We start from the raw sequence: 138640 nt of genomic DNA on the forward strand, positions 1-138640 counted from the left end.
CTATATTGTTTCCAACACCTCTTGTAGAATTAAAATCATCTTGCCTTCATCATCCAAATGTGGTATGTTAAATTAAACTACTACTTATTGCCCCACAACCTTCTTAAGTCAACAAACATGGAAAGCATTGTGTATCTTGTTGTTTGATGGAAGCTCCATTTCATAGGCTACCTCCCCTGCCTTTCTGGTAATTTAATAGGGTCCATAAAACCTTGGTTTGATATTTTTGGGCTGCATTTCTCTTAAAGAACTCTACTTACATGGCTGAAATCTAACAAGAAAACAAAGTTCCCAACCTCAAAAACTCTTTATGATCTATTCTTATCTACAAACATCTTTTGTTGATTTTGAGCATGATGCAAATTGTCTTCGAGTGACCTCAAAGCCCTTGGCTTTGTTAGACAAAATCACTTGTTGTAGGAACTCTAGTATTTAAAAATAATATATTAGCAAAAGAAAGTGCATCATAGCCATAGAGAGCTCAAAAATGAGGCATACCAGACATATGATGGGAGGTATTGTAGCAATACTCCCCTAGATGCAACCATTTTACCCAAGCACTTTGTTGATTTGAAACATAGTTTCTCAAGTATCCTTTTATCCATTTGTAAACAATTTATGTTTTCCCATCTATTTGTGAATGATAACTTGTCCTAGGTGTGAGCTTTGTACCTATCAAATGAAAGGGTTTCTTTCAAAAAGAGCTTAGTAACCTGCGACCTCTATCACTGACAATATTCTTGGGTAAGCCATGCAATCTGAAAATCTTCTTGATAAACAAATTTTCTACTTGGGATGCCTTGAAATCAAAAGTGGTAGGAAATAAATGTTCATATCTGGTCAATATATCTACCACAACATATATAGAATATTTACCTTGAGCCTTAAGAAAACCAGCAATAAAGTCCATAGAGATGCTTTCCCACTTTTGTTTAGGAATTGGAAGTGGTTGTAATAATCTCGCTAGAAAAAATTTCTCACTATTGTTCAGTTGGCAATCCATACCCTCTTATATGTTTTACAACATCCTCCTTAATCCCTTTTCAAGAAAACCTCTCTTCTAATTTCCTATATGTTTTGAAATACCCTTGATGACCAACCAAGGATATATAATGAAAAGCTCTTAATATCTTCTTAACCTTGGATCCTAGTACCAAAAATACTCTATTCTTGTAGTATATTAACCCATCAATAACTATGTACTTGATATCGTCCACCTACTCATCCAATAAATTAGAGTCAAAAGATTCCTTACCATATATGAAATCGTGGAGACTTTCCAATTAGTAGAAATGGAAGATAGAGAAGAGTAAGCTTCCTAGAAAGAGCATCAACAACTACATTTTTCTTCCCTTTCATATGTTAAATCTCAAATGTATATGCTTGCAATTTCCTCACCCATTTATATTGATGGTCATTTAAATATTTTTAGTTCAAGAAGAACTTGAGACTATTATGATTTGTTTTAACCACAAACTTTCCACATACCAAATATTGTTAAATATTTCTAACATTTCTTTGTCATAAATGAAATATCCTCTTTCTATCTAGCTCATTTTTTTTTCTCTTAAAAGATATTGGATGCCCTTTTTGAGTTGGGAAATCCCCTATAACTTCTCTAGATGCATCACATTCAACAACAAAAGGTAGAAAAATATTAGGAATTGCAAGCACTAGGCCTGAGCTCATTACCTCTTTGAACTTGTCAAATATTTTTTGTGCTTCTTCTATCCAAGCAAGGGCTCCTTTCTTAGTTAAATTAGTCAAAGGGAGAGAAATTTGAGAAAAATATTTGATAAATCTTTTGTAATAACTACACAAACCAAAGACGCTTTTCAACTAAGAAAGATTGCTTAGTGGTGGCAAATCCAATATTGTGTGAATCTCCTGTTGGTCAACCCACACTCCCTTAAAACTTATGGCATGTCCCAAGTATAGAGTCTCAATCAAAACAAACTCACATTTTGACAACTTATCGTAGAAATATTGCTGCTCCAAAATGCCCACAATTGTATCTAGGTGGTCTAAGTGTTCTTTCCAAGTTTTACTATAAATCAAAATATCATCAAAGAACATCAAAAATAAATCCACTGAAATGTTTATTGAATACCTTATTCATGCAAGATTTGAATTTTGTTGGAGCATTGGTGAGACCAAATGGCATAAAAATAAATTCAAAGTGCCCATAGTGACATCAGAAAGCGGTCTTACCACATCTTCCTTCCTCATGTGAATTTCAGAATACCTCAATCTCAAATCAATTTTACCGAAGCACACTACACCATATAACTCATCAACGAGTTCATATATCCTAGACATGGGATATTTATTATGTGTGAGATTCTTCTTCAATGCTCTATACTTTACCCACATTCTCATTGTGTCATCTTTCTTCTTCACAAGTACCACTAAGAAACCAAATGGGCCAGATGTAGGCCTTATGAATCCCATGTCAAAAAGTTCCTTAATGGCCTTATCTATCTCTTCCTTATAACCCCTTGGATGATGTTTTGGAGTAGCTATAACAAGTTTGGCACAATTCCAACTCAATAACATTTTTGAATCCCCTATCTAGAGGTATTCTTGGATGCATATCATTGAAAACTATACTATGCTTATCAGGAACTTTTTTAATTTAAACATAGAAATTACCTTGCTTCTTTGAGGATCTTGTTGGATGAATTATGATTCTTGTTGCCCAAGATGCTTGTACTCTTTTAAAATTCCTCTACCAATAAGTCTCTCAATAGAACCTCTTTCCCATCAGATTAGAACTTCAACTCCATGGTTTGATGATTCATATAGTAACCTCATGTAGAGTGCAGCCACTGGACATCTAAAACAATGTTTGTTTCTTCAATATCAACTACACAGAAGTCATCACATAGCTCATAATCACCCTAAATCATATTTAGTATTCTAATAATAGCATTGAAGCCTTGAAATTGTTGTGCTTTAAGTCCTCTTCTCATAAAAAAATCCATCATCTATAAAGTTATGAGTAGCCCCACTATCAAGTAGAATAGTCATCATTTGTCTAGCAACCACTCCTTGAATCCTAAAAGGATGATAACTTGGAGCTCCTGATAAGGTTGCAAAAGTGTCTCCTATGCCGAATTTTTTTTCTCTTTCTTTTTCTTCTTCTTCTTCTTATTGAGTATCATGGAATTCATCATTACAATCTGATCCAAAATCTAAAACAACATCAATAAAGTTCACTTGTTCCTTACCTAAGAATGTGTGTCCTAGAGCCCATGGTTCTTTTCAAGTGAAGCAATTTTTTTCTTTGTAGCTCCCTCCTTGTTTCTTCATCCACCTTATTTGTGTCATTTGGCACATTATTTGAGGGTAGGAGTGAAAATGTCTTTTTTCTAATAAATTCTCCATATGTTCCCAAGGAATAGGGGGAATTTGATTAGTTACTAGTTTCTTAGGCATAGAAGTTTCATTGCAAACTTCTTTTGATGGCTTCCTACAAGCTCGAAGGTGAAAAAACCTTAGCCAAATCCCTAATAGGTTCTTCAAGGCCTTAAGAAAGAGATAGATAATCCTATTTTTAGACATGTTAGGTATCATAACAACAACTTTCTCAAAATCCTCTACATACTCATTGATAGATCTAGTTTGCTTCAACTTTGACAACTCCTTTGAAATACTTTTCCTCAACCTTTAGTTCAAATATGTCTATCAATAATTGACCAAAATAATCATGTATACCCGGTTATGTCCTTAAGTAGTCGTACCATGATATCACTAGTCATAAGTTGCATTTTAAGATATAAGGTTTCATATTCAACAACATCCTTCTCCTTTATGGGATTCAAGTAAAGAATGTTTGTAGGTTTTGTAGCCAAGTTATTGCTGAAATCTTGTTTGTCCCATCAAAAGTAGGAGTTGAAAGCTTACTCAAATTATTCTTGAGCTATTTCACACTATTGCTTTGGCCCTTCTTATAACCCTTTCTTAGCATCAAAGTATTCATCATGTCCACATGATCTCTTAATGGAACCAAACCCTTGAATTCTTCATCTCGATTGTTATAGGTTGTCTTTGTTGCAACCAAATCTCATACAGTTTCTTGCATAGGAATAAGAGGTAGGCTCTGAGTGGATGGTTCATCTACAAGCAATAAAATATTTTGTGAATATTTTGAAGAGGATGGCTTTGAAGATTTTGAATTTTCTGAAGTACTCTTCTCATGTGTAGAAATCTAACTCTATAGTTTCTCTACAAGTGATCTCGTCATAACTCTGGTTTCCACCAATATTTGTGCAGTTTTTCTTTGACCATTTTGGAGTTATTGAAGAATATCCCTTTGCATTTTCTTAGTATCAGTCATGCTCACTTTCTTGGAAGCTTCTATTTCAGTTTCTTCTAAAAAAAAACTATCCAAAATCCCTTTATTCCTCTCCAATTGCAAAATCTTCTTTTTGTTTCACTGGGATGCATAAATTCTATTAAACCCTTAGGGTGGCAAGATCATAGATTTGATACCATTGTAATAAACCTTGCTAAAAAATTGAATCAAATTTGAATAATTTCTTTAACTTCTATTATAGATTTGGAAAGGCAAATTATTGGTTTATCTACAAGTCTTGATTTACTGTATTTTTATAACTGAACTTACTATAAACGGTAAGTACTATTTTTGGAAAATAGACATTACAATTCCTCCCTCCCAAATATTTCTTGTCCTCAAGCAATGGATATTTGGATGGTTAAGAACTTCTAGCCCATCCCAAGTTGCATCTAAAATAGGAAAACCTTTCCATTTAATCAAATTCTTTGTTATGCTTCTATTTCTTAACTTATCTCTCATTTCCAACACCTCTTCTGGAATTAAAATCAACTTTCCTTCGTCATTTAAATGTGGTACCGAAAATGAAACTACTACTTGTTGTCCCACAACCTTCTTAAGACAAGAAACATGGAAAACATTATGTATCTTGTTGTTTGGTGGAAGCTCCAATTCATAGGCTACCTCCCCTACCTTTCTAGTAATATGTAGGGTCCATAAAACCTTGTCTTGACTTTATCTACTCCATGTATCTTCAAATATTTCTTCTTGTATGGTTGCAATCTAACAAAAACCTATTCCCCAACCTCAAAAACTCTCTTTGTTCTCTTCTTGTTTGCATACATCTTTTGTTGATTTTCAGCATGATGCAAATTGTCTTTGAGTGACCTTAAAACCTCTTGACTTTGTTTGAAAAAATCATTTGTTGTAGGAACTCTACTATCTAAAAATAATATCGGTAAAATAAAGTGCATCATAAACGGATAGAGCTTGGTAAGGAGCAATACAAATAGACATATGATGGGAGGTATTGTTAGGGTTTAGGCAGATCCTAAGCAAATACAAATGAACAATTATATGCAGATACAAACACAAAAGATGAAGAAAAATGCTAACCCAGATAACACAGAGATTTAACGTGGTTCACCCAAGATGGGCCACATCCACATAACACAGTCGTCCAATCTTTTCTTATTATCCAGTAAATCAGTACAACACCATTACAATGCCCTTTTACAGTGCAATCGCTTATAACAAGCAATTTTTAGGGAAACACTCAAAGTCGGTTATTTTTAGGGTTTTTTCAAAGTCGGGTTTTTTTTTTTAAAAGACAGAAAAGAAATTCCTTGGGGGTTGCACCCCTGAACCCCCTCTTTCTCAGGGTCTGTCACCCCCGAACCCTTGCTCGAGGCCCGAACCAGACCAGATCCCCGACAAGGATACATAACGAGTGTACAGTATTTGCATGATCAGTCGACACATATCAACAGGTATTGTGAAAATGCTCTCTTAGATGCAACCATTTTACCCAGGCATTTTGTTGATTTGAAACATTGTCCCTCAAGCATCCTTCTATCCATTTGTTAACTATTTGTGTTTTCCCATCTATTTCAGGATGATAAATTTTTCTAGGTGTGAGCTCTATAGTTGTCAAATGAAATATTTCCTCTCAAAAAGAGCTTAAGAACCTAATATCTCTATCACAGACAATATACTTGGGTAAGCCATGTAATCTAAAAATCTCCTTGAAAAACAACTCTGCTACTTGGGATGCCTTAAAATTAGATGTGATAGAAAAGAAAGCTGCATATTTGGCCAATCTATCTACCACAACATATATGCAATCTTTACCTTGTACATTTGGCAAACTAGTGATAAAGTCAATGGAGATGCTTTCCCACTTTTGTTTAGGAATTGGAAGTGGTTGTAATAATCCTGCTAGAAAATTATGCTCACTCTTGTTTTGTTGGTAAGCCATACACTCTCTAATATGTTTAAAAACATCCTCCTTCATCCATTTCCAAGAAAATTTCTCTTAGAACTATCGATATATTTTGAAATCCCCTTGATGACCAGCCAAGAGTGTATCATGAAAATCTTTTAATATCTTCTTAACCTTAGATCTTGCTACCAAAAATATTGTGTTCTTGTAGCAAATCAGCCCATCAATAACTATGTACCTGTCATCCTCCACCAATTCATCAAATACACTAGAGGCAAAATAGTCCTCAGCATATTATGAAATTATGGAGACTTTTCAATCAGCAAAAATAGAAGATAGATAACATAGAGTAGGCTTCCAGAGAGATCATCAACAACTACATTTTTCTTCTCTTTCATATATTCAATCTCGAAATCATTTTGCAATTTACTCACCCATTTCTATTGATGGTCATTTAAATCTTGTTGGTTCAAGAAGAAGTTGAGACTATAATGATGTATTTTAAACACAAACTTTTCGCATACCAAATATTGCCTAAACTTATCAAGAGCATGCATTATTGCTAACATTTACATATCATAAATAGAATATCCTCTTTCTAGTTGGCTCAATTTATCGCTCTCAAAAGTTATTAGATGCCCTTTTCGAGTTAGGACAATCCCTATACCCTCTATAAATGCATCACATTCAACAACAAAAGGTAGAGAAAAATTAGGAAACACAAGCATTGGGCATGGTCTCATTACATCTTTGAACTTGTCAAATATTTTTTGTGCTTCTTCTATCCAAGCAAATGTTTGTTTCTTAGTTGAGTAAGTCAAAGAAGAAACGAGATGAGAAAAACCTTTGACAAGTATTTTATAATAATTACACAAACTGAAGAACCCTCTCAACTTAGAAAGATTGGTTGGTAGTGGCCAATCCAATATTGCCTGAATATTTTGTCGGTCAAGCTACACTCCCTTAAAATTTATGACATTTCCCAAGTATAGAATCTCAGTCAAGCCAAACTCACATTTGGAAAACTTAGCATAGAAATAGTGTTGCTCCAAAATTCCCTAAATTATATCTAGATGTTGTAGGTGCTCTTTCCAAGTTTTACTAAAAAGAAAAATATCATCAAAGAACACCAAAACAAATTTCCTAAGATGTTTACTGAATACCTTATTCATGCAAAATTGGAATTTTGTTGGAGCATTGGTGAGACCAAATGTGATGCAATAAATTCAATGTGCCCATAATGACATCAAAAGCAGTCTTCTCCACATCTTATTTCCTCATGCAAATTTGGTGATACCTCGATCTCTAATAAATTTTAGAGTACCCTACACCATGTAACTCACAACTCAAAACTTTGGAGATTCTAGCCTCCAAAAAAAGAAAAAGTTTCCAAAAGAATTGAAGACTAGGCTCAAAAAGAATTGTGGGTTTCAAAACCTCATGAGGTGTCCAATTAGGTTTTCATTATCTTGTTGGCACTTGATAGTTAGCTCACAACTACTTTTCTCTCAAAAGTAAAGTTTTTGAGGCTATCAAAGAGAAGTGAAGAAGAAATACAAGCGGAGATGAAGAGAGGTTTTGAAACCTTTATCTAACTCCAACACGGTTTTGACAACCAATTAAAAAGTTGTCTATTTGTTTTGAAAGGCTACTTTTGAGAGTCGGTGCTAAGAGAGGCCATATATCAAACATTAATGATGTTGTCAGAGCCAAAGGAAATCAATGTTAAGACATTAATAGGGAAAAAATCAATTCGAAGGGAATCATTTCACAAGTAATTCACAAGGTTATTTTCATGAAGGGTTTGAAAGTGAAAAAGTAGAGTTGCAAAACAATGAAGCCAGTCATCAAAAAGCAGAATTGAACACAAAGTGGTATTTAGCAGTAGGGCACTAATAAGTTCACAACTCTCCCAACTCCATAGTTGTAGAAAAGAGTGTTTTTCATACAAATTCAACATTTGAAAACTATGCTACCAAAAAATTTCTAGTTTTAGAAAACATTGTCCTAAGCTGAATTTTAGTCAAAATGAAGTATAAGTAGCTCGAATAGGAGCATTTGTCAAGTTTAACCAACTCATTGTTGAAAATTGGCGGCAATAGTTTAGGGCTTGTTAACCTAGCAGAATTTTGGGAAAGGGTCGATCAGTAAAATATGTCCCCTATCACTCAAATAATGGTAGAGAGTGGGTTGTTGGAGGCAATTGCCTCGCCTGTAGTTCTGTAATGCAAATACATAGTCCTACAATGCATAAATCACTAGTAGTGGTTGCTTTCATTTATAGAGAGGGAGGTCTATGCAAATTTTGATTTTATAACATCACAGGCCCAGTTCAATTAAAGGAAGGGTCATTATAAGAATATCATTGTGAGGGATTGGTTTCTTGTCCCGAAGAAGAACAAGTCCCAATTGCCGAACAATTTACATAGGTCACACTTTATTGAAGAGATTTCAGACATGGTGGTGTTACTACATAGATTGAGGGTCAATGTTGCCCATGACTTTGAGGAATGGATGTTTTTCTTTATTCAAATCATTGTTGTGGGACAACAATACTTGGATTGGGCAAACTCTCATCAGTAACAGGTTGCACTATATGATTTCCAACTTTGCCCTGAACAGATTCTTTTATATGCTCTCATATCTTTTCTACGCCTTGGCTTGCACTAGGAAGTGGAAAGGACTTTGTCTCGTGGAGGTATATGATGATAATGTTCAAATATGTGATTATTATGATGACTTAAAACTAGAAAAGAGCTATAAGAAATTCAAGACAGGGATGATGCATTCACCATGAGGTTGGTCTGAGAATTACAAGGGGATCTAAGCTAAAGGATTTCTTTTGAGGCAATTCAATTGGTGAATAACTATGGCAGCCATTTCATTCAGTATCGAAGGTTTACATATATCAGGATTGATTGTTTTGATGGTTTTCCCTACAAGCTGCCAAAATATGCAGAAGACAACTTTTTTCTCATTGAAATCTACAGACAGTGAGTTGAGGCAAAATAAGAGATGTGCAGAAAGAAAGAAAGAATTTATTTAATTCCCAATTGATCTCGGGTACTATTCATCTAAATCACAATCGTATGCCCTCAACATTGAGAGGGATGTAGTTAAACACACCATTCAATCTTATAAAAGGAAATTTTTCTTTGATAGCAAAGATTTTGTCAAAAATAATTTTCGGTTAGGTCCAGATTTCCACCACATTTCACATCTTGAAGATTATTGGGCCGATTGTATATATGACTATGAGGAGAGGAAAAGGAGTTGGATGAAGGTGGCACTCCTACAAATAGTCACCTTCAAGTTAAATTGGGACATCTTAGGTGTAGAGGATGATGAGTCAGACTTGGTGGACCCAATTTATGTCAATCATATTCAAATGCAAGCAATTGTGCGGATCATAGTGAGCTAGAGGATATTAAAACAAAAACTATTGTAGTTATAAGAACACAAGAACTGCTTGTAAAAAAGAAAGTTAGGTTTTCAAAGTTGCAACCAAAAGGAGACAAAAATATTGCAGACCAAAGCAACCCCAACAAAATAGTGGCTTCATCAAGCATTGTACTTCCTTCTACCCAACAAGCGACTAAATTGGGAGGAGGAGATAAAGAAGAGCCTTCTGAAGGAAAAGAGGAACCTGTAAAGACTTTGGAGATGGTCCACCAAATAACAAAGAAAAAGAAACAGCAAAGGAGAAGGAAAAAGAGAAAGACTAGGAAGTTGAGATTGAAGAGATAGCTCTTGATTCATATGGACCTCAACTTGACTTTTCATGCCCCTAAACTTTGAACAAATCATAGTCCACTTATAGATAACAATAACACGACAAATAACCTAGGTAATTGCAGGTTTAAATAATCAAACCTAAGCAATAAATAACAAGGATCACCCAAAATAAGTAATAAATATTGGCAATAATTATTTAAGGTCGGTCGACCAGATAAAGAGAAATAATTTCTCAAAGGAAGCTGACTAGGATTTATGATTACCTTAAATGACACTTTCTTTGATTATTATTTATTATTTATCAAGAGGTAGTGGGTGTTAATGAGAAGGCAATAGTTGTATAAGAGGTATCTCTTCAAAGTAAGAGATGTAGCCTTTCCCAAATGAAGATATAAAAAGGGAGTTGAAGCCTCACTTGAAGGGTATCAAAGGAAAAACAAGAAAAGTAAAAAATAACTAATATGATCTATATTAAGAGAAAAAATCTGAATTATTATTATCGATCAAGAATAAGTGAATCTATGTGTGAAAGTGTAGTAAGAATTTATGAATGTAATATTTATTCTTTGCTGAAATTATATAGGGATAATTGTAAGTAATTTTATACATTCATATGGTTAATCTATTTTGAATTGGGTAGAAATGATTGCAAAGCTCAACCAACCTTTCAAGTTCACAAGAGTTGAAGACCTAACATACCAGCCATCAAGTATGCCACCCATAGGGGGTTAGGCCTCGTGGATAGGGAGGCATATGTGTTATCTCGGGCTTGGTGGAGGGAGGTAGTCTTCATACTCTTGTCAAGCATGCCACCATCAAGGATTAAGCCTCATGGGCTAGGAGGTTGATTAGTGCTCCTAAGCTTGATCAAGGAGGATGAAGCACCTACAAGGTGGACTAAGGGATGGAGTAGTGCAATTTCCACACATCCTCTTGCAATCTCAAGGATAAAGGATAACTATCCTTGAGATTGTAGATTGCAAAGTTTCTATCTAGTTCCTAATATGGTTATTATAGGGATATGATTTGGATAATTATTAATGTTATTGATTATAAATACATTTATATGTTATTGGATTCCTAACCCTTTTGAAAATAGTTGACCTCATGGATTACATTTCAAATGTTGACTAACATGATTGCAAGACCATAATCAATATTTATCTTGTTAAAGACATTTCAATTGGTAAATTTATACTCTTTGTAAGAATTTGTTGAAAATAGCCAAGATCAAGAGCTCATTGAATAGCACAAAATAGAGAAATAGATTTGATAAGAATAGACTGTATTCTAATCAAGAGCAAAATAGTGATCAACTGGATCATTAAAATTACATACAATGTAGATGAACCTTCTTATAAAGGCAAGGCTAAGAGACAAGAGAGCACACAAAGATGACATGTGGCTCAATGAGATACAAGGGTAGGTAGGAAAAATAAGAGTAGGTAGGAGAAATAGTAAAATATTCCACATGAGGTGGATCACCCACCGAAAATGGAATTATCATCCCACAATAAGTAGATATGATAAAGTAATAACAATATCACACCATAAAAGATGGAATTTCTCCTACATACACACTCCCAATGTATGCACATCCCTAAGTGTCTCATATGCAAACTACGATGTTATGCATTTACCTAAGTCAACTTAAGTAAGGTGTAATTATATCCTATGTGAATAAATAATTACACCAACACCCCCGCTTAAGTGCAACTTAGGGGAATGCACTTAAGCTAGCAATGGAAGATGGGTCACAGCTACGAGGCCATGTTAGGTACCCATGTACAAATGAAATGCAATCAAACCAATGCAAAGAAATCTCTCACAAAAGGAGAAAGGGAGAAAACCATGTGGGAAAAAACTCCCCCCCCCCCCTCAAAGAAAGATGAATATATACAAGAGAACTCTCAAAGAAATATGTGAAGGACAAAACCCCATGTGAGAAAAAATCCCCCCCCATAAGAGAGAAGAAGAGAGACCAAGTAGCCCCCCCTCAATGTAAAATTTGCACCAATGGTAGAAGCTCGAAAATGAATGAAGAAATTACTCCACGATCGTTGAATAAAGTTCCTCTCCTTAGGAAGAAACAAAACCAAAGGTGTATCCATGAAGTCTTCCCAATCATGAAGGGAAGATGTAGGAAAAAAGCTCAAGATGTATGAAGTCTCTGAAAACTGCTCAAGTGTCCCCATGTCGATGTTGAAAGTTGCCCCCTCCAAATAAAGTGTACTAGTCCACACTGCTGAAAAAGGCACTCCAAGATCTAGTGGAGATGAATGTGGAACAAGTTCCAAAGACTCACATGTCTCCTCTAAGGATAAAGAGACCTCCTCCAAGTGTTGTACATAAGAATCCACAATCATGTCAACCTCGAAAGAATGATCATGTAGAGAATGAACAAGAGGGTCAGAGTTTTCCTTCACAACAATCAAAGAAGGATCATCTTCATCAAAGAGAAGATGAACGTCATCAATGATGTCTCCCAAATCTGCAATGTAGGATTCCACAAACAACCCTACAATGTATGTCAAGTAGTCATCCCAAGAAATTGAAGTTGGAAGACAAGATATATACTATTGCACTGAATCACAAGAAGGCAAAACTGTCGCATCATCTGCATCATCATGTGCAATAGGTGATGTGATATCAAGAGGAGGAGATGAAATGCAAGGCTCAAGAACGGGTTCACATGTGAGAATCCCCAAGTTCAAGTAACCAAAATTCTCCTCGATATCGGAATCAAAATAAGTGTGATCACCATAGGAAGAATCAACATCATCAAAAGGACCAAAATGTGAAAAAGAGTACAACTGAGATGCATGATCCACCACCCCAGTTTCAAGGATAGCTCTACTCTCCAAGTCTCTAATGATAATTGAATCAGGTGTGAACTCCACAGTTCTCCTTGTTGCCCCATTAGTGATCTGATAGATGGAAAGAAGATTATTTGTCAAATGAGGTACACACAACACATCATTGAAGGAGTTATCCCCAATGGCAATAGATCCTTTCCCAATCACATTCATGTAAGTATGATTGCCCATCAAAATCGGTGGCATGTGGCAAGGCTCAAATGAAGAGAACGTAGACTGCGAAGATGCCATATGATGAGAAGCCCCTGAATCTAGAAGCCATCTCCCTGAATCATGACTTGTAGTAGCACAAAAATCTTGTCCTTTATGTGTCCAAGAAGCGTGATTCTTTCCCTTATCAAGTTCCTTTTCTTTGGAGGATGAAGGAGAAGCTGAAGTAGACATTCTAGAAGGTAAACTAATTTTGTTCTTCTCAAGAAGATGCTTCAACTCATCAATATCTTTCATGTCCTAACTTCTTGCAATATGTACAAAAATACTTCTCCTTAGATGATTTCTCCTTAGATGAGGATGAGGATATAGAATCACTTTGTTGTGGAGAAGGTGATTGTGTTTTCTCTTGTTTTGGCTTTGGCTTAGAGTGCTTTTGCTTCTTGTTGGAGCCCTTTCCTTGAATCTCTTGATTAGCCACCAAAGCCATGGACTTTGAAGACTTGAGAATCCCCATTTGCCTCAACTTATCCTGCTCAAGAATCAACAATTATGTCAATGTAGCAAAAGATGGTGCCTGGTATGTACTGCTTGCCAATCTTTGAGTATGGAAGCTAGAGACAAAGACTGCATATTCTGATGGAAGCTTGTGCACCAAATTGAAAACCAATTGATCATCATCCTTGTTTATACCACAATCTAAAATTTGTGCTCTAAGTTCATTAGCTTTGGTTACATAATCCTCAATGGAATCAAAATTCTTGGGATCAAGGCTAGAGAGTTCACTATCAAGCATGTACCCCTTAACCTTATCAACTTTGCCATACAAAGAAGCAAATTTATCCCAAGCCTCTTTGACTGTTGTACATTTTTTAGTATGGAAGATAAGATCTTTTGAGATATATTTCCTTAAAGTACTAATAGCCATAAAAGTTTTTAACAAGCCAATCTACTTGAGCATTAGAATCAGCCTTAAGATCTGCAGGTGCTATTATTGTTCCATCAACATATTGTATTAAACCTTTTTCCATTTACTTCCTCCAAGCATCAATTTTCCAAGAAGCATAGTTATGTGCATTTAACAAAGGAAACTTAGGTGAAACCATGATGAAAAAAAAGAGCACAAGAGAGACACCCAAAAAAAAAAATTCACTCAATCAAGAAACCACCCCCCCCCCCCCACCCCCCACAAAAAAAAATGATGATTTGGGCACTTTATAAGTAGTGCGTGTACAATAGGCCACTTGCAATCAATGGCAAAGTGGACTTATGATTTTGTTTTACAACTACCACAATAGGCTGATAATAAACTCAAATCAAAAAAAAATGATCTCCAAGCAAGTACAAGTAAAAAAGTGGCCAAAAAATGACCAAATATTGAAAGTACAATATCCACTCAAAATCACTACAAACTGATGGCAGATTATGAAAGTAGACAAAAAAATATGCACTTTCAAAAAAAATGGCACCTGAAAAGGAGTTCGTATGAGCCTGAACGGAGCCCCGGAACTTGCAGAAACGAGGATTGGGTAGGTATAGTCACCAAAAACTGATTTTTCTAAAAAATCTGTCCACCAAAATCTGAAAATAACACCACGTGAAAGTACATGAAAAATTTGCCCAAATAAAAAAAAAATGCACTCAAAATGAGCAAGATATGGGCCTTCAAAGTTGGGCTAAAAATCAAAACTGCTCAACAGAGAGGGGGTCAAAAAATTTCAAAAAATAATGACATCAGCATTCTAGAAGGTTAAATTTGACGGTCGTCTGACCGTCGCCAAACCATCATACCCCCTGCATGGTTGTTCGTATTGTACGGAAAATGATGATGTGGACCAATATTGAAGTGCCACGTGTCATATGGAATTGACGTGGCAGTATGAAAAATTTGACTGTGTTGCTGACATGGCGATGATGTGGCAATACGGAGTGCCTACATGGCGCGATGACTGTGTAGTATGGACCAACCAGAAAATGCCACGTGTTAGTACGTGGCCTACTGACTGTGCGATTGATGTGGCTCGGTGACTGAGCGTACGGTCTGTTGAAGTGTCAATACAGAGAGTCGATGTGGTAAGCCTGCGTGGCATTAAACTAGCGTGGGGCAACGAATAAAACCATGCCAAGTGGTGGCTAAGGTGTTTGATGACTTGTCTCAGTCTGCAAATAAGAAGATGTCACGTGGCGGCTTTCCCAAGGGGCCCATTTGTGGTGGCTATCAAAAACAATCTGGTGGAGGACATTGGAAAAGAAGTGTTGGCAGACGGTGGTGAAGGAGAAGAAACCATCGATGGAGGAAGATTGTAGGGTGGCATGAAGGGCGATGGAGTGGGAGGCACGACAGTGAGTAGGCTCGGCGGTGGCGGCCAATCTTGCAAAGGACGTGGGAACGGTTGTCAGGAGGTGACGTACGGAGCGGCGGTGCAGGGAGCCGCGACAGAGGCAGTTGTCGCCAGTGGCCAGGGAGAGTGCATAGGGTGGTCGGAGAAGCTTCAGTGACACCGAAAAAGTACGACGGCTGGGTCTCGTATACTTTGTAGACAATGCAGAGAAAAGAGGAGTGGTAAGGGGTGGGGTAATCAACCCCCCCAAAAAAGCACAATAATTTTTGGTTTTTTTCGATAACTTTTACAATAAAATTTTGAAAATTGGGAAATTAAAATTAGAGAAATTTAATAAAATTCACAGAAAATCAAAAATTATTTTTGAAATTTTTTTTTTTTGCAAAATCGTACCGTACCAACCAAATTGGGCAAAAAAGTTCCTCTAAGCCCTGAAATTGATTTTCTCCAAAATAGGCCAAATTTATACTCAAAATTTATGGAAACAGCCTCTTGAATGCAACGGTGAGATCAAAATCACCATAGGACGCTCCCAAAATGTGCAGCTCCCTAAATCCAAAAATGAAATGCTCCAAAATGTCTCCAAAAGACTAATCAATGAAGCCCTAATGGCTCTGATACCATGTAAGAATTTGTTGAAAATAGCCAAGATCAAGAGTACATTGAATAGCACAAAATAGAGAAATAGATTTGATAAAAATAGACTATATTCTAATCAAGAGCAAAATACTGATCAACTAGATTATTACAATTACATACAATGTAGATGAGTCTGCTTATAAAGGCAAGGCTAAGAGACAAGAGAGCACACAAAGATGACATGTGGTTCAATGAGATGCAAGGGTAGGTAGGAGAAATAAGAGTAGGTAGGAGAAATAGTAAAATATTCCACATAAGGTGGATCACCCACCGAAGGTGGAATTATCATCCCACAATAAGTGGATATGATAAAGTAATAACAATATCACACCATAAAAAGTGGAATTTCTCCTACATACATACTCCCAATGTATGCACATCCCTAAGTGTCTCATATGCAAACTACGATGTTATGCATTTACCTAAGTCAACTTAAGTAAGTGTGATTATATCCTATATGAATAAATAATTACACCAACACTCTTAATTGTATTACATTTTTTTATTTTAATTGAATTTTTTGTTTAAAAGAAAAGCATAACAATATCCCCAAAGGGGACGTTACATGACTCTTCCCAACCCACTCCAAATGTAACAGATAAGTCTACTCTGAAGACTAAGTCTTCTTCATTCCTTCATTTTAATTTGCAAATTGTCACTAAGACCCATTCTTTGAGGAGAGCTTTGTAGTTTACATCTCCTAATTCCCAATTAGATACCAAACCTATAGATACTTCTTCTTCCCATTCATGGTTGGAAAACACTCTTTCAAAGAAGAGAAAAATAGTGCCAATGAACTTGCATGATGCTAACATTTTGGGACAATTGCTAAAAATCACTCTTAAGTCTAAAAGGTTGAAAGCCACATCTAGGTTGATGGAGGATAGTAATACTAGGAACTTGTTTGTAGAAATAGCACACCCTTTAGCTCAAAAGAAGCCCAATCAAGCTACCTCAAACGATTATAATATGATTGAGATTGACTTGGGACCAACAAGTAGACATGGAGATGTCCACAATTTGCCAGTATCAACTTCTAGATTAGTAGAAATGATGAAAAAAGACAAGCAAGATAAGGATGATTTGAAAAAAGTTGTTCAACTCTTGATAGATTGTTTGAAATCCCTAGTTGACCCTACTCCTCAACCAATAAGTGAAACTAGTACGTTCTTTGACCCAAGTTTAGGAATTGGCAAGCAAATGGTAAGCAAGGAGCAAAAAGGAAAGTCTTATGGAAGGGCCACTCAAAAGTGGGTAAAGGATATAAAAGCTAAAAGGCTTGCTTTCATTAAATAAATCAAGAAAATATATGATGATTTGAATTTATCAAGGAATGTTATATATACAAAAAATAGTGAACACCAAGCACGAGAATCCCTATGGTTACAAGATGACCAAGAGTTAAAGAAGATTCTGGATATGGGCTTAGACAAGGTAGTAGGAGAACAAATTGTTCAAAGTGTAGATGATCCTTGGTGTATTATGTGGAGCATTCAGTGGAAAGACTCCTTTTGAAAGAAAATTATAAAAGAGAAAAGTAAATTGTTGAAAGAATGCAATTGTATCAATGTTGCTATCCACAAGGAACTTTCAGACCTTGGGTACCAGTTAATGAAAAAGGATAATGTTGGCAATGCAACGATGATAATGTTGGCAATGCAACGATGGATGAATTGAAAGAGAAATGTGAGAAAAACATAGAAGAGTTGTCCTATGAATTGATGCAACTTTACCTTGGTATGAAAATCACCCAGCAAACTTCATTACCAAGATAGAAAGCACCTACAACAATAAGGCTCTATGAAAGCTGAGAACCAAGAATGTCATGATTCCTCAACACACCGAGATCCCGACTATCACTCAGGCACTCAAAAACTTTAAAGCCAGAGCAACAACGGCTCAACAAACACCAGTGGACGGAGCTAACACAAGCCCACAAGATCCGCCACCTTAGCCTTAGTCTTTTGCTTTATAAGATGTTAATAAGTTTGTCATGTTTCAATTGTATTAAACTTTTTAATTATATCCTTCTAAAAAAATAGTTTAAAGATTTGTTGACTGTTACATTTGTAAATATTTGAATAAGTAACCAAAAGACATTGTAAAAGATCCGAATTTTTCATCCCCCATCATATTGTGGTGTGATAGTGAGACTCAATCAGAAGGATGAAATAATAAAGTTTTGCTCATTTTGAAAGGATTTGCAAGTCAATGTGCATGCAAATTTGAATGGTATGATGTAAATTGTAGGTCTATGTGCTTCAATTAATATCTAGTTATCATCTTTTTGTGTGGGCATGGTATCCATTTACTAAGCATTCATCTCTTTTCTTAGTGTGCTGAAATATCACATTCAAAAAATTTATCTCTTTCACTTAGTGTTTCAATCTATGTTGAGAAATTTGTGTAAAATTGGTCTTATTTAGAATTATTGATATTTCAACATGTGTTGGTAGTTGTTCCAAATATTTATTTTTATTTGTTGTTGATCCCGCATTGCATTATTTCATACCTATGAGTAAATGTTAGTCACCTTTTCCTACTTTTTGACTAAAAGCATACCCTCAATTCATAATTTTAAAAATCTAAAATTTGATTTCAAAAGGGAGTTATACCTTAATAAATTTGGAGGGAAGTTAACCAATAATTTACCCAACTATTGTTAATATTTTTGTCCTCATTTTTGGTTTGGTAGAGTTAAAGATGCATTTATTTCGAAAGGGACAAATATGTTAACCAGCAAGTATGAAACCATCCCAAGGAGTTCCACATAAAGGTGATGATGCAACAGTCTTTTGGAATTCCTGCAAGTGTTAATGCAACAACATAATGACAACAATAAATGAGAAGCATGAATAAATAATTGAGTGCAAAGTGCTTGTAGTTTGTTGCTCTATAATTTTATAATTCATTCCTTGTATGATTTCTCGCTAGATTTCCATTAGATATAACCCTTATGGAAGATAAGAGATACTCTTTATATAGGGATCGCAAGGATTATTCCAAGTATAGGCCGACACATAATGATCAAATGCAAAGATTGAGATCAGATCACAGAAGACAAAGGCTAACACTTGCAACACCCCAAATTCCATCCACTTTTGATGGGACTAGGGAACTGGGCACCTAGGTCCACCCAAAAAGAGGCCTCCAAAAGGGAGAGCCAAATTTTAGGGCCCTTAATATAGGACCTAGTCTTGAATATTGCATTTGACAATGATTAAGTGTAGGCTTATCAATAAATGTTAGGATACCATAGAGCATAAATGGTCTTAAAATGAACTAGGGGAAACCACACTAAAGCAAGTACAAAATAGAGCATGAAATTGTTAGGGTAAACAATTTACGACACTACCAATTGGTTTCCTAACTATTGTCAAGTGTTATTAATTGAGGTGAAACATTAATGAAACCATGGTTATGAGGAAATTGTATATATGCATCCCTTGAGAGACCTTGTAAAGGGAACTACGTGTTACTCCTAACTAGTGTGACCTTCTCTCTTCAATAGGCTTCAGTTGAGGCCAAAATTGATATTAAATGGGTTATGAATGAGTTAAGAAAACTTAATAATTTGTATTTAATACATAATATGCTTTTGAATGGGTAGTTGAATGAAGTGAATGTATACTGACTACCTTTTATGTGTACATGTTGAGTCGAGGCCATCTTGTGTTGGTTCATGTAATTGTTATTCATTTGTGAAACTCTATATATAGGCTCCTAAATTGCTTGATTATGATATGCTTATCCCTTTGTTTAATATTGTGAATCCTATTATGTATCACCGCCACAAGTGTGAACCTCCGAGATAATTGTGCAGTGACATGCAATCATTGCACCATGCCAATAGTCAATGTTTGCACTACAAGGGATTGGCTAACATTCACCTAGTTCACGAAGGTGAAGGTTGCCAAGAAATACCCTAGTTATGATATGGTAATAGTTAGCAGCTTGACATTAGACTCTGTAAATGGCAGGTGCCTATAACTATTGTGGTATTTTTGGATTAGTTTTCATTCATCTGATTCATAGAGGTGAAAGATTGCTAGAGGGTATTGAGATTTGAAACGAAAATGGTAGCACAAGTAGTTGCCCTATCGTGTGGGTAACAACATTAGATGCTACCTTTAAATCAAGAGGGTTATTAGGTAGTCACCTATAGCATGAGAGTGGTTGATGCCAACTGCTACATGGGATTGTGAAGATAGCTGACATTATCACTAAGGTCACTAAGTGGTATCTTCTTCTTGAGTGGACAAACTTCTCACCAGGCTGATTGAAGTCAAACTCCACCAGGCTAGGTTGGTTCACTGCTTGTGGATATCCTTAGGATGGAGTATAGACCCCCGCAGTAGCATAAGATGCATTGAATCCTCTTCCCGATTGTTAGATGGTATGATTAACCTTGTTGGGCTGAAGACAAATTCCCAGTGTAGTATGGGATACATCAAATCCTCTTCCTAGTTGTTGGTGCATAAGACCAAGGAAAAGACTGGGATCCACAATGTAATGTACAATACACCAACATTCCTTTCTTTATGGGATGCACTATGAAAAGGTGTTAGACTTGGTTTTAAAAAAATTGAAAGTTGCTAAAGGATACCCTAGTTATTATACGATAACAATTATCAAGTTGTAATTGGAATGTGCCAATGGTGAATGCCTAGAGTTGCTATTATATTTTTGGATTAATCATCATTCACCTAGTTCATAGGTGAAGGTTTGCTAGGTGTTATCAGGATTTGATACAAGAGCAATTGCACAAGTAGTTACCCTATCGTGTGCATAACTAAAATTGAAGCTAACCATTGTATCATGAGGGTTAGCAAGTGGTCACCAATCTCAAGTGCTACCCAAGATTGTAAAGAAGATAATTGACATTGCCACTAAAGTCACCAAGTGGTATATGTTGGAAGCTACTTCTTTCAAGGTGGATAGACTTGTCGCCAATGGCCTATAGGCAATTGAAGTGACAATACACCAAGCTAGGTTGGTTCACTACTTGTGGAAATCCTTGGGATGGAGGACAAACCTTCAATGAAGTATGGGATGCATCAAACCCTCTTCTCGATTATCGAATGGTATAATTGACCCTGTTAATTTGAGGATGAACCTCTAATGTAGTATGGGATACATCGAACCCTCTTCCCATTTGTTGTTGGTGCAAAATACCAAGGAAAAGAATAGAACCCAGGATGTAGCGCGCAATGCACCAACATTCCCTTTTTTAAGGATGCACCATGGACAAGTGTTAGACTTGGTTCACAAAGAGGAAAGTTGCCAAACAATACCTTATTTTGATATACTAATTCTTAGCATGTTGTCATTGGATTGTGCCAATGGTGAATGTCTAAAGCTACTACATATTTTTGGTTATCTATCATTTGCTTAGTTAATAGAGGTGAAGGATTCCTATGGGCTATCTAACATTTGATACGAGAACAATTGCATGGGTAGTTACCCTACTGTGTGTAACGATAACCGAATCTAACCATTGTATTGGGAAGGTTAGCAGACAATCACCCATAGCATGGGGGTGACCAATGTCAAGTGCTACTCAAGATTGTGAAGAAGATAGTTGACATTATCACTAAAGTCACTAGGTGGTACATATTGGAAGCTACTTCTTCCTAGGTGGACAAACTTGTTGCCAATGGCCTATAAGCAATTAAAGTTGAAATCCACTATGTTGGTTTACTACTTGTTGAAATCCTTGAGATGGAGGCCAGACTCCTAGTGTAGTATGGGATGCACCATCCTCTTCCTAATTATTAAATGGTATAATTGACCTTGTTAGGCTGGAAATAGACCTACATTGTAGTATGGGATACATTGAGTCCTCTTTCAAGATGTCATTGGTACAAAAGAGCAAGGAAAAGAATGGGACCCCACGATGTAGTGCATAATGCACCAACATTCCTTTTCTTTTTTTAAATGCACCATGAACGAGTGTTAGTCATTGTAAATGAGCCAATCACTATTGTCTGTAATTCCTATACGAGTCACTCACTATGTATTTGTGATGTAAATCTTAACTATTCACTATGTATTTGTAATATATGTCGGAGCTAGTCATTATATATTTGTGATGTATGAGAGAGCTAGTCAGTGTGTATCTATGATGCATGAGAGAGCTAGTCATTGTGTAATGTGATGTATGTTAGGGCAAATCACTATGTATTTGGAATGTATGTTGGAGTTATTCAGCTTGTGTACTTGTGATATGCATGAGCTAGCCACCTTATGTATATGTAACATATGCTAGAGACAATCACTTTATGTGATCTTGGGATTATGATGCGATATAACCCGTGTATTTGTGTATGTTTGTACACTAATGAATGGTAATGATCGATATTGATCCAACATTTGATGGCAAATTCCCTCTTAACACTTGTGAGTAAATTACAAAACATCTTATTTCTCATGAGGGGATACTTAGACAAAGTCATCACAAATGAACCCTCAAGGCTTAGCTTTGGATTTAGAGATGACCCTAAATATGGGAGCTTAACACTATAGGGTATAAGCATATACAAAGCAGCGTTAAGTTGTCACCACCACGGTGAATGGAGACATTTAAAAATTAGTACTTCTAATTTAGATGAAAGATGCTTGGTTAGCGAAGTGAATTGATTTTATTTTTTAAATGTAGTGGTCAAGGGGCAGATTTTAAACCAACTAAATAGATGCTTTGAGCATGTGAAGGGACTGAATAACGGATGGACTAGAAATAGGTTCAAATAAATTCATCTTCATCATGCCCAAGCACCATCTTAAATTTTCTCTTTTCAGCCCATCATAACAGCAACACTCAAGTTCAATGAATCCAAAAAGCTTGATCCAATATTTGGAAGGCTTAGTTCTCCAAGCATATCAAACAAAAAGAGCTTCAGAAGTAGGAATAATACCCGTGGATTATTTATGATGTACAAGAGATCAAGGTTGTGCACAGGAAAATTCCTTTGGTTTGAGCGATGAAGTACAGTGAGCAAAAGGAATTAGGTATCTAGCAAGATATGGTCATCATTTACATGTTGAAAATTACAACAACAAAAAAAGTAGATAGAAATACTTTATTACACAAAAATGCAATTGATGTATTGTGGTTAGATTCCAAGACTTCATACAAGAACTAAAAACATAACAAGAGTTTCTTTCTCTTGCTGGAGGATATTATTTGGGGAAAAACAGTATTTATGATGTGAAGCCTGCAAATACCAGAAACTATTTACAACCCCTTAAAAATACATTTCTAGAATGGGCCAGCTATAAATGTTATAAAAAAAGATAAGTGCTTTCTACCACTCGTCACTTACTTGAGTGTTTGTAGATTTGCCTAAATGAGTTTTTGACCATTTTCAGCATAAAAGTTAAGTTTTTTAAAATCTAATTCCGGAAAATGGGAGGAATCTGAAGCAATTTCCAATGCCAATTCTAGGTTCCCAATGCTATTTCTAACCCTTAGGATACATTTCTTTCCCAACACCCCATTTGTTAATATTTCCATTGAAGGTTACCCCAATGTTTTCCCCACTTCCTAAAGTTAGGCATATCTGCTTCCACTAAATGAGTTTCTTAAGTTTCATCTTGCCCATTTCTGTTATTTGGTGGGACCAAGTGTGAAGCCAATTAGGAATTTTGTGGAATCAAGTGCTAGGGTACATTCAAATCCTTCATGATGCATAACTTAAACTAAGCCTTCAAGGGTCCATACTAGGTGGAAAAGAAATAGCACACCCTATGTATCACTTACATGGTCCTATTTTAAAGTTCTTCCTGATTATCAGTAACTTCAATTGAAACACTGAATAGTCAGATAAAACATGCAAAAAGGTGGGTGGAGGGGGTGACTAGAGGTGGGGGCAAGGCAGGGGAAGGTTTGCCATGCACCCTCTACTTCATTAAATTGATCCTAATTTACATTTCTTCCCGCTAACCACTCCTATCTATATCATGGGCTGTAGAAATGCTGTGTATCTTATCTTTTAATTCTCAACCTGTAAAAACTTTGCTTAAAGAATGAAAAACTTATTAGCTTTGACAAAATTTCTTAGCAAAACTCAGTAGACCCAATTTTTACTTGGACTTGGTGATTCAGCAAAAACTTGGCAGACTAAAAAAATACTTGAATTAATTAACTTGCCAAAAACTCATCAAAACTCGGCATAGGCAAATCAATGAGCGAGTTTCTTGGCCTTCTTTGACTCATGAGTACTTGTGATTCCTACATTTCCTACATGTTTTGATTTAATTTTTGAAACTATGAATGAAAAAACCAAAAGATTTTTCGGCCCTTTCAAAATCACCTGATAACATATGGATGCACATTTAAAATTTCTTCCTTGTCAGCACTTTCTTTCAGAAACGTTTCCGTGAGTTTCCCTCATGAACATTTCCCCGTAACATATTAATAGTAATTTTACTAAATAAACATTCTATCTCAGATAAAGAGAATTTTTAACTGCACACATGGAAAATCTGCATGTGTACATCTGATCAAGCAGAGCAGAGTTCTTTGAACAAACCATTTAATAATTATTATTGTGGGAACTTATTTATATACAACACATATGCAACAGGTGTGATAAGGCACTCTGAAGCTGAAAGAGGATCTAGAATAATACTGCATGCCCTTGTTGAACCTGCCAACACAGACTCCTCACAAGTGACGAAGGCAGGAGCTGATTAGCTGCTATTTCTGTCGTGCAGAGGCTTTGCTTCTAACTAATATTGTTATCACCACTGTAGTGCCTCTCTGAATTGAGTCACTGTCTACTTGTATAGGAAGCTGACTAACATTCGTATTCTGATTTTATTGATCAGTACATTAATTAGAGCACAAGATCTATGATTCACATTAGGGTATTAATCTAGATAGAAACCACAGAAATAATAGGTAGAAATAGCTGTAATATCCAAAATGTTTTACGTTCTAAAAGGTTCAAATGAAGAGAAAAAGAAAATACCCAACATATGCAAATATTTGCACTGGACAAAGGACTAGCATAAAAAGCATATACCAACATGTAGTTTATAGCTTCCGATAATTAATGAGGAGGAAACTAATAAAAACATCTAAATTGGTTTAAATAGGATTCAAACCTGATTGATTTCTTTTTAACCCAACATATAGCATGGACGTTTCTTATCCATTAAAAAACTTAAGGGGAAAACAATAACTAGATCTGAAACTAACATATAAATGATTGGAAGAAACTACAATCCAACATTCTTGCATGCAATAGTTTCTAAAATGCATACATAAGTCTCTTAAATCATTTTTATTCACCTCAGTCAGCTTAGAACTACACAGATTAGAGGTAACAGCAAGGAACACAAAATTGCATGATCACCCTATGTGCCTGAGCCTTTACTTAAGTAAATCTCACAATTAACAAAAAGAGATCCAGCAAATGAAATCAAATTTGTATATTCGATTTCAGGTTCTAGAGGAGGAGCTTGTTGAAAGCCTTTCTCTCCGAGCTTTTTCTGCTTTGTCCATGTAATCTTGATGGGACTTGTGTTTTTTACCTGTCAAATGGATAAATAGATCATTGTAAGTGAATGGTGAAATTTACTTTTGTTGTTTGCCATATATGACCATTTCAGCGATTGGGAATTAACTTTATTATGAAAATTAATGATTTGTACTTGAACCAAGCAAGACAGCTTGAAAAGATCCACACAATTAACCAAGAATCAAAAGCAATTTCAAGACGTAGGATAAATTGACAGACGAAGAAAGAAAAACTTATACCCTATCAACTTTCAAGACAACTATTTATCATGGTAGTCAACCTCTAGCATGTGGACATCATTATGAAATAGAGGAGAGATAGCATTGAGGTATTGCCTTCCCATTTACAAAGGTTAAAATGTTATAAAAGTAACTATTCAAAATTTTCCCCTACAATAACAAGAATTATCTCAAGAGTGAGACTAAAATCAACACACGTACCAATCGAGTTTTAAATGGGCAACTCTAATGAAAAGAAATAAAATTAGCTTAAATAGAACCTCCAAAACAGTCCAAGAGTGGTCAGTGCTAGTCATATAAGTAGAGGGAGTAAAGTTGATGATATTCACTCATACTGATATCAAACCTTGTAAATATCCTCCCTAATTGCAAATATCCACATGTAAATACCTAATTAATGTGCATTTTGTATCCCCAATTCTTCAACAATTTGTATGTGCTTGGGATGCTTGCTAAAAGAACAAAGCCTTTTTTATTTGAAATTTTTTAGCTATCCCAAGGATGCCTCCCCTATATATTTTGGCCCATTCCCTATTGAAGACGTTTCAAGAATGCAGAGACAGTTAGGAAGCATACCCAAACCATAACTGATTTCAAAAACAAAAAAAAGGAAACTTTTTGGGGATGGCTGATTTGATGTGAATTTACTATCCATTTTTTATTTGTTCATTTTCCTTGCATTAAGTTCTAGACACACTAGGGTTTTTTTTATATATTATTTATCATTGCACTTGCAACTGTATTTTGAATTTTCAACAAACAAAAAATAAGCAACCCATTCGGATGCCCTTCTAAACTCCTCAAAACCTATGTAGAATGCCCATTTAATCCAAATAAATAAATAAAATTACAACATGCAACAGCCATAGACAAAGACGAGAAAAAAGAAATTCAAGGGAGAGTATAGTATGCCCATATCATTTGTGCAACTATAAGGGGCAGTTGTACAAGAGTTTATTCTCATCTTTTGTTCATAAGTGGACTAAGGGCAAAAGGTTTGAAAAAATAACCCTCATTGAGAAGGCCAAGGTGTGCAACTATAAGGGGCAGTTGTACAAGAGTTTATTCTCATCTTTTGTTCATAAGTGGACTAAGGGCAAAAGGTTTGAAAAAATAACCCTCATTGAGAAGGCCAAGGTGATTAGGTTGCACATGGAGAGGGAGGCAAGAAATTAAAAAAAGTCAATACAAACTATGCAACCTAGTATGTCATTGCATACCCAAACCATAGATAATGGGGTCAAAGGGGAAAGGGCTAATAGTGTCGCAAAAATGTTTAATATGCATTCATGAGAGGTGTTCAAATCTTCTATTGCTAACTTATTCATCATAGATGGGTGGACCAATATTAGACATCAAACACTCATCAATATCATTCACATGTTTAATTGGCTCTTATTTTCTTAAAGAAGGATGCAAACTTCCAATTTCAAATTTTGAAGAATGTCATAATAGAAATTGGGACATCTAATGTTGCACAAAAGATGACTGATTCACTCATGCATGTAAGTTAGTAGGCTTAATAGTGGAGGATGCTTACAAGAAAATTTTCTAGACCACATGTTCATGTGCTGAACAACACATTGAAAGACATTGGGAAGATAGACTGGTAAAAGCAATGGTGGCAAAAGCTAGAAACATACAAATGTTCTTTACAACATCCACATCTCACTTGCTTTGTTTAGGACTTTGATACTAGATATGCCAGCAACTCCATTTTGTTAGGAAGGCTGTTTGAGGTGCAAGAACCTCTACAATTAATAATGGTTAATTAAAAGTGGGGTAGATGGTCAATGGAAAGCAAAACTAAAGGAAAAAATGTGAAACAAAAAATCTTTGACAATGATTGGTGGTCAACAGTAAGGTTAAAAATTCCTAATTTATTATTAAATTCTTAAAAAGTTAATTTAGCAATGTTTTTAATTCATAAATTATTTTCATTTTTTTGCAACAGCATTCACTCTGTTATTTGAGTCTTATTCGTTTTTTAAATTTAAATTTTTGTAACTTGTTTGTAGATATGCTCGCTAGTTTGCTGACCCACCAAGTCATCAAGTACTAGAGCAATTTTTCTATCAATGAGTTTTTGCAAGATTAACTCGCAGTTCTAGGTGTTAATTTTTTCACAATACTTTCCCAATTGGTTGACAAATACTCACTAAAAACTCAATAAGTCTGATTGTTTCGCTCACCACTCCAAAAAACACTTTTTAAGTTTCCTAACAATCTGATTCACAACTTATCTCCTTCACTTTCTTTGCAGCCTTAAATGCAGCTTCTCTTTTAAATGAATCTTCATCAACCATTCTCATCTCATATACTATGAAAATGCCATGCAGATCATCAACCGTAAGTTTATCAAGATCTCTAGCTTCTTCAATTGTAGAAAGTTTAGAATCATATCTTGAAGGCAAAGATTTCAAAACCTTCTAAACAACCACAAAATCTTTTGTCTTCTCCAAGACCTTTAATTGCATTCACTATCTCATCAACTCTGATAAGATAATCAGCAGTTTGCTCTTCTTTCATCTTTAAGCCTTCAAACTTTTCCTTATATGTTTGTAACTTCTAACTTTACTTTGGCATCACCTTCATAAATACTCTTTAGTTTGTCCCATATGTCTTTAGCAATTTGACAATGCATGACTTTGACAAATTCTGAATTAGCCAGGCCAAATTGCATTCTTTGCCTTTGCATTATTCTCATGGTGCCTTTTTCCTACCTTATTAGTTGGAGGAGTTTGTAATGTCCCCTCCCTAGGTGACAAGCAATTGAGCTAGGATTGGCCTATCATCAGGTTTCCGTAGGCCAGTGGAGTGGAGCGGGGACCCATACTGAGGCTTGTGGAGTTGCGTAGGGACTTTAAAAGCCATTTTAGATGTTCAGAGCGGTTCCTATTTTTTAGGAGGGATCCCTATTTTTTAGGGAATGACTGAGAGTTGGTCTTGGGGTGTCTACGAACCATTCCGGATGATTTGAGACCATCTCCTATTTTTTAGGAAAGTCTGTCAATTTACTAGTTGACCACCCGAAGGACTTTGGAGTAGAGCTAGAGCCCCTATGAGCATTTTCAGTTGATTGGAGACAGTCTCATACCTTTTAGGAGAATCCCTATTTTCTAGGAGGACATTGCCAATTCACCTGCTATATTTGGATATCATCTGACTGGTGTCAGCACTTAGATTTCAATTTGGAGTCCAGATGATGATTTTTGGAATAAAATGGAATATTTAAATCATGACTCTAATGTCTTAAATAAATTGATGAAATAAATAAATAATAAAGTTACTTTGTATTATTTTAATAAAATAACTAGCATGGGGCCCCCCTTGAGTCATGAAGCCTAGGAGACCTGAGTTAAGTTGTTTTTAAAAGCAACTTAAGTTTATTAATAAAAGGAGCCTAAGTGGATCGTACCTCTGAGAGGAGGAAATAATTTGATTTTAAATCAAATAAAGACTTTATTAGAGAGTGAAAATAATGGAAAGTCAACCCTAAAATCAAATTAGAGTTTTGAGAGAACAAAGTAACATGGGGGGCAGCCAATTGCTCATCCGTTCATTCATTTTTACAGGAGCATTTTGGGAATTTGAAGCTGGAACAAGTTCAGCAGCAAATCAGGTTCTTTAAGGACGAAAACCCTTGAAGAAATTGTGAATTGGATGGAAACCCAATTCACTATTGGGGAAGATCTACATAGGGTCTTCATTTGGGCATCATTAGACTTCATTACAGGCTGATTTGCACTCAGAGTTGGTTACAGCAGTAAGATATCAGAATATAATTGCAGATCAGGGCTTTTTATCAGCATACATCAGCATTCCAGTGCAACCTCTTACTGCCCGTACCTTTCAGCAAGCCCCAAGTTGCAAGTATTGGCCATACCAGCTCAGATTGGGGTTGGATCTTGTATGAACTTCATTTTTGGCATCATCTCATAGAAAATTGATGATTTCAGAAGGCTACGGGAGCTGATTTTGATTCAGATTGTTGTTTTTGTCAGTAAATTGAATAATCCAGCCTAGGAGCCAGGTGTGGGACTCAGTAGTCCTTCAATATTTCTTTTTGAGAATTGTTGTAGAAGGGAATAAAACCATTTGCAGCTATCTTTGCCAGTTGGGAGCTCATAGTTCATGTTATTCTGATTTTCTTCGATAAAACCCACTCCAGGCTAGGTGTTGGATTCCTGGTATGCAACTTTGTTGTCCTAGTGTAGTAGAAATCTTGAATCTGTAAATTATTATATTGCAACTCCTAAATCAGAATTCTGAAATTAATAAACAATCAATTATATTCCTACATTTTTGCTTTCGAAAGTGTTGGTTAATTGACATTGGTTCATGATTAAACCCTATGCAATCTACTGGTAATAAACCCAAGCAAAAACCCTCAACAAATCAGTCTTAAAACCTCTAAACAGCAGCATAAGAATCAAAAACATTCAGTATAACCTGGCTGGGGATCTTTCAGAGTTGTAGGGATTACATAACAAATAACTTTCCATTCTAATACTCCAAAGTGCATGATTAGAACCATCAAATAAAGAGGCTTCATTTGAAGAGGATCCTTCTAGACAAGCCATGTGTTCTCTATCCAAGATCTAACTTAGCTGCTAAAGCCTTTTCAAGGACCAGGCTCTGATACCAATTGTAGAACACAAATCTTCTACTGAGAGGGGGGGGATGAATCAATAGAAGAACTATATGTCAGATCCTTCTCAATTTAAAATAATTTCCACTGAAATATCAGATGCCTTCATTGGATCATCAGAGGCCTTCAACGGATGAGCAATATTACTGTGACTGAAATATCATTCTCTTGCTCGATCATCTATATTTGTTATTTAAGTTTGTTCTGTTGTCTATGTTTCGTGTTTTTCATCTATTTGTCATCTATGAATTTGTTTGAATAATCTGCTCTTTTTGACATCAATGACAAATCTGCGAAATATGTCTAGCATGTAACCTCTTCTTAATTCTGCCCTTCATGCACACTAATAACCTCAAATTCTGCCCTTAAATTTTCTCTTATTCAGCTATAAAAATACAAAAAATATTCAATGAATTGTTGATGAAATAGCCCACAACCATCTTCTATAACCTTCCAAAACGAACTCTTAACCAAAAGTTGCAACTCACCAAAACAGGTCGGCCAGCATTATAAAAGATTTTATAATTTAAAAACTCCCTTGCCCAAGGATGGGCGCTTCTACCTAAGAGGTAGGTCAAGGCAGATATAATAGTTATTATTATTTTTGTTTACAATCCTTTTGTTAGGGTTTAGGCAGATTGAAGCAATAAGCAATATTAAATATAATGCAAAATAAAAGAGGCAAAAATAACAATTCTCAATAACACACAGATTTAACGTGGTTTACCCAATGTGGGCTACATCCAAAGAGAAATGGTCATCTACTTTTTTTATTATCTAGTGAAGAGCAAATTAAAATCTAATGATCTTTTACATTACATAGACACTTATTTATAGAGCCTTTTTGGCGATTTACAAAGCTCCATTTACATGCCAAAACAATAGCCGACTCCATTATCAAATAATGGGCATTTTTTGCTTTGAAAGCACTACCCCCAATCCCCCGTCTAGGGGCACTGCCCCCAAACCTATATGGTGGGCTCCACCCCTGAGCCCTTGCTAAGGGGATATCACCCCCTAGGCCTTGCAAAAGGGCTCTAACCCCCCTGCACTCCCCTATCGATTGATTTGGGGGGCAATTATGGCTAACAAATTTACCCAAATTTAAGCCTACCAGCATGATCAGTCGCCACATGCCAACAATCTCCGACTTGGAGACTAATCTTGGATGAATACCCCTACACCTATAGCTTCCACTAGATTGACAAACCTGAACTTGGCTTGTTTCTGATTTCCACAATTATCATTCTTGAAGGCCAACAAAGAATGAGCAAAAAATTAGTTTCTCTCAAGTTACTGCCTTGTTTAACATATCTGCAAGATTCTGACTAGTATATTTTCCAACTTCAACTGTCTATCCTCTGAAATTGATCGTATGAAATAGTACTTGATCTGTATATGTTTTGTCTTGGAGTGAAGGGTAAAGGTTTTTGTAAGATAAATGGCACTCTAACTATCACTATACAACCTGCTATTCTCCCGCTACTTGCCCAATTCCTCCATAAACCTTTGTAACCAAATCATCTCCTTACTAGCCTTTGTAGCAACATCATACTCTACTTCTATTGTTGAAAGTGCAACAACCTTTTGTAATCATGAAATCCAACCAACTGTTGTTCCACCTACAATAAAGACATCCTATGGTGCTCCTCCTGCTATCAATATCTCCTACCAGATTTGAATCAGCATATCCCTATAGAGTAGAGTTGGAACCTCTAAACCATAATGCCTAAGTCGTAGTACCTCTCAAATACTTGAGAATCCACTTGATTGCATTCCAATGCTCTTTTCTAGGATTGTTCATATAACTATTCACAACTCCCACTGCATGTGCAATATCTAGCCTTGTACACACCATGGCAAACATCAAGTTGCCAACTGGATTTGGGAATTGGTTCGTTCTAATTCCTATAGGTGCACCTGACATAGCCTTTCGATTGCCCTTCCCTCCCGGTAGTCGTCGCTCCCATTAAGCCCAGCCTTGGTAGAAGCCCGAGTTTGATCCGCCATACCCTCTACTCCGTTCCGTTGCGGTATGTATTATTACGTTGTCGACAAATGATCTATTCCAGTGCACTAACTGGGTCAATCATATTACTCAACTAATATTATTAATGCGGGGTGGGGCACCGTAGTAAGCACCGGCAAATGGAACTCCAATCATATTACCGGCCTCTATACCCAGTGGATGGAGAATCCTGGCTATCGGGGAGAGAGAGTGGAACCTTGGACATGTAGTCCATCTCCTCTTATGTCTTGTGACACATCTCCTTAGTCAAGTTAAAATGACTAGGCAAAGGTGTACAAATTGGTGTTGCATCCTGCATCTAAAATCTTTTCAACGCCTCTATGCAGTCACTTGGAGACAATGTTAATGTGTGAGTTTTCCTATCTCTAGTTATTCTCATACCAAGAATTTGTTTTGCTGCACCCAAATCCTTTATAGAAAATGACTTTGCTAGTTTCTACTTAAGTTGCATATTAGATTTGGCAACAAGAATGTCATCAACATATAGTAACAGGATAATATAGCTACAATTATCCAATCTCTTAAAATAAACACAATGATCATAATAACATATGTTGTAACCTTGTTCAGCGATAAAACTATCAAATTTCAAATACCATTGTTTGGGTGCTTGCTTTAGGCCATATAAGCTCTTCTTTAACCTGCACACTAAGTCTTCCTTACCTTTGACCTCATATCCCTATGGATGCTACATATAAATCTTTTCCTCCAAATCTCAAAGGAGAACAGTCATCTTTACATCTAATTGTTCAAAATGCAAGTCTTTTGTAGCCACAAGACTTAGAATAGTTTGAATTGAAGTAATTTTAACAAGAGAACATATTTCATCAAAATCAATACCTTTTTTTTGTGCAAAACCTTTTACCACAAGTCTAACCTTATATCTTTTCTTGTCTCCATGTTCTTCCTTTAGCCTATAAACCCATTTATTTGCAATGCCCTTTTGCCTTCAAGCAATTGAACTTAGTCCCCAAGTGTGGTTTTGCTTCAAAGAGTCCATCTCCTCTATCATTCCTTCCTCCCACTTCTTTCTTGTTTCTACCTGAATTGCCTTGGCAAACTTTCAGGTTCACCAAAATTAGTCAATGATACATAATATAATCAACGAGAGTGTCATTCAAGGGTTCTACTTATCCTAGTAGATCTTCTTGCAGGAGTTTGAGGTACTTGTTGTTCTAGTTGTTTAATATTTTGATTTTTTGGCCCCACTAAAACTATAATTTATGGGATTTCATCAAGCACTGTATAAAAGTACACTTTTTGGATTTTGTCTCAAGCTTTGTTCTATTTTCTATGTCAATATGGACAAATGCTTCACAACCAAAAACTTCGGAAATGTGTAGTTTACCTTTTTACCCATCCATGCCTCCTCTAGAATATCGCCATCTAAGGAACTTGAAGGCCTTTTGTTTATTGAGTAAACAGCAGTATCCACAACATCTCACCAAAATTATAATGGCAATCATGCATGCAATCCCATACTCCTTTGCATGCTCTATGATTGTTCTATTCATCCTTTCAGACACACCAATTTCTTGTGGTGTTCCTTCAACCATCTTCTGTCTATGAATCCCATGGTATGAACAGTAACTATCAAACTCTTTGTTGCGGTATTCACCTCCATTACCTGATCTGAGACACTTCAACTTATTTCATGTCTCATTTTCAACCAAAAATTTCGATTTCTTAAAAGTGTCAAACACATCAAATTTTCTAGGAATGAAATACACCCAAGTTTTTCTAGTTGCATCTTCAATAAAGGTAACATAATAAAAAGAGCCACAAAGAGATGATACCTGAGCTGGTCCCCATAAAAACTGAATGTACAAGCTCTAACTTTTCACTTTTCTTTTCCTTCACAACTCTGAGAAATCAAACTCTCTTTTGTTTTCCCTAAACACACTTTTCACAAAAATCTAAATCAACTTGCTTAAAATTTGGTAATAAATTCCTTGAATGGAAAATCTTCATCCCCTTCTCATTCATGTGCCCAAGCCTATTGTGCCATGATGTTGTATCTATTCCTGTGGAAGCTAGGGAAATAGAAAAATCAAAATTACCAATACATAAATAGAATGTACCTACCTTTTCCCCTTTTTCTATTATCAACGAGCTTTTACTGACCTTCCACGAATTGTCTATAGATGTAACTATGCAACCTTCACTTCCCAGTTGTCCTGCTAAGATTAGATTTCTCCTTAAATAAAGAACATGGCTCACCTCTTTCAACAACCATTAGTTTCCATTTGAATATTTTATCTATATATTGCCCTTTCCAACAATTTTGCATGGTTCACCCAAATAAACACATCCAAAATCACCTTGAACATAGTCTAGAAAATATTTTTTAGTGTGGGATGAAATAAAGCCCCTAAACCTAACACCCAAGAATCGGTAATATTATCTAAAGAGAGAATTAAACCTACTACCCCTTATTTTCCCTTTCGAGACCAATAATCTTTCTTTAGATGTCCTTTCTTCCCACAATGCCAAAACTCCAACTTCACCCTAGATTCGGATCTACCCTTCTTAGATTTCTATGGTTTGTTGGGCTCTTTCCTCTTTCCCACTATCTTCCCTATTCTCGATAGTCATTTGAAGCATTACCTAATGTCTCACTTCTACTTTTTTGTCACATTTCCTAAGGATAAGACCAACAACATCACCAAACTTTTTGAACCAAAGACGGAATTACTTATAGCCATGACCAAGCTATTCCATCTTTCTGGCAAATGAGCACAAAATCAAGAGATCCCTAACCTCATCATCAAAAGAACTTAGCTGACTAGTGACCGTGTTAAACTCATTCAAATGATCACCAATAGACCCACCTTCTAGTATCTTCATATTAAATAAATATTTCATAAGAAATACCTTATCAGAATCCGAGGGTTTTTCATACAGTTTGTCTAACGCCCCCATCAAGTCCACCGTCGTTTCTTTTGCTATATTGAAAGCTACCAACACTGTCAGGCACAACCGCATTGTTCCTAGTGCCTTTCTATTGATAATCTCCCATAGTGGATCTATCATAGTCATCGGCTTATTTTCTTTTCCACCCAATGGTAAGTAAGGAGCCTTCTAAGATAGATAATCTTCCATTTGCATCTTCCATAGCTAATAGTTTTGGCCATTTAACTTCTCAACCTTAAGCTTGCCTCCTTCTGTCATTGCTCCCACTCGAATCTGAAATTTCCTGCCAAATGACTGAACCACACAGCTCAAATACCAGTTGTTAGGGTTTAGGGAGACCAGAGCAATAAACAATGTTAAATACAATGCAAAATAAAAGAGGCAAAAGTAACAATTCCCAATAACACACAGATTTAATGTGGTTCATCCAATGTGAGCTACATCCACAAAGAAACAATCGTCCACTTTATTTTATTATCCATCAAAGAGCAAATTACAATCTAATGATCTTTCATATTACACAACCACTTATTTATCAAGCATTTTTGGCGATTTCCAAAGCTCTGTTTACATGCCATAACAATAGCCAACTCCTTTATTAAATAATGGGCAATTTTTTTCATGGGTACTGCCTCTAGCAGCCTCCATTGGGCACGTTTCCCGCAGACCCCTACCGTGTGCTCTACCCCCGAGCCCCCATCGGGGGGATATCAACCCCCAAGGCCCGTAGGAAGGGCTCTACACCCCTACACTCCACCATTAATTGATTTAGGGGGAAACCACAATTGACAAAGTCACCAAAATTTAAGCCCAACAGCATGATCAGTCACCACATACTAACACCTTTGCCCAAAGCTGGGTGCTACACTCCAAGAAGTCATCCCATCTTGGGACACGCTAAAAATGCCTTAAGAAAATAATTAAACCTCCTTAATGATGGACAACACTATTGAGGGGGGTCAGCCCACATGTAAACTAAATTGTTTGGAAATTGAATGCCAAGGAGGAGCACCAAAAGCTGAAACTTGGCCAGCATGCTTTTATTTTATTTTAATATAATTCCTTCCAAGCATGGGTCAGCCCATGTAAAGATGATTATGCAAATTAATATATTTAACTTCCTCCCAACTATGCCCTTTGAAATCAATGACAATAATTTCCAGCAATCTCCCCCTTTGTCATTGATGGCACCCTGTAAAAAAATAATCTTGGAATGCAGCAAAACTTCTCCCTATGATTGAATACTCCCCCTTTGACATCAATGGCAAAAGGTGTCTAGGGCTAACTGAATAAGACAATGAATAGCTCCCCCTGAACACATGCTTCTCTTGAAAACTTAGTGAATGGATGAGAGTGACATCACTCTAAATTTGTCCCTTAGGTACTCAAAAGTCTCTTTTGGAAGAGGCTTCATGAAAATATCTGCAATTTGTTCCTCTCTAGCAACGTACTCCAGCTTTACTTGTGGCTCCAGTACTTGCTCCCTCAAGAAATGATACTTGATCGAAATATGCTCTGTCCTAGAGTGCATAATTGGGTTCTTTAATATGTTGATGGCACTCGTACTATCACAAAGTATAGGGATGGGATTCTCATAGTCAACTTTAATATATTTCAATGTTTGTTTTATTCATAGAACCTAAGTACAACAAGTTGCTGCTGCAATATATTTAGCCTTTGTTGTGGATAGTGAAACTAATGCTTGTTTCTTGCTTAACCAAGATACAAGGCAATTGTCAAGATAGAATGCTCCTCTGCTAGTGCTCTTCGTGTCAACAACACTGCCTACACAATCCGCATCCATATATGTTGTAAGGGTGAAATCTTCATCTCTTGGATACCACAATCCGAAATCCATAGTCCCCTTGAAATTTTCAATATTCTTTTGATTGCATTGACATGGGTTTCCTTCAGAGCTGCTTGAATTCATGCCACAAAACCAACTGCTTTGCCTGACAGGACTAAACATTTTGGCGTCGTTGCCTGAACAAACCTGGAGATAACTATGGCTGCAGGCAGAAGGAATTAATGGGTCAGCCATTCAACCAGCAAATAACTGTCGTAGACAGTGACACACACAAAGAAAGTACCACGGAAGAGGCACGAGAGGATCAATTGACGACAGACTTGGTAGAGTTGTGGGACATGTCGGTCATGCAGTACGTGCAAAGGGAGGCTCAGGAGAGAGCCGTCTCTGAAAGCACGGTACGTGGTGAACTCACCGTCAGCACTCTCATCTTTGATCTGCTCGGAAGTATTCCAAGGTTGTGTTGACGTGTATTTTGTACACTATCAAACACAGAATAAAATACCCAAGGGTACCTTATCCTCTCTTGAATAAAGCCTCTGAATGCTGAAGATATCGCAAAAAGGATCAATCAGGGTGACTTCAAGGTTCTTTGCTGTAGGATCTCTACGTGTGGATAAGCACCAGTGGTCGTTGTGAATGTTGTTTCTTCAAGGGGTCTTACGCACTTTGAAAGCTGGTCTGTGTTACTCTTACTTGACTGCAGGAACAGGAATTTTCCTAATACTAACAAATTCTCAAAAAAGATCAAAAGATAGGGTTTGCAAGAGATGAATTCTAATCTAATCCTAAGAGTGACTCAATGTAGGCTAGACTTGGTAAGATTCTACCAATTTCAGTATTGCCAAGGAATTACAACTTTACTGGAATTGGTGCGATCTTCTAAGGTGATTAGTGATTTTCAAATCATCAAGAATTATAGATACTACCATAAAGATACATATCAATAGTTCAAATAATGATTGAAGGTTCAAGCAATCTAAATATCTCCAGTTGACCACACAAGGCGTTCTTACAATCAGTAAGAAGCTAGTGGTTTGGAACGTGAATCTCACCAAAAATCAAGCGCAACACTTAGTCCTTCGAACTTAAATACTACTTCGACTAAGAATGATTCAAGAAAGTAAACAACCATGAAGATAGCCACAAGAATTGCAATAAAACACCATAACTTCAATATTTTATTGATCTCAAAGCCAAAATAGACAACAATTGTTCGAAATTCTTTCTTCACTACTCAATCTTGCTACAAAATAACTTTCTTCTCTCCAAAGCTCTAACTATTATCTATCTCCTTCATATCTAATTTCTAATGACAAAATGAAAATGAGTGAGGGTATATATAGCATCCTCAATTACAATGAATGGCCCAGATCAAAAGAAGATCAACGGCTGAGATTCTGACACCTAAACCCTAATTAGGGTTTGTTACAAAAAGTTCCCCTTTTAGATGAACATTATTAAATGCATAGCCAAATATTTAATTGGCACAAAAGTCGAGGAAACATAGACCAATGATAATTAAGATGCCACATCATTCTATAACAACCTTTCTTCTAGAACCTTGTTCCCTTTCCAATGTTCTTTCTTAGCATATGCAACGAATCTGGACACAATTCCTTCAACTTCAACAATGGGAATCTTAGGAAGATTCTTCATGCGTTCCTCCAAGTGGATAACCCGATCAAAGGCAGTGAGAAGAGTTGTTTCCCATCCAGGTTCGAGTTCTTTGATCTTCTCAATCAGGAGCATAGTAGCGAACATTAGATCCCGTTGCTCATCCGTGATGACATTCTCATCTTTGCAAAAGATGACTTTGACTCTTTCTTCCAACTCTTGGAGGTCCACATCCGTCTCAACTTCGATCCTCCTACCAAGAATGGTACACAACACTTAAAACACCTTATCCTGAATTGGATGGATGACACCTTCAACTTGATTGCATTTGGTGCTGATGTCCTCGAAAAGAACTTGTTTCATCTGGAGTAGGGTTGACCACTGAAGTAGGTTATGAGCTCCTCCATCCATTATCTTTTCTTGTGCTAGGATCTTCCTTGGTGTTTGCCTGATTACTTGCAGAACAGGAATGATAACATCTCTAGTGTGAGCGAAAGCGGCTACAGTTATCATTAGGTTGTGGACGATCTCAAGGACCCGGATAGCTCGGTGGATTGTTTTCATCATTCTTGTTGTAAATTCAACAGCTATCGTGTGAGATTTGTCAATCCAAGAGCTCATAAGCTAAACCAAGCTCTTGACTCTTTCTGCCTCGCCAACTGATTCAAGGGGAAGTGCTTGCACAGGAGACACTGCTGGATCCTGACGTCTCAAGGGTTGATTGAGATGACTAAAATAGCCTCTCCAAGCACCGACCTCTCTCTCCAGCTTCGTATTTTTTTCCATCTCTTCCTTAAGTTTGTCTTTAAGTGCTTTAAATGAATCAGTTGCCTCATCCATTGCCTGTTCAGTAGTGAGCGGACCAAGTTCAAATGTTTCTACATCATACTCTTCTGCAAGAATTTCACCTTCATACTTGTCCACTACTGGTGTAGCTATCTGCAATTTCCTGGATCCTGTCTCATCTCTGATCACCTTGGACATCTTGGTGGCCTTCCTCTTTTCTGTTACTTCTTGAGAATTTCCTATAAGGCTCTCTAAGTCAATTACATCTTCTTCATCTTCAATCACAATCACCCTTGTCAGTCTCTCTTTCAACCAATCTGGAATGGCGGATCTCGTCTCTCTAACTTGTATTTCTTTAGGCAATGGTTCATCTTCTCGGAGAGGAGATGTCGCTTCATCATCATTCTTCTCTTCATGTAGCTCATCAACTTGGGGAGATTGACTTGATGAATGTTGAGGTGTTTGTCCCCTCTCTGGCTTATCATTCTGTATCATGGACTCCATAGATTCATCAATCTCAAGTACCATCTTCTCTTGACCTTCAGCTTGACTTGCCTTCTTTCCATGTCGAGAAGATGTGCCTGATGGGCGATCTCGATTGGCCTCTTGTTTCTTCTTGGAGAGTTCTCTTTTCTCAGGTCTTTCTTTCCTCTTTGCGCCTCTAGGATGAGAATTGTCTTCACTTACGCTCGCTCCTCCTCCTTCTGGTCTTTCCTCCAAAGTAAAAGTCATTGGTATGTTCTGCTCTCTTAGCTTCTGATGTTGTACATCCACCCATCTGCGAGTACATGACAAAACTGGAGCCATCAAAGCTCTCAAGTCCAAAACCTCAGGTTCATTCCAATCTATCTTCACTGCTTTGTCTTCTCTGTCATAAGATGACTGGAGATGTCTACCGCTATCCTGTGCTTGATCAGCTACCCTATAAACTTTGCATTTCTTGATAAGATCTAAGGGTAGCCTGGAATGCATCTTTCTTTTAACCTCTAAATCACTTGAGAGATTCATCCAAAAGTCCTCTACCTGAAATTCGTGTTTGTACTTCTTACCAACTGTCTCCTCCATATAACCATGAGGATCAAAATTCTCCCTCGAGGCAAAGAATGTGAATGAATATAAAGCCAATTCCTTCTCTGCATCCTCCAAGGCTTGAGTATTAGGACATACCTCAACTGAATTCCCCAATATGATAGGCACGAGAACTCCATGTCCATGCTTGTGTTTGGATGCCTTTGCATAAGCTGCCAACTGTCTAGTCACCTCAAGTAGCACTATCCTATCTGTCGGATACCTCGGCAACATGTAGGGAGGTGAAGGACACCCATGAATTCTGATATATGTAAACTTTTGAAACTGGATGAACCATGCACCATACTTCTTCACAAGTTCTTGTGCATCCAGAGATAGTCGATTATGAATCCCACCTTGCAATATCCTAGTGATGTTCATCGTGAAGGTGTCATTGACTAACTTGTAGTCACCTCTAGGAGGATGATGCAAATGAACATAAGAGTCACAAACTCTCACCTCTCCGGGTCCTCTTCCGATCACTCCTCTGTGAGGTAGCCCTGCATATTCGAAACTCCTGATCAGGGCATATATGACATATGAGCTCATGTGGAATGATTTAGTAGGTCTTAGCCTTCTCAACTGCACATCTAGACAATGGCTAATAATTCTAGCCCAATGAATCGTTCCTTTCCCTTGGACAATCACTTGAATGAAGTAGAACATCCACTTTTCGAAGTAGAAGGCTTGAGGAGCCCCTGTAACTCAATTGAGCAAAGTTATCAAATCTCTGTACTCCTCCTGGAAGTCGATCCTATGTGGTGTGTTGGGAATCTTGCTCAGGCGAGGACGACTTTTGAGCAACCAATTCTTATTGATGAGATTCAAGCAAGTGTCGGGATCATCCTCATACATTGACTTGGCTCCTTCTAAACTTTTGTAAATCATATCTTTATGCTCTGGAAGATGGAGAGCCTCACTTATAGCCTCCTCTGAAAGGTAAGCCAAAGTGTTTCCTTCCTTGGATACGATCGATCTCAATTGTGAGTCATAATGGCGGGCACACTCAATCATCAGCTCATGACACTGGACTGCTGGAGGGAAACCGGCCGCCTTGATGATGCCACTTTCAATTATCCTCTTTGCGACAGGTGATGGCTTGCCAATGTAGGGGACCTCTCGAAACTTCTTCACACTGAAGTTTCCCAAGTTGGTATCTCCGATATTGCTCCATTTGGACACGATCCTGATCTCCAATTCCTCGTTCTTCTGATCTTCCCTCATGAGAGCTGGACGACTAGTAGATGCTCCTGCCTTTGGAGTCACCATCTTGACACCTACACAACATTTCATAATTAGTAATATATCTTGAAGCACAGAAATCAAGACTCAAAAGGAAGATTAAAGATATTAATTAGGAAACCTCATGATAAGTCTAGAGTTATCATTTCCTAATTAACCAATCAACACCTATACTTCTCAAAACAAAAGTTCAAAATTCAAATCTTCAACAATGGTGTCAAGATGATTTCGCCATACCTCCTCTTGAGTATTAACTCTAAGAAATGATGCAAAAATAGGTGAATTTCGCTAGGCAAAATGTAGATCAAAGTTCTCCCTTGAATAAAATGCGCCTCCTTTAGCCTTCACAAGAATCAACTCCACCTCCTTCTAGCCTCCAACACTTGAAAGAAAATTGCTCCAAGCAAACCAGATTTCGCACTTTTAATCAGCCTTCCAAATTCGCACTTGAAGCAATGATTGAATGATTTGAATTGTGAACAAACACCTCCAATATATAGAGCGCTCACCCCTTTGCTCCCTCTAAGCCGACTTGGCAAAAAGAGGTTAAAAAATAAATAAAATTCCAAAAAGGAGGGGCCGACTTGGCAAAATAAATAAAAATAAGACCTTAAGCGCTTCATATTTAATTTTGATTTAATAAAAAATTAATTTTAAATGCCTCCAAGATAGAAGTTCGATTTTTAAGGCTTAAAAATAATTTATTAAATGCCAAAATGTCTTTATTTAATGCCAATTTAATTTTAATTTTTTCAAAGGCTTCGAAGTGAGCAATTTTGAGGAATTCGAGGAATATCAATGCTCAAATATGGTAAAAATAAAGAATGCTACTAACTTCGCCCTGGACCCTTGGCAAGGGTCAGGAGCGAACTTTCAATTTAGGCCTTGCATTCCTCATTTTTCTTGTCCAAAACTTCATCTAGGCATTTAAATGGCATTTCTTATTGGAGTTTTGAATTTGATTTAATTTGATCTTTAGGAGGAAAGTGTATTAGGACCTTTTCGCCCTGGACCCTTAGAGAGGGTCAAGAGCGATTTTCCAATTTTGCTCTTAATCCTTCATCTTTTAATTGTCAATTCTCCTTGTGGGGTAAGCGATGATCTCCTTCATCCATTCCATACATGTTTGATTTGTTTTTGTACGGCAAAATAGGTGCTCCAAAGATTTTCGCTTGGGGCCTCCAGTGAGGGTCAGGAGCGACCTTTGCAATTTAGGCTAGGATCATCAAGTTTTGGAGGTAAATCCTTGTTCATCACGTTTTGGAGGACCCTTCCACCTTAGCACAACCTTGCCTTAGCGCAATCTTGAAGGGAAGTTGTTGGTTTTGTAAATTTCGCCCTGGGCCTTCACTGAGGGTCAGGAGCGACTTTGAGTCTTTTTGCACAAATTCTTGATCACTTCAACTTCAAATTACCTTCAAGGCGTAGCATATTACGTTCTCCTCCTATCCAAGCAAGATTTTGTCTTAATTCCACAAACAAAGGAGAGAATCATGAAAAATCGCTCTAGGCCTTCACTGAGGGTTAGGAGCGATTTTTGTAATTGCCTTCAAAATCCTTACTCTTAACGATCCCTTTTCACTTCAAGGCAAATTAAACATTATTCCAAACTCGTGCCTTGGCTTAGATTTGTCCAAACTTGGAGAGAAAGGCTCAATATTAGATTTTTCGCCCTGGGCCCTTACTGAGGGTCAAGAGCGATTTTGCAAATTCAAGCTTATCCATCTTTTGTTAGCCCTCCAAATTATCTTCAACGGGCAAAACACACCCTTCTCCATTCATTTCAATCATAAAATCGCTTTGTCCTTGCAAGAAAATTACACATTTGAAAATTTCGCTCTGGACCCTCTCTGAGGGTCAGGAGCGATTTTACCTTTCCTGGGCAAAACTCCTTCATCTCATCATCTTTAATCGAGTCTAGATACTTTATCATGTTCACTTCATCCTCCACCCTGCCTTTGACATCTCAAATCGACCAAATAAGGCTAGAAATGACCTCCATACGATTTTTCGCTCTAGGCCCTCTCTGAGGGTCAGGAGCGATTTTTCTCTTAGCCTTCAAAATTCATCATTTCCATGCCTTCAAATCTTCAAAAGCATCAAACCACGTTCAATCATCCCTCCTGGAGACCCTGCACAAAACAAATTAGAAAAGTCAGTGACAAATATGCCTTAAATAACATTTTCGCCCTGGACCTTCAGTGAGGGTCAGGAGCGATTTTACCCTTTCTGGCTAAACTATTCAAAATTTAAGTCTCCTATCACTTCACAAGGCAGAATCAGGTCATTTTCGAGGTCAGGAACCAGTTAGCAAGCCCATCAAAAACGAGGAATTGCACTTAGGATAAATTTCGTCCTGGGCCCTCAACGAGGGTCAGGAGCGATTTCTCCGTTTAAGGCATCATCTTACTTCCAAAATTTGATCAAAACTTACCTAGGCAAGAACACGCAGTTTCACCTTCAAAATGCTAACACTTAGTCAAAATTGGATTTTACCCTAAAAAACCTTGATTAAACCTAACCTAAGACCCACTTGACTTCCCTGAAAGGCTTACCCTATTTCAATCGTCTCGATTCTTCGGGAGGACGCTTAACAACTTTCAAAATTCGACTGGACTCGGCTTGAATAAAATCCAAAAGAAACTCCCAAGGTTTAGCCCTAGTCCGGACAGACCACTCACTCACTCAAAACCCTAAAAGCAGAGAGAAGAACAAACAAAACAAAAGCGAAAAAAGAGGGGGTCCCCATTCTAATGGGGCGATGTGTGAAATGGTCACAACAGGTTGCTCGCCAGAAATCTGATTGCACTCCAAGACCGAAGGGAGGAAACTGCACGGGATCTCCATTGGCAACAAGTACTCCAAAGGTACGAAGAGCGGAAACGTAGGGAGGAAGAGGAAAGGGAGACAAGCCAACGTCGTACCCCTGGCACTTAATGCCCCTACGGCCAAACAAAGACAAACGTACCACTACCACCGAAGGAGTAGACGAGGGAACTGTACGGAGATCTCTCTGCATAAAAGAACAGGCCGAGCGGAGACAAAGGCTAAGGGAAGTTGTTGACTCAAAGAGCCTTGAGGAACATAGCAAAAGTCAAAGTGTGAGTCGGAGTCGTAGTCGGGAGAGACAAAGGTCGTGTACGTGGAAGGAGTTGGAGGAAGTTGCCAGGAACCTGCCACTTCCAGACGTAGCGGAGGAGGATCTAGCCGACCAGGCCCTACACTCGACGTCAAGTGAAGAAGACTCTGGAGCCGAGTCACAGAGCAACCCGTTAGAGTATTCTGAACAAGGAGAGGAGGCGGTACGAGATCTGCATGAAGAGGTCGCCAATATTTTTGAAACAGCATTATCCGGCATCAAGAATTTGTCCTTGTCAGAGGGAACCAAAATAGGAGGGTCAGATCTAGAAACCCCAAGAAGGAGGGACTATAGGAGCGAGGGTGACCAAAGCCCTGTGGACAATGGTCCAACCAGGTCAAACGCATACGGTACCTTCCAGACACAATACCTTTCGGGCATATAATAACTTCCAAGCGCTACATAAAACCCTCCGGACAAAAACAATGGCACACACTCCAGAGAAACAGAAGCTTCAAAGATTCATGGGCGACGGGTCGGAGGATCTCGTACGACATTGTAAGACATGCGTGACCATTTGGGAGGCAAATGGCCAGGACGACCAGGATTACTGGTTGAAGCCATTTCCAACCACTGCGAGGAAAGTACTTATGGCCAGTCTGTGGTGGCCAAATGCTCCCACTCTGACGCCTAGGAGTGGGTGGTCGAGTGTGACACTTGCCAACGTGCAGGAAAGCCGCTCAAGCGGGACTTCATGCCCCTCTTTCCCTCTCAACCACAGGAGCTATTTGAACGGTGGGGTCTGGACTTTGTAGGACCCTTGAAGCCGAGTAGCATACACAGGTGCAAATATATTGTAGTGGCTACGGAATACCTCACTAAGTGGGCAGAAGCCAGAGCCTTGCCAGATAACACAGCTCTGAGTACAACACGGTTATTGTATGAACAGATCATCACTAGGTATGGGATACCCCTTCAAATCACCAGTGACAGGGGAGTGCACTTTGTCAACCAAGTAATCTGTACCATGACCGTAGAGTTCAAAATCTTTCACAATCTCTCTAGTCCGTACTACCCCTGAGCTAACGAACAGGCAGAAGCAACCCACAAGGTATTGGTGTCAATAATTTATAAGTCGTGTGGGATGGAGAAGGAGGACTGGGAGGAAAGGCTACCAATCGCACTGTGGGCTTACCGCACAACCTACAAGGTCACTACTGGGCATACCCCATTCCAGCTCATGTACGGACAGGAGGCAGTGGTACCAGCCGAGTACACCATACCAAGCCTACGGGTAGCAGTGGATAATAGACTTGGTGATGAAGAAAGCTTGAGTGCAAGGCTGGACAGCCTGGTGAAACTGGACGAATGAAGGGTGATGGCACAATGGGCAACGGAGGTAGCGCAGCGACGGCAGAAGTGCTAGCATTACAAGCACCTACGACAGGTAACTTCCGACCGGAGCAGTTGGTTTTGAAGTATAACGACCGAAACGAACTCCGATCGGGGAAGTTTAAAGTTCGTTGGCTCAGACCCTATAAGATCAGATAGGTCGGCAAGAACGGGGCAGTGAAGCTATCCACTCTGGATAACAAGCCAATCAGGGACCCAGTGAATGGTTCAAAACTGAAAGTCTACAAAGAACGAAACAAACCTGTGATCGTGATCAACATGCTAGGATACGCTACAAAAGGGAACTAGACCATTGGCCAAAGCAGGGAAACCGACGAAGACCCGATGGTGAAAGCAGAACCCTACTGGAGAGATGAAGATTGGGCAAAGCCTCTTGCAGCCATGGAAGAACGGCTTGTGCCGAAGCGGGTGGAAGGTGTTGCGGTTCCCGGGACCCACAAGCACCTGACAAACCCGTATTTTGGGGATCCAGCTGTATGGGTATGCATTTCAAAAACATTGGAAGAAGCAGGCCCCATATGAGGGTCTTCAAGAAGGGTACATAGCATACGATATCGATGAAGAGGCTGAAGCCAGAAGGAAAGCCGAGAATGCAAATAGAGAGGAAGAACTTGACTTAGAGGAGTACGGGGCAACTCTAGGTCCCTGCTTAAAGATGGTGCTGAAAACGGAAGACCTATTCATCATCGTCGCCCATCCAGGGGAATTGGAAGCTAGACCAAATTCGTTATATCGGGTGATCCCTAACCCCGCAAGACCTTCGGAGGTTGACGGAGAAAAAGTAAAATGGTATCAACAGTACGAAGGCCGCTACATTGACGAGCAGTATGAGGGGGTGAGACCAGCTCCGTTGGTTGACAAAATATGGGACCTAGAGTATGTGGGGACGTGTTGTGCTCAAGAATGCTACAGGAGGATGTCGCACGTATGTATGTGGTTGCACGATTCAGAGATAAGAGTAAGGTCCCAGGATGATTCCTTAGGTGTGAAGAGGAACATAGGAAGCGAGGATGCTGACAAAGGGCCAAATAAAAGGTAGAAGGAAATCAAAACGCATGGCAAGGGAACAACAAAGAAAAAATCAGGTATTCGTACAACAAAGAGGAAACTGAGGGGGCGAAAAAATTTAGAGGCATCTGAAAAGGCAACAAGCTATCCTGAAGATCAAAAAGGGCCAAGTGCACGGCAGAAACAGACCCCGGGATACCTTAGTATATTGAAGGTACGAAAGGTTGAATTTAAAAAATGTTATTGCTTGAAGACTCTAAAACAATTGTTAAATAAAGGGGTACTGAAAGTCAGAAAGGAAAAGTACGTGGAAGAAATAAAAAGGCTAGGGATGATAAGCATAAAAAAATTAAAGTGTAAGGCAAAGGTGATGGAAATAAGTAAGGGAAAAATACAATTAATAAGGAGGCAATTATTTTATAAAAAGTTAATAACATATTTAAGCCTAACCCTAACCTTGAAAAGGTCAAATGATTATATAAAGCCCTACAGAGCCCATTTGTACACAGCACACAGGCAAAATCAAGACAGTGGGAGCAGAACCGGCAAAGGAGAGAAGGCAAGAGCTGGAAGAGGCGTACGGCTAGCACGCACAGCTAAGGAGCGAAGCTCGTACGGTGTACGGACGGGGAAGAGACGCAACCCAGCACAGCCAGGGAGTTGAGTCCGTACGGCATACGGCGGAGCATATCAAAGCAACCCATACGGCAGAGCACATCAACCCATATGCCAAAGCACATCCTTCCATACGGCACAGAACATCAAAGCAACCCGTACGGCGTACGACGAATATTGCACGGGGAACATTGTACTGCATACGGTAAAGTCGTTTGGTGCACGGGGGAAGTAAGTCGGAAGAGGTCGTACAACCATGATACATGTACAACAACCCAAAGCAGAGGTCGTACGATAATCAAGAAGAAACCGTACGGACTGTTGGTGTCTGTTTTATCATCAACCAAACATTAGGATAGGATACCCGAAGGCATTCTATCCTCTCCTGAAAAATCACTACTGATTCCAAGGTCTATATGTGCGAACAAGCGACTTTAGTGGAATAGCTTCTTGGGTAGTGTATGCTGAAATTTAAAGGGGGACTTACGTTTGACAAGTATCTTGAATAATTGGACTTAGACGAATATATCAATTTTAGGCTCTTCTTTTTTGGGGATTTAGACGTTCAAAAGAAAGGGGAAAAGAGATAGGGTTTAGATGGCTAATCTAATCCTACGAATTCCGAAGACAGTGTCAACTGTGTACTCTCTAGAAACCAAACTCTGCTTCGCCACACTAGGGACAACTACACAAAGCTGGTGCAATCTTCAATGGGTTGTGCTGATGATCGAAATATTGGGGTGCACATGGGGTAGGCTTAGACTAACTTCACACGGTAGAATGGAAATCATCCACTTACCAGAAGTATGAGCGGAGATACACAATCAGTCGATACTTATCAAATCCTTTACTCGAATTAACAACAAGGGAAGCAAATCTATATTAACTTTAACTAGGTGTTGAGGAATTTGAAACCATGCAATCATTCAAACAATAGTGATTACAAAGCAGCGCACATGCAATATATTATCTGAAATGACCTTAAGCAACAATATGTCAAAAACCTCACACTCTCCGAATGAGAGGAGGCAACCTTATATAGTTTTTCGAAAATCAATGAATGGCCGAGATCGAACAATGATCAAGGGCCAAGATTGATAATCACAAACCCTAATTAGGGTTTCCCCCAAATACTACTTTTGACCAATTACATTTGGGACACATGTCCTTCTTGCTAAAAATAAATCTTTTATGGAAAATAGAAGGTTGTTACATTGTGACGTGTACCCTTCTAGAAACTTCTGGATAAGTCAGATTCATTGAACCTGGACATGCTGACTTGGAGCGATCTGATTGGCTGGAAAAGATGACGAGGCGCCAAGTGGCAAAGCTGCTAATCTGACTGAGGTGAGTGTCCACTTTCCTCTTTTAGAGATTCAATGTATCTAGACACTATGAGCTTGACCTCCTCCATGGCGATACTTGGCGAGCTGCTAATTTGGAAGTCGATGACATCCACATCATCAGTACAGGCAGCAAGGATGTTTTCCCACTCAATGGCTTGGGTGAGGAAATTTTCATCAATGGAAAGAAGACTTACAATTCTTGAGAAATTGCCTTTGTCCATCATCCCTGAATCTTTGAAGAAGCTAGACTAGATTCTGGCTCTTAGGTTTTTTGTTTGCAAATGCTTCTCCCTTATGCTTTCTTTCTTCCAGATCTCTAATGCCACACTGAATACCTTGCCCAAGATCTCTTTAACACTTCCTTCTGTCTCTGAGCACTTGGTTTCGGATTTCTTTAGAATTTCAATCCGAGTGACCAAGGCATAGTACCATGTGTTAAAGTCGTACCTATCTCCAGTCTGTATGATGCCTGCTTCCACTAGGCTTCTCTTCGTCAAGCCTCGGATAACCTTGAGGTGCGGAAGTATCTCATCCTGAATCTCACCGATATCTTCCCAATTTATGGCCAAGTCCTGGATACGGCTGATCGATGAAGCAGCGGATTCATGAGCTGATACCAGGTTTTCTACTAATGTGTCAACCCGTGCTAAAACATTTGACATCCATTCCCTTGCTTGAATGTATGAACCCTTCATGTCATTGTAATCTCTCATTGATTCCTGTTGAAGAGGCTGTGGAGGGGTGATGGGGACCTCACGGTTGAGTGGCTTAGTAAGGTGCAGGACATACTTCTTCCACTGTTGATTCTCTTCTTCAACTCTCTTCCTCTTTTCCCTCTCATGGGCGAGACTTGCCTTCAGAATACTACAAGAGTCGTCAAAGTACTGGACTTCCTGCTCCTAGGTAGGCTTACCAAGGTCTATTGTAGTAACCTTGTAATCCTCTGCAGCGATATTGTCTCTTGTCTTTCCCTCTCTATCTGGACTGTTCTGAAGCCTGTACTGTCTCTCTGGATCAAGGAGAACTTCCTAGCTGGCTTGGGTGGTTTGATCATAACTGGTTCACTCAACCTCCCCAAGAATGCTGTTGTGACCTCTTCGGAACAGGTCTCCTTGGGGACCTTAGCCTTTATTTTCTCTCTTAGCCAATCCGGGACAGTTGATTGCTCGACTGTGTTATGGTCGAATTCATTGTTTGCCTCTCCTGGGTTCGCTGGTATGCCATCCAAGAACGATATAGGTGTTTCCACTTGCTCTTTCTCTGGACCTTGGATAGCTTCTCTCATTACCTCTTCAACTGAAGGAGAAGGCATTCTCTCTTCATCATCAACTATGCAGATGTCCAGCTCTTGTTCCTTAGCTGCATTATGATCAGGCCTGATAGAGGAGGCACTTAGGATGGATTGGCCTTCGCTAGATTCCTTCCTTTCTCCTATGATCTTCTTTCCTGCGATCTTCACTGAGCTCCCCGCTAACTCCTTTCTCTTCCGAGATCCAACACTTTCTGGATTTCGTGCATCGCCTGTAGAGGTACAAGGATCAATAGATAACGTATCATCTACTCCCATTGATTCATAGGTCAAGGTAACCTTTGGCTTTCAATTGCTTTGTCTTTTCAGACGTCCACCACCTTGAATACTCAACCACTGACCTTATGAGGTCTGCAAGATCTGACTTCTCTCCCTCTGTCCAATCTATCAAAGCTAGGGGTTCGCCCTTTATCTTTTCGAAGCCCGGCTAATGAAGCTCTAAGCTTTCTTCCACTTGATCTACAACTTTGAATACTTCCGTTGCTCTCACTATGTTCAAAGGAATTCTTGACCAAAACCTTTTCCTGATCTCGAAGCTATCGGTTGCGTTTGCCCAGTAGTCCTCCAGGTCTGGTCTATGCTCAAATGTTGTTCCTTCTATCTTCTTTATTCTGTGGAATGGATCAAAATTCCTCCTTATCTTGTATTGATAGAGAGGATACCAAGCTAGCTCCTTCTCAGTGGTCGCAGAAGCTTGAGATGATGGACACTTTTCCAGCCCATTGCCTATGACAAGTGAAGATGTCCCTGCCTTCTTCTGCCTACCCCTTTGAATTACTATGTACTCCTCCAACTGTCTCACAACCTCGAGCAACACCACTCGATTGGTAGGATAGGCTGGGAGCTTGTACGGAGGTCCGGAGAATCCTTGGATTCGGAGGTAAGTGAACTTCGGATACTGGATGTACCAACATCCAAAGCGACTGATGAAGTCCATAGACTCTTGAGAGAGCCTCTAGTGAAGCCCGCTTTGCAGTGTTCGAGTGATATGCATAAGGAAGGTATCATTCACTCTCTTGTAATGGAACTTCTCCTCCATGTGAAGCTGAGGGTAGCAGTCATATACTGGAAACTGATTCTCCTTGCTCCCTACCTCTCCTCTACAAGTGAGACCTTTGTACCTGTAGGTCCTGGCTAGGGAATAGAACAAGTAAGAACTCATGAAGAAAGTTCTATTCACCTCCAGGTTCCTCAGTTGGCTGTCTAGGTTCTTGCTGATCATCCTGGCCCAATCTATCATCTTCACTCCATTGATTATTTCATTAATGAAATAATACATCCATGGTTCAAATGGGGCTCCCTGAGGGCTTCCCATTATCCTGTTGAGTAAGACGATCATATCTCCGATGTCTTCCTTGAAGTATGCCCGCACTAGGCTCTTCCTTTGAAGTTTGGAGGTGCCCTTCCTTGGCTTGTCCAGCCAAGAATGGTTGATTATAGCGTCATACTCTTCCAGGTGGTCCTGATATAGACTGTCTGCTTCGTCCTTAGCCTTGTATACTGCATTGTGATATTCTAGGATCCTGAAGGCCTCTCTGATGGCCTCATCACTGATGTTCACCAGTATCCTCCCATCAGGTGCGATGATGTCCTTGCTGGCGAGGTTGTAATGCTTGGCGCACTCAACCACTAGCTCATTGCACTGCATGGTGGGAAGGAAGCTAGCAGCATGTACAATACCGCTCTTCATCATCTTTCGCGCAATGATGGTAGGCACAAGGTTGTCCAGACCAAACATTCGCTTCTTGAACTCTCTCAAATTGATGTGTCCGAGGTTGGTGTCGCCGATGTTCTTCCATTTTGACGTCATCCTTGACTCCGGAGGAGCATCTTTATCTACCTGGAATTTCATGGTGCCTAAGACCTGCAGATGAGCAATGAAAAATTTAAGTTAGAAAATTTCTACAAAATTTCGAAAAGAATATCGGGGCCGCGAAATGGCTAAGTGTTGGAAAATTTTCCATTTTTCACTCTCATACTTAGCCATAAAAATTGAATTTTCACCTCAAGACCCTCAGCCTTGAGGCTGGTTGATGTCACCAGAAAGCGTTAAAACTTTCGAAAATTTTCATACTTAACCAAAAAAAATATTTTTTTTCAAAAAATTTTGAAAAAATATTTCTTAAGTTCTTGAAAATATTCAGAAAAATCCATTAAATCTGCATTTTGAACTGGATTTCACCTTCGAATGTGCAGAAATAGTGTTAGAAATCCTCTCGAAAATATTCAGAAAATTTAACGAAGGTTAAATAATCTTCTCGCGCTTGATTGCCTTCCAAAATTCTGCGAAAAATCTGGTTTAAAACGAATATCTAGCTTTTAAAAATGTCAAAATCTTTGTCCAGATGTTCTTCGAACTGAACTTTTACCAAGCTTCCCTTAGTAATTTCGAAGTTGGTTGATGTAATAATGAAGTTAAAATGAAGTATTTGTAGGCAAGGTCAATTTCTCAAGTAGAAACTTTAAAAATATACTTCTAATTTCATCTCCAATTCTTTCGGAAAGTTTTTCGCCATGTTTCTAATTTTGAAAATATCTTCCAAAAGTTTCTATTTTGGTTTATAAATTCGAAATATCTTTTAATCTTCGAATAGAAAACTTTCTATTTTGGTTGAGGTTCGAAAATATCTGTTGATCCTTGAATTTTCTTTTTAGAAACTTTCTATTCTGGCTTTGGAGTTCGAAATCCTTGTTAATCTTCCAATATTCCATTTTGAAAAACTTTCTATTTTGGTCTTCAAATTCGAAATTTTAGATAAGTTTTTTATGACATCATATTGATCGTCTTGACTTTTCAATGCCTTGGTGAAATTTTTAAATTTTGAATTTCCAATTTCCTCCAATTTTGGTGCACTTTTGGATATTTTCCAAGTCAGGGTGGACTTTGGAGGTCTCTCCTTCTTGGGCGGACTTCAAGCTTAGCCCCTTCATGGCCTCTCTAGGTGGCTGCGGATTTTGACTTAGCCTCCTTCATAGCCCCTTCAAACTTATGGCGGACTTTGGAGTAAGCCCACATGTGACCTCCCTTATGCCTTGGGCGGACTTCAAGCCTTGCACCCATGTGACCTCCATCATCTTGGGCGGACTTCAACCTTAGCCCCTTCATGGCCTCTCTAGGTGGGGCGGACTTTGGGCTTAGCACCCACATGGCCTTCATAGCCTTGGGCGGACTTTGGCTCTTGGTCTCTTCATAGCCCCCATTAACCTTGGCGGACTTGGACTTGGCCTCACATGGCCTCCTTAACCTTGGGCGGACTTCAACCCTTACTCCTCCATGACCTCTTTAGGTGGGGCGAACTTTGGAGTGTGCACCCATGTGACCTCCAAACTCATGGCGGACTTTAGGCAAGGCACCCACATGGCCTCCCTTAGGCATGGCAGACTTTGATGAGAGCACCCACACAGCCTCCTAAGGCATGGCGGACTTCATGCAAGGCTCCTTCATGGCTTCTTCAACCTTCGTGATGGGGTTTGAACCTACAGAAACACTTCAAAACCCTTGTTAGCCAAACTTAGAAGAATTTTTTTGGAGAAATTTCAAATTTTCACAGTTTAATCTAATTTAACCGGATTAACTTGAAATTTGAAATCCGTGCTTAGGTGGATCATCTGAGGCATCTTGCCTCCTAAAATTTAGGGATTTGGCTTTTTAAGTCCAAACTTGGAATTTTCGAGATCTGGTCGGAGCTGGTCGATAGTGCAAGTGTGAACCCTAGGTTTGCATCCCGAAAAAGCAAAAAAGCCTAAAATCTAGGGATTTAACTTTTCTAGGTCAAAACTTGAATTTTTGGAGATCTGGTCGGGGCAGGTCAATGGTGGTAGTGTGAACCCTAGGTTTGCATCCCGAAAAAGCAAAAAGCCTAAAATCTAGGGATTAAGCTTTTTAGGTCAAAACTTAAGATTTTGGGATCCCAGTCGAAGCAGGTCAATAGTAGCAGTGCAGACCCTGAGTACCCATTCTGAAAAAGTCAAAAGGTGGACTTTCTAAAAATAGAAAGAAAACTTTCTAAAAATAGACATACCGAGGATTGGGCTGGGAGTGCCAAAAACAAAACTTTCTAAAAATAGAAAAAAGCAAAAAGCAAACTTTCTAAAAAATAGAAAGTTGTCCAAGTTGATCCAAATCGATTGCGATTTTCGTTCTTTGGCATCCCTAAACGCTTTGAAGGTGTTTGCACTCTGGAATCACATGTTTTGCAAAAACTAACTTTCCAGAGTCTAGGCTTCAACTGTTCGAAACTGAGTAAGGCTTGGTAGAATTGAAGCGAAAGGCCACGGGCGCTAACAAAAAACACTAGAAAGCAGAAAAAGAGAGGGTCCCCATTTGCAATGGGGCGATGTGTGAAAAAGGTCACAACACGGACGACAGGGAGAAGACCGTACGGTGTTGTACGAGGATCGATGGAGAGAAGTCCGTACGAGCAAGGAAGCGGTTCATACAAAATTCGAAGGCATTAGTGTGGAAATCCGTGCCATCCGTACGGTGTTATGTGCAGAGTTCACACGAATTGAAGAGGTTGTACGGTCATAGGAGGGAGGCGTACGTACCTATCTGTACATTGTACAAGCAACAATAGGCACGATGGTCCATACAAATTGGCGTGTCACACTTGCAGACTGTTATAATAATGGTCAAGGACTGAACAAAAACAGGAAAACAGGGCAAAGCAATTACAGTGCAACCATGACCGCTACAGACCCAGCCAGCAGTAGCAAGAAGGCCAAAATCAGGCCAAAAGTGCAGAAGGATCCGAAGGGAATCACTGCCGAGAATGTAGCCTTTGAGAGCGTAACTGGCAGCGAATGTCGTACTTGGTGGGAAGAAACCCCTCCTGACCATGTGATAAAGGACTCCCTCACAAAAGCACAGGTAGACCATGCCATTCAGATGCCGACATTCAACATCAAGGATTTTGAGCCGATGTTGCGGACCATGGTGTCTAGATACAACCGCCAGGAAAGGGCTTCCATCATTCAATTCCAGGGCTACACGGTACGGGTTTCCTTCAAGGCGGAAGACTTCGGGAGGGTATTTGGTATACCCAAGAAGGGAGCATCTGCAACGAAACCGGCCAAGAAGCTCACCAAGGGGAAAAAGAAATGGTTGTTGGACTTGGTATGCAGAGATGACCTGACAAAAGAGCAATGGAAGAGCGCCTGGTCTGCCAGTAGGGGATTGAAGCGTGCTTTTATCGCACCAGGAGAATGGAGAATGCTAATGGACTTGGTAAAAAGTCGACTCACAGGGGCTAGCCATGCATTCGATATAGCCATGTGGATGATAGGGTTGATGAATGGCATTAAGTGTGGCAAAGTTTACAACTGGGGGCAGCTTTTAGCTGAGAGGATTCATGATTTCCTCAAGCTAGAACACAAGACATTTTACATGTGCCACCACGCCATCAGTCTACTCTTGGATGTCGTATGCCTGCAAGTACCGCCAAAAATGTGGGGTACTTTCGAACCGCGCGGAAGGGTGGAACCTAATACGCCGTCCATGTACTATTATGCCCATCTGGACACTCTTGGTGACACCACACAGCCGGCAAAGAGGAGGAAGATGGACGTGTCCGTTGAAGTTGAAGATGACAACAATACCAAGGATTCTGAGGAGGTCAAAGAAACTGAGCAGGAGAGTGGAGATGAGGGATTCCGTATGGCACCACACACGGCAGGAGAGGATGAAGGGAAGCGGAATCACAACAACAGGAAGGGGAGGAAGAGTAGCATGGAGGGCTGCGAGCACAATGGAAAAGCACGCAGGTGAAATTTACACCCCCCAAATTGTCCTCTTCAGCACACTTAGTACCACAGGAAGTACTTAGAGTGGCCAGCCCCGTAGGGGACGTAAGACCAATAGGGGTGTTGTTCAGGAGAATTGATGGAGAACCACCGGCACAACGGCGGGTGTCACTGTCGCAGATCAGTCTGGCTATACTCGAGTCACAAGTTGTACCAGACGCAAAGCGTACCAGTAGGCCTGACCGTACAGGTAGTGACCTAGGTGGTGGGAGAATGGCAGACCGTACGGTGGCAGAGGAGGTCGTACAACATAGTCTAGATGGAATGGTTCAAGAGACGGTCGTACCAGAGGAAGAAGCAGTCGTACAGGAGATCGATACTAGTACAGCGAGTACTGGCATGGCAGATACTAGTACGACAAGTACTAGTACGGTACCAGCAGGGAGAGATGAGTCGAGGGATGTACCGATGACAGGAGATGGTCTGGAGGAGTTGGCGGTACTAGACACACTGAAAGACCAAGATATAGATGCATCTCTAGACAGTTGGCTGGGGCAGTTTGCACTCACACCTCACCCTCCCACCTCACCTTCACCACACGCCATGACAATTGGACGGAGCCAGACACAGCATAGGACCACCCCTATCACAGATCGGAATGAGAGGATGTCTGTTGAGGAGCAAAATAGAGCAACAGGAAGTGGTGGACAGGGCCTAAAGGTCATCGATCTTGAGGAGAGCGGGTCCAGAGGACTACTGGCAGGTCTTCACCTAACTTCGCCAAACACTAGCGATCCAGCAGGCTCGCTCCAGCGGTTCTTTGGGGAGCTACAGGGGATTTCAGATATAACACGCGAAATGGCACAGTTGACTGGACAGATGGATGTCGGCAACTCAGCTGACGCTAAGAAGCTGTGCCACTTCATGACTTTCGGATGTGCAGACAAGTTTGCACGCCACTTTGAGCAACAAGGGTGGCCAGACAGTAGTACGTCGAAGATGGTACAAGAGTGGACGCACATGCGATTGGTGGAGGGAGTGGGCACCTTGGGCACCACCTTGCGCAGCATGGAAGGATCTTTCTGGAATATCTATCTGTAGATGCGACAAAGTCAGATAGAGCAGCAGACCCAGCGGCTGTATGCAACAAAACTGGAGAAGGAAGGGAAGAAGCGTGCAAAGTTAGCCGTAGTGGAGAAGAACCTGAGGATTGAGCTAGAAACGAAGGTGACTACTTATGAGGCCTGTTGCAGCATGCAGAAGGAGGTACAAGTACTGCCAGCACAAGTGGCTGAGCTTACTCTACAGATGGAGCAAAAGGACAAAAAACTGTTGGAGGCCGCACACATGGTCAAGAAGGCACGGAAACGGTAGTTGATAGCAGAGAAGAACCTCAAACTCCACACAAGGCAACAACCTTCTTCTTCGACCACCACAGGGACGCCTCCTCCCCCTTCTCAGTCTTAGTCTTTTGTTTGTTATTCCAACTCCCGTTGTCTTGGTCGTCTGGAAGACGACTACTTTTTTTGGGGGGGGGTTGATGTTAGGAGTCAATAACACATGTTAGTTTATAGTGGCGTCAGGTGTTCATGTTTGGTTATGTTTGAGTCACCAAAAGGTTCCCATGGGGTAGTTGGTAGTTAGTGACGGTTGGCAACTTGGCCAACCGTCGAGTCTATATATGGTATGGATGGAACCTGGGCAAAGATGGTATTGTACTGGCATATTTTGGAATTCAATAAAGATATCATTATCTTGTTATAGCTGTTATGTTATTGTTATTCATGCTTTGATATATATTAATGTTCTGTTACATGAATTGTTGGTAAGTGTGGGATATCTCTGTTATCCGCGAGTTTACCAACCTCGCCATAAGGACTAAACACTTAACTACATTCAAGATGAGGAAGTTTGGCAAAGACAAAGCAAGAATTGAGACAGCATTTCAAGCATCAAAAGCTTTGGCTGAAGATTCAGATGATGAGGGCCTGGATGAAATGGAAGTGAACTTTGTGAGAAAGATGACGAGAGGAACCGGCAAGTATAAAGGTATGTTACTTCTTAAAAGTTTTAAATGTGAAAAGATTGGTCATTATGCATCTAGACATGACATCCGGAGAGAGGAAGAAAACAAAAGGTTAAGGAAAACAAAGGAAAGTTCAATAAGAAAGCCTACTATGTTAAAGATGATGCTAGTATTTCAGATAATGAGTCAGATTATGAAAATGGTGATTGTTTGTTCTTGGTTGAAAAAGATGAATCTAAACCTAGCAATAATAAGGAGATGTCTAAGGTAGTTGAAACTATTGCATCAGCATTTCATGTTAGAAGAGATAGAAATGAATGGTAGATTGATAGTGGATGTTCAAATCATATGGCTGGTGACAAAAGTAAGTTTGTAAAACTTGAAAAGTATGATGGTGATTCTGTTAGATTTGGAGATGATCAGACTGCTCATATTGTTGGAATTGGTTCTATTACTTTTGATGGAAAACATAACATTGACAATGTATACTATGTGAAAGGATTGCAGCAAATGGTGATTCCGCCCCATAAATTTGGCAATTTGTTAAAAAATTGTGGTCAACATTTTTCAACATTTTTTGGGCATCTAATCATGCTTAAATCGCAGAAATTTCCAGCCGCTTATTTTACCATATCCGCATGAATGTCCACCTACAAATGAACAATTTAAGTCCTTTTTTGGGTGTCATGCAAAATGTTTTCATGACTGAGGTGACTCATGCTATGCCTAACTTTCAGAGCTGAGTAGAAATGAACAAATAAGGGGCTCACAGTTGTGTTTTGAAGCCAACTGAAAGGTACACAGATCCATCCAGCACCCGTTTCGTTCTGTTTTTGCCATAAAAAAATTTTAATTTTATTCCAAGTTCCTCCATTCTGTTGAGCTTACTATGTTTGTTTTTTGCCACTCTTTCACAATTGTATGCCAATTTGTGGCTGTAAGGACATTTTATTCGGCAATGGTGCAATTTCAAACTTTAGTCCTCTTTTCTATTTTCCGGATTTTTTATCTTTACATATCTTTTTGTATTGTTCTATCCTTTACCCAGTCACATTTTGCTCAATTGTTAATGATATGTTGCAAAGTATGTAATTTAGTGATGATGTTCTTACTCTTAGTGTTTATGTTCTTATGCTTTGAATGGAGTAAGTAACATTACAAGTCTTTTGGGCTACGTTAAAAATCAAACTTAATTCATGTTAGAAATGAGAATAAGAATATTTTTCACCCAAACCAAATATAAGCAAGTTTTTCACCTGCTGTAAGAAGTCATTCTATATTACTGACTGGACATTATGAGATAGCTGTTTTTACCCCTTAAGTTAATAGATTAGTGACTGAATAGAGTTGATATATAAAGTTTATATATAAAATTAGCACTTTTTTTTGGTTTTTGCAATACAGGTTGTTTCCTTTTTCTGATTTGCGTTGTAATTAACATTAAGAACAAACAACATTTAAAATTTAGTTCATTAATATTACATATTTAAGAAAACTAGAACTTAGGAATTGAAATGATAATTCGATGTTGTTCTTAACAAAGGAGATGAAGGCTCCTTAAATAAGCAATTACAAACAAAGTTTCTAAAACAGAAACGAAAGACCGAAAAGAAACATTCTAAATAAAAACAAACAACAAAAAGGAAATATCCTAAACTAACTAACCAAATGACCAATTATAAAAAACATTAGATAATTACTTTAATACCCTCCCTTAATGGTCATTTTACTAACTACCCTACAGAAGATGTGACATAATTTGCAAGTCATTTGGCCACGAATGCATGGAAGGTTGTTCCCTTCTCCTCAAAATGCTCTGCAACATGAGCATATTGTTGAGACCCTTCTTGGTTTTCCAGAACTTCTGGATACGACCAAGTTTAACACAATCCTTCAAACATGATGTTACAAGTTTACCACAATCCTTCAAACATGATGTTGGGTAAAAAAGCCATCCCTCCCTTATCTAGAAACATCGAGATCAACTTCTCAAAACTTGTGCAAAAAACCCATCACGATTTTTTCTCGGAAAAAATTAGAAAACCCAAAAAACAACAACTCCCTTCATGATTTTTTATGGAAACAATCAGAAAACCCTCCAACAGAGAAAGAACCCATGATTTTTGTGTGAAAAGATCTTTCAAAAAATGAATAGAGAAACCACGATTTTTGAAGAGAAAATCATGCAAAACCCTCCATGACTTTTTGTGGAGAAAAATTAAAAAAAACCATCCACGATTTTTGAGGAGAAAATCGTACAAAACCCCTGGTCTGTTCAAAAACTTTACTCGCAGCCATCACGAGTAGTAAACAGAAATAAAAACTCCTTGATTTTTGTGGAAAAAACCAGGCAAAACCCTTCCATGATTTTTTGTGGAAAAAAATCAAATAACCCACGAATTGTTTTACTAGAAATATTTGCCAAAAAAGAACCTAAGCTCTAATACCATGAAATGATAATTCGATGTTGTTCTTAACAAAGGAGACAAAGACTCCTTAAATAAGTAGTTACAAACAAAGTTTCTAAAACAGAAACGAAAGACAGAAAAGAAACATTCTAAATAAGAACAAACTACAAAAAGGAAATATCCTAAACTAACTAACCAAATGACTATTATAGAAAAATTAGATAATTACTTTAATAGGAATCATAAATGATTGACCAATAAAATTATCTCTAGATTTAAAGAATACTCTCTCTAAGTGGAGCCAACATTTTCCTATTCCCTTAACTTCCATGTATAACATCTCCTCATTGCAATATGAACATAAACAACAAAAATCTGTATCCAACAATTCATGGGCTAAACTCTAAATTTTATTTGCTCTCTATATATCTATATGCTATTGAAACAACTTTAAATTTCAAAAACAAGTTTTTGTCCCCTTTTCCACATTTTTTCACCTTTTTTTTAATCCATTTTTTTCTCGTTTAAAACCTGATTTAAAAAAAATCTTCTATTTTTGGTTTACCAAATTTGTCGTGCCCCTTGCCAATAATGGCATAGTTTGATGGTTAAATTTCTTGCCACCAAGGTTCAAAACCCTACTGGAGTGATATTCCCGAGTGTTTATGTTGAGGATAAGGTCCCTCATATGTGGCCTCACCAATTCATAGCTCTAGTCAAAAACGTCTACCCTTAAAAAAAAGAAGTGTCATGTCCCACCTTTAAGCTAGTCTGGCGAGCCAATTTTTTAAAAGGTGTTTATAAACAGTGACAACAATTAGTTAATATTTATATTTTAAATAAATTAAATATAAATAATAATAAGTAAAATTTAGATAAAGTTCAAAATTTGAATTTTGGACTTGGGCACCACTTTTGGGCCCTAGCACCTACAATATATAGGTATACATTCATTTTTTTGCTGGCTGTGTTGATCGGAAGAATGGATAAGATCTTTGGGAATATTTTACTAAAGTTGTACTTGCAAGATGAAAATCTTGGTAGGACTTCAAGGTTAGGATGAAATCCTTGACCTTATTTTTTCTTTTTTCATCTTAAGTTGTCTATTCCAGGTCTGATTTTTCTATTGTGACCAGCGCTGAGTTGTGTTTCCAGGTTTAGCTGTTACAGAAGTCCAAATCATTGTATTTTAATGTCAATCCAATGCGATTTGAACTGAGCTCAAGGAAGAGAGCTGCACAAGGTCAATCATAGTGGATATAACCATAGCAAGCTGAATTTCAAATTCTGTAGATCTGCTAATTGTAGAAAATCTGAGTGCTGCAGACCAGACCTAAAAGTTGGACAATCCAAAAAGATTCATTAGCATCCCACTCACTGATCAGCAAACTCTACACCAGGAACCAGATTGCTGCATTAGAAGTTATCGATAAGGCCAAAGGCCATTATTTTGCTTAATAAGAGGCAATAGAGGCAGCAACATGCACTATTGGACATGTATAGAGATCCGACTCAATTCCAAATGCAAACCTTCAAGTGAGGGATGGGACTAACCAGGGGCAGTGCCAAAGGGTCACCCACCAAATCCTATACGCATAACAACCAGGTGACGCCAAAAAGAGGGATGAAAATCAAAATGTGCAAAGTCATTAATCGCCAAATTCCCCTGTAATTGCATTCAAAATTGCAACCTACACTTGCTGCTTCAGGAAACCCTCAAAACATCCATTTGGGAAAAGCCAGGTCTAGCGTAGGAATGCTCTTGGCAGACCTAAAGAATCAGATCTAGGGTTTGAACAGCTTCAAAGGATTGTGTAACAACAATTTGTAAGAGTTTTGATCTCAATCTAACATTTGAAAATCATGGATGGAATACTCGCCGAGTACTCGGCAAGTTTTGAAAAATCGTGAGTTTTTTTGCTCGGCGAGTATTTACGCCATTAACTCGCAGAAGAAACAGCAGCTGCATAAAAAAAAGATATAATTCAACAGCAGCAATTCATAACAACAGCAACGACAAATTGGATCAATATAATGCGGCTGGAGTCCACATCCAATGAAGCTCAAATGTAAACTCTTTGTGAGATTGCCCTCCAAAACCACTAAGGTCTTCATTCTAGGATTCCTACACTTGAACACAAGTGCATATAATGGATTATGAAAGGAATTTGTTTAGTGTAGATGATGATCCCAAATTAAACATTCACTCTTTTATATCCTCCACAAACAGAACAGGTCAGCCACCATGCAAATCTGCAACTTCAAATTTGCACAGTGATCATAGGCGGGAAAGATTCCATTTTGAAAGTAATGGCACCAAAAATAGACTACTGGAAACAATATGACACATGCTGAAAAGTTAGGAGGGGAACGGAAGCATATATGAAAATATCGAGGATCAAGTGTTAACCATAACACAAGACTCAAACTATAGGACGAGGTGTCAGGGGTTGAGTAATGGGCATGCTGGTAAGGGAAAATCTGAAAGTCCAACAGGAAGAAGGGAAAAGTGGAGTTGGAAGAAAAAGCATACTCGTGAAGGGAAAACATACACTAACGGAAACAGAGAAGACACAAGCACTAGCATAATATGTACATACTTAGATTGACTGGAAACAAGAAATGACACTATGGCATGCATAAACTTTTAGTAGCCATTTAATAGTTTTCAAATTTTACACTTTCCATGTAGTCAGCTTTAATGGGGCTTTGTGAACACCCCAACCTCATGTAAATTGTAGACTATCATAGTCAAATGAGTTAAGCACGAGAATATTCTAAAAAGTTCATAAGTATAATATCATCACGTATTAAAAATTAATGCAATTGGAATATATCCAAAACAAAATAAAAAAATGGCGCACCCTAAGTAGGGCAGAGGTGCAAATTCGCAGTTGGGAACAAATGAATATCAGATGCAACGTAGATATGGGAAAGACGATCAAAACAGAAGGAACTTGTGGTGAATGGCAGAAGATGGAAGCATGGAGAGTCACTGGAAATCGAAAGGATAGATGTATGCAATATTGATGTTGCAAATGAGGTTGATATAACGGCTAGGGATCTCTGCCGAATGACTATTGTCAAGAGAGTAATCCGCAGAGAGGAAATTAGATACTGGTGTAATGTCCCCATCTCATTAGTCCGCAGATATTCACGGGATTGGCCTATCATTTGACCCTCGTAGGCCAAGAGGATTGATTAGGGGGTTGACTTGCAATGATTTACGGCTTCACATTTTGTGTCTACTTGATTTTATGGTGAAATAAGGAGATTACACGTATTGCAAGACGTGTGCACTTTAATTATAATATAATAATATTTTAAAAGTGCTGTTAAATTAATATGTGTAATAAAATAATAAAGTGTAACAAAAGGATAAGAAGAGAATCTTCTAGAAGGAACCAATTGATTGGATATGAAAAGAATAAATAGGGGATGTTGGTTCATTGTTGATCATCAGTTGTTTTGGATATCTCTTCTTGTGTAGACTTGTGGAGCCGAGGGTTTCTGCAAACAATCATTTGGGAACAAAAAAATCCCTATGATTAGCATAACTGAGGAGGTGAGAGATCTTCCGAGGGGTTGCAGTTGAGAGTGGGAGACAAATCGGTCTTCCATAGTGTGCTTATTGAGTTTGCTACATTTCCATGGTGGATGGATTCATGATATTTTCAGATTTTCAGATTGAGTGCCCATTGTGCATCGATTTTGATTGGAGAAATAAGGTGATCCTATTGAAGAACATTTTGAAGTGAACTTGTGAGTTTCTGTTGGAAATTACAGGTCTGAGACAAGTTTGTGTTCTTCCCTCCTAGCCCACGATTTGGATCAGATTTCATCGATAAGGCATCAAATCTTCCTACTAAGGCCAGCGATAATTTTGGAGGAGTTAGGCAATTCTTTTTGAGACATTCTGAGGGTGCATTGTGGAAGAATCAGTGATATATCAGTCTGAGACAAAATCGTAGCAGTCAGCCTTCACCCTCGATTTTGCTCATAACTCACATATTCGGCATCATCTCATCAATGAAGATAGCACTACACTTGTGAAGGGAAGGCGAACTTTTGTTTGAGAGGAGATTGAGGACTAGTAGCTGATCCTTCATTCATGATCAGACCTCCATGAACAGCAGGGGCGATTTTGGAAATTCTTCATTTTGATGATGGAGTTAGCTCAACAAATTGGATATTGATTGCTTCTTCATCCTTACATCAAGGCGTCTCAACCAGGTTCATTTTGGTGTTGATTTCAATGAATTTTTTATGATATTTATGTATGAAGTCGTGGCTATCTTTGTACTCAGAAAATTCTTAGTCATAAATAGGTTGAGTTGGGGTCATTGTATTGTCTTTGTAAGGACTTATTGGAACATCTTTTTGAATGACAGAAAAGCAATAAGGTTGCATTCATATTTCATTTTTATCTAAAGACTCCTGCCAACTGTTTACCAAAATGACAGCAAGCTGTTGGTATATGTAAGTGTGTCTTAAGTAGCATAGAACTCTATAATTTAGTAGCAAATGCTTCTTTGGTAATTGTCCAATTTATTAGGAGTCATTTATGGTTGATCATTCATGAGAAGTATGTGTTTGATGACCTCCATACCAAACTGAAAATTTCTGAGACACTCTGTCAGCATAATACGCAAACACCAAACAGCATAACAAGCAGATTGGACAGTCAAATATTCCTTGTTTTTCAGTCAATTCACTACAGGGGATATTTCAACTGAGTGGTGGATAACTGGAAAGTGGATGCAGAGGTCACCTTCCTACCAAAGCATTTCTTGGTGGTAGAACTCGGAATAGAATGTGACAGGGAAGAGATCCTTAAAATTATCCATGGTGGTTTGGGGAAAATTTAACCTATTTCGAAAACTGGACGCAGGATTTTAATCCAAGAGTAATGGATGTAATGTCCCCATTTCAGACTTACCATAATTTAGTCCTGAGACATCAATTTTAAATTAAAATGAGAATGGTAATATATTAATAAACATAACTTTATTAAAAATGTACACATTTCATTATAATATTGAATTTAAAATTTAACAATAATTCAGAGAGTAGAACTTATCTTGGTAATTCTCTCTGATTTACCCAAACAAAATTCTTCAGCATGTTGTTGATTCCTCTTAAACATTTGTTGACCCTTTGGTAATGCTGATGGCTCAAATCACAAACAATAATCTACAAATTCCTTGTAAAAACTTAAGTGGGGTTGAAGTTAAAAAAACAACCAATATTTCAAAGTCTTCAAAGTGGGTCCCATTCCATTTAGTGGAGCTGCTGCAAAAAAACACAATAATAATTGTGGAATCTCCAAAAACTCTTTCTAAATGCTGCAGTCACCGTTTGAAGCTTCTTTTATTATAGGAATCAGAATAACAAGTATTCAACTGCTGATTGTTTGGGGCCCACTAAGCACTTTTGGCAAGCTTATTTTAATACTAATAAATCTAAGTTTTATTGAAGTCCTCTTACCTTAATTCTGATATCTATGTCAGATCAAATGGTATTGGTAATTCTTCAATTATCATCCCCCCTCTACGACTCCCTTCCTGATTTCCATTTTATGTCTGCCTCAAGAGAGGTGATCTCCTCAAAAGATGTTACTTTCTATTTGAATAGATCATGTCCCTAAACGTATGTATCTTCTTCAAAGGAAGCGATCTTTGTAAACAATTTGTAATTTCCTTTAATTGCCATCGGGTGGCAAAAAGGTCAAGAGTCTATCTTTGCTTATTTTAGTTAATAACCCGTTGACTTGTCTATTAATTATTTTAAATAACTAATTATTTAATTTGATTTTTCTTTATCACTGTATTTGTCTAGCTGCAAATAAATAGTGTTTGTTAATCTTTATTAAAGCTGCCTCCTCAAACATCTGCTCGCTGCCTTTATTAAAAACAATCGTTGCCTTTTATTAATTATTAAGTCGCTTCTAATGTTTGTGTGATCTCTGATATTAATGTATGTTTATATAAATGATTGCTGTCTATGCTAATGATTGTTAATTGCCTCTTCAAATAGATAATCTCTAAGATTCACTTACAATGGTCTTCTGTTTTCACCATTTCTCTTTAATGGGCAAACATAACGAAATATACTTATTTGCTGTATAATATTATCCACTTTAGTCACCGTCTCCTCCATGTAGAAACTGCTGACTATATTACCTTGATCGAGCCACACATTGTCAACCACCAGGCATCCAATTAATCGTATGACATATATGTCAATACATACATACACACACACACACACACACACACACATATATATATATGATCAGTCTTGTTTCCTCTAATCATATTACTCTTGTATTGCCTTTGAATGTTATTGTTATTTATAAAGATAATACAAGGAGCTTTCTCATGTTATCAACACCATACATGACAAAGTCTTGTTTTGTATTTGAATTTGGATGGGGACATGACAATGGAGTTGATGGAAGACCAATATTGGATACGATTATACAATCTTCCCTTAGAATATTGGTCAAGGGATTGCTTGCGAGCAATTGGATCAAAATTAGGGCTTGTGATTGAATCGGATATGGGCGACAATGAATCGACGATGTATGCAAGAATTAAATTGATTTCCATCACACCATTACCAAAGGTGGTTTATCCTTAAGCAGTACTTAGGAGCAACCAATAGAAATAAAGGAGATTCATTTCTATTGTTGTCGTTGCAAAACCCAATTGCATAATGAATCAAAATGCCCTAAACCTCCAGTGTGGAAATGGGACCCAAAGAATATTTCGATGAACATATCGATAACAACTAAGCCGAATGATTCGAAATTGGTTATCACATCTCTACAGGGCAGTGCTGATTCGAATTCAGTGTCAAAGATGGGTCAAATGTGGAGAGGAAAGTAGAAACAAGGTCTCCTCAAAATACCAGTGTGAGAGATGGGTTGTTGCTAAATGGAAATAAGGTTTCCACTAATGATGAGGATGGGAAGATAGGAATAGCAATACATGGCTTGTCCACGGAGAACAATGGACAAACACAAGAATATGTGAACAAGAATTGGTGGGCGATTGTGGGAAGGAAATTGGATTTGTGACTGAGAATATTAACTTGGAGGATATGGACTCAGCCTAAGACCCCTCCAACATGGATGACCTCAGTGAGATTGATCCAAGATGCATAAGTCAATCGGCTTCAAAGGCGTTGGGAAAATCCAGGAAAGGGAAAGGCAGGAAGACAAACGAGCAAAAGAGAGAGGAGGAGGCTAAAGAGAAAGATCTTCAGAGCATCAAGGAATATTTGTTGGGATCCAAGGGAGCTAATACCTTCCTTGGAGAGCAATGAAGATCGTCATGTGGAATGTCAGGAGCTTGAAGGCCCTTGACAAAAGGCGCTTGGTAAAGCGCCACATTGAGAAAATGACCAAGTGCCACATTGAGAAAATGATGGTAGACGTTATTTTGCTACAGGAAACAAAGCATTGCAAACAATGGTCAGGTCTATTCCAAGATGCTCATGGTATCAAGGGTGGTCTTGGGGTTATGTGGTTAACAAATAGCATGGTCATTAGATTAGTCAAACCACACCAAAATTGGATGTTATGTTTGGTCAGATGCCACAATGTGGACATTGAATTCACCCTATTTAAACATTTATGGCCCGATGCGAACGAAGGAAAAATTGGAAGTATAGAATGAGGTTGACGCCAAAATAAAAGAAATGGGGAATAAAAGGTTATTCTCAAAGGAGACTACAATGCCATAGTGGATTTATGCGAAAAGGGTGGGGGATTAAATATAGTTAATAAAGTCATTCTAGACTTTAGGAATTTCATCGAAAATGTGGTGTTGTTTGCTTGTACACCCAAAAACGGTATGTACACTTGGACGAGTAGGAGAGAAGGAATCACCATTATTTCAAAGAGACTTGATAGGTTCTTGCTTGGTCAAGATTGGTTGGCGGACTCGTTTAGAAATGAATCTCGAATTGCTCTAATTGTCGTATCAAATTGTTTTCCGATGCAACTAGAAATTTGGATGAACAGAAGGCCAACGAAAAGTTATTTTAAATTTGAGATCATGGGGTGGCGTGATGGTTGTCTAGTAAAACAGCTAGAGGAATGGTGGAAAGAGGGTGATATCTCTACTGGTACAATGAGCTTCAAATTCAAGAAAAGACTAAATAATATCAAAGAAAAGCTTAAAAGGTAGAATAAAGAATGTTTAGAAACATCTTTACAGAAAAAGAAAAAGTGGAGATGGAATTGGAAAGCTTAAACAAAAAAATGATCAAATATGGTATGTTCAGAGAGGATTTCTTGAAGGAAAGAGAGTTGAAGGACTGGCACACTGAATTATTAGCCAGAGAAGAACTATTTTGAAGAGACAAAGCCAGAGAAACCTAGATCCAAGTTGGCGATACAAACACCAAATTCTTCCATGCTTCTGCAAGGGCTTGTTAGGCTAGAAATTGGGTGGAAGAAATTAAGAGAGAAGATGGCTCGATTTTGAACGATAGACTGTTTGTTGAAACAGAAGCAGTTTGTTTTTCCAATCACTTTTGGCTACATGTGCACCTAATGATAATGGGTGGGATGAATCGAGCTTATCATGCATACCAAAGATCATTGGTCATAGAGAAAATCAAATGTCGAATGCCCCCTTATCATTGAAGGAAATTTGAATGATGGACTTCCAATTGAATTCGAAGAAGTTTCTCGACCCGAATGAGTTTCCGACAAATTTTTATTAAGAGTGTTGGGGTTTTCTAGGAGAGGAGGTATAGAGATTGGTAGAGGATATCAGAAAGAAAAGGAAGTTTGTCAAAGACATAAACAACACAACAATAGCATTAATACCAAAAAAATTGGAATGCTCCACTTTCGCAGATTACAGGCCAATTTCATTATGCAACACTATATACAAAATTATAGCAAAAGCCCTCACAAATAAGTTAAAAGGATTTTGGGTATGCTGATTTCGAACGAACAAAACGGTTTCGCACATAGATGGGAGATCATTGACAATATTATTGTCACCTTGGAAACATTGCATACAATCACATCAAATCGTATAAAAGTGATGCTTATCAAACTTGATATTAGCATAGCTTATGATAGGGTTCATTGGGATTTTCTTCTGGCAGTAATGAGTAAATTTGGCTTTAATAAAACATGGTTGAAAATAATTTATGCCTGCATCTCCACTACACATTTCTCGGTGGTGGTTACTAGTTCCATGTGTGGATTTTTTGAGGCCACCAATGGGCTTAGACAAGGTGACCCATTGTCACCATTTTTGTTTGTCATTATGGCTAAGACAATGGGAAGATACTTCAAACAGTTAGCAGTTGCCAATTTATGGAAGAGAATCATGGTTGTAGAGGGTATGGAACCTATTACACACGCTCAGTTTGTTGATGACACCATGTTGTTTGGAGAGGCAATAATAAGAGAGATTGAAACAATAAAAGTGGCATTGGAAAATATGCAACGAATTCTGGGCAGATATTGAATAAGGAAAAACCAGAAATATTTTTCTTTAACATGAAAAAGGCAATGCAAAAAAAGATTGCTAACTTGTTGGGGCTTTCCATTTTGTCTCTTCCTTCCAAGCATCTTAGGGCTCCACTCTTTACCAGAATGTGCAAAACGTCTCATTGGGAAGATATTGTACATAAATGCAGAAATAAGGCTACAACTTGGAGGAGTAAATGATTGTCTTTTTCGGGTAGGATACTTATGATCGAATCAATCTTATCAACATTTCCAATATATATAATGACTTGCTTCCAAATGACAAGCAAAGCAATTGCAGGATTGGAGAGTTATCTAAAAAAAATCTTGTGGGAAGATTCCAAAGATGAAAAAAAGATCTCATTAATTCAAAAGGAGTAGGCATGTCTATCGAAAGAAGGGGGAGCGGGCCTGCGTAGAATGGAAATGCAAAATTTGGCTCTCGATGCCAAATTGGTGTGGAAGATGTATAGGGATCCCATAAAACTTTGGTGCAAAATCATGCAAAAAAAAGTACTGGATGATCCAAACGGGTAGAATTTTGACCATAGCAAACACCAAAGGTGGTTCAGCTATATGGAAGTTCCTTTTGGAGAGAAAAAGAATAATAACAAAGCATTTAACATGGTGAGTTAACAACAGAAAGCAAGCCGATTTCTAGAGCGATTCATGCAATGGCTATGCATCGATCAAAGATGTTTTGGGGCCAACTGATTGGATTAACAACGTGGTGAGCTTGTTTGGTCGATACATAGCAGATTCTATTCGGAAGGATGTGGTTGGGACTAGGGAGAGTTATCATGCTGAGACATTTCTATGCTCACAATCCTGAAGGAGGATAAAAAGATTCTGATAAATATACTCAGTAAGCGCAGGATAATGTTGTCTGAGGGGGAGGACAAGGTCATTTGGATTAGAGTGAAATCTAGGGAGAATTCGGTCAAAACAAGGTATGCCTTTCAAAAGGCACAACGAATGGTGGTTGGTTGGCCAACGAAGCTATGCTGGAAAAAAGGCATCCTTCCAAAGGCCAGCACCTTTCTTTGAACAACATTGCATAAACAGATTTTGAACAGAGATAGACTAATCAATCAAAATGGGCTTCCATGGACCTAACATTTGCCCAATGTGTTGGGCCGATGGGGAATCTACCAACTACTTGTTGTTTACATGTTCATGCACATCAAAGTGTTCGGATTGGCTCCAAGAGTCATTGGGATGGGAGTCCCCAAGGCAAGGGGATCCCTTAGAATTCTTGTAGAGTTGGCCAGACAGATGGAGGCAAGCGATTTGGGGTGACATCTAGCTTGTGGCTCCCTCCATGGTTGTGTGGTATTTATGGAAAGAGAGGAATAGAAGAATTTTCTCTGAACAAAAAATGAGTGTTGAGGTGGTGACAGGAAAGATTGAGGATGGGATTTGTTAAGTGGTAAATTCCAATAGACTTGTGGGTCCCAAAACTCACTTCACCAGATGGGACAACAAGATTTATAAGAAGTGGGGAAAGTTAAAGTACCTACAAGCAATATTACTAGTAAAGTAAAAAGTAGAGGAGCAACCAAATGGATAGCCCCAAGGAGTGGAAAGATAAAGCTCAATTTTGATGGGGCAACGAAAGGAAATCCTAGGCTGGCTAGGGCTAGATGCATAACCAAGAATGGCAAAGGGGAATGCATATGGACACTTTCACGAAATCTAGGAGTTAATGGAAGCGGTGGCTCAAGGACTTTGGTTGTGTGTAGAAAAGGACTAAATGAAGTAGACATTGAAGGAGATTCATAGATTTGGATAAATGAAATTAGCAAAAAAAGAAATTCAGAATTGGAAATTGAAGGTCTGGCTAAAAAAGATATGGAACAGTCTGGGTGAACTTTAAGACTTCACAAGATCCCATGTATAAAGGAAAGCTAATGGCGCGGCAAATCTTTTGGCTAACCACGAGGTGGTGCAAGATCAGGTTGAGGTGGTTGGGAACTCCCCTCGCTTATGGTCAAAGTTAGAGGAATTGGTGCTAAAAGAAACGGATGTCATTGGGACAGGTTTTGCCACCTGACACACTTGTCTTCAAGGCATACATTTCATAATGCTTCTATTTACATGTTGGTTAGATTGTGGGAGAGGAAAAACTTGTCTCCATTATGCAAAATCTAAGTACAAATAATTGTTCCATTGACTGGCTTGCATGGACTATTTTATGGTCATTTCTGTCAATGAAGGTCTAGCTTCTAGGCAGTCGAATAATGTCTGCTTTATCTACCTTATCTCATTCAGGATTGCGCTCCCTTCCTAAGGCATTGCTAAGATGTTTGTCTCTTTTGGGATACACAAGATTTTTTAGCTCATCTCTGGTAAATTGTAGTAATATCTGATTCGACGGACGAACTAGCAAGATTGAAGTTACTCCTAGACGATAGACATCAGATGAATTTGCTTGATTGTGAGTTGGTTGAGATTAAATAGCGATATGCAAACCATGGAAGATAGATGAGATGGCAAATCACTTTGGAGTTATGTGCGGCTATGAGGAAGAATCGAGCAATCAGCAAATCGTGAGATTGTTTAGGTGTAGGGAAGACATGGCAAAGGAGGTAGTTCTGAATGTGGTTGGGGCATCGTTGTGGAGCAAGGGCCATGTGCATGACAGTGAAGTTTATGATTCCTTTTTCACTGTCGTGGTCCAAACGTCGGGGAACACATTGTGGGGAATCAGATTTGGCCAGTATTTGATTGCACCTGAAAATTACCTCACGGTCGAGGATGCATTTTATAATATCAACGTGCAGCCGTTGTCAGGAAATTTGGCTAGAATATTCAGCTTGAATGCCAAGGGAAAGAGGGAAAATGAAGAAGGCTTGGGGACTATTCAAGAAGGGTGTGAGCCAGAATAACATCGAGGAGTTGCAGGCCTTTCTTGAGGACAATGCAGATCTGTTCTCTTCTATTCAGGTTGCTAGGATGTATTAAATCGGTGTTGGGATTAGCTACATCTTGCACAAGTATCTATAATGAACAATATGTAGTCTTTTTTCAGTTTAATATAGGGAGCTACCCCCTTTGGTAGCACTTACCCTTAAAAAAATGTCATGATGTATTTGCTTGCAATAATGAGAGTTTAAGAGAGAAGTTATCAAAATTCCAAGGATGCGTCTATATTACTTTCCTTGGAAGAACACATGCCATCGTGGAAAATAATTTCAAGTTGGGATGGGAATGATCAGATTCAAGAAGAATGCATTCATATGCTATATTTTTGTAAATGGAAAGCTTGATTTTTTCTCCAAACAATAATTAATTGGGATGCAAGAAAATATATATATATATATATAGGATAAACACATGACATATGCCAAAAAGGCACCTTCAAAGGGTGACATCTATGTGGATAAACTATTGACAGCCTATGCAGTATTAATGAAGAAATTTAGAAACACATTGAACATACCAATTACAATGTATCTAATTCCTCTTTAAGTGATGGTAGTTCATACTAGAGAAGATTTTTTTTTAAATCAATGTGTAATTATAATTGTCATGGACCTCACGGTACAAGATACGCCCATTTCATACACGGTGAGATTTTGGCAAAAATTTCTAGTTCCAATGTATCTCTGATGCAATGGAAATGAACTACGAAAAAAAAATTATGTTTGTTTACCACATTTGATAAGGTTTCTTTAAGCTGATGTTACTTAGTTAGACACGATTAAAGATCTTCATCTTTCCCTTAAAGGTTGTTGAGATACTGAAAGTAAGTTCTGTTGTGACCTTTTTACACATCACCCCATTGCAAATGGGGACCCTCCTTGCTTTTGCTTTTTAGAGTTTTGTCAAAACATTGCAATTTCATGGCACTAAGTTTGTCACTCTTGAGTGGTTCAAGTTTTTGAAAGGTCATAAGTCAGTTAAGGAAATCATGGTCAAAGCAGTGCCTTGACGCCATCAATATGCTTAGAGGGCCCGAAGGACAAAAAATGCAATTGATTTGGGTCAATTTGGACAACTTTCTATTTTTGGAAAGTTTTGCTTTTTGTTTTTTCCTATTTTTTAGGAAGTTTCATTTTTGGCACTTTGAGCATGATCCCCGGAATGGCTATTTTTAGAAAGTTTTTCCTATTTTTTAGGGAACCTTGCTTTTTCTATTTTTGGAAAGTAGGGTCTAGGGTTTTCTCAATTGGCTCAAATTTTGGTGAAAATGGTGAAAATTTTGTGCAAAATTCAAGTTCGATTTAAAAAGGGCATCAAGTTCCTAAATTTGTGGAGATTCAATGGATTCAAAAACAAAATATGATAAAATGATTTTCAAATTTAAGAATCATGAGAAGCTAAATTTTGGTGAAGTTTTGATCACGATGGAAAATGGTTTTCAAACTCCAGTCATGGTAAGGAAAGGAATCTCCAAAGTCCACCCTGCCTTGGCAAATCTGATCAGCGTGTTGGGAAAAGAAATGGCAAAGTCCACCATAGAGAGGAAAGAAACTCCTCAACTCCGCCTTGAATAAGAGGAAGCATTTTGATCAAGTCTGCTCATGAAGAGGAAAAGTTTCAACAAAGTCCGATGTGAATGAGGAAGAAGCTTGCCAAAGTCCACCTTGACTAAGATAGAAAGGTGTGAAGTCTAATGAAAGAGGAGGAAACATTTTCATGAAGTCTGCCCCAAGCAAGGAATAATTTTCTCAAAGTCCGCCCATGATTGAGGAATGGTTTTGGCTAACTCCGCCCCAACTAGGAATGTATTTCCTAAACTCCACTGGCAGCTAGGAAAGAAAATTATGAAGTCCGCCATCCTAAGGAAATAATTTGGTGAAGTCCGATCTTGATGGGAAAGATATCTGCTTTGGATTGAGGAAGAGTTTTGGTAAAGTCCACTAGCTCATGAGGAATGCTTTCTGCCAAGTCCGCCTTAAGGAGGAAAGGAATTCATTAACTCCAATTTGCCTAAGGAAAGTATCTTTCAAACTAGAGGAAAAAAGTCTACAAAGTCCAATTTTGGACAAAGATGGAAAGTTTTAAAAGATCAAACAAAGTAAGTTTGAGTTCGAATTTTGGAAGAGGAAAGATAGAGTTCGATTCATGAACTCAAAATGAAAATGGAAACTTTCTCAGAAGACTAAACTCAACTGAAAAATGAAATCAGAAATTTCTTAAAAGGATTGCACCCAAACTAAATTGAAATCGGAAACTTTCTTAAGAGACTCAAATCGATAAGGAAACTAGATTATTCACTGAACTCAACATGGAAACAAACTAAGTTTGATTTGGGAAGGATGGATTGAGTTTCTAATTGCAGAATTCGAAATCTTTTAAGAGTTTTTCTTATAATGAATCATTCATTCATTTCAATAATTCAAGTTTGGAGAGCAAAAAAAATGAGGAGAAGATTATTTCAGGTTTTCTAGGGCATTTTCAAGGCTTTAAAGGCAGTTTGAAGAATTTTCTAAGGCATTTGCAGAAGGAAGAAGTGAAGATTTTCAGATCAAGCATTCTTTCAGCCTCTTTCTGATCTAAATTCTGAAGGTGACGGGGGTATTCAAGGCAGATTTATTGAGTTTTCAATATGGTTTTCAAGTTTTTGATGAAGTTTTCAAGGAAAATGAATTTGGTTTTCACAACTTAGTTTATTTTTCGGTCATTTTCCTATATCTAAGTCTGATTTTAACATTCATTTCACGAATTTTGGGACTAAGTTATTCATTCTCAGATCAATTAAGGACCTTGTTAATGCATAGATAGCTTCGGTAAGATAAATGATTGAATGAGAGATAAATGAAGTCTCTCATTCAATCATTTATCATATTGATTATTAAAATGAATATCATCATGCCCTCAATTGATAAGCATTCTTTATACATAATTGTTTATTATCATAGAATTTCGATTTGATAATCTATTATACTAGTTGCATTCACCGATTAGCAAATCGGGATAACCATTGCAAAACCGATTTGATGATTATCGGTAAACTGAACATCAATTAGTATTGATGATTATGCTTGAACCGATTGTTATCGGGGAGATGTAATAAACTCACACCGATTGATATCGGGTGTTAAGGAAAACGTTCTAAGCATTAATATAACCATACACAGATCGGTATAACTTCAATGGTTATCGAATATAATATGCACCGCTTGGTTAATAAACACCGGGCACTATTGTTATAGTGAATGGGCACGATCAAGTGATGTCTTGATCGGCCATGTCCAAAAGACATGGTCGGTCAAGGCATCGCTTGACCGTACCCAGCCCACTATATATGTCAAATGGTATTTGTGAGAATGGACATAGAAATTAATAAATGCTCCTCTCACCTGCCATACAAAAGAAGATAATCAGATTCGTCATATAAATAGATAATACATAGATCAAGAAAATATAACTAGAATATATCTTGCACATTGAATTGAGAATTGAACATCATTTACATGGTATCAGAGCCAGGTTAAATTGAACCTGAGGTTGTTCAATTTTGTGGAAAATTCAAGCAAGGGATTTATCTTACTTTCTTATTAGTAACTGTTACGGGGTCTTCAATGGGAATCGATAATAGGTAGGGAAGAGGAAATAAACAAGAGGAAATTATTGTCAGCAAGAGCACATTGAAATTTTCTTCTACTTTACCAAGGACAGGTAAGGAGTTACGTTCTTGGCCTAGCCAAGAACACAATAAATTGCTTCAATCAGGATATTAATTATTGCTTTAGGAAACAGTATTAAAATATTAAATATGAAATATTTATATATGTATTTTTTAAATATGACGGTTCTAACATATACTGTCTGTGTTTATTTATGTATGTATGTATTTATTTATATGTTGTCTGTATCTGACTGGGACAGCATGACTGATATATGTTACCATTTATATATGACTGGGACAGCACGACTGATACATATTGCTATTTGTATATGACCGAGACAACATGACTGTTATATGTACTGTAAAATCCAATTAAAATTATTGTTGTATATCAATTAGTAATTAGAATACTGTTGCATGTAACTGGGTGAATATATGTGATAACTCATTTAGGTTACTCCTGCACATCAATTAATAGTTAGAGTAATGTTTTCAACTCTATCTTGGAGAGAGCACTAGAGATGGTAATCAGTGGCAACGAGGGGCTACTATGTGGTCAGAGACCCATGAAGTCAAGATGGCAGTTGCTATCTCCCTGCCAGTCTTTTCAAGACAGAGAGGTTATTTGTGTGACTGATAGTATTATGGTTTAGAAGGAAAGCATAAGGAGACTACCCATCTAGCAAGGGGGTTAGAAGCAACCAGCCCTTGGATTTGGTAGACAAGCAGTCCCTTGCTCTCCTCTTTAACCTATGATACTTTCTCGCTATCTGCATGTTAGTGCTGATGGTTTGGGCTAATCAGTAATATCTATATGTATGTAGGTATTGTGTGTCTATCCTTGTGATTGCAGGGCTATCCATAATCAAGCAACCGAGTGCAGGCTTAAGGCACTGTACTGGTAGGGGACATTACACATTGCATTTGGTAAAATAGTGTGACTACCACACAAGGATGCAATCTTATGAAAGCTACAATAACTATATCCCGTGAAACGTTATCTCATTCCTTCCTATGTTAAAACACTTATGAGAATCCAACAAATTTCCACTTTGTAAACAACTCAAGAAGAATTCATGTTTTGAAGAAAAAAAAAAAGGAATCCTATGAAATTCTATAGCAGATTGTAAAGAGATAGTAATCAGTTTTATGGGAGATGTATGATCAGCATAAATCCATTGTCAAAACAAGAAATCTATCAAGATAAGTTCCATCTATTGAATTGGACATTAAAGTTTATCTTTAATGTTGTTTGGCGCTAGCGCCACAACATTGGAAACAATACTCATATATTTGCCAGTCAGAGAGCGACATGAGAAGCGACGGTCTTACTGTAGACAAAACCAATTCGATGCTCTCTTTCATAGCATGTACAGATTTGCAGAGAAGGGTCTTCATTTGAATGCATGGCTGGGAAGATTATTGAGGAAGATCGATGCCACATTGATACTGCTGAGTGTCCTGTGAATATGGGCTCAACATCTCACAGATCCTGGTTATGTCAGATGAACACAACAACTAAAAGTATGTGTATCAAAGAGCAACCATCAAATGAGATCTAAATCTTCAAGTGCAAATGAACAATTGTTGGATTGCGAGGAAGACTAATAAACAAAGAGATAAGTAATCCAGGTTTGATTAATGGTCATGAATTTCACATGTAGTTATTAATTCATGCAATTACATTATACATGTTATTTGTGAATCAACATTGTCACTAGATGTCCGCACACGACAAACTGCATTTGAATATCTTGTTTCAATTTCTTCAACGTACTATGAGAAACTTGCCCCTTACATGCAGGCATCTTTAGAATCACAACAAAAGCAGTTAAAAGTGATGAAGAGCTTGTTGCTCTTTAGGCTATAGAGTTTTGAAGTACTATTTGTGATGAAGAATTCGGGAAGAATATGGAGGGGACTTTAGTGGAGATTCTGAGATTTCACATTTCCATTCTATAAACAAGTATTTGCCTGCAAAAGTGCAACAGTCCATGAGGAAGCAATGTTGACCATAGGGGCTCTTGTTTATGCTACTAGTGGTGAATTTGCTAAGTACGTGCCAGTGTTCTATAAGTAATGTTTTGCAGGTGATCTTTCGAGATAAAGAAAGGACAGACCAAGAAGCATAAGAGATTTCATTCAAGGGAGAAAGAACTCGATGTTTGCAGTCATAGGACTAAGTTAATGGCGGTAAGTATTTATCAAAGAAGAAGGACCCATACAGTTTGTCCTTGCGATCTGGTTCTTCGAAGAGGAGGTCAGATGGTTGATATCAGATTCAGAGGGAGTCTAACATTTCATCAGAAGCAACCTTAGACAAGGAGGTCAAAAGGTTGATATCAGTTTCAGAGGGAGCCACACCATCATGAAGATATGCTTAATGCATTCTTCTCTGTGAGAGAGAAGTTTGAGGAGCAAGCCCTTGTTAAATACACTCTTCTCTGTGAGGGAGAAGTTTGAGGAGAAGGCCCTTGTTCCACCCTTTGGGAGTAGTCATGGTGAACGTCATGATGAGATGAAAACATCACGTTGAGCAACTCCATGATGGGCACTTGTGTTCATATGCATTCTCATACATGGGAGTAGCCATGATGGATGTCATCATGTTGAGTACCGTGATGAATCATGTTCCACCCCTCTAGGAGTAGCCATGGTGGATGTCATTTCATGACTATATTATTAACAAGGATTCCTCCCTAGCTAAGAGGGAGTGTTGATGTTGTAGTGGCCACCCTTGTGAAAAGACATATGGTGAAAGGGTGCCTCCCTCATATATATAGAAGATGCAAACTCATTCTCTGATCCATTCAATTTATGTGAAAAGCAATTTATATATTAGTTAGAGCAGATCGATCCTGTGAAGAAGGCCAATCAGATTTGTTCTTGTGAAATTTGCTTCAAGGAAGTGAAGCAACATATATTGGGCCTGTATCTTGCATTATTGCTAGACATATTTGATATATAAAGAAGACATTTTATGCTGGGTATTTCTCCCTCGAGTAGGAGGGTTTTCCCTTGGAGATCAAACTGCAGATATTCTGACCAAACCTCTTTCCAGAGTGAAGGTTGATCACTTCAGAAAAGGTTTAGGTATGATAGAAAGGTAATTTGCTTTGTAATCTGTATTTGCATATCAATAAGATGTTTAATGTGTAAACTTCTTTGTCATGAAAGGACATTTTGGATTTTATCCCCTGGGTTCATATCTAAGAGGTGACGATCTCTCAAGATAATGAACACTTGTATGTAGACATTATAAGGTGACGATCTTATAATGTCCAAACCAATTATCATGTTGGATCTCTGGTGTGTCATGGATGTACCATGATTGTGTTGTGGTAAAACATTTGTATAAGGTGTTTTGTGCACATACCACAACTTGGATAAGATGAGAATTTAAATCTTTCTCATATGATTATCCTTAAGTATTGCGTGTTTAGGCAATACTGATATCACATGCTTAAGTGATATCCTATCATCACAAAATTGACGTGATGGACATTTGTATCACGTGTTTAGGTGATACTTCATATCATGTGATTAAGTGATATGATTTTCTAAGATGAGAATTTAAATCTTTCTCATATGATTATTCTGAAGTATTGTGTGTTTAGGCAATGCTTAGGTGATATCCTGTCATCACAAGATTGACGTGATGGACATTTGTATCACGTGTTTAGGTGATACTTCATATCATATGATTAGGTGGTATGATTTTCTAGAATGTCTAAAATGCTAACTATCATTTGAATTGTGATGCTTGAATATATTGTTCACATTCATCTTACCTAGCTAAGAGGGAGTGTTAATGCATAGATAGCTTCGGTAAGATAAATGATTGAATGAGAGATAAATGAAGTCTCTCATTCAATCATTTATCATATCGATTATTAAAATGAATATCATCATGCCCTCAATTGATAAGCATTCTTTATACATAATTGTTTATTATCATAGAATTTCGATTTGATAATCTATTATACTAGTTGCATTCACCGATTAGGAAATCGGGATAACCATTGCAAAACCGATTTGATGATTATCGATAAACTGAACATCAATTAGTATTGATGATTATGCTTGAACCGATTGTTATCGGGGAGATGTAATAAACTCACACCGATTGATATCGGGTGTTAAGGAAAACGTTCTAAGCATTAATATAACCATACACCGATCGGTATAACTTCGATGGTTATCGAATATAATATGCACCGCTTGGTTTATAAACACCGGGCACTATTGTTATAGTGAATGGGCACGATCAAGTGGATGTCTTGATCGGCCATGTCCAAAAGACATGGTCGGTCAAGGCATCGATTGACCGTACCCAGCCCACTATATATGTCAAATGGTATGTGTGAGAATGGACATAGAAATTAATAAATGCTCCTCTCACCTGCCATACAAAAGAAGATAATCAGATTCGTCATATAAATAGATAATACATAGATCAAGAAAATATAACTAGAATATATCTTGCACATTGAATTGAGAATTGAACATCATTTACAGACCTAATACAGTCCCAAAACCTTCAAATCAGATTGAGTTTCTCTAATTTTTCCAAATTTCTAAGTGTTTGCAGCTTGTAGAAAGCTAAAGTGTTGAGAAAACAAAACTTCGAAATTCACGCTCAAAAATAAGAATTCTTATTTACTTTCTTTGGTTTTTTGCAAGGTGTGGATGACAACGGAGGTTGGATCATCAAAAAGGACACAAATGAAATTCCAAGTAGACAAGGATTCTCCACCTGAATCCAAAATGAACTTAAAATGGAAGAAGGTCGGTGATACCAACCTTGGGCACATCAACCTCAGGGAATTCAAAAAGAGGATGCACGGACAAGATGGACAACTACCTACTCCAATTGCACGTAGGATGATGAGGAATGGAATAGTGCAGGCAGTTGGATTTCTTCCAGCAGTTCAATGCAACGAGCTAGTTGTCGAATGCTCCAAACATTATAATTCCTTGGAAAGGGAAATTGTAGCTCCGGATGGAAGAGTGCTCGCAAATTTAGGAGAAGTTGCCATAAGAAAGGCTTTTGGTATCCCTGAATACCATGGAGTTGTTTACAAAACCAAAGAGGAGGCAACTAAAATGTACAAAGACAATACTGAGTATGAAGCACATATCAACCACTGGTGATTGGAAAAACCAAGGCAACATGTGGAAAAGATGCCTACGAGGCTCCTCAGGCCATATTTTAAAGAGGATTATGGAGACCTCATTGTGTTATTGAATAGAGTCATGGGCAGCCAGCAGGGTGCACCTTTCAAGCCCTGGATGTATTATTTCATCCATGAAATTACCGCTGGAGTTAAAATGATAAATTGGGCTAGAATTATCAGCGACAACCTTGATGATCAGCTTAGGAATTTGGAGAAGACAAGGACATTTTACATGAGCTCTTACCTTATTTATTCACTATTAAGAACCTACAGATACAAAGGCCTGGTTTGTAGAGGAATGATGGGGAACAAAGAGAATCAATTCAGCCTGTATGATTGTTACCCACAATTACACTAGGAGAAGTATCATTTCAAAAGGGTTAACGACGCTTTCCTCATGTACATTTACCAGGACCCTACAAGGAGGCACACACCAAAGATTATCTCAAAAATCCAAGGACCTAATCAGTCGATTCGGCTATTGGTATATCCAATATCCTAGATTCACAATTTTATGAATCCAAGGATTCGTTGGTTGTCCCTATCGACTACCTATGTATCCCACAAATAGGATGGTTTTGCTAGAAGTCCTAAGGCAACTTGATACTTTCATGAGTGTGCAAAGAGTTAAATAGAAGAGAGGAGCTTCCTTTCCTCTCAATGTCAGGAAAATGTTAGAATCTTGCCCGTCTGCTCAGGCTACAGCACATGCAAATAAAGAAATTCAGTGGTACCCATTTATCCAATATCAATCAAGGGCCTACTTTGATCCCTTCCGTCGTATGGATTAGTGAACGGAATAAATATTAACACAAGTGATCTTGAGGACTATTGGGCCAATGCTACAGACACTTTTGAAAATAGGAAAAGGATATGGTCCAGGATACCACTTAGTTTGATTCGGTCATCTGAAGTTTTCCGGATGGTTGATCAGATTGAGGAGGATAATGAATACGAGCAGCCACATTATGCAAATTTAAGGGATGAGCCTCTTCCTCCAGTGGATTGGTCAGATTTCGAAAGGGCTAACTTAGGAGATTTGATGAAGCCAATGACTGAGTATTCAAAATGGTGGTCTGCCCAAAGGACCAATGAGCTCAAAGCAAGGAATGTGTCCCTCACATATGATTTGATGGGACCTGACAAGTCTTTTTCTTCAAATCATGGCGAGATGTCCAATAATCCTAAGGGTCCTGAAAGTGTGGGTTCGAGAAAAAGAAAAGAAACAGATAGGAGTTCAGCCAAGGCAAGAGGGAAGAAGGTTGTTGATGAGGAAATTGCAAACAAACGGCAGAAGCCAAATAAAGCTCAGTCTACCATTAGCACCTCATCTACAACTCCAAACAGGCCTTCGATGGATGAGCATGAACCAAAGAATGAGATAGGAATTCCTTATCCTGTCTTTGAGGAGCAAAATTTAGAACCCATTCGCCCTGAAGTTGTAGAGTTGGAGAACACTAAGCCTGAAGGAGAATTTATGGATGGCATAATTTCAGCACTCAAGGGAATGGAGGATGATCCTGATGATGATGGTATGGAGCAATCAACCGTTCCGGATTGGTTGAGAGACAGAATGAAAGCCAAGGCACCCGTAGAGGTACACCAAGAAGAAGATACAGCAAGAGTTTTGGCTAAATTAAACTTGACAATGGAAAGAAAACCAGCTAAGAAATTTTCCTTGATTCAAAGAAATAATGCAGGATTCAGGTCCATTCAAGTGCCAGTTCCAAAGGTTGACAAGGCACAGGAGGATATTACTCCTGAAGAATATTAAGTAACTACCATTGATTTGGGTCGAACTACTAAAGTACAAGAAGTTCAAGAATTTGACGATTCCATCAAAACCATCAAGGAAAGATTGAATAAGGAGATTGAGAAGAAGAAAAATTTGAAAGCTGAAAATGAACAGTGGAGGAGATACGTTTAGCACCTGATGAATCCCCTTGCTCAGGAGGAGGTAGCAGTTGCTCCGCCCTTGGCCCTTCCATAGGAGTCTGTAAAAGACTATGAAGATATGAAAATTACTTTCGGAGAGGTTAAGGAGTGGATCTCAGATACAGCAAAACAAGCTGAAGAACACAAATGGACACTGAGAAGGGGGTGAATCAATGTATTATAAAACTTTTCTAAATTAAGTGTGCAGGGATAAAGGGCGTAAGGCAAGTGAGAACACACATGCACACACAAGAATCAATCCATAACACAAGATTTACGAGGAAAACCCAATGTGGGAAAAACCTCAGTGAAAATAGTTGTTGGAGTCTACTACTCCAATCCAGCCTCACAAAACTGAATACAATATGTTTTAGGGCACCAACCCAAGGAGCAGCAACCCCTAGTTTTATCAGCACCTAGTCAAAGGAGCACCTACCCTTGCTCTGAGCACCCACTCAGAGATATACAAGGAGAATGCAAATCAGTACTATGGAAATCCCTGTTACAAATGAGTTTTGTAACACCAGCTAATCCTGCCTCTTAGATGTTTTATCTTCTGCCCTTTACTCTCTCTCTTTGTTTGATTTTTCTTCTTCTTGCTGCCTCTAATGCACCTTGCTAAATCTACTCATTGCTCTCTATACTCTAGTTCTGTGACTACTCAGCTCTCTCTCTGCATTATCACACTTCCACTCTTCAATGGTCACTCCTCACAATACTGGCTCTGTTACTTGTCCACGTCGCTTTTCCAACTCAGGTACCTCAACTACCCCTGTCGAATCACACTAATTTTCTTGTTCATTCGGTCAGCTTCTGTGTCTACAAGATTTCACTCTTTGTCCTAAGTGTGATCTCAGACTGGCCATCCATATTAAATGCATTCTATCTATCCTCAAATCGTTCTCTGTACTTAGATTACTAAACTTAGTAACCTCAATTTGTCCAACAGATCTGATACTGCCTCTGTCGATCACCTCGAGCCCATCAACCCACTACAACTGGTTTGCCATTAATAAGATCACCATCCTCCTGCCTAGATTGGATTGCCAACACCGTCTTCAGCATATCAGTTCGAACACCTGGATGCCACATGTCTTCCATTCTATTGTTCAAATCACTTAGTCAATGTTGATCAACTGCCACGTAGGACTCTGTAACAATAGAGTTCTAGTTGTGGCATCAAAAACATCTCTATCAGTTAGCACTACAGATACACATCGACCTGACAATTTGCAATTATGCCTATTTGCTTGAAGATCCTACGCCTTGGAGGTTTTACTCATCGGGGAAACTCTCTCTGATTTCCTCTGTCTCTTTAGATTTTGCTCTCCTCACGGTCATCGCTGAGAGTCACGTTGATGTCCTTTCATTGTTGTTATCGGGCTGATTTATGTGGTCGGGTTGGCCCCAAAAGTTTCTCTCCGATCTGAACATGTCTCGCAGATGAAGACCATCTTCCCTTATCTACCATTTCGGGGTGACAAAATGCTTTCTTGTCGATGAACTTTACATCCTCTGTCTGTCGAAGTGACAAACATGGTCGGTTTGTCCTTCGCGATCTCATCCTGATGATCAAAATCTCTTCGATCTATTCGGCCTCCATGTTGCACGTATCGGGGTGACTCATTTTGATATACAATCTGTGTCCCTCTTGTCGGCATGACTTTAACTGTCGGTTGGACATCTTGCATCTCACTTCGCTTTCATAACTTACCTCAATGACCGTCCATCAGCCAGACACTTCTCGATCTTCTTCCTCATCGGCCAAACCACAAAGGTCGATCTAACAAACCATCGATTAATCCCAAGGCTAATGTTACCCCGATGACCTTCTATGCTAATTCTATCGACATGAGTTATGCCGATAGTCTTTTCTCAACTGCTCAAGCGGCATTGTCCTGACTCATCCCGATAGATCACCACCTATGAATATATGTCGGCATGACACATGAAATCGGAACGACTGACCTCTCCTCACACCGACGAAGGTCCTCATGCCAATGAAATGATGACCATCTGCCTATCGGTATGTCTCTCGCCGATATCAATGCAAGTTCATTTTTCTCAACACGATCCAACATCGCCCTAACTTACACCAATAGCACCCCATCGGCTTGACATCTCCAAATCGTTATGACACATTCTGAGACCTAGTGTCATCCCGATAGCATTCTTTGATCCGTCATCGGTCGGAATCACACCTACCGCACATTCTAACCCCGACACAATCCTTAGCCTCTCATTGGCCAGAGTTACGTCGATCAAATCACTGATGCGAACATCTCCTGCACAGCATGGATCAACTAGACAATACCAGGATCTAACCGACATTGCAGAAAGAAGGTGTTTTGACATTGTTCAACTCTGCAACATGCACGCATCAATGATGATGGATCAAACACATTGCGAGGCACTTGTAGAGCATGAAACCGTCTTGTCTACACCTCTCCAACACAGAAACCATCTCTTTTGTGCCTGTTAGTTCCTCTGCAACCTACAACTGCATGACTTAGTTGACATCAAGGTTGCCATCAATGACAACATTTGCCAACACAAGCTACCATACTTGTTGAGAACTTGATGTCAGCATATGAATCCACGTCCTCTTTTCTATGTAGAATCCAGGACATGTTCGTGGCTTGGGAGGATCTTCAAAGCATCTAGACCAGAATAATTCCATGCTTAAAAGCGATAAGGGGGATTCCCAAACAGGATTTGGTTGATGGAGGAGTAATTCAGGCTGGTGATGTTTATGACTTCAACACTTGGTATTTCGCCCTGACCACCAGAATTGAATCCCTAAAGAAGATAGAGGCCAAGTGCATCGAAGTGGAAGGGGTCATTCGAGGAATTCAAGATAAAATCTTCCTCGTGGCAGCTGAGGTGCTTAAGCAGGATGTGGTATGAGAGAAAGATTTGCATGCAGAGAATCTGAAGGTCAAAATCTAGGAGAATTTCTTCAATTCCACAGGTCCGATTCTCAAGCAAAGTTTGGCTAAGGTTTCAAACTTCTTGTTCATTGATGAAAAATTTCTAACACAAGCTGCTGATTGGGAAAGCTTTGGCCACATGTGTTGATGAGTTGGATATGACTGACTACAAAATTAGCAGCTTGCCACATGTCAGTCACCATGGAAGAGGTCCATCCTCTTGCGTCTAAGTTCATCGAATTTGCCGCCACAGAAAAGGAAAGTGGGCGCATCCTCCTCGAAAGTAGCATCCAACAACATTTGTCTTGTTTCTATTTGCTCAGGCTTGTTAGGTTTTGGAAACCCTAATTAGGGTTTTGATACTTTAATCTGGGCCCTTGATCACTGTTTGATCTTGGTCGTTCATTTCTTTTTTGGGCCTATATAAGCCTTCCTTCTCTCATTTGGAGAATGTGAGGTTTTTGTTAAATTGTTGCAAGAAATTGCTTTGATAAAAGAGTTTCTTATGTGCTTATCGGCTTTGGAACATATATTGTCTAAGTGGTTTGCATGGTTTACATTTTCTTCAACAAGTAGAGTAAAATTTGATTAACGTTATTAAATGAGATACAAGATTTGATAAGTGTTGGTTAAAGGTAAAAGTTATTTAATCATACTTTTGATAGGTGGATGATTTCCATTTGTCGTGCAAAGTTAGTCTAAGCTTGTTTTTGTGGATGCTTAACTTCAATCAGAGTAGATATTGTTCGAATTGATGATATTTATCTTGGATATGAAAACTGCAAGCACAAACCTTTGAAGATTGCACCTACTTTGTTGAGTTGTTTAATTTGGCGAACCATTAGTCAACACCGTCTGTTGGATTCCTTAGGAGTAGCATAGAGCTTCTAAACCTTTCCCCTTTTTTAGTTTCTTTTGAACCCCCCCCCCCAAAACCAAAATTGAAAATCAAAAAAAAAAGATAGCATTTATTGTCAAATCCATCTAAGTCCTAACTTGTGAATGATATCAATTGAGCGTAAGTCCCCCTTGTATTTCAGCACACATAACCAGGGAAGCTATCCAACATCAAGCCACTAGTTCGCACATATAAACCCTGGAGTCGCCGTATTGTCTTCACGCAATCTTGGCATATGTAGTGATTTTGTTCAAGAGAGGGTAGAGTGTCCTTGGACATTTTATTCTAATGTTCGGTGAATGATAAAACGTACACCAACAAGTTCTTTAGCATTCCTTTAAACATTGCTCTAATCATAAGTATATGGACCATAGATATCAGTTTATTTTTGTAAACAAAAAGAGGAGAACGTGAAAAAAACCCAAATAAAATCAAAATCGAGGTAGCATTTTCCCCCCTAGATGACCCTGGACGATGCGACTCAAAAAGGGTAAAGTGCAGAGGAAAGTTGACTTAAAAGAGATGAAATTTAAAGCATGCAAACAATGGTATTGTTGAAATAACTTTTCTAACAATCGAGTCAAGGGCACAATAGTTTAAGGATGCGATCCCATTGGAGGGGTTTGGGCTCAAATTTTATTCGAAGACGGTACTATGAAATTGGATAAATGCAGCTATATGAATGAAATGAATCTTTCCTATTAAAAAGAGTTCCCACACATCGGGTAAACTTTAAGCTGGTGCTGAGCAGAGGCGGCGAAAGTTTCCCCACCAGGTAAGAGGCTTCTATTGACAGCTAGCATGACATCTTATTTAAATTTCTCAATTTTGAAAAAATAAAATGAACCATCTATTTGCATAAGATTTCATAATTTTTTATCTAGAATTTGTCACTATCACCCAAAATATCTCAGAAACCCTCTATAATTTTCCTGCAGTGATATGAATACAAAGAGGTGTGCTAACTTATTAGGTAAGGCAACCTTCTTTGCTACTGATATAATGAAGGAATGGAGAGAGAGAGAGAGAGAGAGAGAGAGAGAGAGAGAGAAGAATAATCCCCTCGTAACGAGCATCCACAAAGAATTCAATACAGTGTTTGTTTCTAATCGAGGCAGTAAAAAATAGAAACGAAGGGTTTGTGGATGTATAACAAATGAGTGACAAAACGTGACAATGGGGATTCTGAATTTTTCTTACAAAACATTACCTTTTCACGTCCAATGCATCGCAGAAATAAAATATCTTACCTCTGTTCATGTAGAACCAGGGAACGCTGAAAACAGCAGCAAATATGGCAATCCCGACGGCTACATGTTTTTTGTCGCCACTATACATGTAGTAATGCATACGAGCTTTAAAGCCTTTTCCTTTCAAATCTTCTGCTGCTCCATTTTCAGAACCCATTCTTGGTATTGCGATATGATGAAGAATCTAAAATAAAAGTCCTTATACGTAGAAGCTCAAAACCCCTCAATCTCACCAGCGCTGGTGCTTCCCACCTACTTTCTTTTAAACAATTTTTTCAGAAAGAATTTGGAGATTTAAAACCAAAGTAATAAATCTTGGAAAAACAAATTGAGATTTACGGAAGAAATATCTAATTAGATCTGTAATATTAAAATTAGCATTTTTATGTTAATTTTTTACATTTAGTTTATGTCTTTTGATGTGAGTGTTTTAATGTAATAATATATCAATAAATGATATAAATGTATTCTAAAGTAAAAATTTATGTTTTCAAATGTTATGAATTGTTAAGATGTGAATATTTTAATGAAAAAATGTTAAAAAATTTGAATGTCTGCAATCTAATTGTCTAAGGAGGTTTGAGTCATTTTTTTGGGCCTTCGCATTATTCAATAAATCAAGTACATTTCAAATAAAAAATTGTTATTGTTATGGTGGAAAATGGAATCTTAGTCCAAGAATGAAATTAGGAACCATTTCCAAACACTTCTTACATTAGAGGACAATCAATGGGCCCAACTTTAGTCCCTTAGGAAAGTTGGGCACATGCGGTTAATTGTTTTTTTTTAATTAACTATGATTGGATAATGGTTTGGAAATAAAAATGTAAGAACTAGGAAAAATGATATAAAATTAACGATAATTAGCATAAATAGACAGATATAGAAATGAGAATCGACTAAGATGTACACAATTAGAAATGAGATACAGAGAGGACCCTGTGTCTAAAATCAAAGCTCAAAATGGCTAGTCACTATGGCTATGCACCATAACCCTGACAAGTGTCCAAGTTGAAACAAGTGACAAATTTCGGCTCAGAAACCTTCAAATTGTCTTCCCTCCCAATTTCAAGTCAAACTAGGAGGACATAGGCACTAAGCGTCATAGTCCTAGAGGACATTGGTGCTAAGTGTCATAGTCGTAGAGGACACTAGCGCTAATTGACATAGTCTAGGTGTTTTCTATTGAAATTTGTTTGGTAGCCTCTATCTTAGTATGCTCTATACTCATGTACCCATAAATTGAGTCTTCGGCCTATTCCTAAGCCTGCAAATGCACATAAGAAGAGGAAAAATGTGTTGGGATATGGGCTTACCTAATTCAAACCTTGGGTAGGTATTAAAGTCCACTACAATGATGATTATTAGAAAGAGAGCATACCTCTAGTAGCGCAAAGGCTAAATCTAAAACAAACTATTGAACTAAAGTGCTAAAATGAAATGATTATACCTTTAAATGATGATGCAATGCTCTTTAGATAAGTCCTCCAATAGTTGATGTAATAACATGATAAATCATAACAAAATCCACCGTGAAAACATACCTAAAGATAACTTCTTGTAGCTTAATGCTCCTCGTACTTAAATCTTCTCTTGAGGAAGAATGATTGTTCTTGAATTGTAAAGATGAGATTACGTAAGGATGTAGATTATCAAATGAATTAGAGATGATGTCTTATATGGAGTTCTCAAAGTATTTTTGCATTTTGGCTGACTTGCAATGGTCATATCCCAATTTCAAGGCTAGATCCAATGATATTAAACCCAACATGTTACTCTACTAAAATTTTGGCCAAAAAGCATCAATCAGTGTGGCTGATTGATATTGAATTGATAAAATAGGCCTAGGATTTTAGGGAAGCGAGAAAAAAGGTCCCTAATATTGGATTTGGAATTTAAATTTGGATTGACGATATTTAAGTATGGGCTAGGATAGAACCCAAATAAACTTTGAAATAATATAGGAGAGGACACACTAAAGCAAGGGACCAAAAAGGAGTGCAAAATCGTAAAGGATTACAATTTACGACACTACAATTATGTATTGAGAAGTGCTTTAAAAGTAATAAAATATTGGATGTTTCAATATTTTATGTACTGGTACAGGGATATTTAGTACATGTAATAAGTAGATGTGATGAATGAGTGGTTAATACAAATTGCTTAAAATCCAAATTTATACGTGTACCTTTCGACAAATTAGAAGTTAGAATTTTTTAAGGTTAAAGAAATTTTGTTTGATTTCAAATGTAAAGATGTGAGTTTTTTAAACGAAAAAGGGACCGCATTGAGAAGTTTATGATATGCAGGCCTTTTGTGATGTAGTTGGTTTAGACTAAATATGTCAAGTTCTATTTATATAGTTGGTACATGGAACAATATCACAACTGTTGCACATAATGGATCACTAAGAGGGGGGTGAATCAGTGATTTAAACACTTTTTCTTAAACAGGGATATATTGGTACAATATAAAACAAACAGGGTGCTGACCGGTAGACCAAACAATGCAAACTAAGTGTGTGAAAGGATTTTCTATAACATCGATATAACTCATACACAAGAATGCATCACATAACACCAGATATATGAGGAAAACCCAATGTGGGAAAAACCTTAGTGAGAATAGCTGTTGGAGATCTTCCGCTCCAATCCTGCCTCACAATGTAAATGATTTGATTACAATTTTAGGGCACCTACCCAAGGAGCACCAACTCAAAGGAGCACCAACCCCTGAACAATTTATAGTCTACAACCTAAACGAGCTACAACCCCTGCACTAAGCACCTACTTAGTGAAGACAATATGAAGATTCAAATACAAAAATAAATTCTATGTTGCAAATGAAGTTTTGTAACCCTTCAATACACTGCTCTATCGGTTTCAATCTTACCAGTCTGTGAAAACTCGACACTCACTGCAACACTACCTTTATGTTGCTCCTTACTCTGTTAAAACTTCTCTTCCTATGTCTGTTGGATTCACTTCACACGTGCTCACACTTTGACAGGTTTTGTCTCTGTCCGTATGTTCTAATCGGTTCACACACCTTGTCGGTTTCTCCTTCAACGGACAGTCACTTGAGATTTTCTTGTTTTTCACTTAAAACAATTTTTTCTATCTCTCTTTCATTCACCAGCATAATCACGTATCATTCTGCAACAGTAGTCTCATCGATTTAGACTTGTATATTTAAGAACAAGCTTTCCCACCAAAACAAATTCAAACTTTAGGTGGTTAGGGTTTCTTTCCTTCAACCAAATCTATATCAAATCTGATTCGATCTGCCTTGGATCGGTCACCTGCTTTTGGGGGGATGCATTTGTACACATTTTATTCATCCAATGCATGTTTTCTAAAAATAGCAGACTTCACTCTGCTTTACGACCTTGATCTTTTTCTTCCTCACTTCACCTAGTTGTTTCTAACTGAAGGTTAATCTGCAATCGGATTTCATGCCTTAATCACAATGCCAACAACTGCCTGATCATTCTCTGTCGTCCATTCTTCCTCGAGCCGCATCAGTCAGATATCATCCCATGATTTGTGGTTTTATCATTTAATGACCATCAACTACATGGACAACTATGTCGATGAACATTTCATCGACCTCTACATGTTTTCCAACTCAGCTCCCCATTGCACGCATTGGCATACTTTCAACTCACCGACAAAGAGTTGGTTTAAACCTGAACATCCCTATTCGTACAAACCTTTACTGGTATGCCCACCATACTGGACAACTACTTTTACCGACAGCATATCATACTGACAATTCATCTTGCCTTCTGGTATGTCTTCATGCCATTCATTATGTTTAGCTCATCGGGTGTTGTTGTGATTCATCTAACATTCTGCCTCTTCATCACAAACAGCCAGCCTTCATACCGGTTTATGCCTTTCTGGTTATAGCTCAAGCATGCCAACGCACTCCTTCATCTCACCTCATAACAGTGGTATCATCTGTCAACTCATAACATACTTCTCTTCGTTATGTCGGTTCAATCTTCTTCATACCGGTTGACACACTCTATCGATAACCTGCAATACCGGTTGACATCAATGACAACTCAATGCCAACAATCTCCCCATTTGGCATTGATGTCAACACATGTAGTATCTGTCATACTACATAATCTCTCTCCCCCTTTGTGTGATCCAACTCTCCCCCTTTGGCATTGATGTCAACACATGTAGTATCTGGCATACTACATAATCTCTCTCCCTCTTTGTGTGATCCAACTCTCCCCCTTTGTATAATCCATGGATTCTCACACATGTAGTATGTGGTATGCTACAAGATCTTTCTCCCCCTTTGACAACAATGGCAAAGGGAACCTTAGTCTAACACCAATCATACTAACCATAATCTCTCCCTTGACTTCAACCGGTAGGACACATTCTCCCCATGTGTCCATGCTTCATGATTCAAGAGTCATAAGATAGGAACAGTAGGTGAATCCCCCTGAATCATACATCTCCCTACATATTTAAGTGTTGTCGGATGGTGGGACAACTCCCATATTTTGTCTCAGGTACTCAAATGTGCCCAAAGGAAATGGCTTGGTAAATATGTCAGCAATTTGCTCACCAGTTGGAACATACTCGACTATGACCTCCTTATCTGATACCTTCTCCCTCAAGAAGTGATACTTGATTGCAATGTGTTTAGTTCTTGAGTGCATTACTGGATTCTTGGAGATGTTGATTGCACTTGAGTTATCACACCGGATTGGAATAGGTTCCGGTATCTCCACCTGTATGTCCTTCAGTGTCTGCTTCATCCACAATACCTGTGAACAACATGTAGCAGCTTTTATATACTTTGCCTCCACAATAGATAATGACACTGAATCTTTCTTCTTGATGTGTCATGATACTAACCGGTTTCCTAAGTAGAAGGCACCTCCACTTGTACTCTTCCGGTCATCAATACTTCTTGCCCAATGTGCATCAGTATAAGCCTGCAAAGAGAAGTCTCCTTTCTTTGGATACCATAGACCATAATTGATAGTTCCTTGCAAATACCTAAAGATTCTCCTCACTGCATTTAAGTGAGACTGTTTAGGAGCATCTTGGAATCTTGCAACCATGCAAACTGCTTGTACAATATCTGGTCTAGATGTTGTTAGATATAACAGACTACCGATCATAGACCTATACAATGTCTGCTCTACTTCCAGAGACTCATCTAGTTTGCTCAATTTACAACCGATAATCATGGGAGTACTTACTAGTTGTTGTCCTCCATTTGAAACTTTTTCAACATGTATCTAACATACTTGGTTTGTGAGATGAAAATTCCTTTCTCCTGCTGTGAGATCTGCAAACCAAGAAAACGTGACAACTCACCCAGCATGGACATCTCAAATTATATCTTCATCTGATCTGCAAATTCTTTGCAGATGATGTCCTTGTCTCCACCAAAAATAATGCCATCCACATGTACAACAACTGTAATCATATGATCTCCATTTACCTTGATATATAAGTTGATGTTTGCATTCCCTTTCTGGAATCCTTTCTCTTTCATGTATTTGTCTAACCAGGAATACCATGCTCTGGGGACCTGCTTCAAACCACACAAGGCTTTCTTCAATCAGCATACAACATTCTCATCATCACATAATAGATATCCTCCTGGTTGTTCCATATACACCTCTTCAAGATTACCATTCAAGAATGCAAATTTGACATCCATTTGGTAAACCTTGTAACCTTTATAGGTAGAGAAAGCTAAAAACATTTTTATTGCCTCTAACCTAGCAACCGGTGCAAAGGTCTCTTCGAAGTCAATACCTTCCACTTGAGCATACCCTTTGCAAACTAACCTTGTTTTATGTCGGATTATCTTTCCTTCTTCATTCATCTTGTTCCGATAGACCCATTTGGTACCTATGACATTATTGTCTGTCGATCTAGGAACAAGTTCCCAAGTTTGATTTTTCTCAATTTGTTTCAGCTCTTCATCCATGGCATCTACCCACTTCTCACTTTTGCTAGCTTCATCAAACATTTTGGGCTTAAGTTTTATCTTGAGGCAGAAATGTACCTGCTTATCATTCTAGCTAGTCTCCTTCTGGTCTACACACCTTCATTTTTATCTTCTATGATTTGTTCTTCTAGATGGTTCTTCTGCACATACCAGTTGGAGTTCTTTCTTGGTGCTTCTTCTACTGGTCCATTATTAGATTGATCTTCATGCTCAACATCAGAATCATCAATATAGGGTGTAGATGCAGATTCTCTCTTATGTAGCTCTTCATCTATTCTCACATTTATACTATCAACCATTTTTCTCAATTTCTTGTTGTAGCATTTGTAGGCTTTGTTATTGGTTGAGTAACCCAAGAATATTCCTTCATCACTCTGGGAATCAAAACTTCCTAATCCATCAACATCTCTTTTGATGAAACACTTACTTCCAAACACTCTAAAATGCTTGAGTGATGGTTTCCGGTCATACCATAACTCATAAGGAGTCATTCTATTGTTCACTCTTAGTTGTACCCGGTTTAATATGTAGACAACAGTATGAACTGCTTCCTTACAGTATGTATCTGATATGCTGGCCTCATTCAACACTGTTCTAGCCATCTCCTTCACTGTCCTATTCTTCCTTTCTACCACACCATTCTGCTATGGTGTTCTTTTTGTTGAATATTGTCTCTGGATTCCATGTTTCTCACAGTAATCAATAAACTCATTTGAAGAGTATTCTCCACCTAGGTCTAATCTTAAGCACTTTAATCGGTGTCCACTATCATTTTCAACCATCCTTCTGAAAATCTTGAATCTTTCAAATGTCTGTGATTTTTCATGCAAAAATGTCACCCAAGTCATCCTTGAGTAGTCATCAATGAATAGCATGAAGTATCTCTCACTGGACAGAGACCTTGTCCTTGTTGGTCCGCACAAATCTGTATGTACTAACTCTATAGGTCTTGAGGTATTATATTCTTTTGTCTTCCAACTTACTTTGATTTGCTTGCCTCTAATGCATTCATCACAAAAAGTACTTGTTGGTTTAGTTATTTGTGGAATATTTCTCACATATCGGTTTTTACTTATCTTCACCAGATTATCAAAATTCACATGCCTGATCTTCGATGCCACAACCAACTTTCATCAACCTATCCCATCATGCATTGGGACTCATAGCATTCTTTCAGATTGTAGACATTACCACCTGTCCTTTTTCCTTCTGCTACAACCTGACCGGTACTCTGCTTGCTTATCTGACAATAGATAGAGTCAAACGTGAACTTGTACCCTTTGTCACACATCTGACTTACACTTAGCAGATTATGCTTTAGTCCTTCCACGTAGTACACATCGTGAGCCTTGATCTTTCCATCAATGTTCAATGTACCATGACCCTTAATCTTGATAGAGGAGTTGTCACCAAACTGAATAGAACCACCATTCAAATCATCAAGCTTGATAAAAAAATTCTTGTCTCTAGTCATGTGATTTGAGCAGCCACTATCTACTACACATAGATTCCTCCTTTCAGCATGTAGGGCAGTTTACACAATCAAGCTTGACTCTGTCTTGTTCTTCCCCTTCTCTATCCAAACATGTTTCTCTTATTTCTTCTCCTCTTCCATCATCTTGTTTTCTAGTTTAGTCTCTATCTTCTGATCCACTACTGTTTTCTTTTGCTCGTCAGTTCCTAGCTTACAGTGCCTTGCTATGTGACCAAAATTTTGACACTTGTAACATTTTACATTAGCATTGAAAGATGCATCCAAAGCATTCTTTTAGGACATCTGCACATTTCTCCTACACTCATAACTCTTATGACCAAACTCATTGAAATTATAACATGTGATATTTGTACTTTGTAATGCAGCAAATGAGTTTCTACTCTCAAAATTGGGGTTTACATTCATTTTTCTACAATCTTCCATTCTATGACCAAACTTATTACACCGGTGACAATAACCATGAAAGTTTGGAACATATCGGTTAAATTGCCTTGGTCCTGCAAATGACTCCCTCGCCAGGGGTCTTCCTTTCATGTTGTTAACTTTGGTGAATCCTTCATGATCAATTCTTGCATTTCTCCTTGGATTTGCATGTCGATGCATTGAGTATGGCCTCCAGTTCATTGATTGTGTATACCGGTTTGTATGGCGGTTTCGAATAGCATCTGCATATGTCTTCTTACTGGTATCCTTGCTTACCATGAATCTCTTCTTCTCTTCACCTTCATTTGAAGAAGTAAATTGTATCTCCTTACCGGATGTGTCTTTGTTGTTTGAACTTTGACCCTCTTCAAAACCTAAGCCACTGGTATCTTTAGATTGCTTCTATTTGCTCAACATCTTGTCTAAATATTTGGTGTTGTCTTCATATTTGCTTCTCACTTTCATTTCTTTCTTACTTTTCTCTAATTCCTTCCGGAGCTTGACAATTTCTTCTTCCAGGTTCTGATGCTCCTTCTCCTTTTTACTCAAGTCGGTACTAGTAACTTCACAGATCCTCTTGGCTTCTTCCAATTGAAGTTTTAGATCTGCAATTGTTTTCTTGGATTCTTCAAGAGATTCTTCCAACATCTCTTGTTCTTCAACTGCAGCCTTTTTCACCTTCTTCAGATCTCTTCTTGTTTTCTTCAGCTCTGCTTCAAGATCTACTTCTCCTTCTTGCTCTTCCTCTTCTCCTTCTTAAGGTACCGGAACCTCTTGGGCCATGAAAAGGTTGGGTCTGACTTCATCTTCACTACAACAGTCATCTGAGGCACTTTCCTCATCTGTGGTATCATTTTCATGCGTGTAAAGACTGCTTTGCTTCCGGTAGCCTCTTCTACCATGCCAGTAGACATTATTTTTCGTGTCCTTTTCGTAAGATATGCTACCACTTGATTGATCATCTTCATCCTTATCACCATAGGGACATTTGGCAGCAAAATGTCCAATCTTTCCATAGTTGAAACATTTCAAAGGCAGCTTGCCTTTGTATTTGCCTGAACCTTTCTTGAGTCTTCTGACAAAGTTTGCCATGATGTCATCAAAGTCTTCACCGGTTCCATCATGAGCAGACTCTTCTTTTCCTTTCCTTGATGTTTTGAATACAACTTCTTTCTTCACGGCCTTAGTACCGACAGTCCTCATCTCATAAGCAGTTAGGGAACCACACAACTCATCCATTGTAAATACTTTTAGATCTTTTGATTCTTCTATTGCTGAAACATTTGTATCATACTTAGATGTGAGAGATCTAAGTGCTTTCTTCACTACCACCTCATCTTTTATTTCTTCTCCAAGCCCTCTAATGGTGTTTTTTTTTTTCATCAATCTTTTCTTCATCTCTCATCTTCAAACCCTCAAGTTGTGCTCCCAATGTCTATAACTTGGCTTCCTTGACTTTAGAATCACCTTCAAATATCTTATGCAACTTATCCCAAGTTTCTTTGGCAGATGAGCAGTGCATGACCTTAACAAACTTATTATAAGATAGCCCATTAAGAATGGCATTTTTAGTTTTAGCATTGTTCTCATATTCCTTCTTGGCATCTAGATCAGTAGGGGGATTTTTAGGGACTGTATACCCATTCACAATCGACATCCATACATCACAACCTAGAGAGGACAAATAGGTTTCCATTCTTCTACTAAAAAAGGCATAGTTGACACCATCAAACATAGGGGATTTAGAGGAGGCGGATTCATTTCTTGCCATTGTGAACACTTGACAGGATCTACCCAAGCTAGAGAATGCTTTGACAGAATAGGGAACCTGGCTTTGATAACAATTGTTGGACACAATGGATCACTGAGAGGGGGGTGAATCAGTGATTTAAACACTTTTTCTTAAACAGGGATATACCGGTACAATATAAAACAAACAGGGTGTTGATCGCTAGACCAAATAATACAAACTAAGTGTGTGAAAGGATTTGCTATAACATCAATATAACTCATACACAAGAATGCCTCGCATAAAACTAGATATACGAGGAAAACCCAATGTGGGAAAAACCTCGGTGAGAATAGTTGTTGGAGATCTTCTGCTCCAATCCAGCCTCACAATGTAAATGATCTGATTACAATTTTAGGGCACCTACCCAAGGAGCACCAACCCCTGATTTATGAGCAGTGACTCAAGGGAGCACCAACCACTGAACAATTTATAGGCTACAACCTAAAGGAGCTACAACCCCTGCACCAAGCACCTACTTAATGAAGACAATATGAAGATTCAAATACAAAAATAAATTCCCTGTTGCAAATAAAGTTTTGCAACCCTTCAATACACTTCTCTACCGGTTTCAATCTTACCGGTCTGTGAAAACTGGACACTCACTACAACACTACCTTTATGCTGCTCCTTACTCTGTTAAAACTTCTCTTCCTCTGTCTGTTGGATTCACTTAAGACTTGCTCACACTTTGACAGGTTTTGTCTTTGTCGGTTCACACACCTTGTCGGTTTCTCCTTCAACACACAGTCACTTGATATTTTCTTGTTTTCCACTTAAACAATCTTTTCTATCTCTCTTTCATTCACCAGCATAATCACATATTATTCCACAGTAGGAGCCTCATCGATTTAGACTTGTATATTTCAGAACAAGCTTTCCCACCCAAAAAAAATTCAAACTTTAGGCAGTTAGAGTTTCTTTCCTTCAACCAAATCTGTATTAAATCTGATTTGATCTGCCTTGGATCGATCACCTGCTTTTGGGGAGATACATTTGTACATGTTTTTATTCATCCAATGCATGTTTTCTAAAAATAGCAGACTTCACTCTGCTTTACGCCCTTGATATTTTTCGTCCTCACTTCACCCAACTGTTTATAACTGAAGGTCAATCTGCAATCAGATTTTGTGCCTCAACCACAATGCCAACAACTACCTGATCATTCTCTGTCGTCCATTCTTCCTCGAGCCGCACCAGTCAGATATCATCTCGTGATTTGTGGTTTTATCATTTAATGACCACCAACTGCACAGACAACTATGTCGATGAACATTTCATTGGCCTCTACATGTTTTCCAACTCAACTCCCCATCACACATCGACATACTTTCAACTCACCGACAAAGAGTCAGTTTAAACCTAAACATCCCTACCGGTACAAACCCTTCTACTGGTACAAACCTTTACTGATATGCCCACCATACTGGACAACTACTTTTACCGACAACACATCATACTAACAGTTCATCTTGCCTTCTGATATGTCTTCATGTCATTCGTTTTGTTCAGCTCACTGGTTGTTGTTGTGATTCATCTAACATTTTGCCTCTTCGTCACAAACAAACAACTAGCCTTCATACCGGTTTATGCCTTTTCGGTTATAGCTCAAGCATGCCAACACACTATTGTATCTCACCTCATAACGGTGGTATCATCTGTCAACTCATAACATACTTCTCTTCGTTATGTCGGTTCAATCTTTTTCATACCGGTTGACACTCTCTACGGGTAACCTACAATACCAGCTGACATCAATGACAACTCAATGCCAACAACAATGTCACAATTTTAAGGTAGGGTCGCATTGAGAAGTTTGAGATATAAAGGCCTCTCATAATGAACTTGGTTCAAACTAAATGCATGGGATATGGCTTTGCCAAAATGGAGACCAAACACAATGACAGTGTGCATGTGTTGTAATATTTTGAGCTCGCACTATGTAGTGGGCCAAACGTTTCTGGCAACATGATCTTGTACTACAAGTCCAAGTGAAGTGCACTATCTACCTATTTGTAAATTGTCTATTGGTAGGATAGGTAGACAAGTGGCAAGATAGTTCAACAACATCAACATGACAATGAACAAACATGTGGAATCTATGGGCCCAAACAAGGCTATAAAATGACAATTTGAGTTATGTCATGTTTTATTCATAGAGTTGGTACGAGGAACAATATCACAACATTGTAATTTTAAGGTGGGACTTAGTTAAGAATTTTGTGATAAAAAGGCATTTAACAATGCAATGGTAAGTTAATAAGTGGCGAAAGTTTAGATTGAATGCATTGGCTATAACATTAGGCTTGGCAAAAATTAAGACCAAAGGCAATGACAATTTACACGACGCGATATCATGAGCTCGTACTATCTAGTGGGTTCCCAGTTTCTCACACAGTAAGATTGCACTCAAGTGCAAGTGATTGGCACTATCTACTTGTATTACTAATCAATTGGTTTTGGACCAATCATGGAATTTAACTTCTTTAATTTTTATTTTTTATAATAAATAAATTTTATAAACATGTGAAATTTTGGAGGACTAGGTTTAAGGATAATTATCCTCCTCGACAAAGCCCTCTTGTTTGAAATGGGATGGAATATTTCTCTTCATAAAATTGATTGGAGTTATATTACGAGTGCTAAGTATCTTGACTCAAGTTTTATAAAGCTCTCTCCACCTTCGAATATCCAAGGGGCTCTAGAATTTGCAATAATAGCTTATAGTAGAGGTTTAATCTCAATGGGTCTAAAATGGCAAATCATAAATGGACTTCTCATTCACTTCTAGGAGGACAAATGGTTTGGGGATAAGCCCCTTGCTATACACCCCAACTTCAAAGATATTAGGGAAAGGGCTCAAACCTTCTTTGGATCCTTGGTTACAGACTACATATTACCTCACAAATCATGGAGAGACATAACTCAATGCTATCAAAATCATCCACACTTATTACAAAAGGCTTCCTTGTTGCAACAACTTGTGGAACAAATTATAATTCCACTATTCCCAAGGGATGACATGTTTGTTTGGACCAAAAACCCAAAAGGCAACTTCTTAGTCAAATTGGCTTACAATCTGGTGTTAAAGGACGATACTTCTGTGGGACTTTGGCAAAAAGTTTGGGACCCCCAACTCCTCCCCAAAATCAACTTCTTTTGGTGGATGATGATGCATAATAAAATCCTAACTTGAGATAACCTCATTAAACGTGGATTTCAACTACCCAATAGATGTATCCTTTACAAGCAAAAGGAAGAATCCATCCCCAACACATTGTTACACTATCAAATTGCCCATAACTTATCGAGTTAAGTTTTGTACAAGCTAGAAATGTATTGCTCTATGAATAAAGCTCTCCCAATCTTCACCCTTGATTGGGCAAGCCCTTCTTAGCAGCCATTAGTTGTAGAGCTCTGGAAGCAAATTCTGCCACACCTATGCTGGAGTATCTAGAAGGAAAGGAATAATAGGATCTTCAAGGAAGAGGAGAAACCTATGGAGGAGGTATTTCTTTTCTTTACCAAACTCTTGATGGATAATTTATCAGTTTCCAGATGGGCTTGCCTTTCCTGACTCCCCTCACATTTTGATGATAAAAAGACTAAGAACTTGAACATGCTCAACTCCTACGCCAAATTTGACAACTCAAAAAGTATGAAAAGGATAAATACTAGATGGCACAAACTCAACTTTGATGGGACAAGTAGGCAGGAATTGGGTGTTGTTGGAGTCATACAATCCAATACTAGTGCCTTTGTGGCAGCTTAAATAGGTAGCCTTGATGGAGGCTGAGGGTATGGCCCTACTCTAGGGATTAAATATTTCTCTACCAATTGGAGTTTAGATCCTTGAAATTAGAGGGAACTCCAAGCTAATTTTGAATACTATAAAAGGCCTCAACATGGTTGGATGGGCTATTGAAGGGATAAATATTGATATTTGCAGACTTCTCCTAGGGCTCGACACTTTTGAATAAAGGTACACGTACAAGGAAAGAAATAAAGTGGTAGACACCATGACCACTCTTGGTCTATGACTTAGAAAAGTTAGATGCAAGAGAAAGAGGGATTGCCTACCCATTAATGTCTAAAGACTCTTCTCAAAGGAGAGAAGATTCAATCCACACATAGGATGATGAAAAAATGGTGGGCTTGGCTTCTTGGAACCCTTCTCTACTCAATACTTTTGGAATAAAGGTTGGGAGGCCATGGAAGCAATTTTAAATTTTTTTTGGCAAGAGATGGATTTGAATTCCCTGAAGAATAGACATGATAGCAAGATTCCCTGTTATGTCGTTAGGGCGTGAAGGTCATCGAGATGACATGGATACCTTACTCATTATATAATAGGACCAGGCATAGAGGAAAATGTGGGGCCCCATTATAGCTGGACAAATCCATGGGTTGGGATGATGAGGTGACCTATCCATGTGATGAGGAGGTATGATAGAAGTTGGTCTTCTTTTGATGTTGGTGGGCTTTTGTTCTCAATGTGCTTCCCAAATCAATCCCTAGGTACAAATGGGATTCTTCTAAACCTTTCTCCTATCTCCTCCTCTCTATTCAACACTGCTTGCACCCTATTGTATTGTACATCACTCCTCCTTACCTTCCATGCTAAGGCATTCAAATCTAAAATGAGGTCCTCTTGGGTGTCACCAAAAAATGAACAAGTTTGGTTGTCCAACTGGCTGAATCTCCTCTCTTCCAGGAATGGGCAACTGTTGGAGAACCATGGTTTACCTAATCTTATTTGCACCTTTAAGGATTTCAATCATATTAATGTGTTGATTGAGCATCTGGACGGGTCTGCAAAGTCTGATGACTGTCCCTCACCTTTCTAGAATGAAAATATCCAAATTAGATGCAAAGAACGTTGGTTTACTCAAGGCAACTTCTAGGTTCAAATGGTCATTTTGATCAAATGACTTAATGCAATGCTATGGAGCTTGTAGTAGGGTGTCTCAGGTCTTAACTGATTAGTTTTGATGATTTGAAACAATCATTTACTTCTCCTTCCTTACCGATTTCATGAAAATGTCAAATTGACCCCAAAAAGGCTACTAGAATTAGCCCTAGTTTTTAGTGAAAATTGTTCACCCTGCTCAATCTGCTAAACTTCATGGAAAACCCTTGGAGAGGTGGTCTATTGATGATTAAGATTCAAGGATTTTTGCTATGGCAAGTACTGTACCGACTGTTTGAGGACTGTCCCACAAAATAGGCATTTTTCAAGGGTTTTTGAAGGTTTTAGTGAGGGTTTGCAATTTAAAGACCTTCTCCATGATGTTAGATCCAACTTAAATGTTCAAACCTTGCTATGAAATCTACCAAACCTTCCCAAGGATTCAAACCTTATCTTAGAATGTTGTCATTATATCAAACAAATGCCATGTGACTGCTTTTACACAGGAAAAACAGTCTAGAGGACTGAGACAACAATGTTTTAATGTTTTGCATGCATTTTCAACATTTGTAGACCAAATACAATGAAAGTCTATCAATTATAGATGTCACAACGACTTGACATAAGTTGGAACACCCTGCAAAGCAAATAGGAAAGGATTTTTGATGACTGTTGCTCATACACCCGCCATCACTGCATTTTGACAGTCTTAAAACTGATTACAACTTTCTTTCTTGTTTAATTAACTTCTTCACTCTGTCCCTGGCCTGCAAAAAGGTGTTAATGGCAAGGTAAAACAGTACATATAGCCCCTTCAAGATCTTGTAAGTTTGAACACTTAAAAGATGCCACAAAACATGACAACAATATAAAAATATGATAGAGAATATACTTTTCTAGGATCCTTATTTAGGTCCTTTACAATGAAATTGTGCATCTTGTCTTCTTAGCATTGAAAACACTAGTAAATACATTCCCATGATGCATAAAAAAGGAATCCATCATTTCATACTGTCCTTTAGGAAGGTTGGCAATGAGGTTTTAACAGTGAAACAGTGACACACTGTCTTACAGCCTGTTTACACCTTTTCTTCTTGCATCCAACCAAGTCATGAGAGAGACAAGGATGGTAAAAGGCAATGATAACTCTTGCCAACTTAACTCTTCTTCAACATTTCAAAAGTACAGTGCTATGAACAACAAAGTACCATTCCAACAAATTTAAGAATACCCAAGCCAAGTTGTACACTTCACATACTTGCCATGGGCTTACAAACACTTGTGCATTGCTAGAAAATGAAAATAGATGTATGATACAGTATGTACAAAGGGTCCAACAGATTTCCTCAAAGCCATGGATGAATAAACTTTGAAGAAATTAGTTGGACCATGAATGATCTTCCATTGGAACCACAAAACAATGCCTTTCTCAAGAGCACTCCAAACAAAACTTGTTCCAAATCACTACTCAAACATCAAATGAGATCACACAAATAAAAAACAGGAGTAGTACGGACTCATGAAGCCATGGTACGGACTGTACTCTCAAAAGTGCAGGAAACTAGTTAAAACTCATAAAAACAAGAGCAAAACAAGTATTTCTTTTACTTTTCCAACATGAACTGCACATACAATGATGGGAACATGGTTTTTATACATGTGCCAACTTATTGAAGCCTTTGTATGGACAGGTACAGGCTGGAACTAACCAAAACCACCAAAAGTCATTTTTTTGCACTTTTTGACAGCTTTTTGACAACTTTTGACAACTTTTGTTGCTCAAAAAGTTGCATTTTGACTCCCGGTGACTTGGCACTCAAACCAATGACTCAACATCATTAGAAACACTAAATAAACATGCTCCAATGCCTTTCAAGGCTTTACAACATCAAAAATTCAAAAATGCTCATTTGGACCCAAAATTGACAGTTTTTGGTCCACTGAGCAAAAAAACAAAAATCTTAGAAACTCTTAAACAACAATGAGTTCCAAGCCTTATTACACCACAAAAAAAACCTATTAAACCTACTAGAAGCATAAAATAAACACACATGCTTAATTTGCAATAAAATGCTATACTTGCTAGGATTTGAGCATTCAGGTGCTCAGGTGCTCCTGCACCACCATGCATGGTATGCCTATAGTGCCAATTTTGAGGGCCATTTCATGATGATGAGATGTGATCACTTATTGCATAGCCTCGCCAAGAATAATATTTTTTTAATGAGTTTTTTATGCGGTGTAATTTTTTATGCATGAGAAACCCTATGTAATCTTTCATTGGGTACAATAGGTGAGGGTTGGCATGCTCAACATTTAATGTGGATGCCAAATAATTATTACCTCCATGTTGGCATATGTTTAACCATGATGATTAAAGTCAAATCCTTAAGGCTTTTTCTATCAACTATTTTTAGATAGACAGTGAAAGGTATAGTGGTTTTGAACATGGGTGGGGAGAGGGTGAGAATTGAACCTAGCATTCATATTGAATTCAAAGGGAATGACATAGTGTGGCATATTTTAAATGAGGGACAGGTGGCACAGTTTATTGAATGTATAAATGGGTATGACGAGAATAGGTGTATTTCCAATTCACAAAGTCATGGGATAATAAGAGAGTCAAGGTGGGGATTGGCTCAATTGAGATTAGCGAGGTCATAGCAAAAGCAATGGGCCTCTCCACCAAAGAGAAAAAATAGAAAAATAGAGTTGGGTGCCGTATAATGAAAGTTTGTCCCAATTCTTCTGGGAGAATGAAGAGCCTATAAAGCTTCATGGAAGATTTTCTAGAGCAGACCCGTCAGACCCATGGAACCAAGTTTGCCTTATGATGATGAAATTATTCACTTTAGAGGACAGGTTCAAAGTTTACTACTATTATCACCTACCCTTGCTTAACCATTTTTGAAATCACGATTTGCTTTCCTTTCTATTTTTTTTTTAATTCTTTTAAAAAATCAATTAATGATGTTGTTGAGATGGCCAAAATACAAGGTTGGAAGCCCATCCCTCTCCTTCAAGGCCTTATCTTTTGCCTCTATAATTTCCACCCATCCCTATGCCCTCCCAAGCAACTGGTGGTTACAGAAGCCCCTTGCTCTAATTCGCCCCTAGTTGCTACTATCCTTGATTCCCCTTTCTCTAGTAAAAAGAAATACCCACAAATCCCATTGCCACCAAAACCCAATCTTGTCTCAGTTCCCCTACTACCCGAAACCATGACATGGTGATTGAAGGCCTTTGCGTTCTCAAACAATTTGTTACAACCTCTGTTGTGGACAATAAAAGGAAACCTTAGAAACCTTCCCCATTGGCAAAAAACCCAAGATAACCATTTAAGAGTTTGTTAATGATGCAGAGGTGGAGATGTGTGAAGATGATAGCAAAAGTAATCATGTACACTCTAACAAACTAGCTAGGCATATGGTTGAAAAAACAAAAGGAAAAAAATTGGTAAACTATGAAGAGGAATCAGAGGAGGAGGATGTTGTCGATAATAGTGATGTTGTTGAGGATGATGTTGTGGATGACATTAGGAAGGATGAGAGTTCGACCAAGTCCACCAATGATAATTCAGGGTACATTGATAGTGGTAAAACTAAACCTATGGACTTGACTCAAGAGACCATGTCGGGGGAAGAGGACACTCACCAAGGGAGGAGCATGCACACTTGTGCTAACTATAGGATTGTCGCGACAGACTTGGAGGCCCTGAAGAAGAAAGTGTTGGAGATGGAGTAGAAGATGGTTAGTATCTCTAGGTTCAACCTACGTGTGATGCACAAAACAACCACCTCCCTATGCCTAATACAAAAGAAAGTGTTGGGGAAGGATGTTAAAAAGGAGGGAAACTACAAGGAGCTCTTTAAGTTCCTCATCGAAGACTAGAGAAATGTGCTCAAGTAGCCACCAGTTGGCTAATTTTAGTTTTTTAGGTCTTCTGTTATATTCTGCTAACATCATATTTATTTTACTAAGAATTTTAAGTTGTTTTTTTATATGATGTAAGTGTGTTGTAAGTGTGATGTTATTTGTTATTGATGCCTATGGGCTATTAGTGTAAAGGGCTAGAAGCCTTGTTTTGTTTCTTCTAATATCAAAAACATGTGAAATTTTTAGCTTTATAATTTATAAAAATTATTAAAGCACCAATTACAAAAGAATAAATGTCTATTTTAAATATTTTTTCAGCTTTATATCTAAAAATATAGTTTAAAAAAATCAAATAGCTATTTTATAGAGATTTATATTTACACTATTAAAATGATACCAAAATAAAACTTAAATTAAATAAGATATTTGAATTAAGATGGTAGAGATGATCATTTTGTATTTTAAAAGGATATGATTTTGCAAAATTGGAATAAGAATTTAATTAATAATTAAAAAGAAAAAAATTGTATTATTTCATTAGAAGCATTAAACAATGTTTCTCTTAGTAAACATTTAATATTTTGTAAGTTAGAAGTAGGTGTTTATTTTTTACTTGGTTTTATGACCTTCACTTGTTTTTAAATGAATGGTAATTTTTATGTTGTAAGATGAAATATGTAATGCATTTGACGTGGTTATTATTATGAAGAATGAAGAAATGTATCTACATGGTAATAATGAGCTCTTGATGTAACTATTAGGAATGATTGCAAATGTATAGGTAGTTGTGGTGGATTTTAGAAAGTGATGTGGTTACATTTGTTTTATATGTGTTGACATCATTGGGCATAAATGATATTATGTGATGTGATCTAAATCGATTCACAAATTTGGGAGATTAGAAGTGATTTGATGGTTTTAGTTTTTTTTATAGAGTTATGGGAATGTGGGGTTGTCCACTAATTATGTATATGTTTAGTTAATCACATAAACATGTTTTATATTTCACCTTTCAGATTATAATTAGGTTTTTGTGGAATTTTCAGGGGAGCTAATTTGTTTTCACGTATTAAGAAGACTTGGTTTGAAAGATGTTATTCGTTTTTCTTTGGCTTGTCGAGAATGGTCTGCAATAGTCAAATCATTGAGAACAATCAATTGTTCTGGCTTTGATTTAGTGCATATCAATGACATTAAGCTTTTACAAAGTTTTCCTGAAATGGAAGAGTTGTGCATGGACTATCTATTAGCACCACTTGCAAAGGTTAGTTCTTTCTTCACTTTGCTATGCAGCTTTTTTCTTGAATTAGAGTGCTTGAATTATTTGTCGTAGTTGGTTTGTTATTTTTAAGTGTTTTGGTGAAACAGGATGAGGAATTGGCAGAGTTGAGTGTGTCACTTGAAAAGTTGGAGACAGTAATATTGAAAATTGATGCACGTCAGGAAGATCTTAAAACTTATGCAACATTGTTGGATTGCATTCTGAGAGGCGCTCCTTTGTTGAAAACAATCGAAGTATTAATGTATTACGACTTTGATGATTCCGAAAGAAAAAATGATCTTGGATTTGCAAATGGTTTTATACAGCTTCAAAGGTTATTTCCACAAGTTAAAATGTCAAGTGAGAGTATTGATTTCTAGGAAACGGGATTTCAATTTTGGATAGTGATTTTAATTTGTGTACTCGTTGATGAGTTAAATGTTAGAATTTGACATCGTTAAACAAATATTTTATATGGAGAACAAGTACTTTATTGTTTAAAATTATTGTTTTAAGTAAGTATAATAAAGACCTAAAACAAAGTTTTTTAGTATTATCTTTAATCTTAACAAAGTGAGTGAAATATGTAATGTAGAGTATATTAATATGTTTGGATAGCTCGAGTTATGATTTTCAATTACTTATATGATCTAAATTTGAGTATTTTGATGATAATTTATTATTTCAATAATAGTGTTATATTTTTGTGAAGTTGTAAAATATAAAGATGTAGTTAGTATAATAATTATTTTACATAGAAAATTTAAGTATTGAATTTAGTATTATTGAATAAAGAATTTTCAAATTTTTTATGGTTTAGAACTTATGAGAATATGAATTGTTTAACTATTTTGTCAAATTATTTATTTCTTGTATGTTTGATAAATGATATTTATTTGTAAGATGTCATGAAGTTCAAATTGTAAAGTTATTTGGTATTATATTTGAAATTACTTTTGTAATACAAATTTGCATGAAATGCATTTGTTTTTACTAAATTTATAGAACTTTGCACTATTGAATAGAGATTTTTGAATTTATTTTTTTAATGTGGAATTTATGAGAATATGAAATTGTATAAGTACATCAACAAATATGAGAAAGAATGTATTTGCCAAAAAAAAATCGATTGTTTTGTCAAATTATTTATTTCTTGTGTGTTTGTTAAATTATTTATTTCAAGTCAGCTAAATGTTTTTTCTTATAGTTAAACTCGATATGAGTAGGTTTTGATGCATTACTTATTTGAAACAATAGATGTTATGAATGTCCTATTGCAAGTCTTCTCTAACTTGAAAAGAAGAAAGAAACGTAACATAAAAATTGGAAGAAATTTGCAAAATAATTATGGAATTTGATGCCTTGTGTAGAAATAAAGGAGCAATCGACTAATTTATATGAGATTTTATTTGTCAATTGTAATTTATTGATTATTTGTTTGAAATGAGCAAAATTATGTTTTGATGTTATCATTTTGACAGATTTATTGATGGGTTTTATAACTCCGTATGTAGTTGTTATGGTAATTGAAAGGTGATTTGGCTACATGAGTAAATTAGGTAATAAAGATAGTTACATGTTAATATGATGTAATTAGCTCAGTAATGTAATTTTTCTAGATTTGATATAGAACAAAGATTTTAAAGGAGTTTTAAAAACTCATGCAACAAAATTATAGAGAGGCATTTGCAATTTATAAAATTGTAAATGAACATAAACAAGAAATATATATGATACAAAAATGTCTTTTGTGCGAAAAGTTGTAACAAAAATTGTGTTGACATGAATGTCTAAAATCAAAACCAAGAAACTATTTCTATTTCATTTTCTACATTCTATAAAAATGTTTCTTGAAAAAATAATAGAATGTAAGTAACATAAAGAGATATTTTTGTACAATGTATGAAGTCAAGTGCAAATGGGTTCCCGCATCTAACTTTATAGATACATTGTAGATGTATAAATCTGACAACTTTCCTAAGTGAATATTTAATATTCATTTTAACCCTATTCCTCCTATTAATTAAATTCTATTTAATTAATTTCTTCATATTCATCTATTTGATTAAATAAATTGCCTAATTTATTTAATTAAGTTCACCTAAGCTTTTTCTAGCCTTTGATTAAATATATCACTTTATTTAATTAATTCCCCTTTCTCCCTTTTTAATTAAATTTACATTTGATTAAATTGATCCTTGCAAATAAATAAATCTAATTTTTTTATTTATCCTCCACTTGCCTCCTAAACCCCTTCTAGATTCTTCTAATCCCTTCCAATTTAGCCTAATCCATCTCCTAATTATTGTCACATTCCTAAGTAAAGAGAAGTCACTTCTCAAAGCCTCCAAACTCTTTGAAAATCATTAAAGGCTTTATGTCCTCAACAAGTTAACCCTCAAAGTCTTCCAAACCATTTAAGGCTCTTACATAGCCATTAATGGTTAACTCAACCTTCTTGCATGATTAGAGACTTTCTCTCTAACTCAGCCCTCATCTAAACCAAGGGTCTCATCAAGCATTCATGGCTTTAACCTTGGTTATCTCTTTAACCCTTGCACAAGAGTTTACCTCTTGGGTAAAAACTTTATCCATTGGATAACCCTAGTCTAACCTTAACCCTTGTCTCCTAGGGTAGCCTTCATATCTTCTCAAGCATTTAATGCTTCTTTCATCTCCTCTCAAGCAACCTCTTGTTGACAATTGTCACCGTTTCATTGGTGAGAATTGTGAACATGGATTGATTAACTTTCAATCCTGGCCCTCGTTAAGATTATCCAATCTTGACCATCCATTGCCCTATTTTCCTTATAAATAGAGCCCTCATTCTCTCATTTTGATATAGATAAAAGTTTTCATGCATCAAACTTATAGTCATTTTTCTAATAAATAATCTTTGTGCATCAAACTTATAGTCATTTTACTAAGCATTTTAGCCTCTCTTTGTTAAATCATCATAATAGCATTTAGAAGCATTCTAATATCATAGAATATTCATGTTAGACTAGTATATCATTGCTAGGATAATTAGCTAATCTTATCATCATCTTTATGCTAACTTTATCATCATAGATTCAATATCATACATCTTAGAATGCATTCATGCTTATAACCAAACGCCACTTGTTCTTGGAGTTGTCATTCCTAAGTCACTTTGCTCAACGATCTGGGAGCAAAGACATTGACTTTAGGGATCCTGTGAGATAGAGAACAATGGAACACCCCTTGGGAAGTTGAGCTATTTTGATATAGTTCCTATAACTTGCACCAAGAGTCTCATTGGTGTGTGGGTCTTTTGAATTAGACTTTTACATTTCTCTCGCCCTCATTTCCTGCACACATACATATCAAAAAACTTTTGTCAAAATCTTCCATACACAAAGACATTTTTGTAACAGTTTGGTAATACAATTCGAATCGAATAAATGATTTTTCTTAATAATTAAACCCAATATGGGTAGGTTTTGTGCATTTCTAGTTTGAAACGATATATGCTATAAATGTAGATTATCGTGATTCTTCTCTCAGATCCTTAACATGATACTTAAGTTTGTATATTGACTATTGCAATTTCTAATGAGTACAATTATGTTCCGATGTTTTTGTTATGGCAAATTTACTGATGAGTTTTGTAACTTTGTATCTACTCATTGTAGGTGTTAAAAGATGACTCAACTATAACAAAATATTATATCATATCAGTACAAGGAAAATAAAAATAAACTCACATGTTAACAAATTGAATTTTGTTAATTTTTAAGATTTTAGTGCTATTTATTGTAATTGGTTTCTGGATTCAATTGTGTAAGAGCTTTTGCATCAATGTTTGTGGGACACTCTGTGAACCATCATCATGATGAAAAATAACAGTTGAAGGAGAAAATTGATGATTATGTAGACTAGGATAGAATAAAAAGAGAAGGAAGGGGTAGTGTGCAAATACTTCGAGAAAAAAGAAAAATAAAAGAATAAAAACATAAAAATTAAAAGAAACCTAAGATGACAAATAACCTAAAAAGGAGGAAAAATAAAAGACAAATAAAGGCCCAAAGTAAAAATAAAAGAAGAATTTTTATTTATTTTTAAATAACACACACAAATATGTATGTATGTATGCATGTGTGTGTGCGTGTATGTATATGTATATGTATAGTTAATTTTTTTAAATTGTTTTCTTCTTTTATTTTTACTTTGCCCTTTATTTGTCTTTTATGTTTCCTCCTTTTTAGGTTATTTTTCATCTTAGATTTCTTTTTAATTTTTATATTTTTATTCTTTAATTTTATTTTTTTCTCGAACTATGTGCACACTACCCCTTCTCTTTTTTTTAAAAAATTTGTCCTAGTTTGCATAGCAATCAATTTTCTCCTTCAGCTGTTCTTTTTCATCATGATGATGGTTCACAAAGTGTGACCCGAAACATTAATGCAAAAGCTCTTACACAGTTGAATTCAGAAACCAATTACAATAAATAGCACTAAAATCTTAAAAATTAACAAAATTCAATTTGTTAACATGTGACTTTATTTTTATATATATGTATTTGTATGTGTCTATGTGTATATGTGTGTGTGTGTTATATGTATATGTATATGTATATATGTGTATGTATATGTATGTATATGTATATGTATATGTATATGTATATGTATATGTATATGTATATGTGTATATATGTACACACACACACATGTATATGTATATACATATACATATACATATATATACATATACATACATATATACATGTATATACATATATATATGTATATACATATATACATATATATATCCATACATACATACATACATACATACATACATACATACATACATACATGTATATATATATACATACATGCATACATGTATGTATGTATGTATGTATGTGTGACCCTCGATAATGGTTCATGCTCATATGGTCGAGGTATATGCTGTAGTCAGCAAGCCATAGTGATCTATGACTGTATTATGCCTATGATCATGTAGCTTAGTGAACTTCCCACGTAGACACCATTAGTACATGCCCCAGTACTTCATCGAAATAATTCGCAAAAGATACACAAACAATGTTATAGGAACCTGATATATATAAATGAATGAATAACCTACAAATCAACCAAGTACTTGATAGCTTAAACAAAATTTTCTTGTCAAAGAAAATGTCATCTTGTCTTTGTTTTGGTAAGGAAGGATGTATCCTTGTTAAGACAATTTGTGTGTTGATGGTTGATTGTTGATTTTGATGTGATAAGAGGTCATCGTTTGATTATTTCACAATGTTTGCTTGGTCATCTGCTTGGATGTGTATGTACAATGCGTTGTCATGTTTTTGATTGATTTTTGATGTTTTATGATGTTTTTGAATTTTGTGAGATAGTTTTTCAATGTTTTTGGTATTTTGTGAGATAATTTTCCAATGTTTTTGGTATTTAGAGAGACTGTTTTGAATGTTTTTGGATATATATACATACATATGTATACATGTATATACACACACATATATACATATATATACATACATATGTATACATATGTATGGATACATGTATATATACATGTATACATATGTATGTATATATATGTATATATGTGTGTGTATGTATACATGTATATATATGTATATGTGTATGTATACATGTATATACATGTATACATACACATATGTATACATACATATGTATACATGTATATATATATATATACATATATACATATATACATATATATACATGTATACATATATATACTATACGTGTATGTATACATGTATACATACACGTATAGTATATATACTATATGTGTATGTATACATACATACACATATACATATATATATACATGTATACATACATATGTATACATGTATACATACATGTATGTATATACATGTATACATACATGTATGTATGTACGTATGTATGTATGTATGTATATACATGTATACATGTATACATGCATATATGTATATATATACATATGTATATGTATATATGTATACATATACATATGTACATATGTATACATATACATATGTACATATGTATACATATATTATGTATACATATGTACATATGTATATGTATACATATGTACATATGTATATGTATACATATGTACATATGTATATGTATACATATATACATATACATATGTATACATATATACATATACATATGTACATATACATATGTATACATATGTACATATACATATGTATACATATGTACATATACATATGTACAATATATATATATACGCATACACATACACATATTAGGCTCACAGACATATATATATATTTGGCCGTCAACCAAATTGTTAATTAAAAAAACATTTGTTACTAAAAACTCTCTTGATGCTCATCTATAATTACTACTACTTTTTCTTTTGTTTCTAATTTCATATTCCATAAAAATCCAAAAAATAATAATAAAAGAGTAGAAATTGGGCATGTTTCTATTTATAACATTTGATATATAATAGCACATGTAAACAAAAGCAATATTATTTTTTTGCTTGGTAACAAAAGCAATATTATTATTTTTAATATTTTTATTTTATTTTGTTTCTATTTTCATATTTCATGTAAAATAGTAATAATAATAAAAGTAAAACTATGGGCATGTTTCTATTTAGAACATTTCATTTCTTATTGGATTTGATTTGTTTCTAATTTTCACTATATAAAGCAAAAAATGGTTTTGAAATTACACATTAGATTTGATTTATTTTTAATTTACGTTTTTAATAATTTAGTCTTAATATTAATTATCATAATATAATCATGTTGACACATAAACAATGGCACGTGTAAACAAAAGCAATATTAATATTTTTAATTAATTTTTATTTTATTATTATTAATTTTTTATTCTTATCTTCATATTTCAATTCTATACAATGACACATGTAAACAAAAGCAATATTATTATTTTTAATTAATTTTTATTTTATTATAGTTAATTTTTTTTTTTTTTATATCTTCATTTTAAATCTGAATTATCTCGCTTATCCATGGCAAAATTGGCAAGTTTCCATCCTCCGTGATAAAGTTTCCATCCTCCATGATAAAGTTGCAAAATTGGCAAATTTTCATCCTACATGATAAAGTTTCCGTCCTCATGATTTTCCATCCTCAATGAAATATTTATGAAGAAAATAAGTTTATATGCTCATTTTTAACTCATTGGCATAGATACATTTCATGTTTCATTTGCATTTTTTCTCTTATCTGTTTTGTGATTATTCATTTATTGTATTGATTGCTTCTATTGTATCATTCTCTTAAAAGAAAATGATTTTGACTTTTGCATTCTCATTTGTGATGATCAAAACTTTTGTTATTATGAGAAAAAAAATTCGAAGAGATTTGAGCATGCAAATACAAATATACAAATATACAAATATTGAATATAAGTTTTTTTCTATGTGTGCACATCATAAAATTGTTGGATCAAAGTTCTATTCTCTTGAGGTGTCTTTATTATTCTAGAATATTTGTTTAACTAATTTGCACATCACGTTGAGGTAATAATATATTGTAATATCAACAGTTTTGGCTTAGATTGACTAAAAAACTATTGCTTTGGTCAGATGGGTTTTTACTAATCTGATTTTACAGTAAATTGAACTGAATTTAGTTTTTTATTGTAGAACGTTGTTGGCTTAATTTGTTGTAACTTAATGGCTACTCTCAAATGAATGAATTGAAATTCAGAATTTTAATATGTTTTCTTATTTATAATTTTCATGGATTAGAATTTTTTTATTTTTTAATTTATTGTAGTTTAGCTTAAAGATGTTTTCTTAAGAGATAATTCTATTTATAAGACTTTGATTAGATGGAGGATGGTTTTTGTAGTCTAATTCAAAAGTATGAGTCTTCAATCTTGATTTAATTATTAAAAATTAGCATTAATGATTATACAACTATTTGTTAATTAAAAGTGAAAATTAATTAGAAAATAATTATTGCATGTCAAATGGCATCTTAAATTGTAGAAATGCACATCAATTTTTTTTTTCTATTATGAGATTTTGTTTTAATTGAATTTGAAATCTTAATATTTTTTGCTTTTATTATTTTTAATATTTAATGTGCTTGTTTTAACAATTTTTAAAATGGAATTCCTTTGAATTGAATTGAAAAGTCTAAATAGATTTTGTTTTTACTATTTTTAAAATTTTTTAGTGTGCTTTGTTTCAAATTATTTTAGAAACTTCAATATAATGTGCTAAAAATGAAAATTAATTAATTATAAATATTTGCATGATTGTACAACACAAATAATATGTGAATAAACATTGCAAGTAAATTGTTATCTTAAATTATGGATATGTACATCAAATTTTTTTATTTTTTTTTTTAAAAAAAAGGTGGCTGTGCCACTTAATATATTTTATTTATATATATATTTCTTTTACAAAATCTGATTCAAAGAGCTCCCGAAGAAAAGAACCAGTAAGAAAAACTTCGATCCTTGCTCTACAATACATAGAAAGGTTGAGAGACTTAAATCTCTGATATGCCAAAAAATACAATATATCTTACAATGTCCAGAATACCAAGTGCCACAAATCATCCCCAAGTATCGAATGCTTTCTGGAATATATTGAACAAGGTGAGGTCCGAACCAAAACATCACGAGAGCTGTACACATTTACATAGCAGACCACAATCTGTCTCACTTATGCATTTATCCAATTTGCAATCCAGCACGCTTCTCAAATCAATATCCATTCACATCATACAGATATAGCAGAACCACAGGACCCTGCACTTATAATACCACACATACCAATTTATATCATTATGAATATTATCCTGTACCCATATCCTCCAAAATTTTTCCCTTGAGAATTGGATAAGAATCGAAATCACAATTCAGACCCATCATATTAAGTTTCACCTTGGAATTTCCCATATTTGCCAAATGATCTGCAACCCGGTTCCCTTCTCTATACACATGTGAAATGGTAAAGTTTGCAAATGTATCAATAAGTGTCCATGCTTGTTCAAGTAAATATCTTATCTACCAATTGTCAATATTTCTCTTTATGCAAGCGTTGATAATAATAGTTGAATCACCTTCAATGTGAATATAAGAGATGTTCAGTTTTTTTACTAGTATAATGCCTTCAAGTAAAGCATATGCCTCTGCAAAGTTATTAGTACCCGGTGGAATAAAAGCAGATTTCAAAGCAAAAACACATCCTGTGTGATCCCTTATGCATACTCCAATCCCTGCATCACTCGGGTTCCTTTTAGAGGAGCCATCAAAATTCAATTTGAAATGTATTGAATCCAGAGGACACCATTTCACTTTATTTCTATTAATTTTACTAGTTCTCACTCTCGGAAGACAAGGTGATACAGGAATAGAAATACCCTTCCAACAATTAATAACTTGGCCATCCCAAGAAGTAAATTCCCTATTTGAATTGAACTGATTTGAAACATGAGCATTAACCAGTTCTGATACTGATTTTTCAATATAATTGTAAACATTAGAAAGAGGAGATGTTTGCTTTCTAAAAAATACACTTATTTCTTTCCCACCAAAGTGACCATACTACTATGGATGGGATCACTTTCCAAATACATGCGAAAAGAGAGGATGAGTATAAGATTGGCCATGACTGGAACAAATCCCATACATTATTTGGAAGAGGGGTGTTAAAGGAAAGCTTATCAAGCACAAACATCCAACAATAGTGAGCAAAATCACATTGGAGGAGGAGATGATCTAACGTTTCACTGTGCTCACCACAAAGTACACAAGCAAATGGATGTGCAATATTCAATTTAACAAGTCTCTCACTGGTGAGTATTCTCTTATGTAGAGAAAGCCAAGAAAACATCCCTGCCTTGGGAAGAACACTGTTTTTCCAACAAAAATTATAGGCTCTTTGTGAATAGGATTGAATAGACATATGATGAATTGCCTTATACCCTTCCTTGATAGAGTACTTTCCATTCTTCGTAGGGCACCATATCAATTTGTCCAAACCATTAGAGATAAAGATAATGCAGTTCTTGAGAATCAAAGAAAACTTTACCTTTTGACCCTGGGAGATTGGGAGTAGAGCTGGCTTCTTCCAAATGACACGATTTGAAGGCTTCTCAGGATCTACTATGTAATCATAAAGGTGAGAACCCCAATGAGCAGTAAATATAGGGATCACATCTACTAGGGATTCCTCAAGATTAAGAGGGGGGAGACCACTCCATGAATCATGCCAAAAGTTGACATCTTTGCCATTATGTACTTGCCACGATAAATATCTAGTGATCGCATTCCTAGAATCCATCATGAAGTTCCAAACTGCAGACCCTGATGGAGGATCAAGGATAGTAAATATACATGATGGGGTAGGAGTATCTAAATACTTTGCTTGCATAATTTGACACCACAAAGCATGTGGTTTTTCATAAATATTCCAAACCAGCTTTCCCTCAAAGGCCTTATTCCTTTTTGAAAGATCATGCAGACCAACCCCGCCCATAGATTTGCTTGGAGTCATTTTGTTGAGAGACATAAGCGAGATCTTTTTATCTTTTGAAAGATTAACTTTCCAAATAAAATTCTGAATAATTTTCTCGATATGAGAAACAATAGATTTCGGGGCTTGAAGGACTGAAATGTAATAGTTTGGAATTGTAGCCAAAACATTTTTGACAAGAAGGATTCTGCCTGACAGAGATAACCATCTAGCTTTCCACACAAATTTTTTTCTTTTTAATCTGTCAATCACAAAATTCCAAAAAGAAGGTTTCCCTGCTCCCATAAAGAAAGGGATACCCAAGTACGATGATGGAAGAGAATCCATTGGAAAACCCAATGTCTGGATAATGATGTTAGACACCATTTCAAAAGTATTGAATATGAATAATTTAGATTTTCTGCGCACTGATTTTCTACCCAGATCCAGAAGTATATATGTCCAACATTTTCTTAATATGCCTTGATTCTTGAATATTGGAACAACCAAATAAAAGTGTATCATCTGCAAATAAAGTGTGAGTGATAGAAATTGAGGTATTAGGGATGCATGCCCCCTTCCAAAGACCCAGACTCAACTGCTTATTGACCAATCTGCTAAAAGCTTCTGCCATGACAATGAAGAGAAAATGTGATAGTGGGTCACCTTGTCAAACTCCTTGAGTGGCTTCAAAAAAACTAGAAGGATTACCATTAACAATAATTGAAAAATGTGCCTTAGAGAAGCAATTTTTGATCCATTTGCACCACTTATCCGAAAAGCCAAACTTTTTAAGCACTCTCAAAAGAAAGGACCAACATACTTTATCATATGCTTTCAACATATCATATTTAGCTATGAAAGTAGGGGACTGTGAAGAGTTAATTGAGTGCAAAACTTAATGGGCCACAAGTGCACCTTCTGATGTTTCCCTACCAGGAACAAAACCTCCTTGTTGAAGAGATATTACTTTAGGTATCAAGGATTTTAACCAGAGATAGATAGCTTTTGTGAAAATCTTGTACACTAAATTACACAAGGAGATAGGCCTATAATCTGCAAAAGATTGAGGGTTATTGGATTTGGGGATAAGAGCAAGATAAGATTTTTTTCTTGACTCCTCCAAAGCCATTAAAAGATCAAAGCCTAAAACGTCCCAACACTTTTGAAAGAATAGTATGGTGAAACTGTCAAGGCCTGGAGACTTGTCAGGAGCCATCAAAACTACCACCTCTTGTAATTCAGCAAGAGAGAAAGGTTGCATCAGATAATCGTTATCACGTTGTGAAATTAGACAAGGGATGGAATCTAGCAATATCTCGACACTGTACTCCTCAGGAACAAAAGGAGGGGAGAGAGCAAGAAGATTTTTATAGAAGAGTTCACCCTCTTTCCTAATTTCTTGTTTATTAGTTAATTTTACTCTCGAAGATGAGGCATTTATAGAAAAGATAGTAGATGTTGCTTGCTTAATCTTTGCAGATGCCTGGAAGAACTTAGTATTTTTGTCCCCTTCTTTTAGCCATAGCTCCCTTGATTTTTGTCTCCAATACTCCTCCTCTATAGAGCACAATTCTTCCCAGTAACTTTGTAAATGCTTATGCTTTAAGAAAGTTTCTGGATTAATCCTAGTAGAAGAGATAAGTTCATTGACGTCCTTTAATTTCTTCTCTACATTTGTTTTTTCTGCAAAGATATTTTTGAATACTTCCCTATTCCAGACTTTGATATTTGCTTTTACAAACTGCATTTTCATATAAAGTTAAAACATTTTGTTCCCCCTACAGAAGGGGGCACTTACCCACCATTGATGAAACAAAGCATGAAAGTGTGGGTGTCGAAATCACATTCTTTCAAACTTAAAAGAAGGTATACGATGAGAAACTTCATGTTTATCCAAGCATAATGAGATAGGAAAATTGTCAAATACAGAGAATGATAGAATTTTAGAGCTGAAAGTATATTTTTGAAGGATCCATTCATATTAAGTGAAAAACCTGTCCAATCTACTTGCAATTTGAAGGGAGGTTCTCTGGTTTGTCCATGTAAATTGACCATTAGAAGGTGAAATGTCAGAAAGGGCGTTATCAGACACAAAAGATCTAAAGTTTTCAATCACCTTAGACACAGTAGGATTGCCTCCCTGTTTCTCATCCTGAGACAAGATGGCATTAAAATCACCTCCTAAGATGATTTTCTGAACTCCCTATTGTTGGATCTGACAAGATAGAGTATTCCAAAGAGCATGTTTCTCTTGAGGAGCTGTTGGGCCATAAATATTAAAGAGAACAAAGGATTAATCAAAATTTTCAATAAGAATAAGATATCAATTTGTCCCTTGGCTCAAAGTTTTTGCTTTGATTGTCCTGGAATTCCACAAGGTCAGAATACCACCGGAAGCCCCTACTATAGGAATATGTATGAAATCCCATAAAGTCCATTTTAAAAAAATCTTTTGAGAGGCTTCATTTGAAAGCTTTGTTTGTTGTAATAAAATGATGTCTGCTTGGGAGGAATCCAGCTGCTGCTTGATCCATCCCCTCTTGTCAGAGGCATTCAAACCTCTGACATTCCAAGATATGATCCTCATAGCATCCGAGAAGAACAACATGTTCTTCTCGGTCTTGTGTGGGGTGAAAACTTATCTACAATTGTAGTCTGGATACCTGCTGCGATCTCTTCTTGGGTTTTAAGAATCTTTGGCTTCCAACCTCTTTTTTTAGGTGTTTTAGATAACAAAGGAGATGAAGAAATTGTTTGAGAAAGAGAGAGATGTTGAGCAAAATCAAAGTCAAACTGTGTGGGAGGTTGAAAGGGCTGATATGAATTATCTTCAACCATAAGGTGTTCAACCTGACTAGATTCTAATAGGGGTGAGGAAATGGGTGGTGAAATATTGAGAGCAAGAGGTATATCATCAACAACAGGGACACCCTGAATTTCTGGAAATTCCTCAAGAGCAATTTCATCTATCAAGTTTGATGCAACAAAGATAAGGATATCATGTGCCATTAATTCAATATTTGGATTATCCGATGAGGATCCAACAATGGGAGGATTGTGATGAACCACATGGAAAGGTTTGCAATTAAACATCAAACTATGAATCAGGTTAACCTTTGCATTCTGTGATACATAAATTTCATGAAATTGAGTATCCGAGGTTCCCACAGAAGTTAGACTAAAAAAAGAAGAAGTGGGATGCCTAAAGAGAGAGGAAGCAAATATTTTCTTATACAACCAATCAACCAGGATTGAAGAGCAATGGATCTTAAAAGATACTTTCTTGTATCTACCCCCAAATTTTTGCAGAGAACTTAAACCAAAAATAGCAACTTGATATTGAGGAGATTTCTTCCAATTAGAGGGCTTTGTTCTTTTTTCTGCTGGAAGTAAAGCGTCGGTCATAGGGCCCAAAAAGGATTGAGAAGGAATCAGAGAGAGAGGAGGAACATCCTGAAACTAAACACCCTGGAAAGGTCTTGCAATATTATCAACTTTATTCAAAGGTACGGAGCTCTTTGTTGAGTCAACTACACTTGTTGTCCCACTTGATGTAGAAGGAGGAGATGGAGCAGATTGATAAAAGGAGCATTTATGGTAATCAGTCACAAAGTCCTTGCAAACCCTAACAACATAAATGCCCGATCCTTGACACTGTGAATTAAAATGACCCAATTTATCTATTTGGTCATCAATATCTCTAGTACCCTATATGCAAATGTCTTGATTCCATTTCCATATGGAGGAAGACATTATAATGAACTTGGGAAGTGGCTTTGTGAGGTTTAGCAATAAGCATACCCTGATAGTTAAATGGGAAAGTTCATATGAGATAAGATCATGCTTGATAAAAATACCCATTTGATTAGCCAAAATTTTCACAATATTTGGATCACGATATTCAAGCGGGAGCCCCAGGAGAGTAATCCAAAAAGGCATGAAAAGAGGGGGAACTGACTCCAGACTAAAATTTGGAACCCTTGCCAAAGTGATAATACCAACACCCTTATAGAAACATCCCTTATATCTATGAGTATTATTTCTATGTTCTTTGGAATAAAAAATGGCAATAAAAAAGAGAGACTGCTTATCAATCAAAAAAATATCCTTCAAGCCCAGCCAATTCTGTTTAGCCCAAGATGAAAGTTGCATAAAGGAAATAGTAGAATGAAGTTTACCAATGACGGTTGTGGCGCGTAGTAGATCTATTTGAGGTTGAATAAGGTGGTCTGGCAAAACAATCTTATACATACCTTCAGATTTGCCCAATTTTCCAGTATTAACAACAATCGTGTTCTTTGGCGAGACTGGAGCTCGACTACCCTCTTTAGCTGTATCATTTAAACATTGCCCATTTCCTTCTGCATCCAAATTTTGTGCTTGTGTATTGGGTAGAAATATGCAAGGGGTTTTCTGATGAATACTAAGAGGGGGGGTGAATTAGTATACCAAAAAATACTGAACTCAAACACTTAAACAATTTAGCAGTAAACCGGTATAACAATTTTACTAACAAATCGATTAACACAAATGCAAACCAAACAAAAAATAAGGCACTCACCCACATAAGTAAAATCACCATAACACAAGATATTTTGACGTGGAAACCCAAATGGGAAAAACCATGGTGAGATGAAACTCACAAGTAACTATCTGCAAAATAGTAACCAGATCGATTAAGGTCATACAATGTTCTTCACCAGAACAGATCCTATTAGGAATCTCAATCTCTGTTAGGAGATAAGTCCGATTAAAGACTACCTTGTGAGAGGATTTCAAATCCACAGTTGTGAACCACCTTGTTAGAGGATTTACAAAGTCTTTGCCAAGCCTACCCAGTTAAGGGTTTCAATACTTGTCGAAGATGTGAGTAATCAACAAGTGAGTGGTCTAAATACTAGCACAATATGCTTGGTTAGATCCTTGATAGCTCATTATTAATGCATTTTAACATTACTTCAGTCTTCAATAAATCCGCACTCTATTTCTTCACACAGACCTATTCTTCTTCTGTGATCGCACATGCAAAAAACTCATCAATCACCTTAAACCCTAACAACTCCTAAAACCCTAGACATGATGTCCTTAAAAAGGAATCTGATTTCATGTCGGTCCAATAGGATTACATTGCAAGTTCCTAGGTTCATTGCATCTAGACACATTTGGTAACACGACACAAAATCACCGCCAAAGTATTGGTGGATGGTAACTCATCACAAAAATACCAGTTGGTAACTCATCGCAGAGTATTACCGATTCATACAACTTTACCGATTACCGGTTCACATATTTTACCGATTACCGGTTCACATATTTTACCGATTACCAGTTTGTCAAAATGAAGACTGGGAAAAATGATAACAACCACTTTGTTTCTTTGAGTCGCTTTGGGATCCTCGAACCGCTTGAGGTCTTCATACCGCTTGGGTCTTCATACTGCTTGAGATCGGTAAACACTTTCTGCAAAACACCGATAGTCTAAAGACTATACTACATAATACCGGTTGGACAAATACTAGTTGAGCATAACTCATACATACAAAAAGTGATCTCAAAGCAAGTGTGTGTCCATCAATGACAATCACAACATCATAAAAAATGCCAACAATCTCCCCCTTTGGCATTGATGGCAACACTTAGGAAAAATTTGACATCTAAGTGTTTTACAACAAAAAATATGCCAAATCAAAATTACTCCCCCTAAGCATATACACTATCCCTTTTGCAGAAAATACAATGTATACTACTCCCTTATAGAGATAAACATGAAAGTATACATAGCATGCATCAAAATTTTAAATACAAAATACTACTCCCCCTTTGCCAACAATGACAAAGTACAGCTGAATAACCCTTGTTCATATTATCATTTAAAATAATAAGTGTTTATGACAATAAAGAGTGAAACTTGTAAAAAACTAATTTAAAGTCCTGCATAAATGTCTTCATGGATAAGGACCATGGCTCAAGCAATGATGTAGCAACCTCACTCTTCATTTGCATCTGGGATACCTGTTCTTCCATGGCATCCAAGGTACTCATCTCTTGAGTGATCGTTAAGGCATCTAGATTGAGATAGCATTTCTGAAGTATTTGCAATCTTGGTAGTAGAACCAGCTGAAGTTCCTGCAAATCTCGTGTCTGGTTGCTGATCGCTAACTCTATTTTGGCAGTCTGGAGTTGAAACCGGTGAGTGGTTTGCCCATATGTGGTGAAGGAATCATAGGGGGTCTTGAATGTGCTTATGTATGCCTGCAAGTCAGATTGCAGTTTTTCTTTCTGAGCTAGCACATCATCACATAATAGATGGGGTTGGCTTATCTTACTAAGCAGTAATTTCCCCTCATCCATTGCATCTCTGATGTCTTTATGTGCTTTCTAAAGTTCTGACTGAAGCTCATTTAATTTCTTCACTAAGGCAGTATCCAGTGCCTTTTGATGCTTCTTTTGTGCGTTAGTTTCAACAACCTCTTCCAAGCTTTGTACCTGGTCCTCCACAACTATGCATAAGAGTTTTAGTTGGGCCAGAGAGGAATCGATACTGGGGAGGTTGGTACCGGGTATCAAATTGGTAAGAGTTTCCACCGCAGTTTGAATCACGTCTTGCTCCTTCTTCCTCCTTATCACTTCCAGTCGTTCTTGGGCAAGCTTAATGCTTTGTAGCAGCTCTGATTCGTTTCAAATTGGAGGTCAATGGGACTGGTAATGTCAGCCAGTTTAGCTTGACTGCTGGTTGTCATTGGGGTCTCCACTTGTTCACTCTTTGCCGCTTCCTCCTTGTCCTTGGCTTTTTGCTTTTCTTCTTCTGCCTTCTTTTGCTCCTCTGCTTCTTTCTTTCTTTTCTCTTCTTCCTTCTTCCTCTCTTCTTCTTTCTGAGCTTCTCTTCTTCTTTATCCTTCTTCTTCTTCTCCTCTTCCTGCCTCCTCTTCTCCTCTTCTTTTCTCTTCTCCTCTTCCTGTTTCTTTTCTTCTTCTTTCCATTTCTCTTCTTCTTTCTTCTCCTCTTCCTTCTTCTTCCTTTCTTCCTCTTTCTTCTTCACTTCCTCCTATTTCTTAGTCTCCTCTTCTTTTCTCTTCTCTTCCTCTTTTCTCTTCTCCTCCTCTTTTCTCTTCTCCTCCTCCTGTTGCTTCTTCTCTTCTTCTGCCTGCTTCTTCTTTTCTTCCTCCATCTACTTCCTCTTTTCTTCCTCTTGATTGTTTTTCTTTTTCTCCGCTTTCTCCTTGTCAGCCTTTTCTTTGTCCCGTTTCTCCTATCTTGCCATTTCTGTTGGTGTATCTAGAGTAACATTTTCACCATTTAAGGCATCAACATCAATAGGGTCCATTTATTCAGTGACCGATTCTTCTTCACTGTCATATACCGGTTTTTCAGTTTCTGGTTCCTGATCGGCCTTCTTGTTGGCCTCTGACACTTGATGTAATTTTAGAGCGGCTTTGGCATGCGAGTGGGTATCATTTACCACTATAGGGACTTTTCCTTCTAGTAATAAGAGTCTTCTTCTTCTCATGAAGAAGAGGCCCTTGTATTTGTCCATAACTTCATAAAGTTCTGAATTTGACACCTCAGGAAAATATTGTGCAAATATTTCCTCTCTTATTTCCTGTTCCTTTTCTATGGCAATGCGCCATTTGTTATCTAAATAATTGTATAAAGAATCAGGTGCCTCAGATCTAATTTCTGATGATGACCAGTCATTAATACATAAATATTGAATGACTTCCTATTCAACTTCCTCCTTTCCATTATCATTAAAATCATCAAAACATTCTTTCAAATCACTAAGAAATTTTCTTCTAATGTTCTTGATAGTCCTTTGACAATGTGTCAAGGTTTGTAAGAGGAAATATCAATATTTACCAGTGCTGAAGATGCCGGTTCATTGCTGGTTGACTTTGTCTTCTTCCTCGTTTGCCTAGTCTTCTTAGGGTGTTCTTCAGATTCTGTGTCCTCTGAGTCCAGTGTGTTGCCTTTTATCTTCCGCTTTCTCTCAAATACTTTGGCAGGTGCAACTTCCGGTTTCTTCTTTGCCGGTGACCGCTTGGTCACTTTAGGAATTGTTGAAGTAACTGGTGTCGATACGGATGGCACTGCCTTTCCCTTCTTTACTGAAGGTTCTACAACTGGTGTTACCCTCTCCGAATAGGTACCGGTTCTTTTCTTCTTAGGATCAAGCGGTGAGGCAAGTAGGGTAGAAGCATACCCGTCTAGCATATCATACATTACCTCATATCCCATAGGTTCCACCTTTTCTTTTCTAGGCTCAACCGCCTCCATTATACACTCATCTACTCTGATGGTGAAGCAGATGTCCTCTTCATACTTCTTGACAATATCACCAGATATTCTCACCCTTTGGCTCATCAAAGTATTTGTTCAGGACTTCAGGATAACCGGTTCCAACCGCTTGAAGACTTTCTCTGATTTGCTTTGTAACCGGTTGGTCACCAGACCACTAAATATCACCCACTCTTGAGAAATAGCCTTGGAAGTAGAAGAACAATCTGACCAATAGTTGTCCAAATTTAAATTTCAAGGCATTGTGTTGTTTAATTGACTTTATGTTCACCAGTAGTTGCCTTTGCATACAGGTGCACAAATCAAATGAGGCATCTTCCATGATCATCCTGTAGGCGACATTTACTGCTACAGCAGAGACAGAGTTAATTCTGCTTGCATAGAATGTCCGGTAACCTATCACCATGCAAGCATATTTGACCAGATCATCCTTGATGGTATTGACGGTCATTCCCTGTTGGTCGCTCACAGAACTGGTGAGCTTGGTCATTTCAGTCTTGATGACCTTCCTTAGGGCCGGCACTTCTCCAACGTTACAGAAATCAGTGACGGTATGAATTGCTTCCGGTTTGATGTCGTGTGTTCACTCTAAATACATTTTGTCACCATGCACTCTGCTTAGAATGATGCATATGTGATCATCTGTAAATTATTCAAGGAAATAGACCGCATTGTGAAGCTTCTTCTTTTCCGAGATGCTGTATTCCAGTTTGATCTTCTTGTCCTTCCCACAGAATAAGCTTAACTGAGAATGGATCTCTAGAGATCCTAGGTCTTCAATTTTACAATCAATATGATTTGAAATACCTTCCTCAACTATAACACCGGTGGGTATTTGGGATAAGGCATTATATTTTTCCTTCCGTTGGATGAAATCTACTGAATCAACGGGTGCACTAGAACTAGAGTGCGATGTAGAAGCCATGATAAATAGAAAAACTCGAAAAATACCTTCGTAAGTCGATATTTAGGGCTTGCAAATTTCGCTTCGCCACACACTACTTTGGTTGCTAGACTACCGCTTGGTGTTCTTCACTTGACTGATTGATATTATCTTCTGATTCTTCTTCAAGGTTTTGAAATCTCTTTGAATTGCAAGACAATTCACTTTTTGTCGCTCTGCACTTGAAAAATTCTTCGCTTGCAAATTGATAAGTGAAAATGACTTGAAAATTCCTTTTAAACAAATTCTTCACCTACCATAATAAATGCTCCATCATTAGGGCGTAAACCCTAATTTGCCTTTTACCGTTTTCGGTCTTCTGCCAATTGACAGGTATCACATACCGGTTAAGGTCTTTTACCAGTGTAAACCGGGGGTTTGAAACATTTCACCGATTTGTTTCCCCCTAAGCTTTTCTGTAGCTTAGTTTGTTGGTTTAGAGATTTCCACACTAGGTGCAGAAACCAGTTCTTCTTGAATCAATTCTTCTAGCTTCTTTTTCCACGCTTTCTTCATATCCGCTTGAACAGTTTCAACATCAATCTTTCCTTCTGGAGTGACCGGTATATCATCTGATGTATTCTTTCTCATCCTGCAGAATCTTGTTGTATGACTTGGTTTGTTGCAATGATAGCAAACCATTCTAGGTGCTCTCCAAGGTCCATTATTCATGTTTTCATTCTTCCTTCTGCATGTTGCAGTAGTGTGACCACTACCATGACAAATCAAACAGGTTGACCTCCATCCGGTTGCCACTTGATAGCCACCTCTACCCGACTGATGATTATAGGTATTAAACCAGTTTTGATTCCAGTTCCCAAAGAGTTCAGGAAAAACTCCTTGACTCCTTTGAGGATACCTTCCGATGTTGTGCATGACAGACCTGCATTCAAATTCTCTATGCCCAAACTTTTTGCATGCATAACAATTTCCATTGAATCTATTGGATCTAGGCTTATTGTTTAGAAAATAAGGAAAGTTATTGTAAGCCTTATTTCTACATACATTAGCAGTATGTCCTTCCTTGAGACAATTGAAGCAAACAGGTTTGAAATTTTTCTTACCTTTATCCTTTGATGTCGGTTGCTTCTTTGATGCTACATGTTTTTCTCCAAAGGTCTCACCTTCCTCATATTCAGAGAAACCAAGTCTATTAGTATTCTTTACCAATTTAGTTGATTCAAGCTTTTGCTCTAGCTTAGCAACACTCTGATTGAATTTGGCAAGTATCTCCTTTGATTTAGTGAGTTCCTTGGTAATAGCAGCATTGACCTCCTTTAAGGTTGCATTCTCAGAAATAGCCATGTTTAGTTCACCCTGCATTTCCTCTTTTTCCACTTTACTCTCTTGGAGATGAGCGGTAAGTGCACTGATTTCTTGCTTTAGCTTGGAGATCTCATGATCTTTGTCTTTTACCAGATCTTTAGCTCTCCTCCAGTTCTCAAGCTCTTGACACATTCTGATAGTCAATCCTTCAAGTTCCCTTCTTAGGTTGGCATTAGACTCATTCAATTTTTCAACTTCTTCAACTAGGGCTTCCATGTCCACTTCATCAAAGGAACTATTTTCAGTTAGCTCCATTAGTTTCTCAGCATGCTCTCTTCTTTTTGCTAGAGAGGCTTTATATTTGACTTTGAGTTCATCATAGGCTTGCTCAGTCTGAGTGAGCCGATGAGAAGTTCCCTCAGAGTGTATTCCCCCATATCTCTTTCCAAGTGGTTAGACTTATAGAAAGGTTGGCTCTGATACCATTTGATGAATACTAAGAGGGGGGGGGTGAATTAGTATACCAAAAAATACTGAACTCAAACACTTAAACAATTTAGCAGTAAACCGGTATAACAGTTTTACTAACAAACTAATTAACACAAATGCAAACCAAACAAAAAATAAGGCATTCACCCACATAAGCACAATCACCATAACACAAGAGATTTTGACGTGGAAACCCAAATGGGAAAAACCACGGTGAGATGAAACTCACAAGTAACTATCTGCAAAATAGTAACCAGACCGGTTAAGGTCATACAATGTTCTTCACCAGAACAGATCCTGTTAGGAATCTCAATCTTTGTTAGGAGATAAGTCCGATTAAAGACTACCTTGTGAGAGGATTTCAAATCCATAGTTGTGAACCACCTTGTTAGAGGATTTACAAAGGCTTTGCTAAGCCTAACCGGTTAAGGGTTTCAATACTTGTTGAAGATGTGAGTAATCAACAAGTGAGTGATCTAAATACTAGCACAATATGCTTGGTTAGATCCTTGATAGCTCATTATTAATGCATTTCAGCATTACTTCAGTCTTTAGTAAATCCGTACTCTATTTCTTCACACAGACCTATTCTTCTTCTGTGATCGCACATGCAAAAACCTCATCAATCACCTTAAACCCTAACAACTCCTAAAACCCTAGACATGATGTCCTTAAAAAGGAATCTGATTTCATGTCAGTCCAATAGGATTATATTGCAAGTTCCTAGGTTCATTGCATCTAGACACATTTGGTAACACGACACAAAATCACTGCCAAAGTGTCGGTGGATGGTAACTCATCACAAAAATACCGGTTGGTAACTCATCACAGAGTATTACTGGTTCATACAACTTTACCGATTACCGGTTCACATATTTTACCGATTATCGGTTCACATATTTTACCGATTACCGGTTTGTCAAAATGAAGACTGGGAAAAATGATAACAACCGCTTTGTTTATTCGAACTACTTTGGGATCCTCAAACCACTTGAGGTCTTCATACCGCTTGGGTCTTCATACTGCTTGAGATCGGTAAACACTTTCTGCAAAACACCGATTGTCTAAAGACTATACTACATAATACTGGTTGGAACAAATACCAGTTGAGTATAACTCATACATACAAAAAGTGATCTCAAAGCAAGTGTGTGTCCATCAATGACAATCACAACAACATCATAAAAAAATGCCAACATTTTCTTTCTCCAGTTCTATGTAATCTGTTTTGGTTTGAAGGGTGCTCCTTGGTGCAAGTTGTTTATTGGAAGATTGTTTGGGGTTGAAAGAAATTTGGGGTTTATCAACTGGGTATTGTTTGGCCAAGTCACATATGATGGAAGATTAGTAGGATTAGCATGTGATTCAGATAGAGAACGATGTGAGAACGGTGGTGTCCCCTCGCAAATGTCAAACAGGGTCTGTGGTGTTTGATCTAGTCGGCATGCAAGACGATGTCGTGGGACTTCTTTCTCTCCCCTTATCCTGAAGCCTGCTTGGAAACTGCTGGAATCCATCAAAAGAGCGTCTATTCTCTGATATATCATCATATAGCTGCCACATAGCTTGCCTAACTCTCACAGGTCCAGGTCGTAGTAACCCTGGTTGCATGGTTCGCTGCATCATTTCGAGTTACTCAATGCATGTTTTCCCAATCAATGGGTGATCTCTATTACTTGTTATCTCCACCGTTTGACTAAGGTTGCAAGTCTCTCCACCGCTACCTAGTATCACTGTCACCCAACTTGCAACTCCCTTTATCGCACCCACAGGTCTTGCCACCTCTCAACCTCTCGGTTTGGGTTTAGTATTATTGCAATGGCTGCATAGTACCTTTTGCTTCCTGGAGAATACCTTGATAGGGTCCTGCAACTTCAGGTCACCTTGCAATGTTTGGTTGTACCGGCCTACAACGATGGTCGCTCACCCTATTGTTCCCACCGTCGCCCCCTGCAAATTCCTCTCACCATGCATGGTCTCGCTGCTTCACGGCCTCTAGCGATGGCCACCTGCATAGTCTCACTGCCTCACAGTCTAACCTACAGCTCTCATCGCCAACGTCCGACACGGCCTCGCCTACAGGTCCCGTCACCAACGCCGACCCTTGTTGCCTCACGGCCTCCTGCGATGGTTACTTGCAGCCCCGTCACCGACCCTTGCAGCCTCTCGACTTAGGGTTTGAGTTGTTCACAATGGGTTGCAGAGGTCTTCCGTTCCTTAATTTGATAAGAACTACATCAAATTTTTTTATTGGGAGAATTTGTTTGAACTAAATTTAAAATCTAAACATTTCTTGCTTTTCCTATTTTTTAATCTTTAATGTGGTTGTTTTAAAAATTTTAAAAATGGAATTGCTTGAAATTGAATTTAAATGTATAAATAGATTTAGCTTTTACTATTTTTAAATTGTTGGTTTTCTTTCTTTAAAATTAATTTATAAATTTCAATTAATATGTTAGAAATCAAAATTTATTAATTATAAATATTTGTAGGATCATACAACACAATTTTTTTTGTAATTAAATGTGAAAATTAATTAAAAATAAATATTATATATAAAATGTTATCTTAAACCCTAACACTAACCCTAATTCTAAATCCAATTAAACCTAAACCCTAAAAATCTAATAGAACATTAAACTAAATTGAACCTGTCTAATCTTAATTCTAAATCTAATCAAACCTAAATTTAAACTAATTGAATATTAAACCAGAATAAACCTTTAAACCAAAGTGAACCTTCAACCTAAACCAACTTGAACCCTAAGCATACTAACCAAATTAAACCCTAATAATAAACCAAATTGAACTGAAATCCTAAACCGTGTTCAAACCTAACTATAACACTGAACCAAATCAAACCCAAACATTAAACCAAATTGAATTGTAACCCTAACCTTAATCCTAGACCAAAATTTTATTACACCTAACACTAAAACAAATTGAACCCTAACCCTAAACTAAATCAAACCATAACTCAAACTTCAAACCAAATTAAACCCTAATGTTAAACCAAATTGAACATTGAACAAAATTAAACTCTAACCTTAACACTAAATAGATATAAATTCTAATTTTAAATCATATTGAACCCTAACACTAAATCAAATTAAACCATAACTCTAAACCCTAAGCTAAATTGACCTCTACCCCTAACATTAAAATAAAATAAACCCTAACCATACATCAAATTAAACCCCAATAGTCAACCAAATTAAATGTTAACTATGAAACTAATTGAACTCTGAACCAAATTGAACCATAACTCTAACTCTAAACAAAATTGAACCCTAACCCTAAATCTAATTCAAACCTAAACCAAATTGAACTATACCCCTAACACTAACCCTAATCATAAATCAAATTGAACCCTAATAGTAAACCAAAGTGAGTGCTAACGGTAAACCTAATTGAACACTAAACCAAATTGAACCCTAACCCTATACCAAATTGTACACTAAAATAAAATACATCCTAACCATAAACCATATTGAACTCCAATAGTTAAAAAACTAATTGAACCCTAAACCAAATTGAAGCATAACCCTAACTCAATGGAAAATTGAACCTTAACCCTAAAGATAATTCAAATCTAAACCAAATTGAACTCTACCCCTAATTGAACTTTTTGAGGAGCAATTGGTAGAGCTTAATTTTATGCAATCATCTTCAATCATTTTTGTAAATGAAATTATTGATAATATTTCTTACAAATAAAATTTATAAGAAAAATTGTAGGCAAATAAAAAAGAGAGCAAAAAAACATGGTGAAGCCACATGAGATTTTTTCCAATAAGAAGTGATTGCTTATTTCTAGCCCCTCCTTTTTTTCAAAGCTTCTTTTCAAATTTTAAGACTAAAATAGGGAAAGATTTCAATTTATCCTTTTCCCTTAATTAGAATTTTACATGTGAACACTCCAACTACTTAAATGTTGATAAGCAGTTGCATGGGGACAAGGGGTAATCTAAAATCAAATTGAACCCTAAACCAAATTGAACCCTAAGCCTAATCTTAATTCAATATTAAACTAGATAGTACCCTAACCCTAACCCTTGCGTTAAATTCTACCCTAAATCGAAGACTAAGCTAATTGAGTTTTGTAGTCCTAATTTTAAATCAAATTAAACCTAATTGAACATTAAACTAATTTTAACTCTTACCCTTATATTAAACCAAAATAAACCCTTACCTTAAACCAAGTTGAATTTTAAACCTACAACAAATTGAATCCTAATCCTAACACTAAAGCAAATCGAACCCTAACCCTTAACCAAATATATTAGTATTATATTGTTGTGTATTGAAAATAAAACTAAATAAAACCCTTTAATCCTAGTCCTTACCCTAACATTAAATTAAATTGAACCCTAACCATAAACACAAACCTAATTGAGCCCTAATCCTAATCCTAACTTGAACCCTAAACCTAACACAAACACTAAACCAAATTGAACCCTAACCCTATGTTGGTAAACAAATTTGTCACTGCGGTTGTTTACATGAAACTGACCCTGTTTGCCCGATAAGCAGTGACAAACATTCCAACAGTTGGAGAGATCGTTCTATGAAACATGATCTTCCTCTACGTTTGAGAGGGGCAGCTCCCTCGTATGATAGGGATGTTTAGGATTTTCGTGTACTTTTAACCTGAAAGTACATAAAGGAGAAGACGTAGAACTTAAACAAGAAATAAAGATAGAAACCCCAACAACAAACATACGACCATCAACTGAGATTTCTCAACATTTGCAACAAATTACAAGGGGAGTTTGTAACGTAATATGCTTAGCCATGAGATGATGACAAAGAAGAATGACAAATCTCAACATACACAGAGATAAGATACTTCAACACATTCAAACTGAGATACCAAAGGTTGCTTGTGCATCATCATATCAATTGTACAAATCACATATGCATAAAAAGACTACCAATTTGACATACGAGAAATCGACAATAATAACACATGAATACATTTAGAACATACGAACTAAGACGTACTCTTCATTATCCTTTTGGAAATATACAAGTCCAAAATCCTTTCTATACATAGTGCAAATCAAAATGTCATTACAAGTTTCTCCTAGAATTCCAGCAGAGTTTTCCCCTCTGTAAAAAGTCTCCCCCCTTACATTACAAATAGCCTTGTATTTATAGGCTTCCTAGAATAACCACCTTAGTAACTAACTTTAATCCTGGGTTAATAACTAACTCTTTTCTACGTGAATTTCAATGAGTTAATAACTTACCCACTTATTCGCAGAAGAAGTCAATTTCCTAACCTTTGGTTACAATAAGCGACATAAGTCACTTTTTACAAAAAGAACAACTTGAAACTTTATATTTTTGATGAAAAACAAAGTAGTAAGTTATGTTGAGGTACTTCTTTGTCTTCATCCACTTCATTTGGACTTTCAATATGTCTTTCCATTTGAAAGGAAAAGACAACCTTGAGGTTCTCCATAAGAATTTAAGGGATTGATTGTTGCAATACGCCCATGCATTGATAAAATGATCATTGACACGAAGAAATATTTGTCCACTAATAAATTGTCTTTGAGGAGATGCTCTCCAACCACCTCTACATCTACTAAGTATCTTCACTTGATTGTTATCACTTGAATTTATTCAAATCCTCGCGAGTTGGTGTTTGCCATCATTGGAAGTCTTAAGTCTTATTTGGAACAAATTTGATGTTCTTTACAATATAGAAAGTAGTGTTTCTTTAATGAATCCCTTTTCAAAGCATCCCACTTTGCCATTAAACCTCCATTCTAATATATAAGTAATTACAAGAAATTTGTTGAGATCCTCGATATTTAACCAAGGTAACATTGTGAGATGCCATGAGTATACAACACTTTGTGTACATGAATATAAGGCTCTCTTGATGAATTACTACACCATGCATTTATGATGGAAGAATATTCCCATGCTAGACCTTTTGAAGATTTTTCAACTTTCCACTGCTCTTTCCAAATGTTCAATGCATTCATCTTTTAATCCTTTGACATTTTGCACAATAACTTCAACATCTTCTTTGAACAATTTCAAGCACCTCTTCAAATCTGCATCGTGAGACCATGAGACCACAATTTCTTTGAGGTATTCTATCCAACGGTTTATGTGCCTTGACTACATTTTCATCTCTTGAAATATTGTAAAACCCTTTTCATCAAATTGAATTTACATCGATCGTTTTGCATTTGCTAGATATTCTGTTAGATTACATCTCTTTCAAGACATTCTGTCAAACACAACGTTCATGCTCTATTTCAAAGCTCCCATTTTGACACAAGCAAAGAAGGATACTGAGAAATAATTTGGCTTTCTACCCACCAATTTCATTTTCTCTAAGTTTTGAATGTGCGAATCTTACAATCATCACATGTCATGAGATGACATCGATCTGAGGAACTTTGTCAAACATTTCACTTCCCTTGCAGTCATTGCACACCATGAGATGTTGCTGAAGCATTCTGTCAAACACAATGTTCATGTGCATTTTCCATGTTCCACATTCTGCCTGGGTTTTGTGTCAAACAAATCAAGTACATTGTCTATGCATTCATATTCTACATTTCTACAGATAGTTCACAACATCCTCTTTGTCTCATGATTTGCAGTTTGCAAACACGACATGAGTATTGTCTACTAGAGCCGCTGCAACTTCAACATCTGGCGAAATTCCTTTATTCTTTATGCTTTGCTAAATGTTTGTGATAGGTTCGAAAGCTTCGACATGGGTTTGCAAGTAGAGAGAATACAATGCTAAGGTTCTAAAATGCGGCTTTACACCTTCCAATTGCATTAGAATCCATTTTGTGTGTATCCTGCAATCATCACATTTCTTGAGACCACATTTCTTTAAAGCATTCTATCAAAGACAACGCATGCCATGTCTGAGATTTCCATGTTTTGTAGTTTACAAACACGACGCATTTTGTTTTGTTGTGGAATTTAGCCTTACACCCGTCGTTTGCATCTCTTTGGAGCATTCTGTCAAACAGTTCACGTGCTATGTCAATGCTTCCACTGTTGTATTTTGCCAAACAATTCACGTGCATTGATTTTTGATGGATGTAATACCCCATTCCATTTTGTGGATAGCCTGCAACCATTGCATTTCCTAAGACCACATTGCTGGGATTGACGCCTGCCAAAGAGACGTTTCTTTGAGAGATTTTGTCAAACAGTTTACATGCATGTTTTATCTTTCAACTTATGGAATTCTACGTGGTATTATATCAAACACTTCGCATGAATTGTTTATGCATTCAACTCCCTACACTTTACATGGCGTGAAATGTGACCAGCTGGTGGGGAGAATGGAGTTTACAACAAAGTTATTTGGTGTTAATTCTGCAGTACCTGCATCATGTGGCAAGGTGATATCTTCTTAAGGAATTTCATTGGACAATTCATAATATCTGTTTTGTGCAGGACTGGAATGAGTGGAACCACGCTGCAAGAGTGGGCTTGTTGTGTGGGAAGTGCGTAGAATTTGATAGCACTATACAGAAATTGATAGAGCGCTCAACATCCATGTTGTTCGAGGTGGACACAACGTAGGAAGTGATCGCCCTCCCTTTACGCTTTGATAAGTGACTGAGAAAAAGTTGTACACATCCTGCAATCATTTCAATTGTCACTCCTCCATTTGCTCTGCGATGCATGGCTTGTTTACACTTACCATATTCTTCACTGTGTGCAAACAATTCATGCGACCTGACTACACCTCTCACACTTTGGCATTCATATCCAGAATTCGCGACATGTCTGTGCTTCCATTATGCAATTATAAGAGGTTAAGAATGCTCAAAAAGTGAGCATGGAGGTTAAGAAATGAGGTTAGGAATGCTCACATTTTAAGCATTCTTAACCTCTCTTTTGTTTGTGTTGTGAAAGGTTAGAAATATGGGTTAGAAATGCTCAAAAAGTGAGCATTTCTAACCTTCTTGACAAAAGGTTAAGAAATGAGGTTAGCAATGCTCAAAAAGTGAGCATTTCTAACCTTCTGCTTCACGAACTATCCTTTAGACCTTATAAACCATTGATCACAGAGAGGAAACAAGGAAGAGTGCAACCAATGCTTTTGAACAATTTTTTAATCGCAAACGACCAGACATATTAAAATAATTTAAAATATTAAATTATTATTTGAAAAATAATTTAAATATTTTAAATATATTGCTTTGGCTGGAGAAAAATGGCATAACTTTCAAACGGTAGGGAGTTAGGTCTTCAAATTAGAAACACGTGTGAATGAAAGGGAAAAAGGTCCACACATTTTTTTACACCTCACGACGAAGCCTTAAATGAGACATTTTAATCATTTAG

The 138640-nt window shown here is 37.2% G+C and overlaps 2 protein-coding genes across 2 annotated transcripts; one reads left to right on the top strand and one right to left on the bottom strand.

The window, feature by feature from the left end:
* Positions 1 to 25167: 25167 nt before the first annotated feature.
* LOC131072571 (uncharacterized) lies at positions 25168 to 89371 on the bottom strand. Its single transcript, XM_058008756.2, has 2 exons — positions 89070 to 89371; positions 25168 to 25518 (listed from the first exon to the last, which is right to left on the bottom strand). Exons 1-2 carry the CDS (start codon positions 89224 to 89226, stop codon positions 25427 to 25429), a joined length of 249 nt encoding a protein of 82 aa, XP_057864739.1. The 5' UTR covers positions 89227 to 89371; the 3' UTR covers positions 25168 to 25426.
* Positions 88460 to 109268, top strand: LOC131072570 (uncharacterized). Its single transcript, XM_058008755.2, has 3 exons — positions 88460 to 88594; positions 108602 to 108819; positions 108924 to 109268. Exons 2-3 carry the CDS (start codon positions 108775 to 108777, stop codon positions 109194 to 109196), a joined length of 318 nt encoding a protein of 105 aa, XP_057864738.1. The 5' UTR covers positions 88460 to 88594; positions 108602 to 108774; the 3' UTR covers positions 109197 to 109268.
* Positions 109269 to 138640: the final 29372 nt, after the last annotated feature.

This window comes from Cryptomeria japonica, chromosome 10, assembly GCF_030272615.1.
Source record: "Cryptomeria japonica chromosome 10, Sugi_1.0, whole genome shotgun sequence".
Classification (NCBI taxonomy): Eukaryota; Viridiplantae; Streptophyta; class Pinopsida; order Cupressales; family Cupressaceae; genus Cryptomeria; species Cryptomeria japonica.

What these genes read in the sequence shown, in the direction of transcription:
- LOC131072571 (XM_058008756.2), bottom strand. Translation starts at nt 89,226, where the DNA reads ATGGGTTCTGAAAATGGAGCAGCAGAAGATTTGAAAGGAAAAGGCTTT. An exon ending in CTGGTTCTACATGAACAGAG is followed by an intron (nt 25,519 to 89,069) that starts GTAAGATATTTT and finishes TCCATTTGACAG; the next exon opens with GTAAAAAACACAAGTCCCAT.
- LOC131072570 (XM_058008755.2), top strand. Translation starts at nt 108,775, where the DNA reads ATGGAAGAGTTGTGCATGGACTATCTATTAGCACCACTTGCAAAG. An exon ending in TATTAGCACCACTTGCAAAG is followed by an intron (nt 108,820 to 108,923) that starts GTTAGTTCTTTC and finishes TTGGTGAAACAG; the next exon opens with GATGAGGAATTGGCAGAGTT.